General features: G+C 38.3%; 2 protein-coding genes and 1 non-coding gene across 8 annotated transcripts; all 3 read right to left on the bottom strand.

Annotated features, from left to right (window-relative positions):
• Positions 1-537: 537 nt before the first annotated feature.
• PSEN1 (presenilin 1) lies at positions 538-67,677 on the bottom strand. Of its 6 annotated transcripts, XM_027552345.1 has the most exons (14): positions 67,527-67,677; positions 60,625-60,680; positions 59,963-60,044; positions 59,730-59,869; positions 40,214-40,467; positions 37,950-38,091; positions 29,209-29,276; positions 25,455-25,675; positions 21,202-21,300; positions 14,664-14,750; positions 11,902-11,931; positions 11,641-11,814; positions 3,097-3,215; positions 538-1,791 (listed from the first exon to the last, which is right to left on the bottom strand). In XM_027552345.1, exons 4-14 carry the CDS (start codon positions 59,814-59,816, stop codon positions 1,636-1,638), a joined length of 1,437 nt encoding a protein of 478 aa, XP_027408146.1. In that variant the 5' UTR covers positions 59,817-59,869; positions 59,963-60,044; positions 60,625-60,680; positions 67,527-67,677; the 3' UTR covers positions 538-1,635. The 6 variants fall into 6 exon arrangements, with proteins under 6 accessions (XP_027408146.1, XP_027408145.1, XP_027408148.1 ...); XM_027552344.1 differs by lacking the exon at positions 60,625-60,680; XM_027552347.1 differs by lacking the exon at positions 60,625-60,680 and having other exon boundaries at positions 59,742-59,869.
• TRNAE-UUC lies at positions 38,986-39,057 on the bottom strand. The gene has a single exon. It is a non-coding gene; the product is annotated as a tRNA-Glu (tRNA).
• A 4,622-nt stretch (positions 67,678-72,299) lies between the features above and the next one.
• On the bottom strand, positions 72,300-125,833 carry RBM25 (RNA binding motif protein 25). The gene is made up of 19 exons (XM_027552343.1): positions 125,648-125,833; positions 118,904-119,024; positions 115,671-115,720; positions 113,345-113,512; positions 108,910-108,967; positions 106,007-106,167; positions 99,954-100,139; positions 98,561-98,614; positions 98,239-98,322; positions 94,471-94,757; positions 92,510-92,732; positions 92,309-92,398; positions 89,484-89,557; positions 88,017-88,167; positions 85,407-85,731; positions 84,753-85,027; positions 84,099-84,197; positions 82,991-83,038; positions 72,300-79,990 (listed from the first exon to the last, which is right to left on the bottom strand). The coding sequence occupies exons 2-19, from the start codon at positions 119,007-119,009 to the stop codon at positions 79,898-79,900; spliced, it is 2,532 nt and encodes an 843-aa protein (XP_027408144.1). The 5' UTR covers positions 119,010-119,024; positions 125,648-125,833; the 3' UTR covers positions 72,300-79,897.
• Positions 125,834-137,974: the final 12,141 nt, after the last annotated feature.

Genomic DNA, 137,974 nt, shown 5'->3' with positions numbered 1-137,974 from the left:
GCTGAGGGCTGGCTGTGGTAGGACAAGGGTTGTGGTCACCATGGCTGAGGTTGGCTGTGGTAAGAGAAGGGGTGTGCCTGGCAAAGCTTCATCCAGAGGTGCCATGTGCCCACAGCCAGTGACTCTATTTCTGTTCACTGTCCAACTGAACTGTTCAGGGGCTGAACTTGGCGGCCCAGCTCCTGCAGAGGTACATTGAAATGAAAGGTAGGGAAACTGCAGAACACTTGTTGTGAGTTGCTTGAGGAATCACTCGGATCCTCTCCTTCACAGGACGTGGCCTCATCTTGTCCCACTGGCTGCTGGGGGCCTCTCCTCTCTCCTCTTGGCGGCTGGTTCTCCTCCAGACTCTCGGTTCTCCCTCAGCTCACCAAGGGAAATAACGGTGTTCTCCAAGCTTTGTACAGATACAACTGAGTCGTAAACTTTATAAACCACTGGCTTTTGGCTATTGGCTCAAATTCCGACCTACTGTCAAGAGACAATGGGTTGTAGTTTAAAAAAAAAGAAAGAAAGGAAAAAATCAGGACAGAAAAGTGCTTCACGAGCAATTTTACTCTTCTTTAATTCTACTGTCTTTGGGCACACATTGCATTTTGCTATTGAAGAAATTATGACAGCAGGGCTGAGAGCACTGATTCATGACAGATTCTTTGTGCCACACAAAGAGCAAAATCCTATGACAACTGGACCATCTGCTACCACAACAGGGCTCTTATTCACCACACAGGACAAGTGCTCGTGAGGGGAGTAAAGGGAGAGAGAGGGAAGGAGGGAGGCACCTGGAGGCAAGTGAACCTCCCAATATGCCTACAAATTAGGAATTTGTTGGAGAATCCAGAATTTACCTAAGGGTGATAGGAAATGTTGAGTTATAGTCCCATTATTTCCAGAAATTACTGAATTTGAACCTGAGGTTAAGACTTTAAAGATAAAGCCACCTCAAATAAGTTCAGACTGGCCTTGGGAAGAAATGGCAGCCACAGATAGTAATGAGCTTCAGTGCTTGAGAAGAAGTGTCAAAATCAACCTATACCTCTGACTTGACTCAGGTGAAAAAAAGTCTTATTTAAAAATAGTAAGTCTGCAGCAAAAAGTCTGAAAGTTTGAGTCCCTTCCCATCATTCCATTTTGCTGCTGGTGCCTGCTCTCCTTATGGTATCTCCCAAAAAGGTTCAGAATTCAATACAGATTTATTAGGTTGATTTTCAATATGTAGCTTAAGATGAAGAGTCCTGTTTGGTTTAAACCATTTCACTTAACCTCCTGGTAATGGTAGTCCTGAGAGTCTGCAGCGTTGGTAAAGTCCACCTGTGACCACAGGTCAACCTGCTGGTGGGAGCACAGCAACTTTTTGGCCCATGGCTTTGCCTTGTCCTTGTCCCTCAGATCTGGTAGTTTCTGCATTGAGGGACTCAGTTCACCACAATGACGTGTTCAAAACCGTTTTCTGTAGAAGCCTCCTTCCAACGCCCAATAGTGCAGGTGGTCAGGAAGACTTGGAAGGAAGCTGCAAAAAGTCCAGCTGGGAATCTTGACTTTGTTAGATGTGGACACCGGAAAATCACCTTTGTCCGCCCCAGATTTTATTATAGTCAAAGGAGAAAAATCCATGAGATTCTAACTGTAAATATGCTAGATATAAAACTGATGGAATGCTAACTGGTCCATAAAGGGCTGAACAAGATAATCTGTGGCAAAGTAGAAAATAAGCCCAAAGGTGATAGAGACTGGAAGAGCTGGTAATGCTTTCTTGAAAATGGCGAGGAGCAATAATGTAAGGCACAAACCCTGTGGAGAAGGGGGGGAAAAACACAAATGCAGACATAATTACGCAAGTATTCTGTGCAAATCAACTCAATCACAAATCTTGGTCTTAATTTAGTTAACTGGAGAAAGGGAGCGGAAAAAAAAAAAAATAATAATTTAGTTAACTGAATACACGGTCCTTTGAGGTTAAATTTTAGAACAAAAGTTTTTTCACTGAATCTGGAAACACTTATTTTTCTTCACAATAGAGATTATTATCCATATATTATTGATATTTCATCCCCTAATTCTAGGTAGGGAATAGAATCTGAAAATAAGCAAAATGAATTTTTAAATAAATTAACAATACTGAAATTTCTATCTAAAATATTGACTTGGCTACTGTAGGTTTAGTTTGGCTAGCTAAAAATCCCAGAGGTGAAGAATATTCTTTATGCTGTCTGGGGGCAAAGAAGTGCTCGTGGAATAAACCAACAAACGTTTGTTTATAAACTGTACAGTCTTTTCTTGTAAACACAGAGCAGCTATATAATACAGCCCATTTTTTTACCCTAGTTAACTGAGACACTAAAACACATCCAGAAAACTAACCTCAAAAGAGAAATAAATGAAAATTCTAACTGGTCATATGCCCAAGATAAATCACAAATATAATCACAAAATAAATACACAAGTAAAGGCTCTCATCTAACCTTTCATCCAACTTCACTCATATACATATATATATACACACACACACACGAGACATCAGCAAAAACACCTCCAGCAAAAACAGCAGTAAGAAATATCTTATGAGTTACTTAAAATCACAGTTCTGAAAGCTTCAGGCTCACACTGTGACTCTATAAGCAGAATCTACGTGTGATCAGGCACTATGTTAGCTTTTCTTGCCTCATACTGCCTGCCCAGAGGACACTGGATGTTGCAGGTCGTGGCGTTAAATGCAAAACTGCCACCAAACCCACACCAAGTGAGGAACTGCTTACCCCTTTAAGACTGATCTAATTCTCTACACAATTATTTATGCTGCCAGGCTTGAAGCAGTGGTTCCTAGTCAGAGGTGCTTACCAGAATTTCCTGGGGGAACTTAAAAAAAATACACAATTAAAACAAATAATATCTCAGAGAAGCACTGTTTTAAAAGCTCCCAGGTGATTTCAATGTGTGGCCACGTGGAGAAACTATTTGGGTGAGATCCAATTATTTGTTTTTAAAAAGCTCCCCAGGTGATTGGAACACTCAGCCAAGCTAGGGTTAAAAGAACTGCCTTTTAATCAGAGTTTTGAGATAAGGAGTTCTAACAGGTTTTAATCAATGTATACTTACAATTAATATGGCTACAAAACAGGCTATGGTTGTGTTCCAGTCTCCACTGGCTGTTGCAGAAGCTTTACCAACCAGAACACTGTAGAAAATGAAATCTCCTAATCCAAGCTTTACTCCCCCTAAAACGGAAAGATTATGAATATAAAAGTTTGTCACTCTTTGCTATGACTTCACAAATTAAAAATGTGCCCCCTCCCCATCCCACACTGAATGAGAAGTCAGTAAATGATATTATACAGTTAGGCTTTAATTAGGTTTTCCTTTTTTTGGGGGGGTGGTTTCTGTAACAGGATGTTCAGATGCTATACTATAGGGCTGACTCTGAGGTCTTAACAGTAGATGCTGCTGTTATATATAAAAAATAATGACAGTAAATAGTAATTGTCATCTATTGTTGCCTAGTTTGTACCTGGCACTTGTTCTAATAAACCCTCACAAGAAGCCCTAAGAGATAGGTATCATCTCCTTTTATTTGAAAAACAGTTTCACTGAGGTATAATTTATTTCATAAAATGCACAAATTCAATGACTGTAAAAAACTTGGAGTTGTACAACCATCAGCATAATCTACCACATTTCCATCACCCCACTTAGATACTTGTGTTTCAAGCCTTAAGCAACTGATCTGCTTTCTAACTCTATAAATCTTACTTTTCTAGACACACAGAAATGGACTCATAATATGAAGTTTTTTTGTGACTGGGTTCTTTCATTTAATATAATTTTTAAAAGTTGAAGTATAATGACATTCAAAAAACCAAGATCATGGCATCCGGTCCCATCACCTCACAGCAAATAGATGGGGAAACAATGGAAAGAGTGATCGACTTTATTTTCTTGGGCTCCAAAATCACTACAGAGGGTGAATGTAGCTGTGAAATTTAAAAATGCTTGCTTCTTGGAAGAAAAGCTATGACCAACCTAGACAGCATATTAAAAAGCAGAGACATTACTTTGCTGACAAAGGTCTGTCTAGTCAAAGTTATGGTTTTTCCAGGAGTCATGTATGGAAATGGATGTGAGAGTTGGACCATAAAGAAAGTTGAGCACTGAAGAACGGATGTTTTTGAACTGTGGTGTTAGAGAAGACTCTTGAGAGTCCGTTGGACTGCGAGGAGATCCAACCAGTCAATCCTAAGGAAATCAACCCTGAATATTCATTGGAAGGACTGATGCTGAAGCTGAAGCTCCAATACTTTGGCCACCTAATGCGAAGAACTGACTCATTGGAAAAGACCTTGATGCTGGGAAAGATTGAAGGCAGGAGGAGAAGGGGGTGACAGAGGATGAGATGGCTGGATGATATCACCGACTCAAAGGAAACAAGTTTGAGCAATCTGTGGGAGCTGGTGATGGACAGAGAAGCCTGACATGCTGCAGTCCATGGGGTTGCAGAGAGTCAGATACGACTGACTGAGCAACTGAACTGAGCTGATGTACAATGTTGTGGTGGTTTCAGATGTACAAGGTGGTTCAGTTTTTTATATATATATATATTTAGATTGTGTTCCATTACAGGTTATTACAAGATGCTGAATATAGTTTCCTGTGCTATATAGTAGGTTCTTGTTGTTTACTATTTTATATATAATACTATGTCTCTATTAACCCCAAACTCCTAAATAACCCCCACCCCACAAGTTTCTCTTTGGTAACCAAGTTTGTTTTCTGTCTGTGAGTCTATTTCTAGTCTGTTAGTAAGCCCATTTGTATACTTTTTTAAGATATCACATATAAATGATATCACATGATACTTATCATTCTCTGACTTACTTCCCTTAGTATGATAATCTCTAGGTCCATCCAAGTTGCTGCAAATGGCATTATTTCATTCTTTTTTATGGCTGAATATATTCCATTGTGTATGTATGTCCCACATCTTCTTTATACATTCACCTGTCAATGGACATTTAGGCTGCTTCCATGTCTTGACTACTGTAAATAGTGCTGCTATGAACATGAGGGTATATGTATCTTTTTTGAACTAGAGTTTTTGTCTTTTCCAGATATATGCCCAGGAGTAGGGTTGCAGAATCATACGGTTACTCGTTTTTTAAGGAACCTCCATACTATTCTTATATAGTGGCTGCAACAATTTACATTCCCACCAACAGTTCAGGAAGGTTCCCTTTTCTCCACATCCTCTTCAGAATTTATTATTTGTAGACTTTTTGATGATGGTCATTCTGACTGGTGTGAGGTGAAACCTCACTGTAGTTTTGATTTGCATCTCTCTAATAGTGAGTGATGTTGAACACCTTTTCATGTGCTTGTTGGCCATCTGTATTAACATAATATTTTTGAGGTTTATCCATGATTTTGGCATGTATCTACAGTTTGTTCCTTTTCACTGATAAATAGCTTTTCATTGTATGGATATACTATATTTTGTTTATCCATTACCAGTTGATGGACATTTAGATTGTGTTCCATTTTTGGCTATTATGAATAATGCTGCTATGAACATCAGTGCACACATCTTTGTGTGGGCAGACTGCTTTCATTCCCACTGGGGAGATTCCTAAGAGTGGATCTGCTGGGTTATGTGGTAAATTAACATTTAGCCTTTTGACAAGCTGCCAAGTTGTTCTCTATGACAGCTGTATCTGTGCATTCCCACCAGCAGTGCACAATGCTTCTGCTTTCTTCAGTCCTCACCAGCACTTGGTGTTGCTGTTTTTTTGATTAAAGCCATTCTGAATCATGATGTTGAGTATCTTTTCATGTGGTTATTAGCCATTATATTTCTCCTTTGAGGAAATGTTTATTGAAAGTATTACCCTATTTTTTAAAATATCTTCCTATTATTGAGTTGTAAGAACTCTTTTTATATCCTAACTACAAATTCTTTAACAGGATTTGCAAATATTTTCTCTCAGTATGTAGCTTTTTTTCCTTTTTTAAAAATTTTTAATTAAAAAAAAAAAAAACTTACTTATTTTTATTTGGCTTTGCTATGTCTTAGTCAGAGCATGTGGGATCTAGTTCCCTGGCCAGGGATTGAACCCGGCCCCCCTGCACTGGAAGCATGGGGTCTTGGCCACTGGACCACCAGGGAAGTCCCCCAATTTTTAAAATTTTTTAAAAATTTATTTTTAGCTGTGATTGGTCTTCACTGCTGCACACAGGCTTTCTCTAGTGCGGAAAGGCAGGGCTACTCTTCGCTGTGGTGCTTGGGCTTCTCATTGTGGTGGCTTCTCTTGTTGCAGAGCACAGGTCCTAGGAGTGCAGGCTTCAGTAGCTGCAGCACTCAGCACGTGGGATCTTTCTGGACAAGGGATCGAACCTGTGTCCTCAGATTCTTAACCACTAGGGAAGTCCCCCTTTGCTTTTGTTAATACTATCTTTTTTTAAAATGTGGTTAAATACACAGTTCAGTGGCATTAAGTACATTCACACTGTTGTGCTACCATCACCACCATCCACTCACAGAACTCTTCATTTCGCAGAAGTGAAAGTCTGTATCCATTAAGTAACTCCTTCCTCTCTCCCTCCAGACCCTGGAAACCACCATTCCACTCTCCATCTCTGAGTCTGACTACTAGAGGTACTTCATTCAAGTGGAATCATACAGTATTCATCTTACTGTGACTGGTTTATTTCACTTAGCATAATGTCTTGGATCATCCATACTGCAGCGTGTGTTAGATTTTCCTTTCTTTTTGAAGTTGAGTGATAACCTCATTGTATGTATACACCACATTTTGTTTATCCATTCATCTGTCAATGGACACTTAGGTCGCGTCCATCTCATGGTCACTGTGAATAGTGCTATGAACATGAGTATACAGATACCTCTTCTCTCTCTCTTTTTCAGCTGTGCCATGTGGCTTGTGAGATTGTAGTTCCCCAACCAGAGATCGAACCCTCATCCTCAGCAGTGAAAGCACAGAACTCTAACCACTGCCAGGGAATTTCCTAAATATCTCTTCTCTAAATGGTATCATTTGAAGTTTTAAACTTTGACAAGGTCCAACCTATCAATTTTTTCTTCTATGTATCACTGTTGTATGAACAAACTCTTTGCCCAACCCAAGGTCATGAAGTTTTTCTTCTAGAAGTTTTATAGTTTTGCCATTTACATTTCAGGTTATGACACATTTTGGGTTAACTTTTGATTGTGTTGAAAATATTATATCCCTTTGCCACTGAATTATTTTAGCACCTTTGTAAAAAAAAAAAAAAAAAATCACTGACCATAAATATAAAGGTTTACTTCTGGACTTTCAGTTTTGTTTCATTGGTTTACATGCCTATCCTTGTGCCTGTCTTGATTACTGTGGTTTTAAAGTAAGCTTTCATTGAAATCAGATTGCTTAAGTCCACCATCTTTTTTCTTCTCTTTCAAAACTGTTTTGGATATTCTAAGTTCTTTACATTTACAAATAAATTTTAGGATCAGTTTATAGAAATTAACAAGCTGATTCCTAAAACTTACACAGAAATGCAGAAGTCCTAGATTTTCTATTGTCAAACAATATTTTTAACTTTTCAAGTTCTTTTCAAAACTATGGATTCAAAAATACTCTTTGACTTGAGGCTCAACAGTAACCCATTAAGCTTTACAACTTGGTTTTACCTTTCTGGTTGTTAAGTAACTATTGCCAACTGAAGTTTGATCCTGGTCTTAAAGCTTTGTTGCCTGAGATACTTCTGGAAGACAGGGGTTGAAAGCCCTGAGAAGCAGGGTCTGCTCCAGATGTGTGTGAGAAAGGAGCCGGGTGCTGGTTAATAAAATCTTACTGAGTAGCCAGCATTTCTTTTTAAGTTGTAGAAGCCAGAGTGAAGTCTTCCTTAGTGCAAAAAATAAACCATATGACCTGTGAAATTCAATGCTCTGAATTAGAGAGTCCGTTATCCTTTAACTTGCTAACCTTCCCAGAATGATGAATACTTCCACCAGTTTCAAGTGTGCAACAGAGCCCAACTCATTCTTTAACCCTCAAATTCTTCAGCTACAAGATGGGGATTACAGAGCTATTTCACAAGGTTGGTATCAGAGTTAAAAATAATACAGAAAAGTTCTTGGCACACACAGTGGCTAAACAAATGACAGCCTTAAAAAGACTTGATTCCAAATAGTGCTATAAGAAACTAACTGAAAGAAACTAAGTTCTTCAGGGAAGGAAAAAAAAAGCTATAAATTTTAAAAAATAATGCAGATGATGGACTTCCCTGGTGGTTAAGAATACGCCTGCAAATACAGAGGACATGGATTCGATCCCTGCTTCGGCAGGATTCCACATGCCATAGGGCAACTGGGCCCATGCTCCGCAACCAGAGCAGAAGCCACTGCAATGAGAAGTCTGTGCACTGCACAGCAGTGCTGTGCGGTGCTCCTGCTCGCTGCACCTGGGGAAAGCCCAAGCGCAGCAACACAGACCCAGCACAGCCAAAAATAAACACATACAAATTCTAGCACACAAAATGATACTCAACATTATTAGTCATCGGAAAAAGGCAAATCAAAACCCTGATGAGATACCACTTTCCATTCACTAGAATGATTATAATCAAAAGACAGACAATAAAAAATATCAGTGAAGACGTGTAAGAACTGGAACATATGAACAGTGCTAGTGGGAATGTAAAATGGTGCAGACACTTAGGAAAACCATCTGGTAGTCCTCACAAGGTTAAATATAGAGTTATCATATGACCCAGCATTCTATTTGTAGGCATAAACCTAAGAGAAATAAAAACATATGTCCACACAGACAGGTACATGAACATTCGCAGCAACAATATGCCTAACAGCTCGAAATGGAAAAAATCTAGATGTCCATTAACTGATGAATGGATGATAAATGTGACATATCCTTAAAATGGAATATTATTTGGCTACAAAAAGAAATGAGGGGGTTTCTCTGGTGGCTGAGGGGTGAAGAATCCACCTGCCAGTGCAGGAGACATGGGTTTGGTCTCTGATCTGGGAAGATCCCACAAGTTGTGGAGCAACTAAGCCCATGCGCCACAACCACTAAGCCTGTGCTCTAGAGCTTGGGAGCCGCAACTACTGAGCCCATGTGCTACAGCCTGTGCTCCGCAACAAGAGACGCCACTGAAATGAGAAGCCCTTGCACCACATCTAGAGAGAAGCTCAAGCAGCAACAAAGACCCAGCACAGCCAAAAGTGAATCAAAAAAATAGAAAGAAACCAAGTACCAGCACATACTATAACATAAACCTTGAAAATATTATGCTAAGTGAAAGAAATCAGTACAGAGAACCATATACTGGATGATTCCATTTAGCTGAGTGGCCGGAAAAGGCAAATCTATTTTGACGGTACATTAGTTGGTTTTTTGGGGGGATGGGAGTAATGAGTACAGGGTTTCTTTCTGAGGTGATGAACGTGTTCCAACATTAGCTTGTGGTAATGGCTATACAACTATAATAAAAACCACTGCACTGCACACTTTTAAAGGGGAAGGCAGGATGAGAGGGATTGATGAGGTAATAGTAAACAGTGTAAGGTTTCTTTATGGGGTATTGACAATGTTCTAAAGTCAACTGTGGTATTCTGTGAATATATTAAGGCCATCACTTTAAATGTAGGGCTTCCCTTGTGGCTCAGCTGGTAAAGAATCTGCCTGCAGTGCGGGAAACCTGGGTTTGATTCCTGGATTGGGAAGATGCCCTGGAGAAGGGAAAGGTTACCCACTCCAGTATTCTGGCCTGGAGAATTCCATGGACTGTATAGTCCATGGGGTCATAAAGAGTTAGACACGGCTGAGTAACTTTCACTTTCATCACTTTAAGTGGGTGAATAGTATAGTATGTGAGTTATGTCTCAACAGAGGTTTACCAAAAAATAAACAAAAACAATGTACCATCAAGCTTAAAATTATCGCCTCACTTTTCATATACTGGCTTATGTTTGCTTAAATAATATTATGGCAAATGCTATAGTTAGGCTTCACAGAATTCATTTCAATGGACAGAGAAATGTAGGTGTATTTTATTAGCAAAATTAAAATAGACTCAGGAGAATTCCCAGGTGGTCCAGTGGTTAGGACTCTGCAGTTCCAATGCAGACCACTGAATAAACATGTTGTACATTTCTAATTAAAAACTCTCAGTGTTCAGTTTTCTGATTAAATTTTGATTTTGATAGGGCTGTTTTGGAAGACACACATGTCTTTACATACATATCAAATTCTATTGTAAACTGAGAATTTTCTGTAAGTAACCACAAGTCTGGTTTACTTGTGCAGAATAAACCACTAATGAAGAGATGGTTATGTGTGTGCTGGATGCTTAGAAGAGAAAAGAATGTCAATTATTAGTTTATACTGGTCCCAGATAAACGAAACATTAATCTGAAGTTGGAAGGGACAGTTTTGTGGTTTTCCTTTAAAAAGAAAAAGTTACTGATGAAGGATGCAGATCATCGAGAGAGAGACTCTTTAAGTAGGAAAAGCAGGACAGAATCCCAAAAAAGTAGGAGAGAATCCCACTGCTGTCATGCTCAACCGCTATACTGCTGACTTCTTTTGTTTCTACACATCATTGAGAAAAGAAGAGACAGAACAGAAGAGGCAACCTAATTACAGTGGTAACTCTGCAGGCAGAGAGGATACCAGCAAAGGTTAAGTTCAAGCCTGGCTAAAAGAGGAGGTGATTGCGTCTGGTTTCCCAGGAGTGTGAAAGGTGCAGGCTGCAGCTGACTCTAACATCTGGAAAACTTACCCAGCACCACAGTCATGGATCTGCCCAGGTTCTAACCCAGGTAAAAGACTAAGGGTGAGCTGTAAGAACCGTTCTGCTCAAACTAAAGGACAATGTCAAGGTCACACTTAATAGTGACTAGAGAAGGGATCTAGATGTCTGTTTCTTTCAAACTACTTAATACTTCTGTATGTTTTAATCAAGAGTTTCACTTCTGTGAAAACGAAAACACTGAGGTAACTTGGTTGGGAAATGTGCTAATCTCTTCTTATTCAGTAAATCACCTCTCTAATACCAACTCAGGAGGTGACTGAGCCCTAACCAGTGGGCTCTACGGGTTAATATCCTAAGAAGCCCTGAGTGCTGACCTGAATCTGAGCAATTACACACCTCAGACACTGAACAAACTTTTACTGCACAGAACCTAAATCCCCTTGATTTTCTTCAAAATTAATAAAATGCAGTGCTTGCCAAAAAAGGGTAGGAACAATGTAAAAGGGCAAAACATTTAAATTCATGGGTCTCTGTGCAGCAAAGAACGAAATATATTAATGACATTTTTGTACACCTTAAGTTTTATTGGAATAATATTTAAAAAAATTTTTTACCTTACAAAATCAATGCCAAAGGTCAAGGATATTATCAAATTATTAAGGGATAATTTTAAAAAATCTGAGGGGTAGAATTTGGTCCATTAATAAATTTAACTATGAGAAAAGCAGCAACTATTGTTACTTCTCAGTAAAAACTGCACTGCTGTTTAGAATTAGACTGGAACACTCTGACTCATGTTATTTTGGGAAGAGTATGAAACTGCAGCACCTTAAAAACCCAGGACTCGCATGACTTGCCAGTGTAGAGAAAGGCACATACTTTCCTCTGGGTCCTCACTGGCCAGGATGCTGCTGGAAAGGTCCTGAACGGCAGATCGCGACTCAGCTGTAGAGTGATGAGGCCCCAGGCGACTGTCCCTCTGGGCTTCCCACTCTTCGCTGAAGCCACCATCGTCACTCTCTGTCACTGGGTCTTGTGACTCACTTTCTGTGCCTTCAAGAAAAAGTGGGTATCGCAGCTGTAATACTTGGAAAATTGTCTTTACACCTTTAAGAAAATTACATGGGAACAGTAATTTACCTGTCGTCGTAACTGGTGAGTTGGCTGGCCCTTAAACAACAAATCAAGGGTTATTTCAGTGCCCGCTGGTTGCTTCCACAACAGCCATTTCTCCCCTTATTTCCTGAGGGCAGAGTTGTGATTTATTTGGGTTTCCACCTCTCACCCATGACTCTGGTGGTTAATTCTGTTCAGTCCGAACTAAGCGTGGTCACCCCACCCTTCCTCTTACCAATGAATGCTCTAAGGCTGTGGGGCTCATATCAGCCAATGTGTGGTGAGACAAAATCTGCTGCAAAGTGGGGGATACTTGTTCACTCTTTATGAGACTCAAGGAAGCCACAAGCAGCCCTTCGTTCCCCTGGATGTTGTCTTATCTGGATATGATGCCTGGCAGTGCAGCTGTCATCTTGTGACCATGAGGAGCAGCGCGCTGAGGACCAAGCCCACATGTAAGGACGGCAGAGCAGGAAGGTGGGAAAGAACTCGGACCCCTGATAATTACTGAGTCATAAAATGAGCCAAGACTTCTGGTCACATGAGAGATCATTTCCTCTGATCTTTGCAGCTGATGGCACTTGCTAACTGACGGCATTTGCTAACTGATGGCACCTGCCACTGGCTTCAGTGACTAAGTTATAAAAGCAGACCACGACTACAGGGTGAAGGCTGGGAAGGAGTAAGGGAATTTTTTTATGGGCTAGTCATTTTATTATCATGACTAGGTCTGACTGAAAACGGTGAGTATAACATGATTGTCTCCAGAACCTTCCATACGTCAAAAATAATTAAAATAACATAAGTCAAGTTGATAATATTTTTTTCTCACTTATTTTATTTTTTATACAAGTAATGGATGCTCAAATTTATTCATCTACCACGAATAAATGAAGCTTGTACACTTCTTACTTGTGTGGACTTTTGGACTTTTTTTTGAGAGAGGTTCTAGCAATTTTGTATTTTTAATTTGTATTTTTTTCCTTAACCAGGCCTCCATAAAACCTGAATCTTCTCTGAGGTTGTTTATAAAATCATAAAACTATAAGATTTAGAAATAAAAACAGCAGTCCCTGCCCTATCCTTCCTCACTCCTGATCCTCATCCTACTTCCAACCCCTTTGGCTGTTTATTTTGGCATTTACCTCCATAATTAATTACAAACAGCATATTCATAGTGCTGGATACAGGCAACCCCTGAGTTCTATTGTTTTTTCCTCTTACAGACCTATACCCCTTTGCTCCAATCTAACTTCTAGTTCCTGTAACACACTAGTTTTCAACTGGGGGTAGCACCTCCCTCACATGGGGTGGTTGGAAATAACTAGGATGGGGGGAGTTTTTGGTTACTGCAACCTCCAAGCCACTCCTGGCATTTAGTGGGTGAGTGAGGGGCCAGGCATGTTAAACATGCTGCATGGTGTGCAGAGAGGAGTCCACACAATAAAGAGCGCCCACCGAAACACCAAGTGCACCCCACCGAGCGAGTCTGTCCAGCTCCTCCTCCTTTCAAGGTCCCTGACCATGGTGCTTCCCCTTCTGGAAAGCTCTTCCACTCTTCAGCTGGCCATCTCCTATTATCACTTCCTCAGGGAAGCCTTCCTGACTTTCTAGAATAAATGAAAGTCTTCCACTATAGACTTTCATAGCAACTTATACTTCTCCTTTGTAGAGCTTATCACAAACTGAATGAACCGTCTGTTGAACATGTGTGTCTCCCCAAATAGGCTACAAGGTCCACAGGAACAGGACCTCTGGTTCAGTGCCTTATCCCCAGTGCCAAAAAATACCAGGCACATGGTCAGGTACTCAATCTACATTTGTCAAAAGAATAAAATCTTGATGTATAAAAACACACTCAAACTCATATATACTCACAGGTAACTAATCTTTCCAATGTCTTTAGCTTAACAAGGTTAACACAAAACCCAGACCTGGAGCAACTGTTTCCTCTGTTTCCCACTTCTCTACCAGGTCTATAGCTGGTCTAGTCCCAGCCTGATTTACTACCTCGGTCACTGCAGAATGGGCCAAATACCTTTGAGTCCCAAATACTAATTGCCAGTTGAAAGTGTCCTCCTAGCAGTTACTCAAATGCTAAATCAGCAGTTTCTTATCTCTATAAAACCTGAATTCACCCTTTCCTGACAAACAGCATCTCAATAAAGCCCTTTCTCTACTTTTATTTTGCCTTTGTTTGTCTGCTTCCTCATGTTAGTCCTGTTTTTCTTAAAAAAAAAAAAAATTTCCTTTCTTTTTGACTATTGATATCAGGCTGTTATTCCTCAACTCTTTCTAACTACCATTCCTCCTAATCTGTGTTTGCCTTAACATCTTCTGTGGTGTCCACAAGTGGGGCTTTCAATCTCCTATCCTAGGTCATTATTCTTATCCTCCACAAAGTCAAGTCTATCTGGATATTTTATCTTCTTAGCATAAACATCACATCTCAAATCAAATTATATTTAAGTTACCCTGACCTTGTCAGACAAGGAGCTCTCATTTTTACATGTTTGAAGATAGTGCTTAAGACCTTTCTAAAATCATAGCCTCAACTTGAACATTTTCATACTGGTATTAATGGTAGAAATTCTTAACCTAGGCCGATTGTCGGGTTTGGAGCGTGTGAATTCAAGTATTTATCTGTGTCTGCTGGGTGTTACTACAGTTTCCAGGAGATTCTCAAAACAGTTCATGACCAGTGAAAGTACTTAAAATCATTGCTTCATAACTCATAAGATGACAATGATCCCCCAAATCAGGAAATAATAATAAAAGCCACCTACTTTGTGCATTGTAATTGGAGTTTTTGGATACCTTCCTTTGGGCTTCTGGGTCTCCTTCTGCCATATTCACCAACCACACCATTGTTGCTGTTGAGAAATACAAAAGTCCAGGTAAACACTAGGAACACAGAAGGAAGGCTCACAAACAGAGAGCAGGCTGTTATTCCTCCACACAAATCAGAGAAACAACCAGAAGTAAATTCATATTAAAAATCACAAAAGGTTCTCTTTGATTTTAGTAGATCAAAGAAAAAATTCTGAAACTGGATGTTTACTGTGGCCTTCAAACTGCAGCTGCTGTAATAAAACTTTTCATTATCACTTATAGTCCCTGAAAAGTAACCAGAAGGAAAATTCTTTTTCACTATTGATATCGGGCTGTTATTCCTCAACTCCTTCTAAACCTGTGTTTGCCTTAACATCTTCTGTAGCGTCCACAGTGGGCCTTTCAATCTCCCAGCCTAGGTCATTACTCTATTCTCCTCCAGAAAGTCATGTCTATCTGGAATATTTTATCTTCTTAGCATAAACATCACATCTCAAATAAAATTATATTTAAGTTACTCTGCTCTTGTCAGCAAGGAGTTATCATTTTTACATGTTTGAAGACAGAGCTTTGTGGACCTTTCTAAAATCACAGCCTCAACTTGAACATTTTCCATTGAAACAACTGGACTAGTTAAATATCCTAAAATAGTGTGAAATCACTGAGGAAAATTACTTATTGGAACTAAATCAGAGGAAAAACAGAGGCTCACAAAGCATCAAGTGAATTATTATAATTCAAAAGATACAAGTAAGTTCCCTTCATATTCTGTCTCACTTCGGAGATTTTCAATCATGCTAAACTGTGTTATACACAGGGAATAAGGAAAAAAGGTTAAAAGCAATAAACATAAAGAGATAGTCAATTGCCTTGTATTCTCTATGTCCCTTCCTCAAAAATCACAAATATATTAATATACCTATATAGATCTAGATATACACATATACCCCCTCATCACACTTTAATTAAGAGGCAATGTGACTACTCTAAAACGGTGCTTCTCTTACATACTGCAGGTATGATGAAACATGGAGGGGAATTTGGTAACCACTAACAAAACTACATGTACATTAACCCTCTGATCCAGCAATAATACTTTTGGGAATTTATCCTGAAGATACACCAACAGTAATACAAAAATACATACAGACATGTGCCACTCTGGGCGACTGCTGAAACCAAAACTGTGCAGCAAACTCAATTCAATCCGTCTACTTGGCATCCATGTTTCTCTGGCATTTGGTCACTGATTCTATAATTCTATTTGCCTAATACTCTAAGGTTTCTTGAATAACTATGAATGAAATACATAACCAAAGAGGATGAAAATCCTGTAATAGCTGCACTTACTCATTCATCATAGCTTTGTAATTCTGAGGTAAGACAAGTTTCATTACAGGATAACTTGGATCAGTCAATATCAGCTAGGCAGGCAATTCACTGTAACTAAACCCAAACCCAATGAAGAGGAAATACGGTGATCACCAGGGTTTACAAATTTCAGTAGCGTTCTTGGAAGCAAAGGCAGAAAGTATTTATTTGATTTTCTTTCTTTATACAAGTATAGAAAGATAAAGCTGCAAATTCTTCCAATACTCGGTATAACTACAGAAATCAGGGGTCAGCAATCTTTTTCTGGAAAGGGCCAGATGGTAAACATTTTGTGCTTGTAAGTCACATCTGGCCTCTGTCACATATTCTTTGTTCTTTTCTTTTTCATTAACTCTTTAAAGATGTAAAAACCATTCTTAGCTTACAGGGCGGTACAAAAACAGGCCACAGGACAGATTTCGTTATGGGCAGTAGTTTGTTAACCCCTGATGTAAATTATTATGAACAGAATATATACTTGTTGAATGAATTAATATTACTAAAGTAATACCTTAAAAACCCACTTTCCAATTTTTTTGGCTTAACACCAAACATCTTAGATCAACTGAAAAATTAGCAAATTAAAATTCAACATAATCTAAAAACTTCCCAAAGTGATATGAAAACAGAAAAATTTTACATAATGGTCAACCTCAAGGAATTGTTACCTTTGTATTTCGAAAAGCTACCAAAGAGGTGTGCCTCTTTTCCTGTCCAAATGAAGGACACAGAAAACAAAAACGCTCAGGTTTCCTGAGGGTAAGATCCTTTAGCATACTGAATACCCTTAACTGGGGAAGAGTATATAAATGCATCAAAGGATTGTATTTTTTAAAAAAAACAAATAACTGGGAGAACCAACTTAAAACTTTTTATATTCATGTATATATCCATTTCAAGGGGAAAGTACTGATTAATATTGCTGTTTTTATATATTCTACTTTAAAAAAATACCTCTCAAGCTCAATGATTTATGAAATGCTTACTAAAGATTCAGTATTTCATGAGAACACTTTCTTAAACCTATTTAATTTACACAGGAGTTAAAGGTTTATGCTTATGCTTTCCCACATATGTGGAATTACTGAAAAAATATCTCAGCATCAATTGTTATACAGATTCAAGTTTTTAAAAATATTATATATGAATGATTTCTTAAAAACGAGAGTAAATCCTTTTTCTGAGTATAAAATTAACATACAAGCTTAATGTCATGGCTAACTGAACAACCTCTTCACCCCTCTTGCACCCACTCTTGCTCGGCCTCACTGAGACTGGAATGCAGTCTTCTTCCTCCTGACCAGGGGCTCAGCTACGTGACTTGCTTCAACCGATGGTACATGGGCAGAGGAGACAGTGTGCTAATATCGAGCCTAGGCCTTAACAGGCCTGCTGCCCTCCTGTTTCTCCAAACACAAGAACATCACCTTCGGCTAAAGTGCTGGTCCAAGGAGGAACGGGGAATACGTGGGGCAGAGCTACCCACGGTCAAGTCAGATCAGCCGAGCCAACTGATCTGCAGGTGATGGTGGTGAATGAGTATTATTTGTAAGGCACTAAATTTTAATCTGCAGGTGATGGTAAGTGAGCATTATCTGTGAGGGACTAAATTTTGAGGTGGTTTGTTACACAGCATTATTGCCATACTAACAGTAGATACAACAGCAGAACAATGCAAATTTCTAAAGCTAAGAAAACATTTAAAACTCATAATCCCTTCACTTCAACATTCACAATCACCTTTTAAAAAAATAATGGGTATCGCATTAAGACTCTACAAGAAGTGAAAGATATAAGGAAGAAAGTAAAAGCTGTCTCAAATCTCTAAATCCCACTTTCTAGAGGTAAACACTAGTATCATCAGTTCTGAAATGTATCATTGGGAGTTTACACACACGCATCCATACATATTTGGTCCTTTCCCCCACTCCTTCCATAGGACATTGCATATATTGTTTTGAATCTTGCTTTTGGTATATATTAATATATAATCTTTGACATTAAAAAAAATCAGAAATACATAGAGTTATTTCTTTCTTTTGGAGTACAAATGGCTGCACAACTATCCATTTTAGGAATGGACCATAATTATTTGAAAGTGTTCCCTTTTGATAGACATGAGTTATTTCCATTTATCTCTTAATAGAAGCATTGCTTCAGTGAACATACTTCTATACTTTTACAAGTATATTCCTTAGCCTAAATTCCTAGCATTCACTATTAACATTTGGTGTGACATTCTACACGAACAAATATCAAATATATATATAGTAGATTTTAATTTCCAGGAATAACACAGAAGAAGCTTACACCCAACTGCTCATTAAGAGGAAAATGTTGATGCTCAAAGCCTCGTCTGTTCTTTTTGGCTGGAAAACACAGTAAGAATGTGGTAATACATTTATACTGGAAAAAAGGTAAGAGAAAGATCCTTGCATTTCAGACACTAGGTGTTCTAAAACTTTACCAGACTTCTACTACAAGCACAATTCCCACCTTCTCCACATCCCACAAATGACCTAACATCAAGGTCACATGAATGATTTGAGGTTAACTAACTCTCTATATCTCACTATCTTCTGCTTTTCTATCTTCCTTTTCCTTCCTCTGGGTTTCCCCTGGTGGTCTAGTGGTTAACAGCCCACCTTCCAATGCAGGAGACACAGCTTTGATCCCTGGTCCAAGAAGATTCCACATGCCACGAGGCAACTAAACCCACGTGCCACCACTACTAAACCCACGCTCAGAGCCTGTGTGCTGCAACTGCTGAAGCCTAGAGCCTGTGCTCCACAACAAGAGAAGCTACCACAACTAGAGAGTAAGCCCTCATTCGCCACAACTACAGAAAACCCACGCAAAGCAACAAAGACCCAGTGTAGCTGAAAACAAAAAATTTAAAGGCACACATCTCTTGACCTAGCAATTACATTTCTACAAATGTATGTATACAACAGAATTCACAAATTCTAAGTGTTCTCTGCAAGTACTGTCTGCGATGGGAATGATCTAAATGTCCATTAATAAAAATACCCTTTACTGTATATAAGAGAAAACTATGCAGACATTTTATGTATGCATGCTAAATCACTTCAGTCGTGTCCGACTCTGCGCTCCCATGGACTGTAGTCAATCAGGCTCCTCTGTCCATGGGATTCTCCAAGGCAAGAATACCAGAGTGGGTTGCCATGCCCTCCACCAGCAGATCTTCCCAATCCAAGGAAGAAACCCGTGTCTCTTACATCTCTTGCATTGGCAGGTGGGTTCTTTACAGCTAGTACCACCTGGGAAGCCTGAAAAATGCTGATTTTCCCAATTTTCTGATATTTTCTTCTTTCCTTTACTATTCCCTCTTCATTTCTCACTCTCTAAACAGAGCAGTTGAGAAAGATCTATTTCTGGTGTCCTTTCCTCTTTTCCTTTTATTTGAATCACTCACCTAATCCCACAGCTGCAACTACCACCTCTATATTGGTGTTCTGCAATTCTGCATCTCTATTACTAACCTTTCCCTCTGCCCTGGTACTTCATTTATAAACCCATGACGGAAATTTCTCCCCACATGGCTCACAGATCCTGCCAAGAAAATTAGATATGGGCCACAGGCAGCACTACACAGATTTCTCAAATAAGAAAAACTTCTCTTTTTCATCATCCTTCTTTTAGGCTTTAAACTTCTCTTACTCGTCATCACTAAGAACAACTGAAATGATCCCCAAAAGCTCTCATTGAGGCCTTTCCCTTGACTGTCATCATCATTCCATAATCAGACTTTCATCATTTTTTACCGAGATCATGGCAATATTCACTTAGTTATGTTTCCCAGTATCTCAGTTCTCACTCCCTCCCATTCATCTTGCCCAAAGCTGCAAGCTTACAAAGGCACATTACTCTTCAAGAATCTCCTATGATTTTCAAGCTATCATGAAGAGGATACAAAGATCTAAACTAGTCCCTCAAAGCTATCCTGGATCTTACCTGAAGTGCCTTTCCAAACCCACCCCCTAGTACTCTCCCCATTTTGTACTCCATGTTCTAGTCAACTTGAACACTTGAAACTTGAAAAAGATGCCCCACATTTACACTTCCAATGTGTGGGGCTTCCCTCATAGCTCAGTTGGTAAAGAATCTGCCTGCAATGCGGAAGACCCTGGTTCGATTCCTGGGTTGGGAAGATCTGCTAGAGAAGGGACAGGCTACCCACTCTGGTATTCTTGGGCTTCCCTTGTGGCTCAGCTGGTAAATAATCCACCTGCAATGCAGGAGACCTGGGTTCGATTCCTGGATCCAACTCATTCTTTGCAACAAGCCCACTTTTGAAATTGACTCTTCCATCTGTGCTTGCCAAAATCCAATCCACTCTTAAAAGGATCAATCCAAATGCTCTCTCTTCAATGAAGCCTTCCATGATTCTCCATTCAGATTTTCCCTGTTTTGAGCTCTTTCTGCACTTCCTATTCCTTCTGAATCTGGTAACAGTCTGCCTTGAATATTGTTTATCCATTTGTCTTATCTCACTTCTAAACTGTAAGCAAGGGAATACCCTGGCAGTCCAGTGGTTAGGAATCCACGCTTTCACTGCCAAGGTTTTGGTTTCCATCCCCGGTCGGGTCAGGGAAATAAGATCCTATGCACTCTGAGGGAAAGCAAAGCATCTTAACCATCTTTATATCCTCCACAGTGCTCTATGGAAGCAGATCAGGTCAATGACCAACAAATACATAATGAATGATTTGGAAGAGTATGACTCTACAACAAACCAAAAATAAAGGCCAACCCATAGTGAAGGAACAATATAATTTTTTCAACATACTAGTGTGAGAGCCGCCTACAATATATGTATGTAACAAATATTCAATACTTGTTAACTAATAAGATTTTAAATAATACTGGCTCCCCAATCTCTAAATATTTCTTCTATCTCCACACACACTGAAAACTCTCTTCAATCAATGTCAGATAGAAGATAATAATTTGCAAAGAAACAGAGATCTGCAGGAGTCCCACCAATGCTATGCGTTTAAGGTAAAAAAAAGTACCATGATAATGATCATAATTACGTGCATTTGAATCTTTATAAATTCTAAGCTGTTTACTAATTTAACATCATTCTGAAATACTTACAAGAGTAAATAAGAGCTGGGAAGAGAGTTTCATTTCTCTCCTGAGCTGTTTCAACCAGCATACGAAGTGGGCCTTTTGGACACAAAACAGCCACTAAATCTAGGAAAAGAAAAATAGAAATGACATCTGAAAAATGTATTCACGGAAACTTGTAAATGAATGTGTTAGGGAAGAATTAACCAATTGAAAAGGTTTAATTTTTTTTCTACAAGAAAGATACTGAATGAATATGAAATCAGCAGCAGGTAAGCTGACGGGGGAGGGAGGCGGGGACAATCTAAACAAAATACACAGCACCACGCAGAGATCTTTGCTTTTGGTTTGCTTGCTATTTGGTTAGTTTACAATGTATTTTGGGTTCTAGGAGTAAGTCTTCCCAGTTTGAAAGAAAAGAGGCAGAAATAATCACAAGACAGAATTATTCTAGAGCAGTTGTCAATTTCCAATAAGCAGAAACAAGGACAAGCCATTTCCAAACTAAACATAACTATGAACCACAAACTGAAGTTTTACACCTTAGGAGGGATTTAATAGAGAGAATATGACTGAACTTTTTCAAAATATGAAGAACAGAGTAGAAAAGATGCATCTCCTCTTTTTTTTTTGGTTACAGGAGTGGGATCCTTTCTTCTTTTGAAAATAGTGTATGTATTACTTAGGAATACTTGAAATAAGAGGGCAATAAATTTAAACAAAATAATTAATAAACCTCTGTGTGAGAATTTTTAGCATTTCTTCAGTTCTCCTGTCAAAAGCACTTCACAAGTATTTAGGTCTCAGAATACATATGGTGCTAAAAAGTGTCTTACAAAAACCGCAACTCAAAATAAGGAAGCAGTAATGCATAAATTATTCTTGATGGTACCACCTTCTCTTGTTCAACAACTGCAATTTTTTTCTTACATTTACTGTGTCATGAAAATTCAGAATATAAAAATACAGAAAACAACTTCAAGCATTTAAAACGTAAAACAGATATAGGTAAATTTGTAAAGGAAGATTTGATCACTTGCATTGACATCACTATCATTCAGATGCATGTAAGTAATAAATCTCACACTTTCAAGTGGTCGTATCTTCTTGTACACTACTACTACCACTGCCATAATAAAACACACAAATGTACAGGAATCTCTGGTCTCACTGCTTCCACTTTGATTTGTTGGGATGAGAAAAGGGGAATTTGCCATGCTCTGAAATAATGAGATTTTCAACCTGTTTCAATCTTTAGTATTCTGTAACTATCTTGGTTTTTCAACATACTTCGTCATATAGAAATGATAATGATAAACCCTTATTTTTAGAGCAATTAAATTAATCTTGTTTTGAAAGCTTTCAGTTCAGTTCAGTTGCTCAGTCGTGTCCAACTCTCTGCGACCCCATGAATCACAGCACGCCAGGCCTCCCTGTCCATCACCAACTCCTGGAGTTTACTCAAAGTCATGCCCATTGAGTCGGTGATGCCATCCAGCCATCTCATCCTCTGTCATCCCCTTCTCCTCCTGCCCCCAATTCCTCCCACCATCAGGGTCTTTTCCAATGAGTCAACTCTTCACATGAGGTGACCAAAGTATTGGAGTTTCAGCTTTAGCATCATTCCTTCCAATGAACACCCAGGACTGATCTCCTTTAGAATGGACTGGTTGGATCTCCTTGCAGTCCAAGGGACTCTCAATAGTCTTCTCCAACACCACAGTTCAAAAGCATCAATTCTTTGGCGCTCAGCTTTCTTCACAGTCCAACTCTCACATCCATACGTGACTACCGGAAAAACCATAGCCTTGACTAGATGGACCTTTGTTGGCAAAGTAATGTCTCTGCTTTTCAGTATGCTGTCTAGGTTGGTCATAACTTTCCTTCCAAGGAGTAAGCATCTTTTAATTTCATGGCTGCAGTCACCATCTGCAGTGATTTTGGAGCCCCCCAAAATAAAGTCTGATACTGTTTCCACTGTTTCCCCATCTATTTGCCATGAAGTGATGGGACCAGATACCATGATCTTCGTTTTCTGAATGTTGAGCTTTAAGCCAACTTTTTCACTCTCCTCTTTCACTTTCATCAAGAGGCTTTTTAGTTTCTCTTCACTTTCTGCCATAAGGGTGGTGTCATCTGCATATCTGAGGTGATTGATATTTCTCCCGGCAATCTTGATTCCCGCTTGTGCTTCTTCCAGCCCAGCATTTCTCATGATGTACTCTGCATAGAAGTTAAATAAGCAGGGTGACAATACACAGCCTTGACGTACTCCTTTTCCTGTTTGGAACCAGTCTATTGTTCCATGTCTGTTGTTCTAACGTTGCTTCCTGCCTGCATACAGATTTCTCAAGAGGCAGGTCAGGTGGTCTGGTATTCCCATCTCTTTCAGAATTTTCCACAGTTTATTGTGAGCCACACAGTCAAAGGCTTTGGCATAGTCAATAAAGCAGAAATAGATGTTTTTCTGGAACTCTCTTGCTTTTTCGATGATCCAGCGGATGTTAGCAATTTTATCTCTGGTTCCTCTACCTTTTCTAAAACCAGCTTGAACGTCTGAAAGCTTTAGAACAACCTTTTTGACAAACTGAGACATCTTGAGATCTTCTGAAAATGGAATTATGAATCATTACTCTAAATATTAGACTCTTATTTCAAAGTCTCTTATTTCAGAGGAACTCAAAGGTCTGTAGAGATAATTTGTATATGTATACAAGAAACAGAGGGTTGATGGGGAGTAACAGTGTATTGTATTAGAAAGAATATGGGACTTTAGGACTCAGATTCTAGATCAAATGGTGTAAGCTTTGGTAAATACTTTACCTCTACAAACTTCTGGCCTTTAGCAGTGAAACAAGTACAACAACCTTGTTTACTTCACAAGATTATATATTTTTGAGGAACGGCTAATATTTACTGGTAGATACTGTATACATTTACTGTATGCATTGTTCAATTTAATCTTCATAACAACTAAGACTCCACTGTTGAGTGTGGTGTGTCTGTAGTGACATACCCAATAAATTACAGGAGTAAAAGAGTCTGGATTTGAATCAGGCAGTCTGTCTCTAGAAATGGCTTTTTTTTTTTTTTTAATATCAAAAACAGAATCAGATTCTTTATTATGATTCACCCCTGATGTTTCGTTTATTAAGTTTTAACTTGCTCTAGGAGAAGGCAATGGCACCCTACTCCAGTATTCTTGCCTGGAAAATCCCATGGACGGGAGGGGCCTGGTAGGCTGCAGTCCATGGAGTTGCAAAGAGTCGGACACGACTGAGTGACTTTACTTTCACTTTTCATTTTGATGCACTGGAGAAGGAAATGGCAACCCACTCCAGTGTTCTTGCCTGGAGAATCCCAGGGACGGGAGGGCCTGGTGGGCTGCCGTCTATGGGGTCGCACAGAGTCGGATACGACTGAAGCGACTTAGCAGCAGCAGTATGTCATAATGGTGCCCTGTGAGGCCTACATCATAAGACTGTAAGGGAGGTGAAAGTTACACTGCACACCTTGCTGAAGAGCTCAGCATTGTACATTTAGAATGTCTGGAACTCCAAATTGAGGTCTGCGTTGCAGATTTAATATGTACAGAGACATGTATAACTTTGATTTCTATTTTTGGTATCTATGAAGCAAGAGATTGTCTCACTTACTTTGCCTAAAGAGAGAAACCTTGGATAAGTAACTGCTGTTGTTACCACTGGCAGAACCAGGTGGCTAGACTACTGGCAAAGTCTCAAGGGTCTGTAAAAACACACAAATAGGCCAAAATAGGATGGCTGCCTAAAGTTCAGCTAACTTGGATCCCAAGTTAGCTGAACTTGGATCCCATTCTTTGATCAAGGATGCCTGGATTAAGACATGAAAAGCACAACTCTCCAGTGAGCTCCATCACACGTAGCTCCACTGCTGTCCATAAAGGGTACAAACTCCCACTGCTGTTTGCTCACTCATTTGATCCCAAAGGGCTCCTGAGGTCATTTATGTCAGTGGTAGCAATGGGATGTGAATCTAAGTCTTACAACCAGAAGTCTATGGATCCTTCTGTTAACTCATCCCTGAGTTAAACTGGAGGCAATAATAAAACATTTTTAAAGGACTCAACTTCAAAAGATTTGAAATCTTTATATGAAAAAGATATTATAGCTAACTGATTATTTACTGAAAAGTTATGGGATATTACTGTTATTTTCCCTAAGTCAAGATAACTAGAAGAGGAAGGAAAACACACCAGGAGGTATTTCTGTGATGAACAAAATGTCAGTCTCGGGTTTTACCATATACTGAAATCACAGCCAAGATGAGCCAGGCGGTCCATTCTGGGAGGTACTTGATAAATACCAGGGCCATGAGGGCACTGATCATAATGAGATATGCCTGCTGGAGTCTCAGTGGACCTTTCCAATGAATGGCGATCATTCCCACCACACCAAAATTCCAGATCAGGAGCGCAACCGAAATGTAGTCCATGGCAACATTATAGGTTTTAAACACTTCCCTGAAAAAATTAAACAGATACTTGTATCATTCATAAAAATGGGAAACAAGTATCACAGCCACAGCTGTAAAAATAAGTACAAAAACTAAAAAGAAAAAAAAAGGCCATATAACACCTAAAATGCTATTCTGTACTTCAGGAAATCCTTGCAGTATCTGAAATTGGAAAAAAAAATGAAACATGTAAAATAAAGTTTAGAGCTTAGGACATATGATATTATTTTCATAAAATTAAATTTAGTGCATCCATTTAAATATATGCATTTTATACATATGTTTATACACAAAACATGGAATATAGGCATGACATATTGCTGCCTGGAAAAAAAAACAAACATGATCTTATTTATGTGAAATACTGTATGAGAAGAGAGATCAAGAGATCAATATAGTAATTCCTGAAAAGATGCAGGACATAGCTTTAGATGCCAGGAGTTTGAAATTTCTTAACTTATCTTCTTTTCTTTTTTTCACAATGAATGTTTAGCATTTTTACCATGAAGAAAACAATATTTTAATTTGGGTGGGAGGAAACCCCATTTTAAAGTAAAGAGATACAAATATAGAAGACAGGTAACTGAGGAGAAAGAAGGCAGTCATTTAAGTGCAAACTAGATTCTGGAGACTATGCAGAAAGATGATCTTTCCATTTAGAAATTTCAAAGCAAATGTTGCAATAGCTAGACAATGCAGCTATTTACAGTATTTTAAATATCCCAGCACTTGACACAAACCCCCCAAAATTCCAAACTATCGTTAACTGTGCAAAATTCTTCAAAAGATGGGAATACCAGACCACCTGACCTGCCCCCTGAGAAGTCTATACACAAGTCAAGAAGTAACAGTTAGAACTGGACATGGAACAAGAGACTGGTTCCAAACTGCAAAAGAAGTACATCAAGGCTGTATATTGTCACCCTGCTTTTTAACTTATATGCAGGGTACATCATGAGAAACGCTGGGCTGGATGAAGCACAAGCTGGAATCAAGACTGCCAGGAGAAATATCAGTAACTTCAGATATGCAGATGATACCACCTTTATGGCAGAAGTGAAGAACTAAAGAGCCTCTTGATGAAAGTGCAAGAGGAGAGTGAAAAAGTTGGCTTAAAACTCAACATTCTGAAAACTAAGATCAAGGGATCCGGTCCCATCACTTCATGGAAAATAGATGGGGAAGCAATGGAAACAGTGACAGACTTTATATTTTTGGGCTCCAAAATCACTGCAGATGGTGAATACTGCCATGAAATTAAAAGACACTTGCTCCTTGGAAGAAAAGTTATGACCAATCTAGACAGCTTATTAAAAAGCAGAGACATTACTTTTCCAACAAAGGTCTGTCTAGTCAAAGCTATGGGTTTTCCAGTAGTCATGTATGGATATGAGTTGGACCATAAAAAAAGCTGAGCACCCAAGAATTGATGCTTTTGAACTGTGGTGTTGGAGAAGACTCTTGAGAGTCCCTTGGACTACAAGGAGATCCAACCAGTCCATTCTAAAGGAAATCAGTCCTGAGTGTTCACTGGAAGGACTGATGCTGAAGCTGAAACTCCAATACTTTAGCCACCTGATGCAAAGAGCTGACTCTTCTGAAAAGACTGTGATGCTTAGAAACATTGAGGGCAGGAGCAGAAGGGGACGAAAGAGGATGAGATGGTTGAATGGCATCACCGACTCAATGGACATGAGTCTGGGTAAACTCTGGGAGTTGGTGATGGACAGGGAGGCCTGGCATGCTGTGGTCCATGGGGTTGCAAAAAGTTGGACATGACTGAGTGACTAGACTGAGTTATTCTTTGGCATCAATAAACAGGAGTGGTCTACGGTTTCCTTTTTCTTGATTATTTATGGGGTTTTGGTATAAATATTACTCTGGCTTCTTAAAAAGAATCTGGAAGCTTTCTGCTTTTTCTATGTCCTGAAACAGTTAAAATAGTATCAGAATTATCAGTTCCTAAAAGGTTTAATAGAATTTTCTTATGAAATTATTTGAGCCTGGTATTATTGTTATTGGTGGAGGTGGACAAGAACCTCTTCAACAACTTTCTGTATTTTTTTTCTTTCCTGTACTTAGATTTTCTATCACTTCAGTGGTCAGTAGTGGCAATTAGCTTTTTCCGAGAAAATAATCTATTTCATAGAGATTCTTACATTGATTTCTTTGGTCTATGGTCATTCTCCCTGCCTCTACCAAAGAATTAATCCTTCAGTTTATTTTTTACTTTTAATGTTTCTGTTCCTAATTTAAGAGCTAGTGCAATGACCTGCATTCTGTTACTGGGGCTGAGAGAAAGACCAAGTGGGCAAATCTCTGAGCCTCTCTATTCTCTTCAACAGAGCAGCTCCACTTTTTTCTATGCTGTATGTGCAGTTCTCATGTAAGATTTCAGTTGAAAGAAAAAAAAGACTGATAAAAAAATGAAAGTTTGAAAATCAATTAATTCATGTTTATACTTGTTTGAAATGCATTAATATTGATTTATAAATTATACTAAAGAATACAGTAAATTTGCTTTACTAAAAAGACAGAATTAACTGCAGTGTTGAGTTCTTTAAGTTCTTATTATAAATAAGGATCAACAAAAGCATATCCCTATGGTGATTGCAGCCATGAAATTAAAAGACGCTTACTCCTTGGAAGGAAAGTTATGACCAACCTAGAAAGAAAGAAAGAAAAGTCACTCAGTCATGTCTGACTCCTTGCAACCCCGTGGACTGTAGCCTACCAGGCTTCTCCGTCCATGGGATTCTCCAGGCAAGAATACTGGAGTGGGTTACCATTTCCTTCTCCAGGGGATCTTCCCGACTCAGGGATCGAATCTGGGTCTCCCGCATTGGAGGCAGACGCTTTAACCTCTGAGCCACCACCAACCTAGACAGCATGTTAGAAAGCAGAGCCATTACTTTGCCAACAAAGTTCCATCTAGTCAAGGCTATGGTTTTTCCAGTGGTCATGTATGAATGTGAGAGTTGGACTATAAAGAAAGCTGAGCACCGAAGAATGGATGCTTTTGAACCGTGGTGTTGGAGAAGACTCTTGAGAGTCCCTTGGACTACAAGCAGATCCAACCGGTCCATTCTAAAGGAGATCAGTCCTGGGTGTTCATTGGAAGGACTGATGTTGAAGCTCCAATACTTTAGCCACCTGATGTGAAGAGTTGACTCATTAGAAAAGACCCTGATGCTGGGAAAGATTGAAGGCAGGAGGAGAAGCAACGACAGAGGATGAGATGGTTGGATGGCATCACCAACTCAATGGACATGAGTTTGAGTAAACTCCGGAGTTGGTGATGGACAGGGAGGTCTGGCGTGCTGCAGTCCATGGGGTCACAAAGAGTCAGACACAACTGAGCGACTGAACTGAACTGAACTTATTGATAATATTAACAAGTTGTATACATACCAAGGATGATCTATACATGGAAACAATAATTTAAGAATAACTCATCAACAAAGAACAGTTCTTTAAGTGACAGTTACAGAGTCCAAACAGTTAATTTCTGAAAAAGAGACCAAATATTTAACCACTTACCCCAAGTAAATGAATGAGAAAAAGAACAGCAACAACAGGGATGAAACAATAAGCCAGGCATGGATGACCTAGAAAAGAATTTCAATATAATTAACAGATCCCGCAACCTAAAAAAAAAAATCCAAACTTCTTACTTCAAAAACAGTATGTTATTTCTGTGTATGTTATGATTTTCAAATACCAAAACAGAAGCAGCTTTAGGAACAGTAAATACCTGTAACAGTTGGTGCTCAACTACTAATAAAATAGAAATTTCATACATAGAGACCTTCATTCCTTTAGAAATAGGTAAAATTTTAAAAGAAAAGATACATTCAAAATAAATTATCAAAGACAACCTACAGAATGGGAAAAAATATTTCCAAATGATATGACTGACAAGGGGTTAATATCTAAAATATATGAACAAATCACAGAACTCAACACCAAGAAAAGAAAAAAACAAAGAGCCCAATCAAAAAAATGGGAGAACACAATTTCTCAACAAATACATACAAATGGCCAACAGGCACACGAAAAGATACTCAATACCACTAATTATTAGAGAAATGCAAATCAAAACAACAATGAGGTATTACCTCATACTTGTCAGAATGGCCATCATCAAAATGACCACAAATAACAAATGTTGCGGAGGATATAGAAAAAAGGGAACTTTTGTACCCTGTTAGAGGCAATGAAAATTGGTACAGCCACTGTGAAAAATAAAATGAAGGTTCCTCAAAAAACTAAAATTACCATATGATCCAGCACTTCCACTCTTGGATATGTATCCAGAAAAAAAAAAAAAAATCACTAATTTGAAAAGATACATGAACGCCTGTGTTCACAGCAGCACTATTTACAACAGGCAACATATGCAAGCAACCCAACTGCCCATCAGCAGACAAATGGATAAAGAAGATGCAGTACATGTAAACACACACACACACACACACACACACACAGGGATACTACTCAGCCTTAAAAAGGAATGAAATTCTGCCACTTACAGCAACATGGATGGACCTAAAGAATATTAGGCTTAATGAAATAAGTCAGAGAAAGACAAATACTGTATGATACCATTTATAAGTGCAATCTAAAAAATAATACAGATGAATGTACATGCAAAACAGAAACAGATACACAGATATAGGAAAAAAACAGTGATTACCAAAGGTGAATGAGAAGTGGGGGGTATAAATTAGGAGTATGCCAATGTTCACAGAAGGACTATCTACAATGGGTAAGACACAGAAGCATCCTGAATGTCCATCAACAGAGGAATGGATAAAGAAAACGTGGTACATATATACACTGGAATACTACTCAGCCATAAAAAGAACCAAATAATGTCACTGTAGCAACATGAATGAACCTAGAGATTGTTATACTGAGTGAAGTAAGTCAGACACAGAAAGACAAATATCATATGATATTGCTTATATGTGGAATCTAAAACAAGGGGGGCTACAAATGAACTTATTTACAAAACAGAGTCACAGATATAGAAAACAAACATCATTACCAAAGGATAAAGGGAGCGTGGGATAAACTGTGAGATTGGGATTGACATACACACACTACTATACATAGAATAGACAACTAATAAGAACCTGCTGTATAGCACAGGGAACTCTACTCAATACTCTGTAATAGCCTCTATGGGAAAAGAATCCTAGAAAAAGCAAGTGGACATATACATACATCAGATCAGATCAGATCAGTCGCTCGGTCGTGTTCGACTCTTTGCGACCCCGTACATATATATATATATATATATACACACACACACACACACACACACATGATTCATCTTCCTGTACACCTGAAACTAACACAACATTGTAAATCAACTATACTCTAATAAAAATTTAAAAAAATAAATTGGGGGTATGTGATTAAGAGATACAAACCACTATGTGTAAAATAGATAAACAACAAGAATGTATTTTATAAATTAACTAGACTTCAATTAGAAAAGGTATCAATAGAGTCAACAGTTAACATTTATACTTTAAAGGAGCAATATTTTCAATAGAGGAATTCTGATGTATTCCTACAATAAAATTAATAAATAAAATAACTGATAATAAATTGATAAAATAACTGATAGTTACAAAACTGAAACTCAGAAATTCAGTTAAGTGACCAGTGTACACATACATTAACTCTACAGAGAAAATAGGCCTTCTAAATTATATAACCATTTGAAGAAAAAATATTCAGTATCCGAGATTTCAGTATTAGTATGCTATGTTTATTTTACTTGGTTCATTAATAATGCTTATGTGTCAGTCCATCATTATAACGCAGAATTCATACAGCACTATATAAATATTAGTCCCTATAACTCATGTAAAGCATATTAAAATGAGAGATAGAATCAGAACTTGATTTTTAATCAATTATTTTTTGGGGCCTAGCCATATAACATACTTTGGCCACCCGATGTGAAGAACTGACTCATTTGAAAAGACCCTGATGCTGGGAAAGATTGAAGGCAGGAGGAGAAGGGGATGACAGAGGATGAGATGGTTGGATGGCATCACCGACTCAATGGACATGAGTTTGAGTGGACTCTGGGAGACGGTGAAGGACAGGGAAGCCTGGTGTGCTGCAGTTGGTGGCGTCGCAAAGAGTCAGACACAATTGAGTGACTGGACTGAACAGAACTGAACATATAGCATGCAGGATCTTAGTTCCCCAACCAGGGATAGAAACCATGCCGCCTTCAGTGGAAGCACGAAGCCTTAACCACTGGACCACTAGGAAAAGTCCCTAGAGCTTGATTAATCTATTATACAAGATAAAAAAAATTATGGTAATTTTACGTGATGAGTATATTTGGGAAAATACTATACAACCCATGGAGTCTGCAGTTTTAAAAAACAGAATGGAGAAATATGATAAACTGTCAAGTAATTTTTAACCAAAAGTAAAATTATTTTAAGGTAGATACACCCATAATAATCTTTATTCTTTCAATGAATTTTACTGTTATGACAGAAGAAGCTACTCAACCACCAACTTTTCCAAACATATCTCTTAACCAGAAAGATCAAATTAAACCTTAAAGAAATAAAAAAGAAAGCTCCAGGGCTTCCCTGGCAGCTTGGTGGTAAAGAATCTGCCTGTCAATGCAGGAGACACAGGTTTGATCCCTGGTCCAGGAAGATGCTACATGCCTTGGAACAACTAAGGTCCTGCCACACAACTAACTGAGACTGTGCTCTGGAGCCTGGGAGCCGCAGCTACTGAGCCCACGTGCCGCAATTCCTGTGCTTCAAGACAAGAGAAGCCACCACAAGAAGAAGCTTGAGCAGTTAAGTGAGTAACCCGTGCACTGCAATTAAAGAATAGACTCTGCTCTACATAACTAGAAGTCTATACAGCAATGAAGACCCAGCATAGCCAGAAATAAATTATAAAAAGAAAAGCTTCAGATCAAGAATATTATTTTGTCTCCATTTAAAAGAAAAAATCTTCCACCCCCACCTCCCAGATCTAGCTGTTCCAATTATACAGCTCTAAGTTATCAAAATCTAGTTGTTACTAAAGTTAACATTAGAATCTATGTTCATTTTCTCTTTTGGCTCTGTTTTGATCATTCAAGGTGACATGTGATTATTAAATCCTTTGAAAGAAAAGATTTCTTAAAAAGTCTCTCTGCCTTTCTTTAAAACAACTTTATAAAATGTTACAACTTGGGAAAAGGTCAAAAGAGTGGTTTTCCATCATGAAAGTTGGTATTCCTTCAACAGTTAAATATTCTAAATTTACTATCCAAATACAATAAATTTAATTTCTGGTGTTCTTACACAAAAACTTCCCCTAACATTTTATTATAAAAATTTTCAAACACACAGTGAACCACTGCCCATATACCGCCTAAATTCTATGGTTCACATTTGCTGTACTTGCTCTGTAACATTGCTATCCATCTCTCCACCTGATGAGTCCATTTTAATATGTATCAAAGTAAGCTGAAGACACCTGTACATTTCCCTCTAAGTACTTCAACTTTAGCAAAATATTCTGAAGGGAGTCCTTTATTTCACGTGCAAAGAAAACAATAAAGCTTAAGCAAAAAGGAATCTTTCTATATGCATCCTAGCCCACTGTACTCCCAAGCCAGCTTTAGAAATAATCCAAATTTCATGGACTGTAGGCCTGCCAGGCTCCTCTGCTCAGGGAATTACCCAGGCAAGAATACTGGAGTGGGTTGCCATTTCCTTCTCCAGGGGATCTTCCCGACCCAGGGATCGGACTCAGGGATCGAACTCAGGTCTCCTACATTGCAGGCAGATTCTTTACCGCTGAGCCATGAGGGAAGCCCCATACAAAATAACACAAAACAATAAACTCTAAAGAGTGGAAGATGTACATAGATATTCCATATTAAACTCCAAATTAAGGGCGAGAGTAAATATTGCATACTAGGAATCCTCAACTTTCTTAAGGAAAGTTTTTTTATCTTGTTTTATGTGGGGAGGGGCAAGGGAACATGAAATGCTATTTTAAAAAAACAGTATTTTTCTGAATACAAAGTAATATATACTTATGACATATAGAAAATATAGAAACACTAAAAGAAAAAAACAATTTCCACTGACCACTGAGAACCAAAGTTGATATTAATCTTTCCTTTTCAGACATGTTTGTCTGCATATGTAAAGACCTTTAAAAAAATTAGAATCATGTAATATAAGAGTTTACATTCTGTCTTTTAAAACTCTATTTTTATTAGACAAATTCTCATTCCACCAAATATTTTTTGAAAATATAGATTTTAAATTCCTTTATAATAGTTTGCTTATATGCATGAGTTCACAATTTTTGCCTTATGCATGGAATCTGTAGGGTTTTCCTTCTTTTTCCAATTATATTTTATGCTAGGATTAGTATCTAGTATGCAAACATTTTTCAGCATTTTTAATTCTCTAGGATAAATCATGAAAGCAAAATTACAGAATCAAAGTGTACAGACTACTGATATATACTGGCTTAGTGACTCCGCAAATTAAGTTCTGATTAGTTTTTACCAAGTCAATAAGCTAAATGTTAATTTGCTATTTTAATATATATATTTTTTACTAGTGAGGAAATATACATACACCCCTCTCTCCTCTTTTCCTCTCCTGGCTGTTTAGATTTCCTTCATAATTTCTCTTCTTGTGTTTTTAAAATATCTTATTAGGATATCCATAATTTTAATTATTTGTATGTGCTCTTCATACTGCAAAAATATTAGCCCTCTGCCTGCAATAATGACTTTAAATGGTTTTCTTACTAGGTTAATCATAGATGTTATGATTTTCTGAATTATTACCTGAATTCAAAGCCTCTTCTGATGACTAAATAACACCTCCCCTTTTCCTAGAACATCAGGTGGTAAAACAGGCCTTTCTCATCTTGCAAAAATCCCTAGTTCAGCTTTCCTCTTGGCTCTGAAACAAATGAGCCCTGATTCAGTACAGTATGGCAAAGATCTCCTCTAAACACTGAACTATCTAGGCCAGAAATCATGTGACTTCAGTAAGCTATATGGTTTCATCTCTATCAAACAATAAATCATTAAACTGCCTTTTCCAGTTCTTCCTTTTTAAGGTTTGTTTGGTCTTTTAGCTTCCTGTGCTTCTCAAAGACATTGCACAACCAACTCCTGACACAACAAATCCTCAGGGCTTATTTCCAAACAGGTCCTGGCAAGTTTCTGAATTTCTGACTCAAAAGCCCCTTTTATTTTTATACTAAGAATCAAAGTAAACAACTTGTTGCTATAGGATTGGTTGGGCTGGCCAAGACATAAGCATTTTAAAAAACAAAGCAAAACGCCACCAGTGAATGGGTGGACATGGAAATCCAGCTGAGTATAAACCTTTAGACTGTCTAACACGAAGCACTAACTAAAAGATGCACAAAACCACCAAAAATACCTTGAGAAAGGTTCTAGTTAATAAGGAGTAACAAAGCCCATTCCATCCTGTCTCTCCTACCAAATACACCTATAAAATCTAGACCGAATGCACGTAGCTGCCAGTACGTAGGCTGGGGAATCAGAAGAACCAGGAAGCCAGGGCTAAGTTTACCACCTTTTCCCTCCAGTATTGCCCTCCCCCACCTGCACTCAACACAACCTAAGTGGGCTTTAGCAAGATGAGAAGCCCTCTAAGTTCCTGCTGGAGAAGCAGAAAGAGGTTTCCAAACACCAAAGAAAGTAAATCCCTAGGGGACTCCCACTAACATGTGAAGAACAAAAGTAGCACACAATCCAGATACAAGTCACAAAGAGAGTCCAATAAAGCAGAGAAATGGAACTGGCAGGTAGACACTTCTATGTACACAAAATTGTATATGGTGAAAAAAAATATAAAAGTAACTGACACATGAGCACATTTAAGCAGTGGGAGGGGAATGGTTTTACATCATTTGCTCTTTGGGTGCCTGAGTGTAGATGACTCCGGTCACATCACATCTTTTGTCTTCAATCTCCAGATTCTGATGTCAGACTGTAAATGGTCATCACTTAGGTTAATACTTTTACCCACTCAACAAACAAGGTTAAACTCTGTATAATTTTAGAAGTCTGTGAACAGTAAAAAGGTGAATAGTGAAGGATATTCAATCTCACTAATAATCAACTAAAAGCAAACTAAGACATTTTTGCTTTGCCTATTAGGGTTAGAATATATATATATATATATATATATATATATATATAGGAAAAGGCAGGGGCACCCCACTCCAGTACTTTTGCCTAGAAAATCCCATGGATGGAGGAGCCTGGTAGGCTGCAGTCCATGGGGTTGCTAGAGTCAGACATGACTGAGGTGATTTAGCAGCAGCAGCATACATATACATATATATATGTATGTATGTATGTATGTATTTTTAACCACACTGTACAGCATGTGAGATTTTAGTTCCCTGACCAGGGATTGAACCCTTGCCCCCTGCAGTGGAGTGTAGAGTCCTAACCATTGGACTGCCAGGGAATTCCCTGCACAGGTATTTTTAAAAATTCAATGCTAGTGAAAGTAGAGTAAGACAGCCTCATTCACCACCAGTGTTAAGTACAAATTGATACTATCAATTTGAAAACAAAATTCTGCATACTAAGACAGCCAAAAATATGTAGACAATTTGCTCCAGAAATTCTGTGCCTGGGCTTATACCCAAAGGAAATAATTTGAAAAATTGAAAAGCTCTATGCATAAAGACATTCACTGTTTTTTAGGATAGTGAACATCTGGAAAGAACTGAGATGTCCAAATTAGGGGAAGTAAATGACAATACACTCACTGAGTCAAATATTATGTAGTCATTACACATATTTTCTAAGAATTTATAATACGGGAAAATGCTTATGCAAAAGTAATAGTTTTAAAAAAGGACACATACTGATTATACACTTGATTTTAATCATGTTAAAGAATATACTGAAGTATAGAAAATGCAGAAGTAAAAAGAGTGTAGAATTCAATATTTGAAAAGTTAATATTTATTTCTTTTATTTGAGAACGAGCCTAAAGGTTTATGAACTGTAATAACTTGTCATTTTTCTGAGGCAGGAATCTGAAACATGTGCCGGACAGCTGAAATTCACCCTCAAGTTACTCAGGTAGCATGAGGTAGGGAGCAGAGACGGGGAGGTCTGGGCCTGTCTCTTCCCTGCATAACCGCCCCTGCCTTTATTTCCCAAGCAAAAAATTCCTGTTCCTGCAGGAGAGAAGGTGAGGGAATAGACAGGAATTCAGCCAGTCATCAGTGAGTTCAACATCGGCATCCGAAGGTGGCTTCACTGCTTGTACTCAAGTTGAAGGGGCTTCCTCGGTGGCTCAGTGGTAAATAACCCACCTGCCAATGCAGGAGCCTTAGGAGGCTCAGATTCGACCCCTGAGTGAGGAAGATCCCCTGGAGAAGGAAATGGCAAAGCACTCCAGTATTCTTGCTGGGATAATCTCATGAACAGAGAAGCCTGGTGGGCTACATTCCATGGGTCACAGAGTCGGACACGACTGAGCAACTGAGCATGGATGCATTCAAGCTGAAAATCTGATTTTCTGTGGTTATACATTATTTTACGGGGACAATTATATCATATAGTGCTATTTGTCAATGAGGGAATTCACAAAGGTCTTAGGATATATTCTTCTGGAAGGTCCTAAGTATACTGCAAACCAAAATGTTAAAACCATTTAGACTGCGATATTTTATGAAAACATTTGTTTTTCATTTATGCCTTTTTGTTCCCCAAATGAGGAGGGGGAGACTAAAAATTAACTTAGTTTTAGAATATAAGACCTTTTTCTTTAATAGACCAAGTAAGGTGACAGGACAATCCAACCATAAAATAAAGAAGATGGTGGAGGGCTTCCCTGGTGACGCGGTGGTAGAATTCACCTACCAAGGCAAGAGACGTGGGTTCGATCCCTGATCTGGGAAGAGCCTACAAGTTGTGAAGCAATCAAGCCCATGTGCCGCAACTATTGGAGCCTGTGCTCTAGAGCCTGGGAGCCGCAACTACTGAGCCCATGCGGCACAACCACTGAAGCCTGTATGCCCTTGAGCCCACGTTCCCCAACCAGAGAAGCCGTCGCGATGAGAAGCCCAAGCACTTCAACTAGAGTAGCTCCCGCTCGCCTCAACTTGAGAAAAACCCACGCAACAACAAAGACCCAGCACAGCCAAAAATAAATAAAATTATTGGGAAAAAAAAATATGGTGGAAAGCAAAGCTCTGTGTCTCATGCTCACCTTGTAGCACCTGTATTTATATAGAACCACCAGGAGAATCGTCATGATGACAATGACACTGATCATGATCACCGCATTCAGAATTGAGTGCAGGGCTCTCTGCGCCACAGTCTCCGTGTCTTCTGTAAATGGAGTATAGATTCTGTAATAAAACAAAAGCCCCAGGGGTTAATGGAGATTCTAAACTACATGCTCTCCAAAACCAGTTTTGTTTCCCAGATTTAACTGATACCTTATGAATCACTTTTTTTTTCAGCTCATCAATATAACCAAGAATTTTTAACCTAAGAAAAGCAGCTTTATGCTAAAATAAGCTCTTCAAAATAAAAGGAGATGGTTAAAATCGAGGTGGACCCACGTGCGCCAGACACTGGCTCCATCTAGTGGACGCTTTATACTGAAATAATAACCTCATCAAATGTTTTCTCCACAGCTTATCAGTGATTTGTTAAAGTACGACCAGATTCTGCCATAACACCTAGGCTACAAGTGGTTCTAACAGGAAGGTAAAATGGTGGATAATTATCTTGTATCTGTAGGGTGACTACAACTAAAGTTGTCTTGAGACAATGTCACATATCCATCTACCCTTGTTTCATATGAAAACACTTTTATTCCAGGTACCAATGTTTTCAACAGAAGACTTTATTTCTGCCTCCCCTGGAGTTACGTACAGCCATGAGAATAAGTAATGACCACTGAGTTATAAGCAGATGTGGTCTGTGGAATTTCTGAGGGAGGAGTGAGTTCTGCTGAGAGGTATGTCTATGTCCTTTTCTCTTCCATTCCTTCCTGCTGTGTGAATGAAGCCTGGGGCTCCAGCACCAATACTGGACCCCGAAATAATCTAGACAACCGAAGCCAAAAGAGAAGGAATGAAGAAGCCTGAGTCCTTGGTGAAAAGAAAGCACTGTACAATCTGAACTACTACCTCTTCACTATTCTGTGGGAGACAAGAAAATATGTATATAACTCAAACCAGTTTTTTAAATTTTTTCTTTTTTTTGGCTGTGCCATTCGGCTTGCAGGATCTTAGTTCCCTGACCAGGGATTGAACCTGGGCCTCAGCAGTGAAAGCGTCAAGTCTTAACCACTGGACCACCAGGGAATTTCCTGTTTTGATTTTCTATAATGGACTCGGCAAACTTTCTGTGAAGGACTACAGAGTAAATATTTTAAGCTTTGTGAGTCATATGGTCTCTGCTGCAACCATTCAACTCTGCCCTTGTAGTATGAAAGCAGCTGAAGACAATACATAAACGAATGATCACAGCCTTGTTCCAGTAACACTTCATTTACCAAGGGAGGTGTCAGGCAGATCTGGCCTGTGGGGCACAGCTTGCTAACCTGGTTCTATAATATGCAGCCAAACCTAACTTTAACTTACAGAGACAATATTCCCCAACTTCTTTTGTTAACTGTCTCCAACCCCTGCTCTTCACTCATTGTCGTAGCCTTTCTCTCAAAAGGTTAAAGCCTGGCTTTCAGAACCCCACAGTTTTCCCGACACTTGCCAATTTCAGAATTCACTTAAAACATCTTGAGCCCAACAGGGTCCTAGAGACAGAACTAGGTGACATCTGAATCAAAGCATTTTTCTTGGAGACAAAGGGCAGACACTAATAGCACCAGAGAATCTACGTGCCAGTTCAGCAAACACTTTAGTGCCAGTTTGCATTCCTTCTTCATCCTTTCACTGAACTTTTTTTTTTTTTGGTCAAACATTTATTACATTCCTCACCCTGGAAACAAAAGTGCTCTCGTAGTCCTCGTGGTATAGAAGGAAAACAGGCATTAAGTAGGGAAAGTACACTTGCATATTGTGACAAGTGAAAAAAGAACAGGGTGCGAAAGAATACCGGGAAGGGCCTAATTCTTTTAGGAGGGTCATGGAAGTTATTTTTCAGCCAGGATGAGAAGGATGATAGGAATTAATCTACCAAAGTTAGAGAAGGAAAAAAACATTCCAGGGAGAAGAACATGGGCCCAATAGCCCTGAGGTGCTAAAATCACTACTCAATTCTTTACTTGCTCAATTCCAAATAAATCGAGCCCAATCTAGGGATGCTACATTAAAAAATATAACTCTGCAGCTTTATTTTCTCTACGTAAAGCATCATCTGCTTCCAGTTATCAGAGAGGATGGACTCTCTAGCCTTCACGGCCCTTCAGGGCAGAGGTCAGAGGTCTTCAAGGTGACGATGACACGCTACGCAGGACAGCTAGATTGGCCAAGAATAACAACCCACAATACTCATACGTACAGCTGCCCATCCTTCCGGGTATAAAAGCTGACTGATTTGATGGTGGCCACAACTACCACCATACAGAGAGTCACAGGGACAAACAGCATGATCACATGTTTGGCGCCATATTTCAATGTCAGCTCCTCATCTTCCTCTTCCTCTTGCTCCACCACCTGCTGTGAGCTGCTGGGGGCTCGGCCATTGGACACCGACTCAGTGTTGCCACGCCTCCGCCTCTCGTTGCCGTGCTCATGCCGCTCTCTACTGTCATTCTAAAAGCACAGGAAGAGATTTTTCAGTAAGTCAGACTCCCAGGAAAATCAAAGTGTTCTATATAAAAAACAGAAAATGTAATGCTTAGATCCCAGGGTAACAACAGGTCCATTATTACGCGAGTTTCCAAAAACTTAAAGCCAGAGAGAATCAATTTACAAGAAGTACACAGCCTAAAAGTCGAGATTATTTACCACTGTCCACTGGAGGAACCCAGGTCCCCCCTCTCACCCGGCTCTTTCTAACTCTAATACAACTGTACTCATTCTTTGGAATTTTTTACTTAAAAAATGACATCCGCATGAAGCCTTCTTTATTTACTATAGCTCCAAGCAGAGTACTCTCACCTTTTTAAAAATCATGAAATGCTTTTTTACCTGTAGTTTCCTATCATTTATACAAGGAACTATCTCACCTTCATTATTAATAAGACTTAGAAATCTTTGTAGTGACATACAGGGGATCTGTCAGTATTATTTCTTACCATCTACAGTTATCTCAAAACAGTATTCAGTTACAAAACAGAAAACAAAACCTTTACAGAAAGAAACTAGGCCTTAATTCTGATGCTCTCCAAACCCATTCCCACCTATATAGAGGAAGGGAACAATAAATGCAAGAATGAAGGAATGAAAGTAGATTCCATTTTTCTCTAGTTCTAAGCATCCCTTTTTTACCATTATCCTTATCCTGGGTCTATCCTTGCCTAATCAAGTTCAATTTCCTTTTTGATATATTAGATCTAAAATTCAGTTTTTATAAAGGGTAGAATGAATCTCAAGAGCATTAACAACAAAATAAAAATAATAGAAAATAGGAGAAAAATAACAGAGAACTAAATAAAACAGGATATGAAAGTAGACTGATAGTCACTGTTGCTGACAAGAGGTAATCAGCTTGGTTAAGCCAGGAAGCTCATAGGAAGACACACCTTGTATCTTGTATCTCATTTTTGACTATAGAGTTTAACCAAGTATATTACATGCTTGGTAACAGCAGTATTAGGGATTTTAATATGTGCCTTTTTTTGGCTCCACGTCAAGGCTTGTGTGATCTTAGTTCCCCAACCAGGGATTGAACCTGTGCCCTAAACAGTGAAAGCCCTGCATCCTAACCACTAGACCACCAAGGAATTCCTGATGTATACTTTGACATTAAACTCTCACAACCACCTTACCATCACCACTTTCCAGGCAAGGAAACAGCCACAGCTTGTCTTATAAAGAGGGTTTGAACACCAGGTGTGCCTGACTGCAGAAATCAAGCTCTTAACCTCCTCTCAATCTGTCATTCACAAAACAACATGACTGCTCTGCAGACTTACTGTAGGCTTTCTCTTTCACTTGACTTTCAATTTATTCATTCCATAAGTAATTATAAGAATTCTATATTTTAGTTACTCTGCTGTAACACTACAGCAGAAATTAAAAAGATCTAGATGCTGTCCTTAGAAGCTCATAAGATAGTTTTAATATTAGAGAAACACTAGAGATGTGAACAAAGTGCTACAGAACTAATTTTTTATGATCAAGAAAGGCAACATACGGTGGGAATGTAAACTGATGCAGCCACTATGGAAAACTATATGGAGGTTCCTTGAAAAACTAAAAATAGAATTGCCAAATGATCCAGCAATTGCACTCTTGGGCATAAAACTCTAATTCAAAAAGATACATGCACCCTAATGTTCACAGCAGCACTATTTACAAAAACCAAGACAAGGATGCAACCTAAATGTCTATCAACAAATGAAAGGATGAAGATGTGGCACACACACACACACACACTGAAATATTACTCGGCCATAAAAAAGGAATGAAATAATGCCATCTGCAGCTACATGGACCTAGAGATTATCACACTAAGTAAATCAGAGAAAGACAAATATATGACATCACTTATATTTGGAATCTAAAATGATAACAAATGAACTTATTTATAAAATGGAACCAGACTCACAGACATAGAAAACAAAATTATGGTTACCAAAAGGGAAAGAGGGTAGAGAAGGGATAAATTAGGAGTTTGGGATTAGTAAATAACAGACTACTACATGTAAGATAGAATAAAATAAAAGGGCCTACTGTATAGGACAGGGAACCATATTCAATATCCTATAATTAACCACAAGGGAAATAATATGAAAAATAAAAAATACACATATGTATATATGTGTAACTGAATCACTATGTATATATGCAAAACTGAATCACTTTGCTATACACTTGAAACTAACACAACATTGTAAATCAACTATATGTCAATAAAAATTTAAAGCAAAAAAGAAAGACAACATGAAAGATACAATTCTTGAATAGAACTTTCAAGAATGGAAGGTGAATGGGCTCCAGGCAGAGATAAGGTCATCTGTGGCACAGGCCTATCCAGAAAACCTATGAGAACTCCTGAGGTGACTGAGAACAGGGTGGTCAGGGCTGGTGGCAGGAAAAGGAAGGTTAGGAACAGGTCGTAAACAACCTTGTTTGCCGTGCCAGAGACTTCAGACTTTGTCCTGCAGGCAACAAAAAAGTCATAAAATTGCTAAGGTTGAGGAAGTGCACATCAGATTATGTTTTGTTTTTAACAAACTTGCTGAAGTGGTGATGGAAAATAGGAGGGGTGTGAGAAAAATACTTCAGCAACGAATGACAGAGCTTTGTGGCAAATTACATGAGAATGGTCAGGAAGGAGTCAATGAGGACTCTGGAGGTTTTGGCTTAAGGGACTAGGAAGGTGGTGATAGCACTGATGGACACAGGGAGCACAAGAAGATAAGCAGGCTAGAGGAGCAGAGAGAGATTTTAGTTAGGTGGAGAGAGAATTTAGACAGGTGCATTTCAAGCTCAGAAGACAGCTGAAGGAAGCCATTAGTTTCTATAGCTATGAAAGTGGATGAAACCTCAGGGAGAAAGTATAGATGGATGCATTGATCATTAATGTAACACAACAGTTGTGGAAGGAAAAATACAAAGTGAGATGACCACCAAGGAAAGAAGTGTGAATAACTCCTAAGCTTAAGCAGCAGGTTATCCATAAATTGTAATGGACTGGGGAATGAATGGAAACTGAGAAATTAAAGGCAATTATTCCTTGAAGCCAAAAAAGAACAAAAATGGACAAAAGAGGAGATTCAAATTTTAAAAAGTTATTTTAGGGATGTCAGAGACGAGCATACTTGTCAGGTCAAAGCATAGAGTTAGGATTAGAAGAAAATGTTGATGATACAGAACATAGAGATGATAACTAATGAAGCAGGGTAGGGGATAAATGATGGGGAATGGAAAAAGAGAGAAAAGCTGGCCTTACAAAGGCACTGGTGCTCTCTGCCTCAGTTTGATCTCATGGAGGAAACATTTATGAAGACTCCAGGCCTACGAGAGTGGAAAGGAAACAATTGCAAAGCACAAAAGACAGAAAAATATATACACTTATCAAGAAAGATAATTTTTGCTGAACACAAGTCATTGAAGTTCAGTAGGAAGGAAAGGGTTATGAGGAAGGTGGGCTCTAGACAACAGGGGCATAGTGGGGTAGATAGCTGAGAAGCAGGAGAGCTGAGGGAATTCACACTTCAATCCTCTAAGAAGGAGGGGACTGTGCCATATGCTAAGAACGCTGCAGTTATGGCTAATATTCAGCAATACAATTATTGCCAACTTGGGCTGATTAATGTTTAGTATAAAGTAAATGCAAGTAATAACAGCTCTCTTAATATAGCATTTACAAAGCATTTATGTAATTTAGTATTATATGATTTATATAAAGTACTTACTTAATTTAAAAGCACTTTCACTTCATCTTGTTTATCTTTATATGTTGGGAGGTTTTGGTAGACGAACAGTAAAGCAACTGATACAAAATTTCATAGTCAGAAAACAACAGAGGTAGGAAAATCAAAGTCAAATCTCTTACTTCAAAACTGTTCTTTCTATGGCACCACAGTTCTCCTATAAGGCTACGTGAGCTGTTTAACTGGGTCAACCTAGCATGAAAGAGGCAATCATAATGTGCTTGTTAAGGGTAAGACTGGATATTCTGGTTTATAGTGAACATTAGTGACCCCACCCTGCCCCGCCCTCAGAGCTGATACAGGATACTAGAGCACTGTTTCACATAATACTTTGGATACTACTTTAAAAATTAACTATATAATTTATGTCTTTTTTAAAAATACAATTTATTTAAAGAGGCAAAATACACATTTGATTCTAAACTCAAGAAGTTTAAAAAAGCATACAGTAAAAAACCTCCCACTTAACTCTCGGTTTCCTAACCCCCCGGGGTACCACTGGTTACTGTTCTCAGCAAATCCTTTCAAAGTTTCCTTATTCATACACAAGCAAATACAAATACATATTCTCATTCCCTTTGTCCACAGAAATGGTAGCACAAGAAATGCACTGTCCTATACTATGCTTTCTTTTTTAAATTGTATCTTAGAAAGTTTTCTACATGTCAGTAAAGAATATCCTTGTTCTCTTAAAAAACCAGCTGCACAGCCAGTGTATAAAGATATCGTAATTTATTAGGCCAATCCCCTAGTGATGGACACCGAACTTGCTTCCAACTTTTTGCCATTTCAAACATCACTGCAGTGAAGTTATTTCACACATGACGGGGCATATTTATAGGATAACTTCACTGAAGTACAAGGTCAAAGTATATATTCACTTCAAATCCTGATTTATACAGCCAAATAGTGCACTCAGCAATGCAGGAGAGTGCCTATTTCAACAAGCCCTTGTCTACATAGTAAGCTTGCGATGCCTGGATTTTTACCAAACTGATAGGTATTAAAATACAGGATCTCAGTTTAATTTTAACTTCTATGTCTCTTATTAGGAAAAAATGATCATTTTTTAAAATGAACTAAGTATTCATATCCTTTGTCATTTTTTCTATTTGCCTTATGGTACTTTGTTTTAGTTAAAACTTTTAAATTTAAAAAACAGTGAATGCCAGTTATATACAAGGACGTACCAGCCAACATGACTGCCCTCATGAACTGATTTCAAGCAGGGGAAGACAGCTAATAAACAAGATAATTACAGATTAGGATAGTACTATAATAGGGTGATGTGATAAATACATAGAATGGGACTTTCAAGTAACGTGACCAGAGAATATCTTTCTGAGGACATGACATTTGAGCTGAGACCCGAAGGATGAAAAGATGTGAAAGAGCTTTTGTACTGTAAAGGATTAACTCAGCAGGTCAGGGGTGTCCAAAACCTGCATACACCATAGAAAGATTTGGCCTGGCTCCTAGGAGATAACCTTTAAGTCCCTGGAACAGCCTGCCTATTAAGGCTGTTTCTGTTTACAGGAGGCCTTGGGTCACATTAACAATCTGATCCACGGTGGGAGTCTTGAGCCACATGGTATCTGCTTGACCTTAGGAGGGGTTAGAGAACTATGTCCAGCCATGTGTACATGACCAACCCTGAATAAAACTCTGGGACACCAGGGCTCAAGTATGTTTTTTTGGTGAGCAGTACTCTCTGCATGTTGTCTCACATTGCTATTGGGAGAATTAAGTATTTGTTCGCATGACTCCACTGGGATAAGACAATTGGAAGCCTGGGCCTGGTGTCTCCTGGATCCTTGCCCTTGTGCCTTTTTCTGTTGCTAACTTTAATCTGTGTCTTTTCACTGCAGTAAACTGTAACAGTGAGTATAACAGCTTTTCTGAGATCTGTGGGTCGTTCTACTAGCTTATCACTGAACCTGAGCATGGTCTTGGGGAACCCTGATTATATGTGTACACTGAAAAATCAAAAATATTGCTAAAAGAAATTAAAGATCAAAAGCAAAAACAGACAAATGGGACTACATCAAACTTTACACTTCTGTGCATCAAAGAAACAGAGTAAAAAGGCCACCAGAGAATGGAAGAAAATATGTGCAAATTATATATTTGATAATGGGTTAATATCCAGAATATATAAAAGACTCCTATAACTTAACAACAAAGAAACAATTTGATTTTAAAATGGTAAAAGACTTGAACAGACATTTCGATAGACATTTCTAAGAAGAATATATACAAATGGCCAACAAGCACAAAAAAGATGCTCAATGTTACTAATCAGAGAAATTAAAATCAAAACTAAAATAAGCTCTCTTACACCCATTAGAATGGCTACTATCAAAAAACTCCCCAGAAAATAACAAGTATTAGCAAGGGTGCAGAGATGTTGAATCCCTTGTGCCCTGTGTACCTGTAAAAGGGTACAGCTGCGATAAGAAACGATGCAGCTTCCTCAAAAAATTAAAAACAGAACTGTCATATGGTCCAGCAACTCTACTTCCAGGTACAGATCCAAAAGAACTGAAAGCAGTATCTCAAAGAGATACTGTATTTCACACCCATGACCACTGCAGCACTATTTTCAAGAGCCAGGAGACAGAAGAAACTCAAATGTCTAACAATAGATGGATAAAGGAAATGTGATACGTATGTACAACGGAGGACTATTCGGCCTTAGAAGGAAATCTTGTCACTTGCTAAAACATGAATGAACCCTGAGGACTTTATACTGTGAAATGCATAAGCAAGTTACAAAAAGACAAATACTGGATGATTCCACTTATATAAAGTACCTAGTCTAACTTGAAAAAAAAAGTGTAACTGTGTTTGCTAGGGGCTCTGGGGACAGGGAAATGGGGCTATCCTGTTCAACAGGTGCAGAGTATTAGTTTTGCAAGTTAAAAATGTTTTAGAAATCTACTGCACCATAATGTGAATATAGTTAACACTACTAAGCTGCACATTTAAAAACGGTTAAGATGGGAACTTCCCTGGTGGGCCAGTGGTTAGGAATCCACCTGCCAATGCAGGGGACACAGGTTCGATCCTTGATCCAGGAAGATCCCATGAGCTGCAAAGCAACTAAGCCCATGCGCCACAACTACTGAGTCAGTGCCCCAGGACCTGCACTCTGTAACAAGAGAAGACACTGCAAGGAGAAAACCACACACTGCAGAGAGTAGCACCCACCGCTCACCACAACTAGAAAAAGCCCCCACACAGCAACAAACATCCAGCACAGCCAAAAATTTTAAAAATACATAAATATTGTAAAATGGTATCTCATGTCCTTAACCACAATTAAAAATAAATTTTTTTTAAGACCTGAATAAATGTAGAGCTATACTGTGTGTTCATGGATTAAAAGGCTCAATACTGCTAAGGTGTCAATTCTACCAACATTCTCCCCCCGCCCCCCACCCACCAACTGATGTGTAAATCAATGCAATCTCCATCAGCTTTTCTATAGTAATATTTATTAAGTTAATATAGGAAATAGGGGCTTCCCTGGTGGATCAGTGGTAAAGAATCTGCCTGCCAATGCAGGAGACATGAGTTCCATCCATGATTCAGGAAGATTCCACATGCTGCAGAGCAACTAAGCCTCTGAGCCACAACTATTGAGCCTGTGCTCCAGGGCCACGGAGCGGAAACTACTGAAGCCACCCACGTCCCACAGCTACTGAAACCTGTGCACCACACAGCCCGTGCTCCACCACAGGAGAAGCCCCCACAGTGAAAAGCCTGTGCACAACTGGAGGGTAGCTCTGCCTGGCCACAACTGGAAAAGAGCCTGTGCAGCAACGAAGGCCCAGCACAGCCAAAATTAAACAGATAAAATTTATTTTTAAAAAAGGGAAATACAGGAGGATGTCCAAAACAACTTTGAAAGTTGGAGAACTAATGCCACATCTTATACAGTTACAGTTCTCAAAAAAATGTTGTACTGGCACAAATAGACTAAGCAGAGTCCAGAAACAGCCTGACACATATGCACAACTGATTTTTGCCAAAGGATAGTCTTTTTCAACAAACAATGCTGAAACAATTGGATATCCAACTGGAAAAAAATGAACTTTAATCCATACCTCATGCCATACACAAAAAATTATACTCACAATACAGACCTAAATGCAAAACCTAAAACTATAGTTTCCAGAAGAAGGTAATATAAGAAAAAACTTTTGAGAATCTGAGTGAAACAAAGAAAAAAAAAAGAGACTGACCCACAAAAGGAAAAAACAGATAAAAGAGATTTCATCAATATTTATACTGATCTATTTCTGGCCTTTAAAATATACTGCTAAGAAAATAAAAAGACAAGCCACAGATCGGAAGAAAATGTTTGCAAATCACATATATCATAGAGGACCTGTATCTGGAATATATAAAACTCAGTAAGAAAACAAACAACCCCAAACCTCCTAGAAAAAGAAAGACAAAAGAAACAAACCAATTTAAAAACCGAGCAAGGGATCTGAACAGATACTTCACCAAAGATATCAGGAAGACAAGCAAATAAACAGACACTTCACATCATTATTCAGAGAAATGTAAACTAAAATCATAAAGTTACTGCACCAGTGCAGTGCGGTTACACAATCAATTTGGAAAACTGTTTGACAGTACCTTAAGAAGTTAAATATCTACTTTCTACACTGGATCACATTCTACTCTTAGGCATTTACTCAAAATAAATGAAAGCAATATGTCCAATCAAAGATTTGTACATAAATGTCCACAACAGCTTTATTTGTAATAACCCAAAACCAGAAACAATGCAAACATCCATAAACAAGTGAATGGATTAAAAAAAATACCTGTGGTATATCCATATAATGGAATGCAACACAGCAATAAAAATGAACTATTGATACATGCTATACCACTGATGAATCTCGAAATAATTATGCTGAATGAAAGAAGCCTTACAAAAGTTATGTACAGTATGATTTCATTTATATAAAATTCTAGGAAATGAAAACTAGAATACAGTGACAAAAGTTAGTAAGTGGTTGCCTGATAGACAGCAGTTGGGGAGGGATAGGAGGGAGAGATTACAAGGAAGAGGAAACTTACAGGTGATGGTTATATTCATGATCTTGACTGCAGGGGTGGTTTCCATGGTATACATGTATGTCAAAACTGGTCAAATTGTATACTTATTTTAAATATGTGCAATTAATTGTGTGATAATTATTCTTCAATAAAGCTGTTTTTGTTAAGTGTTTTTCACAAAGAGGTGAAGAGGTGTCCTTTGAAAACTGTCATATTAGAAAGTGACAGAAGTACTAAGAGATTTTCAAAATGCAAAATTTTGGCTAAATATTAGAATGACAACTTAGCATTATTTTTAAGGCTGATTAAAACCAATTTTTTTTAATTATGGAAAAAGTTAAAGTAAATAAGTAAATAGGTCAAAAGTGTATATAAAGCCCCACGTGCACTTTGCATATGTGCTCAGTCCCTCAGTTGTGTCCAACTCTCTGCGACCTCCTGGACTGAAGCCCACCAGGCTCCTCTGTCCATGGGACCTTCCAAGCAAGAATACTGGAGTGGGTTGCCACTTCCTCCTCCAGGGGATCTTCCCGACTCATCTTCTCGATGTGCCTCCTTCTTCTCCTGCATTGGCAGGCGGATTCTTTACCACTGAGTCACCTGGGAAGCACATGTGCACCTGACCTTCAATCACGTCATCTCAAGGTTAAATCTTATTCCATTTGTATTCCCACCCACTTTGCCCCTAGTTTTATTTTGAGGAAAACTCAGACCTATCATTTCCTTTATAAATGTTTTAGTGTTAATATATATTTCTAAAACATAAGAACATAAAGGCCTCTTTGTATATGTGGCTTGGTAACTCATTTCTTTCTTTAAAAAAAAAAATTCTTTATTATTTGGCTGTGCCAGGTCAGACTTGCAGCATGTGGGATCTAGCTCCCCAACGAAGAATTGAACCCGGGCCCCCTGCATTGGGAGTTTGGAGTCTTAGACATTGGACCAACAGGGAAGTCCTCGTTTATTAATTAAAAAGAAAACAAAAAACTTTAGTTTTTAGAGCAGTTTTAAGTTCAGAACAAAACTGAGCAGAGTACCGAGAACTCCCATAATACCCCTTGCCCCCACAACCTTCCCCACCAACATCCTACACCGAAGTGGTATATTTTCACAATCAACCAATCTTCATTGGCACATTATCACCTAAAATCCATAGTTTACTTTAGGGTTCACTCTTGGTATTGTATAGTCTCTGGGTTTTGAAAAATGTGCGATACACGCATCTACCATAATACCATACGGAAGAGTTTCACTGTCCCCAAAACCCTCTGCCTATTTATCCCTCCCTTCCCGCTATGCTCTGGCAACCAAGGATCATTTTACTGCCTTCAGTTTTGCCCTTTGAGACTATTTTTAAGGTTCAGAAAAACCAGTGTTGTAGCCATTATAAATGGTTTCATTTCAGTGGCAAAAGCAGATTACTCACTACACAAATGTTGTAAGTTTCAGGGAGGGCGGGGTCCTATGGGAAGTGGCCAGCATGTGGGAAGTGAGTTCCTATGAAGCCACATTCCCCAAAGCTCCTACGCTGTGAAATCAGAGGCTTCATTTTAATTCTTTCCCCTTCTCTCACTTCAGAACATGTACAAGTCCAACCACTGAATACATGTGGACCCTCAGGCAGGGAGAGTAGTTCTTGGGCAGCAAAGATTATGGAGGTATTTTTGAGTGCGTTTGGGGTGGAGAGGGGAGGTATTTTTTAATAGAGCATGCTTGCCCATTTGGGTTTTTAAAAAAAAAAACAAAAACCTTGTTTCTTCCCTGCCTGTCCTTGGCTTTTAGTTTTATTTCTGTAGTTAAAAGAAATACCATAAATAAGAGTTTATAAACATTTTTAGAAGTTTTAAAAAATGTTATCAACTTGTGTTTATAAACAGAAACTCAGCATCCTCCCGAATCTCTGCTTCACAGCATGAACACGGTGAGCAATCTGACATGCTTTCAGATACTTTTATAGCCATGCTCTGCAATCTGCTTTGCCAATATACCTCAACGTACATATTATAGAAGCAAAAAGAAATAATTAAAAAATAACATTACAGTAGCAGCACAGTAATAACTATGATAATAATTGCTAAGATTTATTGACTATGAATGCGTGAGACATTCTGCTAAGCAGCTCAGGTGAGTCATCTATTTAATCCATATAAAACTGAGTTAATATTCTAAACTTCATTTAACAGATAAAGAAACCGATGCTTAGGCAGATCAAATAGTTTGCCAAAGATCCCACAACTAAGAGGTTCCAGAGCTGAGATTCTACTTCAGACAGTTCAGTCAAAAGATCCTACTATTCTCCATTACCTTATAATGTTGATCTCAAAATTCTCAGTTATAAGTAATATTTCAAAGAATATTCTCATCTATATTTCCTGGTACTTTTATGGAAATGTTTTTATAGGATAAGTTTCAAGAAGTGGTCATACTTGGTCAAAAGGTACATGCATTTATTTATTTATTTATTTATTTGGCCGTACCTTGAGACATGTGGAATTTCCCCTACCCGGGATGAAATCCATGTCCCTGCAGTGGAAGCTCGGAGTCTTAACCACTGGAGTGCCAGGGAAGTCTAGTGTATGCATTTTTAGAGTTAATTGCCAGATAATCTCCAAAAGGCATGTGTATGTAGCAGACTCTTTGACATCCTGCTTCCAAATAAAGACAACCTTTTAACTCCTATGAACATCAAATGAAGAGTGCCTATTTCCCCATATCTTCAGTAGCAGTAAGAATCAAGCCTTGCTCACTGAAAGGCAAAAGACAAAGGTTTTAATTTCTATGTCTCTGATTACTAGTAAGGTTGATCAACTAGTCTTTTCATATATTTATTACCATTTATATTTCTTTTTCCTCCTTCATACATGTATACTGCTCATCAGTTCAGTTCAGTCGCTCAGTTGTGTCCAACTCTTTGTGACCTTATGGACTGCAGCACGCCAGGCTTCCTTGTTCTTCACCAACTCCTGGAGCCTACTCAAACTCATGTCCATCGAGTTGGTGATGCCATCCATCTCATCCTCTATCATCCCCTTCTCCTCCTGCCTTCAATCTTTCCCAGCATCAGGGTCTTTTCCAATGAGTCAGCTCTTCGCATCAGGTGGTCAAAGTATTGGAGTGTCAGGATCAGTCCTTCCAATGAATATTCAGGACTGATCTCCTTTAGGATGGACTGGTTGGATCTCCTTGCAGTCCAAGGGACTCTCAAGAGTCTTCTCCAACACCACAGTTCAAAAGCATCAATTCTTCAGTGCTCGGCTTTCTTTATAGTCCAACTCTCACATGACTACTGGAAAAACCATAGCTTTGACTAGACGGACCTTTGCTGACAAAGTAATGTCTTTGCTTTTTAATACGCTGTCTAGGTTGGTCATAGCTTTTCTTCCAAGGAGTAAGCATCTTTTAATTTCATGGCTGCAATCACCATCTGCTGCGATTTTGGAGCCCCCCAAAATAGAGGCTCTCACTGTTTCCGTATCTGTTTGCCATGACGTGATGGGTCCGGATCTTCGTTTTCTGAATGTTGAGTTTTAAGCCAACTTTTTCACTCTCCTCTTTCACTTTCATCAAGAGGCTCTTTAGTTCTTCGCTTTCTGCCATAAAGATGGTGTCATCTGCATATCTGAAGTTATTGATATTACTCCCAGGAATCTTGATTCCAGCTTGTGATTCATCCAGTCCAGCATTTCTCATAATGTACTTAAGACCTTAATGCTGGGAGGGATGGGGGCAGGAGGAGAAGGGGACGACAGAGGATGAGATGGCTGGATGGCATCACTGACCCAATGCACATGAGTTTGGGTGAACTCCGGGAGTTGGTGATGGACAGGGAGGCCTGGTGTGCTGTGATTCATGGGGTCACAAAGAGTCGGACACGACTCAGAGACTGAACTGAATTGAACTCTGCATATAAGTTAAATAAGCAGGGTGACAATATACAGCCCTGACATACTCCTTTCCCGTTTTGGATCCAGTCTATTATTCCATGTCCAGTTCTAAGTGTTGCTTCTGACCTGCATACACATTTCTCAGGAAGCAGATCAGGTGGTCTGGTATTCCCATCTCTTTAAGAATTTCCAAAAATTGTGATCCACACAGTCAAAGGCTTTGGTGTAGTCAATAAAGTAAAAGTAGATATTTTTCTGCTCATACCTTTTAGTAATTTGTTTCTGAGTTACGTCCCTTTTAACTTCATAAGGATTCTTTATATATTAAGATATATCTGTCACTAGGTATATAAGCCTTTGCCCAGTTTGTTTTTAGACTTTGTTCATGGCAGTTTTTGCCATACTGAAGTTTATTATTCTGTATTGCTGAATATGAACTTAGATTATTTAATAAGGAAAATTTAATCTTACTTTTTTCATCAAATATTATTTCATGTATACATTCCCATATACCAAGTCAAAGGCCTAAAAATTAACACTGTATTCCATTACGTTGATATATTTATAATCTTCACATTATTTACTTAAAATACATATTTATTTATAAGAAAAAGTATCATGGGAGGGAGGTTCAAGAGGGAGGGGATGTACATATACTTATGGCTGAATCATGTTGTTGTATGGCAGAAACCAATACAACATTGTAAAGCAATTATCCTCCAATTAAATTAAAGGGCTTCCTTGGTAGTGCAGTGGATAAGAATTCACTTGCCAGTGCAGGAGACTTGGGTTCGATCCCCAATCTGGGAAGATCCCACATAGACGCAGAGCAACTAAGCCCATGAGCCAGAACTACTGCAGTCTGCATGCTGTGGGGCCGCACACCACAATTACTGAGGCCACATGCTGCAACTACTGAAGTCCATGCACCTAGAGCCTGTGTTCTGCAACAAGAGAGGCCCCACAGTGAGGAATCCGAGCACTGCAACTAGAGAGTAGCCCCTTCTCAAGTACCAATAAGACTTTATAGATATTGTTTGAAAGTTGTCTGTTGAAAGTGAAAGTCACTCAGTCGTGTCTGACTCTTTGCGACCCTGTGGACTATACAGTCCATGGAATTCTCCAGGCCAGAATACTGGAGTGCATAGCCTTTCCCTTCTGCAGGGGATCTTCCCAACCCAGGGATCGAACCCAGGTCTCCCACATTGCAGGCGGATTCTTTACCAGCTGAATCACAAGGGAAGCCCAAGAATACTGGAGTGGGTGGCCTATCCCTTCTCCAGCGGCTCTTCCCAACCCAGGAATCAAACCGGGGTTCTCCTGCACTGCAGGCAGATTCTTTACTAGCTGAGCTGTCAGGGAAGCCCTAGATGTTGTTTGAATTTCCACAATTAGAAATGTGAGGCTCCTAAGCTTGCACTGCAGAAAAAATGAGAAGAGTAGCTGAACTGAAGAACTGGCAAGTGAAGTGGAAAACTTGAAAATATTTATTAATCATACGCAATGTTTCCAACAGCATGCAGAATTCTATCCAGCACCTGCCCAAGCTTTGAGATTGCCCAGAGTTAGAGCTTTAACCAGTACTCCATCATCAAGGAAGGCTGTCATTTTCCTGAACAGTTGACATAACTAGTGAGAGATAATATTACACATTTATGGTGCTGTTGTGTGTGGCTTGAACCTAGAGCTTTTTTTTTTTTTTTAAACAAACTATTAAGATCTGTGCCAAAGACCTCTGATTTTACTCTCATGCAAAAACAAGCATGTTTCTCTGGAGGTCACCCCAAGATCTTAAGTTCTTTTTTCTCTTTACTTCATTTTGATATGAATGGGAGGGAAAACAAATTCATTACCATAAACAGTACAATAACATCATCATCCAAAGGCTGACTGATTAAGCCTGTGAACCTGATTTAGCTTAAATTTAGATCACTCCTTTCACTTATTTTTTCCTCCTCAAGGTCCCAAGTACTTAATCACCTTTAAACATCTTCCATGTCTGCATTCTGTTTAATTTCGTAAGATTTCTCACACTTTAAAAAAGTGACCCACCATCATCTAGAAAATGAGAGGGTTAGTTCTACCAGCTTATGATTTGCTAATAACTTAATAAAGTTCTCTGAATTTAGTCTTTTGAATTCAGAAAAGATACTGCAAATGACCTTGTTTATAAAGACCAGACACATTTTAATGTTGTAAATTTAGCAGAGCTGAAGGTAACAATCTGCATGTATTCCTCAGCAATTGCTTTACACAGAGAATTATTATTGACCTTTCAATGAATTTCTACTTTAAGGATTCTTTTTTAGTTGGCAAATAACTGATTTTTTTATCCTTCTATTCTAAATCAAAAAGGCTGTTGACAATTAACTGCCTTAAGGACTAAAAAATTTGGGTCAGAATAAACTAATGAGAATTAAAATATTGAATATTCAATTTATAAATCTAACTGTTTTTCTCTAAGGTCACCTTCCCTTTAAATCGTTATTCAAATATAGTGACTCTCAAATTATGGTCGCTGGACCAGAAGCATTGGTGGGATCTGGGAAGTAGTCAGAAATGCAAATTCTCTGGCCCTATACCAGACCTACAAAATCAGGAATTCTGGGTTTCGGGCCAGAGAATTTGTTTTAACAATTCTTCCAGGGGACTCCAATTTGAAAATCACTGCTGTAATATATTTTAAAAGGCTTAATTAACTATAAATGAATTTTAGACTTACTTTAAAAAAAATCACTTCTTTGTATCTCAGAAAAGCAAAAAGGCCTCAGCTAATCCACGATAAGGGATGTAAGTCTACGTCAAATCAAAACATGAATTCTACCCATCAAAATTTTGCACCAGAAAATAAAACTTTACAAATTAACAGGCAGTTCAGTGGTTAAGAATCCACTTACCAACTTGGTCCAGGAAGATTCTACATGCCATGGGGCTGAGCCTGTGTGCCACAACTACTGAAACCCTCGCACCTAGCTCCAAAACAAGAGAAGCCACTGCAATGAGAAGCCTGAACATCACAACTAGAGAGTAGCCCCGTGCTCACCACAACTAGGGAAGTGCTCAGCTAACGAAGACCCAGTGCAGCCAAAATTAAACAGAAAACAAAGAACTTCAGTTATTTAACAGCTTACAAGCTTCGCCCTTCGTCAAAAACACTTGAATTATTTAGTCAGTCTACCTTCCAGTCTCCAGTCCCTCTAGACATGGCCAACCAACAGCAGAAACATGAGGTCCACTCTAGCTTCCAGTGGAGGTGGTGGCTAAACTAATGGAAAGCAGTTAACATTTTTGGTTGAAGCAGGACACGCATTCTTGAGACAGAAATAAATAAAATGGATTCTCCACTTGGTTCTCGTGACATGCCAAACTACCATTTGACAGCTGTTCTACATAAAAACTGGAGCTCTGCCCCACATGGTGACAGCAGTGTAGATAATGACATGGTGTCAAGAGCAGTGATGTGATGGCCAAGGAGTGGGTCCAGAGAACAGGGCACGCAGGGCACCCTCTCACACAAAAGATAAAGTCCTTATGCAACTAAGACTCACTTTGGATTTTTATTTGCAGAAACAAAATTTTAAAATTTCTCTTGCTAATGTGAGAAAAAACCCCAAAACCTCTTTGTTCCTTGGCAGGGAGATTTGTACTGAACTGGTTTAGAGACACTTGGTGATTAAATTCGAAAGTCAGCTCAGAAACATGAATAAGGTTCTGCCTTTAGAGATTTTATAACCTAGTAGGGCTAACAAGCATAAAAAAGTAAAGTATTCTAAAAACTGAAAAGGTGAAAACAATTTAACTCCTCTCATTTGTTACGAGCAGGAATTAAGATGTTTTATATGGGCTAGTTTTCTAGAATATGAAAGCTTGCTTAAAGTTTAAGTCCAAAAACTCAGTATTTTTACGAAACCTTTTTATAAAGCATGGTAAACATTTCAGTCTTTTAAATGGAAACTGACAAACACAATTGAAGCTTTTATCAGTGGCAAGGACAGAATATAAATTCCAATGACCAAGACCTCAGGCTATCATGCTTTTCTGGTTTCTTTGACATCAGTTGCTCTAATTTCCCCACTACTGTTCGTGGTTAAGTCAGTCATCATGGGCACCTTGAAGGCTTTTGCTCCTTTATACAGATATTCCCCACCTAGCATTTTCTCCTCTTGCGACCTTCCTTCACATCCAAAAATTTTCCTCTTTAAAAATACTTTTCTTTTTAAATTATGAGATTACTGTATTATTGAACATGTGGAAAAAACAAAGGGGAAAATCACCAAAATCACTCATCTTTTCCTTGTTGGGCTTTTATGGTATGGACATTAAAACAATAAATGGAACAGCTGAACACTAGCTGGACTACACAGAAATTTCTAATATAGTTTACTTCAGTCTGTCTTTATAAGATATACAAAAGTTTATTTTCATATTCAGGCCTGCTGAATATTTCTTTTAAACATTTTTTTTGGGGGCCATGCCATGCAGCTCACGGATCCTAGTTCTCCAACCATGGATCAAACCCACACCCATTGCATTGGAAGTGCCTAGTCCTAATCAGTAGACCACCAGGGAAGTCCCTTTAAAGACTATTTTTAATTGAAAAACATACAATGATTTTCATTTTTAAAAGGAAAGGATAATTCACCTACTTACCTAGTCTGTAAGCAAGTTATTCATTCTCTTTCAGCTTCAAAAATATTTGTAAATGAATTTTCTTTTCCTTCTGTAATATCTAGTGTAAAATTGTGTGTTTGTGTACTCTAGAGTCATATAGATAAGTACTTTAATAGAGCAGCTATTCAAAGGAGGGGAAGATAGAAGGAAAACTTGCTCACTTATGATAAACGTCCCTAAAATGCCAGGCCCTAAAGCTGCATGATGTTTGTGAGAGCACCAAGTATGAGTCCAGCACACTGAAGACATTCAGTAGGCTGGTTTCGGCTCCTGAGGGCAGACGAGTGACCTTTAACTGGTTAGTTTGGAATCTTTTGTTCAAAGGGATCCATGGAAGATCCATATAAACAGATAAAACAGGAGCACCTCTGGTTAAGGAAGAAGACCCAAGTCTGCAATTCCCACTTTTCTTCTCTCTTCTCTAACAGTTTGAAAATGAGTACAAAGTCTGCAGCATCCAAACTTACACAGCTGTACCCCAAGAACCTTCTAATCTAGCCCAGTCTAACTTTTTCAAAAGGCCATTCCTAGGGAACAGCAAAAAGGAGAAAGTCAAGCTGCTGACACACAGAAGTGGAGCAAGTGTGTTGTCAGAACACTCCTTATTAACCATCCACCCAGACACGAGGGGCAACAGTCCCTCTTCCACGCCATCAACCCCTCAGGTGTTCTCTTTCGGGCTTCCCTCGATATTCATTTTAAATTGATTTCACTTGTTTAAAATGCTCTAACAATACAGTGTGATCTGCTTCTGATATCCCCAGAGAGAGCCTCCCTGTCGATTTATACTGAGGACAACTCTTCATCCACTATTGTTACTTCTTCTATCAGTCATGACTTCCCAGTTGGCTCTACTCAAATCTTAAGCATCCATGGAGGTTTACTTTGGGAAGCCTTCCTCCCACATTTTGACCCTTAACTGAATTCTCAATCTCTGGCCACCCAGTGCTATAGTTCACCGCTCAGTCCATGAACTAACCCTCTGCAGATCTGGCTGATAGTCCTCCAGCCTCTGTGGCTGCTTTTAGTGACATGCACACACTAGCCCATGAGACAGTCCATGCTCTTTCAGACATACAGTGTTTATGAGGAAATTCCTCTTTCCTAATCCAGAACCTCTTTCCTTCCACCACTGGCTCTGCCCTCTGGTTCACACAGAGGAAAGTTGGGCCCTGCTCCCCACCCCCTGCAGCCTGTACGGCTTACAGTTGGCCTTGTGTTTTTCCCCATTCTGGCTCCACCTCTAAAAATAATACTGCTGCCCCAGCCGTCTCATAGGCCATCTGTGGACTCTGCCTTCAACATGTAATGATTAGCTAGCAGAGGAACAGGCAGCTCTGGTCTGCGTGTGGAGCCGCCGAATCTCTGTGTTCCATGCACAAATTACATCCCTCTCCTTCTTCTCTCCTTTGACCTCTCCCAGGACTGCTACACTCAGCCCTGTGTTCATCATTCTGTCAAGGAGCACTTACTGAGCACCGTCAAGAACCAGGCTGGCCAGGCACTGAAAAACTAAAAGCAAATAAAATGTACTCAGCCCACAGAAGAGTAAGAGCAAGCTAGGTAGAGTAATAAACAGCTGGGGAAGTTGGAGAAGGCATCAGAAAGGGAGGTGATGTCTGAGCCAGGGAGGAACTGTATCAACAACCAAGACTCACGCAGCCTTGCGTCCCCTGCACCAAATGGGACAGTGCTTTCCCGTACTTGAAGTTCCGCAAATATGTAAATCTGGTAAAGCTGACAAAGCCTGCTCGGTCCTGTGCTTCTCCTAGAGGTGAGGGAGGGTGGTCAATGAATCCACCGTCTGAAAGGGTAGTTGCAGAGGTTGACACTGTACCTGGCTACGTACAGTATTGCTCAGGTGGTTGTCCTCGGACATCTGTGCATTCTGGAAGTAGGACAAGGGTGCAGGTAACTCTGTCATTGGAGCAACTGTATAGATACACTTTTCCACAGAAAACAGAGCCTCTTGGGATTCTGAAAAAGGGAAAAGGAAAACAATCTTTTGTGCATTACAATTATTCTGTTATTCTGAAACACTTTCACAAATGACTTTTTGCAAAAACAAACCTTTCTTTCATGTGTTTTCCTCCAGGCCACGCTTTCTAAGGACCTCACAGGCTGCTGTCACTTGCTGGCTCCTGGATTAGGTCTGGAACAGATTTTACTGGGTTACCAAGAGTTGGTTAAGTTCTAGTAAATCCATTCACACCAATTAAACACTTACAAGACTAATTTGTAAACCGGAAATGCATTACTATGCCAAGACCTTCAGTTGACAAACTTTTGTCAGCTCAAGTTACTTCTTGGTAATGAGTAGATCTACTTGAGAGACCAATTATTTTCAATCACTATCATATCTAATGATTTCAGATGTAGAGCAAAGGGTGCTAAATGATCTTAAAGAATGTTCTTGTCAATGTTCCTTTTGCAATCCACCTTAATTTATATCACCATAAAATTATGTTTTGTGTTTTTAATTTCTTTTTATCATCTCATTTTTTCCTTTACCACAATGTTCCAAGGCAGAAGAACTAGATAATATATTTATTTTACAAAAACAGAACGGGACCCAAGTTCAGTGAGTTGCTTAAAAGCATTCAACTGGGCAGACCAAGACCAAAACCACAGACTCCTGACCCCCAGCTCCTCCTCTGCCTCCTCGCACAGCCTTGCTCACACACATTACTCCATCTCCCAGACCTCACCCTCCCATGTGCCTGTCTAGGTACCTGAATGTCCATCGGCCAATTCCTTAGGACTTCAACTTTGCTTTTTCATTGAAAGTCTTCAGAAATACAGAAGAAAAAAAAATGGTTTGCATACCTAAGCAATACTCTAATTCATTTAAAGTGTCTAAAACATTACCATGTACATACTTAAATGAAAGCACGTTGTCAATGTCGTTTCATTTCAGGATCTTCTATCCTCTAAATATTATTCTTTCTTATTCTAATGATTTTTTTCATAAAAAACCACATAAAACAACTTTTTCCTCTAGTAAAGGTATTGACTTTCAATTAACCCTTATCACCTATATTTAGATCATTTAAATCATGACAAATTCATAATCAAGGTATGCTTTCCTTTCTATCCCATGTATTTTTGGGGGGCCATGCCATGAGGCATTGGAGTCTTAATACTCCCACTAGGGATCAAAACCATGACCATGCCGCCTGCAGTGAAGGCACAACTACTTAACCACGGGACCACCAGGGAAGTCCCTATCCTACATGCTTTTAAATACTGTGCCCACTTTTCGCCTCCCCTCCAATTTACTATGTGCCCATAGTAAGCTGGAGTGAGATCAAAAGATTGCAAATTAATATTAACTTAAAAAGATGTAATTATATAGTGAGACAGTTCTGTTTAAAATATATAATATTAATTTGTTTTAAAAAGAAAATGAAAAAAAGAAAAAATAAATAAAAAGAAAATGAATAAATAAAATTATTTAAAAAATAAAATGAATTAAACTTAACAGCAGACTCAATGGCTACTTTTAGGGGAACTGATCACCAGAAGGGGGTACACAGGAAGCTTCTGGAGTTAATGGTAATGTTTTGTTTCTTGATCTGGGTGCTAGTTACACAGAGGTGTCAATCTGAAAATTCTCTGAGCTCTACACCTATGATCTGTGCACATTCCTATATACTTCTATTTAAAAAGTCAAATAGATTTTTGAAGGTGTATACCTATATTTAGGGTTTGACAACATGTATACTAGCTTACCCAAAAGGGAGGTGGATTCCAGCAGAATAGTTATATTCTCAAAGTATTGAAAGCAAATGTTCTGACCTATGCTTCTAGATTTTTAAAAGTTGACTAATTGAGAAGCAAAAGGCAAATAAGAAAGAAAAAGATACACCCAACTGAATGCAGAGTTCTGGAGAATAGCAAGAAGAGATAAGGCGGCCTTCTTAAACAAACAAGACAAATAAATAAGAGGAAAACAGTACAACAGCAAAGACTAGAGATCTCTTCAAGAAAACTGGAGATATCAAAGGAACATTTCATGCAGGGATAGGCATGATAAAGGACAGAAAAGACCTAACAGAAGCAGAAGAGATTAAGAAGAGATGGCAAGAATACACAGAAACATTATACAAGAAAGGTCTTAATGATCCAGAAAACCACGATGATGTGGTCACTCACCAAGAGCCAGACATCCTGGAGTGTGAAGCGAAGTGGGCCATAGGAAGCACTACTATGAACAAAGCTAGTGGAGGTGATGGAACTCCAGGTGAGCTATTTAAAATCCTAAAAGATGATGCTGTGAAAGTGCTGCAGTCAATATGCCAGCAAATTTGGAAAACCCAGCAGTAGCCACAGAACTGGAAAAGGTGTCTTCATTCATATTAGGTATTATAAGTAATCTAGAGATAATTTAAAGTATACAGGAGGATGTGTATAGATTATATGCAAATATTATGCCATTTTATATAAAGGACTTCAGCATCCAAGGATTCTGTTAGCCACGGGGTGGGGCTTGGTGGGAGTCCTGAAAGCACTTGTCCTCCATCCCCGCCCCCCACCAAAGGACAACTGTATTTAAGACACATCTGTATTTACATGTAAAACACTAAGGCTAAGGAAAGGTGAAAGAATCTGCTGGTGTACAATTACAGGGCAAGTAACAGCAATTCCAGAAACCAAATATTCTGACACCCAACCGGCCCAGGTCCTTTGCCAGTTCACCTGAAGAAAGCTCATGCCTCCACCGATGCATTAAAGATCACAGTGCTGCAGGGTGACCCTTCCCAGAAGAACTACCAGGTATATGGAGTTCAGTAGGAAGTGGAGGGGAGAAGGCAATGGCACCCCACTCCAGTACTCTTGCCTGGAAAATCCCATGGACAGAGGAGCCTGGTGGGCTGCAGTCCATGGGGTAGCTAAGAGTCGGACACAAATGAGCGACTTCTCTTTCCCTTTTCACTTTCATGCATTGGAGGAGGAAATGGCAACCCACTCCAGTGTTCTTGCCTGGAGAATCCCAGGGACGGCGGAGCCTGGTGGGCTGCCGTCTATGGGGTCACACAGAGTCGGACACGACTGAAGCGACTTAGCAGCAGCAGCAGCAGCAGCAGGAAATGGAGGTAGGCAACAGGGCTAGCAAGGTCTCCAGTCAGGCCTGGAGAACAATCAAACATTGTTGGTACGAAGGGGCAGGCAAAGCTAGATTTGATTCAGGGCCAGTAACAGCTGAAAACAATTGATGACTGCATGGAGAAGGCCAATGACCCACTGTCCCAGCAGCGTGGCAAAAAGACACTACTGGACCTTAGAACATTACGAACAGTGCCCTGAGAACAAGAAAAGACAGTTGTTGGGAAGTGAGGATCTTTCACATGACCTGAATTGCAGAGGGAGTGGGATGTAAGTAGATTTTGGTGTTTTCTCTCTGGCCATCTGCTAAAGATTTTCTGAGGCTGATAAAGCACAACACTTGAATTCACTGCTATTCATTTCCTTTTTCTCAAAACACTTGCTCAATCAGATAAAAGGAAAAAGAAATCCTTTTCTGATGGGCAGCTGTAATTTCTATTATACACAAAGACTAAAAGCCCCAGGAGAATACAGATAATCTTGAAGTTTTGATGTGCTGAACAGAAAAATCTATCTAACCAGAAAACCTTCTATCCATCAGCACTTTAAAAAGTATCACAGGACCAGTGCTTGAAATCCCAAAAAGAAGCTTATTAAAAATTCATTTAGGGACATACCAACAGAAAAGTATCTTTCTGTCTCTCACTACATCCCAAGGTAACAAACTAAAATTAATAATTTAAAATTAATCTAAAACATCAGGAATACAGCCTAGAAAGACTCTCAATTTTAAGAGATTAGGGAGCAAACAATCTCCACAGTCCCACAAGAGGCTTCGTGAAGGTGACAGGCCCTAAAAAGAGCAAACACAGTGACATATCCAATTTGGTGATTCTTCCCCCCTGCTTCCTTCCTTCCTACTCTACTGTGAACCATTTGTGGTAGATTAGATTATTTTTTAGCATATATTCACTCCCTCCCCCAACATGCCCAAGAAAGGATGCTGAGCTTGGTTCTGTGAGTTGCTTTGGCCTCAAGGTGAGTGCAGTCTACTACCCACTCCATGCCTTTGGGCTCAACACAACAACTTCTTTTGGTCATGGGATCTTGACAGATGCAGCACAAATAGTTAAAACTGTGCTTGTGCAGGGGGCCCTGCCTTCCTGTACTTCTGCTGTCCCCTCAAGAACTTATTTGGGTAGCCACTGCCCCAGAACAAGAAGGGCAAAGCAGAACTGCCCTAGCTGTCACCTTTAAGAAGAGTGAGAGCTAACGCTTTAAGGCACTGAGTTTGGGGGAGGTCTACTATGTAGAGTTATCATGGTTGTCTTTAAATAATAATGGTTATGTGGGCTCAGAAGGTGCAATAAAAAATGAACGACGACATAAACGTAAAATCTTTTATCTGAAACCCTTAGGACTAAACAGGTTTAGAATTTATATATTTTTTGGATTTTGTAAAGTTCAAAGTGAAAGTCGCTCAGAAGTGTCTGACTCTGCGACCCCATGGACTATACAGTCCATGGAATTCTCCAGGCCAAAATACTGGAGTGGGTAGCCTTTCCCTTCTCCAGGGGATCTTCCCAATCCAGGGATCGAACCCAGGTCTCCCGCACTGCAACAGGAGGCAAATGCCATGATTTATAATGCTCCCCCAGGGTATTAGATAGAGCCACAAAATCAAACACACTAATAAATATGTAGTGAAATATATAAGAAGTCCTAAATTACATAAAGAGGTTCAGGTTAGAGTTTGCCGTCAAATGATTTAGGAGCTTTTGGACTTGAGAACTGTGGATATGGGACCATGGTCCTGTATTATTACTTATATAGTTAAAGAGATTCTTTTCCTCTCAAATTTCATTTCAGTAACTCTACATGGAAGATGTAATTACAATGAGTCATTGTGGAAAATCTGTTGTGGAAATGGAAGAACATAACTAATCTTTAACAAAGAAAAGGACTATTCACAGTTAATTTGTAAATCATTGACTATTCTCAGCAATGCATTCTCTTGTTCGCTTAGATCACCTTAAGGAACTGTACAAGGCATAGCCAAACACGAATACCCTTTAATCAACAAACACTTGTTGGGATTCTTCTACACAACCACACACTGTAGGTACGAGGGGTGCTAGTGCATCCGATGATGCTTCTGGTCACTTAAGGTGCTTACTATCTAGAGGGGAAGACAGAGAAGAATGTTTTTACATTAATAACATGTTGAAATAAAATTATTTAGCTGTACTGAGTTATATAAAATACATTATTCAAATTAACTTCACCTATTTCTATCTTTAAAAAATTTGCTCATCAGAAAACTTAAAACTGACCTTTGTAGCTCTCAAGTGATGTTTCTATTGGACAGTGCTATTCTAAAGCTTCAGCTCTTTCTCCGACAAACAGGCTTAATATTGAAAATCCCTGACAACCTTTTCCTTCCTGAAGCTTCCCTCCCTTCCTCAGTTTAGTGACACTGCATCGGGGAGATTCTCCTCCCACCACTCATTCCCCTCAGCTGGCTCCTTATCCTCTTCCACCCTCTCATTATAAGTGTTCCTAGGCTCTGCCTGGGCCTCCTTGTCCCCCTCCTTTTCTCAGGCTTCTCCTCCACTGTTTCAAAATCAACTGGTAAGGCTACTTATGCTTACATCTCCAGGCCTGTCCACGGATATTTCAACTACTGGCACGTGAAAAGTGATACTTTCAAACCGATTTCTCCTCTTCCAGACGCTCTTTTGCTCCTAGCTTTCTTATTCCTGTGAGTGTTTCCCCCATTTTCTAAACAAAGCCTCCTAGTCAACTTCATCTTTTACTCCTTGCTTCCCAATTGGCCAGTCATATCCTTTTCATAGTTTTCCTCCTTTCTAAGTCTCTGTCACCACCAAAGGCCAAATTTTCATTATATCCCACCCGGTTCATGCAAAAGTCACCTCAAATCTCTCACTCATTCTAGACCTTACGTACCTAAGGCAAAGTTCTTGTCACAAAACTTATTAAGAGCAAAGCTCAAAACACCTTCCAAATCTGCCTGGAATTGATCACACAAAGGAGAGGCACTATTAATTTTTCAGAATACATCCAAAAGAAACAAGTCTCTCCCTGAAATCTGAGGTAAAGCAGTGGGAGAGCAGAAGCAGAGGGAACCTGGATCCCTTTGTGAGGGAGGGGAAGGGGACCACAAAAGCCTTGCTGACAGACAAACTTTCTCTTTCCTGCTGGAATGATTCTCAGAGACCAACTCCAATCCTCCAGTTCTCCCAAATGGAAATTCACGCAGCAGTCTAGGACCAGAGGCAGCCACTAACTTAAAATTCAGCACCACACCGTATCCACTCCGAGGAAAGTTATGCCCAGAGTTGTGATAACTATTTACCCAAGGAAGATGAGCCGACGAATGTAAAAACAGATGTTAGATAGCGCTTCTATCATCTACTTTTCTCTGGAGAGAGGAGGGAGGAAATCCATGCATTCAATAAATAAGCTTCTTTTTCATTGTTAAGGGCTTGTTAATAAATGGAGGTGGGAGGGGGTTTACGTTGGCAGAACTCTGTAAATGAGTAAAAGAATTGAAACTGGCTTTGGCAGGTGACTGAATCAGCCAAATGCAATCGGCTCCCAATCTCGTTCCTGTTTTTATCCTCCTTCATAAGAGTGATTTAAAGTGCACACTGGGTACCGGACGCTTCGAATCCAGAGTGCCGCTCTTCGTAATACACCCTCTGATATAATGCCCTCCTCAATTCAACTCCGAGGGTGAAAACTTTCCATGGTGCAAAATAACTCAAGTAACAAGATGCCTTTAACCAGATGTAATCTCCACCTGCCTCAAACTTGAGAGAATATTTATGACTTTTACAACGTGCTCTGCCATATAGTGATTTGCCTGCCATTCTTATCTCCCATAGTAAACCTTGAACGCTTTATCCTCTTGTCCAAAGCAGGCAAACAACCCTTGTAAAATCATTAAGTTGACTTTTCTACCAGAGAAGCAGACACTTATGTGAAAGGAATCTGCGGGATCAAAAAGCCAAGTATCTAAAATACGGGCAAAGCACTGGACATATAAGCCTCGCGACAGTCCAAATTAAAGCAAAAGCATCAGACCCCGGTGTTTTCCGCCTCGAACTGAGACAGAAGGAAATTAGCCGAGTGCCACTCGCTTCCCCTGGACAAGGACACACTCAGGGGACGAGGCGTGGAGTTTCACCAGTTGCTCAACAAGACCCAGCGCAAGGCGCTTCCTCTTTTCTCTCGCTCCAACTCCAGGCAAGACGGTCAATCCCTGGCCAAAGCACCTGCGCCCAGCTGTCTTCGGGAAACCAGCACTTCCAAACCAAGGCTGAGGGGGACTCTCTTCAACCGGACTGCGCGCCGCGCACGGCGCCCGAGAAACGGGCCGCCCCTCCTGGGTCCCCACATGAGGTTCCTCGGTCCCCGCCCGACCGCGCCCCGCGCCTCATCCTCGAGGACACCGGCTCCGTGGCCCGGATGGCGACAAAGGGCCCGGCCCTGCCCGCAGCCGCCCGTACTGGCACCGGATGTGAGGCGCGTTCCTGTCACCCCCAACTCCCCTTCGGGAACCTACCCTTTCCTCACCGCCACCACCACCGGCCTCTAGCAGCCGAGGTTCCTTCCCGAGCATCCGCTATTTTGTTTCCGATGTGAAATCGCGGCCTTTGGAGCTGATGACCCAGGTCCCACCCAAAAGGCTTCACCGGTGCCGTCACTTCCGGCCCGGGCGTCGTTGGTGACCCGCCCGCCGAGGGGCGTGGCCTTAGAGGGGCCCCAGCGGCGGAGAGGCGGGTCCCAGGGGGAGGGGTGGAGCTTCCGGTGGTGGCGATTGAGGCGGGGGACCTGGCGCTCCAGTCCGGCTTCTGACCCCGCCCCAGGCTCACCAACCCCCGTCCCCGTGGGCGCCAGCGCGGGGCGGGGGTTATCAGATTAGAGCTGCTCCTGAGCTGAGGATCAAGATTGCTACGTAAACTAGACCTAGTGTGTGCTTCTCCCGGCCTACAAGTGATAGTACGTTAAATCTAAGGTTTCTTTCATTTCTCTACAGGACCTATTTGCATAGCGTTTCTCAATGCAAATCAGCGGCACCACAATCAAAAGGAAAAGATAAATTGTAAATCCCTGTGCCCTCCAGTTCAGTTCAGTTGCTCAGTCGTGTCCGACTCTTTGCGACCTCATGAATAGGCCTCCCTGTCCATCACCAACTCCCGGAGTTCACTCAAACTCATGTCCATCGAGTTGGTGATGCCATCCAGCCATCTCATCCTCTGTCGTCCCCATCTCCTCCTGCCCCCAATCCCTCCCAGCATCAGGATCTTTTCCAATGAGTCAACTCTTTGCATGAGGTAGCCAAAGTATTGGAGTTTCAGCCTCAGTATCAGTCCTTCCAATGAACACCCAGGACTGATCTCCTTTAGAATGGACTGGTTGGATCTCCTTGCAGTCCAAGGGACTCTCAAGAGTCTTCCCCAAAACCACAGTTCAAAAGCATCAATTCTTCGGCGCTCAGCTTTCTTCACAGTCCAACTCTCACATCCATACATGACCACTGGAAAAACCATAGCCTTGACTAGACAGACCTTTGTTGGCAAAGTAATATCTCTGCTTTTGAATATGCTATCTAGGTTGGTCATAACTTTCCTTCCAAGGAGTGTCTTTTAATTTCATGGCTGCAGTCACCATCTGCAGTGATTTTGGAGCCCAGAAAAATAAAGTCTGACACTGTTTCCACTGTTTCCCCATCTATTTGCCATGAAGTGATGGGACCAGATGCCATGATCTTAGTTTTCTGAATGTTGAGCTTTAAGCCAACTTTTTCACTCTCCTCTTTCACTTTCATCAAGAGGCTTTTTAGTTCCTCTTCACTTTCTGCCATAAGGGTGGTATCATCTGCATATCTGAGGTTATTGATATTCCTCCTGGCAATCTTGATTCCAGCTTGTGCTTCTTCCAGCCCAGCGTTTCTCATGATGTACTCTGCATAGAAGTTAAATAAGCAGGGTGACAATATACAGCCTTGATGTACTCCTTTTCCTATTTGGAACCAGTCGGTTGTTCCATGTCCAGTTCTAACTGTTGCTTCCTGACCTGCATACAGGTTTCTCAAGAGGCAGGTCAGGTGCTCTGGTATTCCCATCTCTTTCAGAATTTTCCGGTTTATTGTGATCCACACAAAGGCTTTGGCATAGTCAATAAAGCAGAAATAGATGTTTTTCTGGAACTCTCTTGCTTTTTCCATGATCCAGCAGGTGTTGGCAATTTGATTTCTGGTTCCTCTGCCTTTTCTAAAATCAGCTTGAACATCTGGAAGTTCACGGTTCACGTATTGCTGAAGCCTGGCTTGGAGAATTTTGAGCATTACTTTACTAGCGTGTGAAATGAGTGCAATTGTGCAGTAGTTTGAGCATTCTTTGGCATTGCCTTTATTTGGGATTGGAATGAAAACTGACCTTTTCCAGTCCTGTGGCCACTGCTGAGTTTTCCAAATTTGCTGGCATATTGAGTGCATCACTTTCACAGCATCGTCTTTCAGGATTTCAAATAGCTCAACTGGAATTCCGTCACCTCCACTACCTTTGTTTGTAGTGATGCTTTCTAAGGCCCACTTGACTTCACATTCCAGGATGTCTGGCTCTAGGTCAGTGATCACACCATCGTGATTATCTTGGTCGTGAAGATCTTTTTGTACAGTTCTTCTGTGTATTCTTGCCACCTGTTCTTAATATCTTCTGCTTCTGTTAGGTCCATGCCATTTGTCCTTTATCGAGCCCATCTTTGCATGAAATGTTCCCTTGGTACCTCTAATTTTCTTGAAGAGATCTCTAGTCTTTCCCATTCTGTTGTTTGCCTCTATTTCTCTGCATTGATCGCTGAGGAAGGCTTTCTTATCTCTCATTGTATTCTTTGGAACTCTGCATTCAGATGCGTATGTCTTTCCTTTTCTCCTTTGCTTGTCACTTCTCTTCTTTTCATAGCTATTTGTAAGGCCTCCTTAGACAGCCATTTTGCTTTTTTGCATTTCTTTTCCATGGGAATGGTCTTGATCTGTCTCCTGTACAATGTCACGAACCTCCGTCCATAGTTCATCAGGCACTCTATCCATCAGATCCAGTCCCTTAAATCTATTTCTCACTTCCACTGTATAATCATAAGGGATTTGATTTAGGTCATACCTGAATGGTCTAGTGATTTTCCCTACTTTCAATTTAAGTCTGAATTTGGCAATAAGGAGTTCATGGTCTGAGCCACAGTTAGCTCCTGGTCTTGTTTTTGCTGACTGTATAGAGCTTCTCCATCTTTGGCTGCAAAGAACATAATCAATCTGATTTCGGTGTTGACATCTGGTGATGTCCATGTGTAGAGTCTTCTCTTGTGTTGTTGGAAGAGGGTGTTTGCTATGACCAGTGCGTTCTCTCGGCAAAACTTTATTAGCCTTTGCCCTGCTTCATTCTGTATTCCAAAGCCAAATTTGCCTGTTACCCCAGATGTTTGACTTCCTACTTTTGCATTCCAGTCCCCTATAATGAAAAGGACATCTTTTTTGGGTGTTAGTCTAAAAAGTCTTGTAGGTCTTCATAGAACTGTTCAACTTCAGCTTCTTCAGCGTTACTGGTTGGGGCATCGGCTTGGATTACTGTGATACTGAATGGTTTTCCTTGGAAACGAAGAGAGATCATTCTGTCGTTTTTGAGATTGCATCCAAGTACTGCATTTTGGACTCTTTGGTTGACCACGATGGCTACTCCATTTCTTCTAAGGGATTCCTGCCCACAGTAGTAGATATAATGGTCATCTGAGTTAAATTCACCCATTCCAGTCCATTTGAGTTCACTGATTCCTAGAATGTTGATGTTCACTCTTGCCATCTCGTTTGACCACTTCCAATTTGCCTTGATTCATGGACCTAACATTCCAGGTTCCTATGCAATATTGCTCTTTACAGCATCAGACCTTGCTTCTATTACCAGTCACATCCACAACTAGGTATTGTTTTTGCTTTGGCTCCATCCCTTCATTCTTTCTGGAGTTATTTCTCCACTGATCTCCAGTAGCATATTGGGCACCTACTGACCTGGGGAGTTCCTCTTTCAGTATCCTATCATTTTGCCTTTCCATACTGTTCATGCGGTCCTCAAGGCAAGAATACTGAAGTGGTTTGCCATTCCCTTCTCCAGTGGACCACATTCTGTCAGACCTCTCCACCATGACCCGCCAGTCCTGGGTGGCCCCACATGGCATGGCTTAGTTTCAATGAGTTAGACAAGGCTCTGGTCCATGTGATTAGATTGGGTAGTTTTCTGTGATTATGGTTTCAGTGTCTGCCCTCTGATGCCCTCTTACAACACCTACCGTCTCACTTGGGTTTCTCTTACCTTGGACATGGGGTATCTCTTCAAGGCTGCTCCAGCAAAGCACAGCCGCTGTTCCTTACCTTGAACGAGGGGTATCTCCATATGCTGCTCCTCCTGACCTTGAACGTGGAGTAGGTCCTCTCGGCCCTCCTGTGCCCGCGCAGCCACCCCTGACCTCGGGCGAGGGGGAGCTCCTCTGTGCCCTCCACCCTCTCCCTAATGAATCAAGACTTTTGGTGGGTTTGGAGAACCTTAGAAACTGCATTTTAAAAAACATCGTCTGGGATTCTTGGGTTCCAAGTTTAAGAACCTATCTTCCTAGATAGTAAGCTTTCAAAGCATGACTGTCTCATTTTTGTAATATCCAAATGTTACAGAGTAACTGGTGCACAGTGATTTGCCCTATGGTCCTTTGATTTTTTGCCATCTGCCAACTTTCCATTCAGATATCTATAAAAACAGTACCAATAACTAACTCCTTAAGTAGCAGACCACACACATACACCTATCTGAAAGCTTGTGTGTGTTAGTCGCTCAGTTGTGTCCTACTCTTTGCGACCCTATGGACTGTAGGCCATGGGACTCCTCTGTCCATGGGATTGTCCAGGTAAGAATACTGGAGTGGGTTGCCTGTGCCCTTCTCCAGGGAGTCTTCCCAACTGGGAGATGGAACCCGCATGTCCTACCTCTCCTGCACTGGCAAGTAGGTTCTTTACCACTGGGGACACCTGGGAAGCCCCTTAACAATGAATCAGTTCAGTTCAGTTGCTCAGTCGTGTCTGACTCTTTGCGACCCCATGAACTGCAGCACATCAGGCCTCCCTGTCCATCACCAACCCTGGAGTCCACCCAGACTCACGTCCATTGAGTCGGTGATGCCATCCATCCATCTCATCCTCTGTCGTCCCCTTACTATCATGTAAAACAAAAGGTGAACAATGGAGAAATGTTCAAATGTACAGGTAATCAGAAAATGACATCAGTAACAGCACCTGGCCAGATGAGACTTTTTATTTCTCTTACATTTTCCCAAGATAACCCTCTGTATTCCTAGAGCATCAATCCCCAACTCCTTTCTCCTCCCCACCCCAATACATGAATGGATTTAAATAAGTTTTACACACTTTATATTTAAGAACAAAGTAGCATTTGTTTTTCCATTAACAGGGAATGTTGGTGAAATAAAAAGTTTGACACCCCCCCAAGTAAAATTTTTAAAGTTCTCATCTCCCACTTCCCTCCTCAAACTTCACAAGGGTAGGAATGTTTGCCTGTTTGTCCACATATAAGTTCTGAGAACAATAGCTTAGCACATAAAACAGTTCTATACATTTGTTAAACAAGCATAGGCTAAAACCCATCCATCTGTGAACTAGTTCAATCTCTTTGAATGCAACCTGGGATGTAAGCAGAAAGTCTTAAAATGCTGGCAAACTATCTTAGGAACAAACAAAAACTTTGTGCAAAGATACTCATGGACTATTATTAATAGCAAAAATTGGAATGTTAAATGTCTTACAATAAAGTATGGTTCACCCACCACAGAATGCGATTGAAATTTATAAACATTATGTGTAACAGAAAATTTCTTACCCTGTTAAATTAATAAACAAATCTTTAACAGACATTTATCCATATGGCAAAACACATTCCTGCAAAAAGGAAACAAGTGATTTTAAAAGCAACCACTGGCAGAATAACTGGACTACAGATAAATTTTCCTCCAGTATTCTGTATTTCTTCACCTTTTAAGGTGTACAGAAACCCAGAAAGCACTGAAGAACCAGTAAAAAGACACAGACTAGAGGAACAAGCTGAAACTCCAGTACTTTGGCCACCTCATGCGAAGAGTTGACTCATTGGAAAAGACTCTGATGCTGGGAGGGATTGGGGGCAGGAGGACAAGGGGACGACAGAGGATGAGATGGCTGGATGGCATCACTGACTCAATGGACGTGAGTCTCAGTGAACTCCGGGAGTTGGTGATGGACAGGGAGGCCTGGTGTGCTGCGATTCATGGGGTCACAAAGAGTTGGACACGACTGAGCGACTGATCTGATCTGATCTGAGAGGAACAAGGCTAAAGTGACATCCCAGGGAAAGGCTGAAGTCAAGAGGGTGGCAGAGGATGAGTAAGTTAGATAGCATCACCGACTCAATGGACATTAATCTGAGCAAACTCCGGGAGATAGTGAAGGGCATTGAAGCCTGGTGCTGAAGTCTATGGGGTCACAAAGAGTCGGACATGATTTGGCAACTGCGCCAAGAGACCCAATAGAGAGCAAATGCCCAGAGTGTCAAGATGTAAACTATGGTGTAGCCTCTTACAAGAGCAGAGTCTCATTTGGGATTATCACCAGTCACCAGTAGAAAGTAAAGATAAAAACATGAGTGAGACCTAAGAAATGTTGGGATTCCCTGGTGGCTCAGACGGTAAAGCATCTGCCTGCAATGCAGGAGACCCGGGTTCGATCCCTGGGTTGGAAAATCCCCTGGAGAAGGAAATGGCAACCCACTCCAGTACACTTGACTAGAAAATTCCATGGATGGAGCCTGGTGGGCTATAGTCCATGGGGTCACAGAGTCGGACATGACTGAGCGACTTCACTTTTTCACTTTAGGAAATGTGAAGTGCACATAAAACTGTAAGCTAGTTTATGGAATCTCAAGTGTAGTGAAAAGGAAAAGGGAGGACCTAAGGTTAATTTCCTGTGTTTTTCAAAACTTATTCCAGACAGAAGGAAGGAAGAAGATAATGAAAATATCTGAGCAAGGCTCAAGAAATTACAAACTGTAGTTAGAAACCAGAGACAAGTGGAGCGGGAAAGGTCTTCTGAATAGAAAGCAAAGGTTCAAGATGCATATCATAAAATGGAGAGCTGGAAATGGAGACTATGCCTAAATCAAAGTTAAGATTTTGTTAACATGAAATTATTGGCTAAGTAAGGGGGGGAATCAAGTAACTTCCACTCATTCATACCTACCTAACATAGCACTCGAAGTTTTTTGAGTTTTTTGTTTTTTTTCCTGTGCCACACAGCATGTGGGATTTTAGTTCCACCACCAGGGACTGAACCTGTTCCCCTTGCAGTGGAAGCAGCAGTGTTACCGCCACGGAAGTTCCAGCACGGGAAATTTAAGAACAATGAAAAGTGCAGTGTTTGTGGTTAAGCAGTGAAGTTCAGTAAAAGAATGAGAAAAATAATAGAAGGTCCAGACTACCTGCAGTTGTGCTTTTGTATTTTCCCCAGAAACGTCTGAACTTGGGAGAATGAAACGTCTGAACAGATGACCAAAAAAAAAGAAAAAAGGTGGCAAAAATCAGTAATAAGCAGTGAAAGATGAAGCAGATGGGAAATTCAGGATGCCAAACCTGTTAGAACTACTTGGGGAGAGGGGCTGTTCAAAGCCAGAAAGGCTAGAGCAGTCCATGAATTCAGGACCAAGGCCACTTCTTTACACTATTGATTCCAAGGCAAAGCAATCCAATTTATTATCACTTCCCACATAGTTTGTCTTTATTTATACATTATTGCCCTATTTGCTATGGGATTAAAGTAGGATCTGGCTCCTTAAATTGAAACAGCTCAAAACGAAGGATTGGCTTTATCTTACTCATCTTGTTATTTTTTAGTCTTAAATTCTGTATTACTGTCAATATTTTATTAAATCTAATTTCCTTAACAAAGAAACTGGACCCCCTTTATGAAGAAGACAACTTTGCCTCAAGAATATACTCAAAATGAAACTTTCACGTCTAGCTTTTCCACCCACGATAACAATCAAAGTTTTTAATTTGACAAGGAAAAAAAGTGAACCTTCATGGTTTCTAGTAGTTTTTCCTTTTGTGACAAGAAAAAAACAGGAAAAATTGTTTAGAACTATTTTAAAATTTACAATACTTTTGCTTCAAAGATTTGCTAAAAATGCTTTCTGTAAGAGAACTTTTATTAACAAACACTTTCCTCTGCCTTTAGGGGGCTATTAGCAAGACCATACCTATCCAAAATAAACTTCTGCAATCAAAATACTAATCTTTAATCTGTAATGTCCATTCAATATTGGTAGCTATTAGCTAAATATGGCTGCTGAGGACCTTTAAATATGAATATTGCAAATAAAAAACTGGATTTTAAAATTCAGTCACACCTGACTTCTGAATACTTGAAATATGGCTACTGTAATTGAAAACTATTTTAATTTTAATGAATTAAACTCGACAGTGCAGACCTACACCATGAATTATAATCCAATATCCAGGCCCTCTAGATATCCAACATAAAGCACATCGTTGCACTGTTGCAGTGGGTAGCTAAGGCTGTGGGATCTGGGGAATTTCCTGACCACCCAGTGGTTAGGATTCTACACTTTCACTGTTGAGGGTCCAGATTCAGTCCCTGGTTAGGAACCTAAAATCCCATGTGCCATGCAGCACAGCCCAAAATAAACTTTGATTTGTAAGGTCTACATATTACCACCTCTGCTGAGAAACTTCCTCCTATATCTTGCCTCCCGACCTTGAAATCAGCGCATCAAGTCTGACAGTTCATATAGTGTACACTGTGTATCTATTAGTGACCTCATTTTTTGCTCCACCACTAGACTGTCAGCTTAGAGGGATTTTGACTTATTTATGTCTATCACTCCATCTAGCTTAAAACATGAATGGCACATATTAAGTGTGCCTCAATGGCAAGTATGTCATACACAAAAAGACAAAAGGGTTCCCTAATAATCCAGCTACTACTCCGCAAGAGAATCTAGAAGTCGTTTATTCAACTAATACACGATGTGGCAGAGTAGGTAGACTTGTGGAGTGTCATTTAAACAACACGGCTTGAAAAGAATTTTTATTCATTTTTATATACAGAAATTATTTTCTTCCTGGATATTTTAGATTGCCATTCCTAATTTAGTCTTCGTGAGTCAAGTAATAAAAATGAAAGGCAAAGGACCTTTAAAGATGAAAATTACGCATTCAAATGCAAATAAAGATTTCAATAATTTAATACAATCAATTCAAAAAATCTAACAGTTTATCAAAATACTATATACCAAGTTCACCTTGGTTTCTAGTATGAATGTAATAGTTCCTGGGTTTAAAAATATGTGTGGGGAAAAAAAAAAAAAACTGTGTGTACATTTCCTAGTTTTCTTCCTGAAACTTAGATTATTTCTTAGTCTATTTGGAATTCCTTCTAATACCTTTTTATAGCTAGTGGCATTCACAAATCAATTTCACCATCTTTTGCTAAGCAAAACAATTTCTCAATTTCATATTAATAGAAGGCTGAAATATGACTTGGAAAAATGTACAACCATTTTGACATAAAACCTTTCAGCAGTTTTTGGGTAGCAAGTGGAAACATTCATAGAACTTATATGAAAGAGCTGGGTAAGTAAACTTCATATATACATTGTATAGCTGCTTGCATTTATCTAAATTTAAATTTTCTTCATATTAGAGAAAAAAATGATAATAGCATTTAGTCCAATTTGACTCGAGTTCAGTATTTTCTCAATTTGTCCACCATATCTACTATCCATGCCTGATTAGTACCTGAAACTGCACTCTCCACAAAATAATCATCAGCCTCTACTATCACAGATCAGGAAGTGCTCTGATAAGATTCAGAAATGAGTAACAACATAATCTTCTCTAAGATGTTCTAAGGCTGGCTGGGAATAAAGTCTCGAATATTGGAGCTATTCTTGGGCATCCTTTTGGAAGATTACTTTTATGTTCTTAATATAAATGATACCTATCATTTATCATTTGCCTCAAAAAGTGTTTTTAAGATATACTTAAAAAGAAAAGAAAAAAAGAAAAAAAAATTAAGCTGCATTTATGCAGTCTGTTAGGACAAAATACCAGTACTGACACTGAACTGCCAATCAAGTAGTCCTTATATCACTTAGCACTGGCACCATGTGGGAGCTGGTCAGAAAGGCAAAGTCTCAGGGCCACCCTAGCCCCTGCTAAGTCTGCATTTTAACAAGATCCCCCTGGTGATTCAGGCGCATGTTAAAGTTTGGGAAAACCACTTTCTTCTTTCTTCCTGTTGACAGATGGACACATTTAAAATTATTTTATTTACAGGGTCAAATGCAGAAAAAGCATATTTGTTTCCTAGCTGCCACATCAGAATGGCTGTCAAGACTTTCATGTAATTTTATAACAACTTGAAGGGGCAATATATAGATTAACTAAGGGTTCCAATTTGAAATTAATCTATGGACAAATGGTAAAGACAACCCAGAAAGTTCAAGCGATTTAGTAAACATTTTGTTAAGAGTAATATTACTGACACTAGAATGTGCCAGCTTATTCTCATGCTTATACATGGTCGGTTCTTTACATACAAACCTGAAAAATTCTGAAGACCCTGAAGTTTAAGCTTTGTGGCAAAATCTGACTTGAACTGACATTAAACAATTAATGTAGCAGTCTTTAACTCAATGATCAGTCAGATCAGATCATTTGCTGCAGAAATGTTAATATATAAATCTGGGATCCTGACACCCATCTCACTGGAGGTATTTTGCAGTATATGGTATGTGCCCTCAAGAGCTTCACATGAGGGCCCTTTTAAGGTAAATATGATTGAAAGAGCAGAAGAGACCAAAGCGGGGAAAATTAAATCTACCTGAATAAACTTCCATGCTAATGCTGGCTAAATAAAACCAACCTAATATGATGTCTCAGAAGCAATAATATGTAAGAGAAGATAGAGAGGCATAATAAACTGCTTGAACAAGGAGTTACACTGGGGGATTAATCTGAGAAAAGACTGGCAAATTAATTTGTAAATGGCAAGGAACATGTTTCTACAACTTTCCCTTCAGAAACTACAACTTAAAATATTCTAACACTGAAAGGGGCTATATCTCCATAGATGTCTAGATTAATCCAAAATAAGGGAAATGGCCTCTTCTCATCTTCAGGTACTAATACTTAAAAATCCAGTCCATCAAAAATTCAGCCCATATTTTCAAGTTAAGTTTCTAGTATGCACCGCATAATTACAACATGATGCCATTTATTTAACAAGACTCTGAAAGAATGAGTCCCCAAGATCAAATATATACATTTTTAATATTTGATATATTTACATAATGGAACCATGCACATCATGGTTCAATGTTAAGAACAGTGTTTTCAAATGTCCTCTTAAGATGTAAAAAAAAAATCTTGTAATTCAAGTTCAATTATGCTTTTTATGTTTTGTTTTTTAACACACCCCCTCAGTCTTTTTAAAAAATAAATACTCAGACATGGGAATAGCTGCACCTAATTTCTGTTAAGAACTGTTTAAAACTTGGTACATTTTTGGGTAATTTTGCTCCCTGGTGAAGTCCTGATCTATAATAAAGAAAGCCTCATGTATATCTCTAAGGACACGATCAGTACAGTTTTGAACGTTGATGAGCAGAGAAGTAAACAAGGTGTGTGCCTGCATATACACACACAAGATATAAACCCCTGACAGACACACATGAGTGGTAACTGCTTTAAACGACTTACTTTATCCTCAGAAATCAGATGTAAACTTTGTAAATTGCCATGCTAAATTGCTACAGTATTTTGTCAAATGTTTTCTAGCCTGTAAAATTGCCTAATTTTATCTTTTGATAATTTTAAGATTTTTTTTTCATTTATGGTTTCTGAATGAAGCTTTCTTTTTTAAAACAAAGGGGTACATTAAAATTAAACTAAGGATCAATGAAGTGCAAAAAAATGCATAAAATAAAGCTCTCCAGATTCTAAGGATCTGCCTCATTTCTGAACAACGAAATCAGGGGGGGGAAACCACTATGATTCACACTCCCTTAAGGAGAGGCTGACACAGCCAGCTATCAACAGAAAAACCCATTTCATTCAATAGACTGTTACTTGCCACAAGAGAATACCATGCTCTGGGAGAGTAATAACCTAATTATCCCAGACATCTGGATTGGCACAATACCAGGTTTCCTTTACAATTCTATTCTTGAATTAGGAAATGTTTAAGGGAAATTTCCAAAGCAAACTAGGAAAAAATAAGACTTTTATACATACACTCACACAAACACATCCATACAGAGATACAGTAGGAATGGATTGTCTGCTAATTTCCACACTCTAAATCTCATGCCATCATGAGGGCCTGCCATTTTTGATCAAGGAGGTAAGGGTAATAGGTATGACTGGTTATTTTTTAAATTTAAAATCATTCATGTTGGTGCCTGTACAGTTCAATATTAAGTGCAATTCTGCATAAGAATTGGGGAGTCATTTTAATATTTACAAGAAACAAATCAGCAGAACAAGATTATATCAGATAGGGTGTGTACAGTAGCTGCGGCTTATAAAACATACCAGTAATTTGTACCTGGTGAGTATAAAGAGAACCATGGTAGGATTCAGATGTCTTTACAACCAAGGGAGTACACACAGCATCAACAAATTAGAGGACAAAAAAATTCACATTTTCTACATTAAAAAAAAAATTACAGATCTCACAAATGTCTTTGAAGACGAAAAAAAAAAATGAAGTCCTTTGAAGGATGGGAAAGAAGAAATCTGAAATGGAACTCTTAATGTAAAAGAGTTTTACTTCACAAGACCAATTTTCTTGGCTTCTGTTTCATATATCAATAATCTCCACATCTTGACTATAAAAACTTCTGCTTCTTCATCAAGTACCTAGAAAAGGAAAAACAAAAAAGCCAGTTACACGTGTAAGAAAAGCAATCACCAGCATCTCCCAACAAGGCAAATGGAATAAAAAAGGCTTTTCTCTACGAACAAGCATTTACTTTATTTATACATGTCTTGAATAACTATTTCCTAAGGAAACCGTATGTTTGTTATAAAGAATATAGTCATTCAGACAAATTAGTTATATAATCACCTAATACTTAGTACAGAGTATCTCACTTACCCTCTCCCCAAGAACCTCATAATCTTAACATTTACTGAGCCCTTATTACATGTAACACTGAAATATTAAATGAGAATACATCTGGGATACAGTAAACAAAATAAACACTGTCATTCCCAAGGGACACAAGACTACTGAATAAATAAAAGGTCCTTTCCCCTTGGCAAATCAAATGATCGTTTTTTTACATCTGTGTCTCCTTTGCTGCCCTGCAGAGGGCTAGGGTGGGGAAGGAGATGCGGCAGGGGGGTTCAGGATGGCAGGGACACATGCGTACCTGGGGTCAGTGTTAATGTATGGCAAAAATCATCACAATATTGTAAAGTAGTTAACCTCCAATTAAAATAAATAAATTAAAAATTACTTGGGATTCAAATCCCACTTCTCCCTCCTACCAGTTACATACTCTTGGTTGGGATACTTAATTACAGTGAGTCTCCGTTCTCTTATCTGAAAACGGAGGATACAGTAGCTATGTCATACTGGTTCTACTATGGGAATTAAAAGAGACAGTATGTACCAAGTGCTTTGAAGAGTGCTTAGTAAGTACCTAGCACAAGCCAGAAATTTGATTTTTCTGAAAAATTTCCCAGCATTTCTCAGTGATGACAAAAAAAGAACTTCAATCAGACATCCACGAGCTAGACTTAACCTATAATTTAAAAATACCATGCTGCAGGAATTCCCTTGAGGTCCAGGGGTTAGAGGAATCCTTGTTCCCACTGCCAAGGGCGTGGGTTCAAACTGTGGGGTCCCGCAACCAAAAAAAAAAAAAAAAAAACTTTGCTGCAATACTAACGTGGAATTGTACCCTGGATAATACATGCACAAAAATGCAGCCCAAGTTCATTAGCTTACGTAAAATCATGAAGGTACAGTCTGAGAAAGACTGCTAATTATTATTTGAGCTGAATATTCAATCTCACTTATTCAAGAAATATTTAGAGGGTCCATGAGCTATCACCATAACGAGCTGACAACACTAGCCCAATTGGTTTCCTCCCACTATGATCAACACTGAAATAGAAAATAATCAAAAACAACGTGTTTAAATGGTAGTTTAATTATACTCCAAAAATCAAACTATTTCAACTGATCAAAATAGTGACATATGCCATCTTCACCAACAGTAACTATATCCTTGCCAAGGCAAACCAGAACACTGAGTTTTTTTCTTTTTGGCTGCACATCTTGTGGCATCTCAGTTCCCCAACCAGAGGCTGAACCTGGGGCTCTTGAGAGTGAAACTGTGGAGTCCTAACTACTAGACTGCCAGGGAATTCCCTGTTTTTTTTTTTTTTTAATTCCTTAACTCAGGAGTAACTACAAAGCCCTCTCTTTACCCGAAAGATAACTATAAAGAAAGGCTGGAAGGCCAAGGACATTCTACCCTTAAGGATCTATTCACATTTCTCCTTTCATCTGAGGCTCAGCATTACAAAACCAAAAGCTTTTCACAATTTTCCCCCCAGGAATTTTAAATAGATACATTAGGCTAGCTAGGCTGCAGAAAATTAATGTTATCTGGCTTTAAACATCATGAAGTGCTTAAACATGTAATATCTTGACTTTAGAGCTCCTTTTGGTTAGGCAACCCCCTATGCCACTCCCTTACAACTTTAATTGTAGCTCAAAATAAAAGTTTCCCTGATCACCTATCATCTCGTACCATGCTTGACATTTCTTCCTCCCTGGCTCTTCTTCCCATTGCTACGTTCCCACTCAGCCCTTTAGACTCTATTTCACTTTATGCTAACCATCCTCAACTGAAAACCTGATGTGACCCCTGAAGACCCTGACAGTCTTGTGGCCTTCTGAGGAAGTTCCTCACTTTCAAAGCTTTAAGTCTCCACAACAGAGGGAAAGTTGCTGGATCTTCACTGGTTCTCTCCTCGTAAACAGCATCTCCAATGACATTCATAACACCTCACAACACCACCCCTTCACTCCAACAGCAGCTGTCTAGGAAATACCTAGTCTTTCATCTACATTAAATGAGCGCTATGGCAGCTGGTTCTTGTATTTCTCTCCAATCCCAGTCCCAACATGCAGCAATTTCAATTTCTATGTGTTATAACCCAGCTTAAAGTTTGTTGATACTCTAAACAATGACATCTGTTCTGCCCCAGAAACTTCCATGGCCATACTCTGCATCTTGCCATTATCTGGACCAATTCACCACTTGTATTCTTTGAACTACTACCAACCCAACAGACACCTGTCCAAGTAACAAAAGAGTTACACAATCTTTAAGCCTCAGTTTAGATGGTAATTTCTGTGATGATTTCTCTAACTACCCTCAACACCTAACTGCTCTACCTCCTCTGCCTCCATTATTTTTTTACATACACCCATTATATTAAATATGTTGTCATATCAATATTGGTACACCTGTGTCCCTGCTAGTTCTTTAAGGGTAGTTATTCCATCTTTTTGTGCTTTTAAGCACACTGCTCTACCTAGTTAACACTTAATAAATGTTCTCTAAATGTATGAAATAGATTCAGAATTTATATTTACACACATAAACACTAAAGACAGGTGAAGGAAGAGACTGATAAAGAAAACTTTAACTCTACTGATGTCTAATGATATCTTACTGTGAATACCTTTAACCTCTCAATGCATATTCAAATTTTAATTTAGTCCTATAAAGAGTCTAGAACCAATACAGGTTCTAGAAAGTCAATCAAATTCAGAGGAGCAAATTTGATTATACTGATCTTAAATTAAAATATAAATAACAATAAATTTTCTCTTACCATGGCAACATCATCTAAAATGCTCTGAGGTGAACTATGAGCCATAACCTAATAGAAAAAAAAATTAATGTCAATTTGAAAATAAAACATTAACAATACGATAAAAGATTTTTTAATATATCCTCAAACTAGTATGAAAATTTCTTTTGACTGAAGAATTTTTATATAAATTTCTAAATTTCCAGAATCTCTCTCTTTTCAATGAAAGTTTGACACTAAAACGTAAGATCTTAATCACTACATATCTGTCTTCTAATTCAAACCCAGACTTACAAATGTTTATGCTACAATAATCACAAGTGGAAAAGATAATTTGCTATTCCTGATGTTAAAGGAGCAATAATGAGAGAAAAATAGCATTTCCTTAAAATGCAATTAGCTCTTCCTTTGTAGAAATACAGTGCTTCTCCTGTAACTATCTTATTAAAGGTAAGACTGGGCCTTCAGAGGACAATGAAAGGATGAGGTATCTCCTGGTGGTCAAGAGCATGACTTTTACAGGCTTGGCTCTACTGCTTATTATGTAACCACGGTCAAGACACAATCTGTCCCCAAGTCTCAATTTCTTCATGTACTGAATGGGGACACTGTTAGAAACTTACACTTCCTAAGGTTCTTGGGAGGTTTAAAGAAGATAAAGTTTTGGAAAATGCTTAACACAGGACTTGCCAGGAAAGAAGCCATGCACACAGTAATCAGTCAGTTAACACCACTGTTATGCTATGAAGGACACCGTTTTGCTTCTTCCCAAAGAATGGATGACTAACAAAAAACTGACATAAGTGACTGGCTGTCTCCACTAAACCTCAACTATACTTCAGCAACATCCTAACCATTAAGACAAGAAGTTGGTGACAAGGCATTCTTGGGGTAAGGAGAGAGCAAAATTGGTAGTAGCCAGCAACTGTGTCTCCTTTGACCCTCTGAAATGAAAGTACTTGGTGTGGGGTCTCGAATTGTATAGAGGGGTACACTTAAGTGGCTATGAATCTTGTAATTAAAACTAAATTATCAATGACTTGTCCCAACAAAAAATTCAATTTACAAAGTCTCTAACATTTTAAAGTATATAACAAATATTTGGAGGTGGAAAGAGTAAAAGACTAACCTTAGAACAAACAAAATCAACTAACGTAGCTTCTTCTTCACCTATGTATTCTATGATTTTTTTATTAATCCATGGTCTAATTCGTCGTTCCATCAATATCTGTCAAATAAAGCATGGACACTAAGTTGAAGAGCTTTTTATTACACTCACTTAAAAAGCCTATATAATCTCTTAATTTTTCTTAAAGCTAAAATATAGAGGAGTAAGATCATTCACAAGTTGAAGTAAAACAAGTATGTATAAGGATACAATTATTTGCTTCTCATTTATGAAGACTTCAAGTACCACTAAGACTTTCACAATCATGTGTTATCATTGACTGAGTCTCAAGACTCTGAGCTTCCCTGGTGGCTCAGACGGTAAAGAATCCACCTGAAATGCAGGAGACCTGGGTTCAATCCCTGGGTTGGAAAGATCCCCTGGAGAAGGGCATGGCAAAACACTCCAGTATTCTTGCCTGGAGAATCCCCATGGACAGTGGAGCCTGGCGGGCTACAGTCCATAGGGTCACAAAGGGTCGACCAAGACTGAGTGACTAAGCACAGCACATGTCAAGGTTCTAGCCACATTATCACCCTACTTAAACTGAGTTTATGTGCTATATTCAGAACCAAAAACTTGCCATAAAATGATGAAATACAATTTGCTACTCACGGAATCCACAATAGACCAATCCAGGGGATAAGCAAACAGTTCAGGTTTGGCTGTAGGGATTTTTTCAATGAGACTTTTAATATGTTTGCGCTTTTCTTCAGTGTTTACAGTGCCTTTGGCAGCATTCTTATCATCTTCACCATAATCCAAGGGAACCAGTTTCCTTTTCCGGGGTACATCATCACTGTCTTCATCCTCAAATTTGTTAAAGACACTATCTACTGGGAGCTTCTTTCTTTTCACAGAATTAGGTTGACCAGGACTATTGGAAGCACCTATAGTAAAAACACTGTATTAGCACAGCAACTTAATCTTCAAATGTTACACTATACAACCCACCATCCCTCAAACGCAGTGTAAATGTACTTCCACAAATCTCAGAGAAAGATCCCAACTGTAAAAAATAACTCACTACTCACAAGTGCTAGAAAATTTAACTTTTCACTTCTTCTCAGAACTCGAGGCAGCTGCAGATATAGGAGCACTAGTAGAACTATGAAAACAATTGTGAGCTAGAAAGGCATTTTTAAATAATCTTTTTCTATCTACCTATCAAGCAGCGCATATTATTTTTTCCTTAAGGCAAAACTGAGGTAGTTGTAAGGGGGTGGGGAAATGAAGGAAAAAAGGAAGGAAAAAAAAATGCTAACATACCCAGTTTAAGACTTAGTCCTATTTTTGGCCTATGCTCTTCGGGTTGTTGTTGATCTGGTGAATTTTCATGAGGAATAATAATACCACAGGGAGACTCATCCCCAGGAGTGTTGGGAGTTGCATTGCCACTGGCAGAGGAGACAGATGGGGCAGAACTGATGGGCCTCAGAGTTGGTTTGAGACAAGGTTTTTGCTCTGGCTCCTCTTCCTCTTCCATGGGTTCCTCACGTTTTTCTTCTTTTTCTTGCTTTTCTTCTTCCTCTTCCTCGGATTCTGGTTCTTGCTTTATCTGTGGTTGTCTGCGCCTCTCAGCTTCTTGTTCCATCTAAAAACCCAGAAAATAACCTGGTTAACTGAAACAAACCCAACTATCTTCAGTTCAACCAACTCTATGTTTTACTTACATTTCACAAAACCTCTATTTTTCTTTTTCACTAGGAATAAAACATTGCCTCTTCTATAATCAGAATCTGTAAACCCTATAGCATATATTAGGTACTCTGCAAAATTTTTTAGTATTTCACATATATTAGCATTCTTCAGTGGCTTATATCCACTTTTCAGAGAAAACAGAGGTTAACTGCTAATAGTCAGCTAATTCAAAGTGAAAAAGTCTTTTTGTATTTTTATTAAAGAAATTATAACCACAAATTTTAGACTAGTACACACAATACATTAAGAGGCAACTCAAATCCTCAGCCTGGTCATATATAATCATTTTTTATTTCTTGATAATGGCTGAAGGTACAGTCACAAATAGGAAAAGGAAGAAGTGGCACAAAGGGAGAATTCTGAAGTCAAAGTCCTATACCAAAATGAACACTCCCCCTGAAGCTACAAAACATAGTAAAATATAACCATGATGAGAGTATTATAAAAACTTGGATGAATAGACTAGTGAGTTTTCTGAGTATAAAAACAAACAAAAACAGAAAAAACAAAAGTAAAAATATGTATCGTGAACTACAAAAAAATTTCAAGTCTGTGCGTATCACCATCTATCTATCAACGCACAAAGGAAGCACAATGATCACTCAACAATCTGCATGGCATTCAAACCCACTGGTACTTAGAGAATTAAAACATAATAACGTTCCTCAACCTAACTGTTACAATGGTAAGGATTTAAAATACTAAAAATACTGTCATGATGATGAAGGTACGGAAAAAAAGACACATGGGCAGGGCTTCCCTGATGGTCCAGTGGTTAAGAATCTGCCTGCTAATGCAGGAGACATGAGTTCAGTACCCGGTTCAGGAACTAAGAACCCACATGCCAAGGGGCAACTAAGCCCATGTGACCTAGAGCCCACGAGCCACAATGAGAAGTCACCAAAACAAGAAACCTGCACACCCCAACTGAAGAATAGTCACCACTCACCCCAACAAGAGAAAGCCCAGCACAGCCATAGATAGATAAAAGATACATGGGCTAAAACTGGAGAAATTCTGTGTAGAAGATTACACCTGATGCAAAAGCACATTAGAAAACAAAACAGACTTACACATATAGACAACAAGCTGGTGGCCGCCAGAGGGGATCAAGGCAAAATAGGTGAAGGGGAGTAAGAGGTGCAAACTTTTAGTTATTAAAAAAACTTATGGGGAACGTAACATACACCATAAGGCATACAGTCAATATTGTTATAATAACAATATTGGTTTGGTGACAGATGGTTACTTGGTTACTAGACGTATCAATTCATAATGTATAATAAATGTCAAATTGCTAAACACCTGAAACTAATATAATACTGTGTATGAACCATACTTCTATTAAAAAAAAAAAAGTACATTAGAAAACACTACATAATTAGAAAACAGCTTTATATTCCCATTTACAAAGCTTATGTGTATGTGGGAGGGGAGGGGGGTTGTGTATGTATACATGTGTAAAAACATTTTTAAAATAACCAAACACTTAAGATGATTATAACTGGCTGATAAGAAATCACTTTTTCATTACTGGCTTCTATGTAGTCTAAAGTTTCTATTTACTCATGTAAGTACTTAACAGAAAAAATATTATTTCATTGTGAAAAATAAAACAGACATGTAAGAAGACAAGGTTTCTGTTAATAGCATATAACAGATTTTTTTTAAAGTTGACATGAAGAATTTATAGTATTAGATTCATGATACACTAAGAGTAAAAACTTTTCTAATATGACATACTATTCTTAAAAGCAAGAATCGGTATGCCATGTCCTACGACAGAGTTTTCCTTTTTTCCTTTTAAATGACAGGCTGTTCACGAAAACATCTTTATTTTGGAATCAAAGTACTTAGGGTGGCAACAAGAGAACTACAAAAATTACTGTCACATGACATATAGGGAAGGACAGGTTTGTAAATAAAGTTACATTAAAAGACATTCACTTAACAATACTTCACAGAAATAAAGGAATAAGACATACAGAAGATGTTGAAAATAATGCTGTAAATCAACTAATACTGATGACTTGCATAATAAAGAGAAAGTACTAATATCTTCCCCCAAAATAGCAAGATGCATGGAAAATAAACATTTCCCTTATAAAGTAAACTCCATCATAGTTGGCTGGCTTAAAATGATGTGACAGTCTTAACACTGTTTCGGATGTATCTTACCCGCTGGAGCTCTGCGTCTGGATCTGGGTGCCCTTCTGCCAGAAGACGCTGCCTGATTTCCTCCAGCTCTTCCTTCTCTCTCTTCCTATCCCGTTCATCTGCTTCCATTTCCTTTTCCCTATCACGCAATCTTTTCTGAAGAGCACTTCCTCTGCAAAAGCGTATCACAAGAGGCCTTACTTAATATCAAGGTCAGCAACTACACACAGTATCTCCAAAAGCAATTTCTTTCCATACTAAAAGCTGCATTCTAAGAGACTGGAGACTGTCTTAATGCTCTCTATCTGTAAAACACCCAAGACAGCATGCTCTCTACAGGTTAATGCTTAATAAGTAAGCACTGTCTTGTCACATATCACCATGCCTCAGAATGAAGTCATTCTAAATGAGTATCTAAAACAGGTTAAAAAAAAAAAAAAAAAAGCTTTCTGAGGGAAGAATGCGCTCATTTTATGCCTACTCCGCAGGGAAGCTCTGTAACACATAATTTGTCTTCTTGGATGCCAAATTGTGAAACATTAATACAAGGAGTAGTAATATCCCTAATAATAATTTTGTGTGTTCAATTTACACAATCTTAGCCAAAAGGCTGAGAAGCGATGCGTGTTCAATTTAAATCAGTTCCTCTCCTCGTGGGGAAAAAAAAAATCACAGAAGGAAGCAGGGCATAACTGAGAGAAAGCAGAGGTTCTATCTAGCACTTTATTACATCTCAGATATAACGTACTATTTTATGATTCAGTAATTTTATTTTGCATTTTCTACAAAGTCAAACCCTTGGCATTCTTTCAATATAAGGTGTTACTCCAATGTTTTGATGATTTTGGCTACAGTGTATTAAATTATACGTATTAAATGCATTCACTACATACCTAGATTCTTTCAGGAAAATGAGAAGAAAAAAATCAAAACAATGCCCATAACCTTAGGCAAACAGTAGTTTGGAGTGGAGGGAACAGAACAAAGCAAACAATTTCACCATGTGCCTAAGTGTTAGAAGAATGAGAGAAGTCGAGAAAAGCCATGGGAAGAGAAGAGAAAAGACAGGCTTCACAAATCTCACATCATAATAGTAAAGTAACTGAGTGGGGAAGAGGGGGACTCAAGATTACTACGTAGCACTCTAGAAATCCTTGAAGACAAAAAATTTCTAGACCACCTTAGATAATCACGAAGGAATGTTAAAATTTGCTATAAAAACTGAAGTTCTTTAAAATGCATGAAGAAAAGTTCATCTGTTATAATACTACTATGAACTTCCTTCCAAAGAAGATCCATAGAATTGTCAATTCTTTTGCAACAGGCCCCAACCCCTGGAAAACAGCATTATCGACTACGGGGGTAATTACAAGACGAATTCAAAGATTATTCTTTCTCACTCCACTGAGTGAACTTGTACTCTCTGGTGCAAAAAATACAGCTAATAATAAACTGATAGTGTGAGTTCATAAAGCAAGGTTTCTTCACCTGTAATATTTGGGATCATCTCTATCATCATCATAGTCTTCTAAGAATTCTTTCAGTCGTTTAGCTTCTTTTGCCTTTGAAGAAATGAAGGACAAAGTGTGGAAAATTAACATAAAAGCAGTTTAAATTACATTTCCCCCTTTCCTGGGAACAAATTTTTCTTATCCATACCACTTGAACTTTTTTTAATTCTCATAAACTTCATATATTAAATGTAAATAACATTAGATTTTTAAAATATTTTATTCTTGAAAGCAAATCAGGGCTTCCCTCATGGTCCAGTGATTAAGAACCTGCCTTGCAATACATGGACACAGGTTTAATTCCTGGTCCAGGAAGATCCCACATACCATGGAGCAACTAAGTCCATGAGCAACAATAAAGACCCAGCACAGCCAAAAATAATTAAAAATAAGTAAAATTTTTTTAAAAAAGCAAATCAGATTTAGAACTTATCTATGAAATGGAAACCACAGAGTATGCTACAATAAATTTTCTCTATATATTATAATCTTCATAGTAATTTTTTTCTAATGAAACCTGAGCACACCAAGAAACAAAACTACAAGTTATCTTATTGAATCTGTTAACTGGACAAAAATATTTCACACTTTCATTTACAGGTAGATGATGGTACAAGCAGTAGTTTTTATGAAATGAAGGATTAAAATTTTAAATCATGTTTATATATCAATCTAAAGGCAATGCCAGACTGAGTACACAGAACATGAAAGTACAGAAACTCCTCGCTCTTATTTTTGGAATTTTAAACACAACTACTATTATATTTCACAGAAATATTATCTAATCATTATTTATAAAGTATTTCAAAATTAGTATTTATAATCTACATCTCTACTATATTAACAACTTTTATGTGTGCATGCTAAGTCGCTTCAGTCATGTCTGACTCTTTGCGACCCTATGGACTGTAGCCTGCCAACTCCTCTGTCTATGGGGATTCTCCAGGCAAGTGGGTTGCCAAGCCTTCCTCCAGGGAATCTTCCCCACCCAGGATGGAACCCTCGTCTCTTACATCTCCTGCATTGGCAGGTGGGTTCTTTACCACTAGTGCCACCTGGGAAGCCCCAAAACTATTATATCTATATGAAAAGCAGATGTAGATTCCTGTCTACAATAAAACATTAATAATTTCATCCAGTTCAAATGTTATTGATACATCGCTGTAAAGACTACCCCCTCAACACACACACACACAAAACTTCCCCAATCTAACCATCTATTCATGACCAACTCCTTCCCACAGACAAAATTAACCACTTTCTCTGTACTCCACTCCCAAAATATTGTGAACACACTTTTATCATACCTCAAAACAGTCACGCACACAGTACAGTAACTACTTCACCTCTCTGACAATACTATCCAATTGTTTAAAGAGTACAAAGATTAGTTATTCCTATACACCCAGGACCTAACACAAAATCTGCCAAATGAATCCAAGTAGATTGCCAGGTAGTGATGACCATATTTACAAATATCTAAATAAAACACAGGAAGATCCATAGGTATGTACTAAAATATTAACTTAAGTCACCTCTCATGAGGAATACAAACTTTCACTTTTTATACTACATACTTCTGTTCCTTGAACATTTTTCAATTGACAAGTAACTATTTTCTAACTGGAGTTTTTTTTAAGCTTCCCAACGAAAAATTACTAATAGGAAACCTTTCTCTAGAAAGACAGGTTTTAGAGTTGCTTATAGGAAATGGAATCACTTCTTAAAGTATTTTGTCTTTTACTATATTATTCTCTATTTCTAACCTAAGAGTTAAGAACAAATTATAGAATGGGAGCTACAATCCAGGGCAATCAAAATTACTTTAAATAAACTCTAGGACTTTAAAAAGATCTGCCATCCAGAAAACCCATACTACCTAATTGCTGTATGCACCCTTTTGGTTACTTACAAAAATTCCATCTATGTCTCATGTTCAAAAGCTATTTGAAGAAGGTTCCTAACTTTAATGATGTTTTTGGGAGAATAGACTCCAAACTGGAGATAAAGAAACTTTCATGAATCTCTGGCAAAGACAGAACATATGGAACATACTATAGAAGCAAATACTATGATAAAATATATTATCTTTTCATCATTTTACTTCATTAACCTATGCCAATTGCTTCATTATTAGTTTATCAAATAGTGTAAATGCAAAAAATAAGATTATTATAATGTAGTTAAAAGGAAGGATAATATAGTAACATAAGGAAAAACAGTAACTCATAAATGCTATATACTGAAGTCAGTAATTTTGATTTCTAAAAACAGATCTCATAAGACTGTTTCCTTCACCCAAATATACTACGCCGATACAGAGTATCAAAGCCTCTAAAACCCTCTTCAAATTAAAAAATGCTGCAGATTCTTAATCAAAGAAAGTTCTATAAATCCTCATTTTTTACATTCTATAACAGGTTTATTTTGACAATATGCCAACTAATAATTTAGTTTATAGGAAGCCAAAATATGAAAAATAGAAAGAAAAGGAGGCGAGAGGGAGACTCAAGAGGAAGGGGAAATATGTACACCAATGGTTAATTCATGCTGATGCATGACAGAAATCAAACCAATATTATAAAGCAATCAATCAATTAAAAATAAATATTTTAAAAAAGAAAAATAGGAAGCAGAAACATTTTGGTATACTGAAACTGCATCAACTTTACTTCAAATATTATTTATATTGGAGATCAGGTTTTTTGTGAGATGATACTTTTTAATTATAAAGTCACTTCTACTTAAATGATTTGATCTGATTTTTATCTGAAAAACCACATTTTAAAACAAGAAAATTACCATTTCTCTTCTTCTTTCTTCTTCTCTTTCAGCCTCTTTTTCATACTCTCGGGTTTTCTTTCGTTCTCTAATTTCCCAATTCTTAAGGCGCTAAAAAAAGAAATTGTCAAAAGTTTTAAAAATGTATACAAAAGGTTCTGAAATTTTTGACTAACCTACTAAGTACCAACTTTTATAAATAAAAGCATTCCCTCAATTTACCTCTTGATAGGCAGCCTCTTTCTCTCGGAGCTTTCTTTCAAGTTTTCTTCGTTCATATGCATCTTCTTCATCTTCTTCTCGATCTCGCTTCTTGTCTTTCTCTCGCTCGCGCTCCCGTTCCCTTTCTCGCTCTCTCTCTCGTTCACGTTCCCGCTCTCGTTCCCGTTCTCTCTCTCTTTCTCTTTCCCTCTCCCGTTCCCTTTCACGATCTCTGCTCTTTTCTCTACATAAAAGATTGTAAAAATCTGTCAGTTTCCTTTGTGTTTTCTTTTAGAAACCAGGAGAAAGGAGGACAATATATAATATGAAATAATAGACAAACTCACAAGCCAGAATTTAGCATTTGGTTTCTGCAGAATTGTAGACTCCTCACACAAGCCAGACACAGAATATAATCCTAGCCCCAAATTCTGAACTGCATTCTAAACTCGATGTTAATGCTTATCAGCATCTCAGAAAACAAACAAAAAAATCCTGAATAAGAAAAATACTAAGGGCCGATGAACATGATACAAGATAGTCAACTTCAGTAGTGATCAAGCCAATACAGACAATGGCAACGGTGTGAAGCCAAGAGCATTCCAGCATGCTGCATGCATAAACCAGAACTACAGCTGACTCTTGAATAACACCGGTTTGAGTTGTACAGGTCCACTTGTATATGCGGGCTTCCCAGGTGGCTCAGTGTCTAAGAATCCACCTACCAACACCAGAGTCACAGAAGACTCGGGTTCTATCTTTGCGTCAGCAAGTATTTTTGCTGGGATAATCCCAAGAACAAAGGAGCCTGGTGGGCTACAGTCCACGGAGTCACAAAGAATCACACATGACTGAGCAACTGAGCATGCACACACGTATTTATAAATGGTGTTTTCTCAGCCATAGGTACTACAGTACTACACAATCTGAGGTGCGTCAAATCCACGGACATAGAACCACAGACACAAAAACCCTGTATACAGATGGCCATCTATAAGTCATACTCAGATTTCTGACTGCAGAGTTGACACTCCTAACCCCAGCATTGTTCAAGGGTTAACTGTACATCTTTCAGCAGTAAGAAGTTCTCATGCATTTAATTCAGAGGGATAAAACCAAACTGCAGATTTGTGATGCCATGGATTCTCATCACATATAAATACATGTATATATGAAACAATATACCTTAGTAAAAGTATAAAATCATGATTTGATACATGTCAAATCTTAACAGTGGTTATTCAAGAGAATGATGGTTATTCCAGGGGAGGAAGGAATTTAATGCCCACTATAGACTAAAAAGCACTGGATTTCAGTAACTGGTGGACCTTGTTTCAGCTACAATTAAGTGGAGTATCTCAACAAAGTAATGTATATATGAAAACTAGCTTGGGAAAAAAGTGAACTTTCCTCTCTTTCCTTTTTCTGCTGCTTCCTTCTACTCACTCCCTTCTCTTTGTTCATTTTTGCTCTCCCTCATTCCTGAAGAATTGGAGATGATACCCCATAGGAAATCTATATAATGATGAGAAAATGTTAAATAAAACAAAAGTGAAATCACTAGGAACCATCAAGAAAAAACTAACTTGTCTGGGAGGTAAGGTGTGACCAACCAGTGGTTTAAGGGACCAAATAAACACCAGGAACTAAAAGCAGTGCAACTAGAGCTGATTTTCCACACAGGAGACCTCAGTTAGTGACCAAGAACAACGCCCACTGACCAAGGGAATCATGCCTATCCGAAACATTGGGAGATCAACTGGTGTATTCTAGAGCTGAGTAAAAACTGGCTTCACACAGAAACTAACCCAAAGTCTAAAACTGTTCGTTTAACCAATATTTCACACGTGTGTGAGACAGCAAGCCAGGCATGCTCTGTGGCTCAGGAAATTCTCTCATCACATCAATGTAAATGGCCCCAGAGTACTAAGCTGTAATTCTACTAAAGCTATCAGGCAAACAGTAACTTCATGCAGCCTTACCTTGATCGACTCCGATCCTTGTTCCGATCTGAGCTCCGTTCTCGATCACGGTCCCGATCTCGCTCTCGATCCCGGTCTCGATCTCTCTCTTTCGTCCGGTCACGATCCCTATCCCGTTCTCGTTCCCGCTCCCGTTCCTTCTCCTTTTCTCGTTCACGTTCTCTTTCCCTTTCTCGTTCCCGTTCTCGCCTTTCTCGTTCCCTTTCACGCTCCCTCTCTCTTTCTCTCCGTTCTTTCTCAATTTCCTGTCTTTCTTTTTCCTTTTTGCCTTTCTCTTCTTCCAGTTTCTAGAAACCAATAAAAGTACTTTTAGAGTTAACTCTATAGCTCCAATATTCAGACTTTTCCCGGCGCAATGCCCAATACTGGGAACAACAACAAGAAAACCAAACCACTGGTACTTCAACATTAAATACTAGAGGTTTTATTTGACAAATTAAACTGAAGCAATCACAAGCCTAGACAGATTTCGTGCAAAACCATATACTCTACATAGACCAGGAATCTCCAATCTTGGATGCTGGGAGATTGTGTCAAGTGTGGCTGACCACTCAATGACTATGTAATAACTAAAATGACCGTGAGGAGTGTGATGGTTTGTAATAATTTCTAGAAATACAGTCACTTGGCTAACATGTAATTCTTCCCATTATGAATTTCTTTAAATCAGTGGGGTAACTATTGCTAACTATAACCCCAGACTTCCAATTACCTAAGGATTATTAGTTGAGTGTTTCAAAGGAGAAGGTGGAGGAAGACAGTAAGGTCATTGGAATGCAACTAGTCTTATGGCCTCTGATTTGCCCACCCTCCAAAAGACAAGGTGAATTCAGCCATTATTTGCCCTATCATGTATGGAAACATTTACTCCCACCATTACAAGATGGACAGCCCACCAAATACAAAAAGTCTGAAAATCACTCACTTCAAGCAGAAAGGTACATAATCATAGTATTTTAATTTAATAAGATTAATTTCTGGCTTAACTTTAAAGCAATATATTTATACCCATTATGCCTATAAGACAATGAAATATATCAACAGTGATAAATCCATCCTTGGAAGGAATGATTGCATATTAACTTACAGATGCTGTGCTAGGACATGGATCGCCAACACTGGATTAACCTTGCCTATAAGCTATGCTTCTGGGAGGAAGAGCAAGTACATGGTTCACAAATAAACCAAATAACAAAGTCAGACCAAGTTTGTACCCTGACAAGATTACCAGTGTACCACACAGTTTCTACACAAACTCAGGGGGGAAAAAAAAAACCCAAACAGGGAAAACAAAACAAAAACAAAACACATTTTTCCTGTTTTCATGTTTAGTGTCATAGAAATGAAATTTAAATTACAACAATAAAATGTGCATTTTTTTTCTTTTCTCAGTCATGTAAAGCATTTAAAACAACTTTAAAAAAGCAATCTTACCTGTTATACTCTTTTTCTCTCGCTCATGGATCAGAGAACTGACAGAGGATTATGAAAGAAAAGCTAATGCATGAGAAATCAATATATTCAGCTGTGGTGCCAGTCTATATCAAAATGGAATGGAGGCAAAGCCAATACTGAATACATTGAAATTACAAAGAGAAGAAAAAAGAAATGGCAGAAAGAGGACAGAAACTGTAAGCTATTTAAATGGGCAAATTCTAATTTCTGAAACAGTCATCTGATGAAATTTTTTAAATGTATCATAAAATGAGGCTATACTATATGAAACTTACCTCAGTATCATACACTTAAATGAAATTTGTTTATTTCTGAGATAATACTTACAGATTATTTTAGCTCTTCCAATAATAATCTTTTTGGTAGTTTCCCTCAATTGTTCTACTTTTGCTTAATCACTATACCACTTATTTCTTAAATGTATAGTTCCATTTAATTAAATAATAATTTGTTTCAGAACTCATTTCAAAAGTTTTCTTCTAAGTAAATGAAAAAGTAAGTGAATCTGGTCCATACTAAACACAATTCTAAAAGATTATATAATATATATGCAGTAAGTAGATACACACACACACATATATTTTTTTAACACAAAGACTGGAGAAAGAAAAAATGAAGTGAATCTAAAAAGATTTAAGAAAGTAGTGAAATAATGAAGAGGAAAGGACAGAAAAAAAAAAAACATAAATCTTACCTTATTCTCTCTTCAGACTCGTCCGTGCTGTAAATGGACGCCCCCTGCCACGCTGATACCCTGACAGTCTGTGGTTATTTAATAAACTCATACCAAAACATGCAAAGGTTCACTGAGCTCAATTTTTGTTACTGGAGTTTCAAATATCCCTTTTAACCGTACCACCCAATAAAAAGAACGGCTTTTCTTTTTCACTTTGATTTTATTTTTAAAGCACATTTTAGAAATTCAAAACATTCTCTCCCCACAGTGAAATACATCTAAGGCAGCCAAAGGCCTGACAGCTTCTCAAACTCTGAAGCAAATATCTTTGCAATCAATTTCTTAAAACATTATTTCTTCATACTTTACCAGTGACATGACAGGATTTAACAATAAACAACAAAAGGGGGGCAAACCACACACACACACACACACACACACACTGTATACCGCTTTCAAGCTTTACACATACCCTGAATTTGAGTACTGAACCTAATATACCTCTAAAATGACTTCCCACAGACTAACTTTTTAACTCTAAATTGGGAAATCTACATTTGTGCTTTTAGACATACTTAATTCCTGAAAAAGTCCTATGTCTGTGAGCTAAGGCTCAGCATCAGGATAATGTGTTCAGCAGCATTGATTCTATGACATTAACTGTCAATAAAGGATTTTGAAAGCTATAAGAAAAAATAAGATTAAATAAAATAAAAAATGAACACTTAACATCTCACTGAGTTAAAGGTCACTCAATCTCAGGAGTAAGAACCAGTAACATCTTATCATCTCCAGCATCAAAATACATTTCATGCAGTGTTTGCATTTCACTGTCCGTAAGCATCACCTTCAATACCAGCGAACATTCACAGATGCACTGTCATTGAGAGAAGCTTTCAATAGGCAAAATTCGTGAGTGGGATTTACTATGCATAAATATCCATTTCCAAGCCAGTTACCCCTTTGCATATTTTTCTGAGGGGGCATCCATAAATATAATAAAAAACAGAAGCTCATACTTACATCCTATTCCTTGTTACTTTCCAAGCTGAGAGTTTCATCTTGCATTAGTCACCATATGATCTCTATCATAATGGTGGGGGTCAATGAATAGATTAGCTTTATGGGAATTTACAGTTCTTCCATGCATCTAAAATTTGGTAAGTCTGGTAACCACTGACCTACTTTTTAAAATCTCCCCCTCTCAACTTAAATCTACACAAATATAATCTTAAATTTTAATCTCAGCTCTAAAGAAAAGGTTTTCCTAAGATTAAGTTAAATAACTGCCCCCAGAAATACACTACAGTGTATGTTATTCTGCTGCCCCCTTGAATTGTTTAAATCTGACCTTGATGTTTATGTTGAAATCTAAAAATAAAACTAGCTTTTATTCATATTAAAGTGAGATGACTGCAGAGTAGTCAGTAACTGAGAAATCTACATACAATATGCCAAGGACTACTCTAATATGGCACTGGTCTTCTGTTTCTTTGTTTCTATCTAAGTATAAATTAAACCTAGACAAAAAAGCATTTAAAATCATATTCTACTGTAAGGTTGATTTTTTTTGTCTGTTTGCTTTGGATTCTGTAAAAAGTCTAGATTGGTATCAAGTGAAAAAACAAGAATACTACCTTGTGTGTGTCTCTGAATTTGCTGATCTCTCGCGATATCAGGTCTCTCTTGTCTTCTTCCATTTCTATAGCATTTATATCCTCCTAAAAAACAGGGGGGACAGGTAGGAATGCATAAAGATCAATCTATATTGATAGAAATTAAAGGCTAGATATTCTATACAGGCTTTACAAAACATAGGAGTAAAGCCTTTATATAGTAACAAATCTAAGTTAAATAGTAAAGAACACAAGAATCACACATCTGGCAAGTAGCAGTAAACATTTTTTTTAATTTATTCATTTTAGTTGGAGGCTAATTACTTTACAGATGTAAACGAACCTTAGTGATGAGTGGATAAGGGATCAGTGGGGCCACGGGAAATCGGCGGAAGATCTGCGGAAAAATCCACAAAGATTAAAACAAACAGTTCATATGACTCTGAATAACAGTTTTCTGTATGTTTACACTATAAGCAATGTCAGATTTCTGTAACACTTTCTTGATTTTAAATTACTTGATAACAAAAGAGATTTCACTCAATCTATCACCTACCACTTCTACTCCTTCCAAGACCCCCAACCAGGGGAATAAAGAGGATCTCACACTAGCAGTGTGAGACCTTTTTCATCCTTTCCAAGAGAGAGGGAACAATCAAAACAACAAAGTTTACCTAATAATTCTTGCCACAGAGCAGGATTTTTGACTCTCTCACCTCAAACCATTTCAAATGAAGGTGTCTAGGTACTTTCTCCTTTGCCATTAAAGGGGAAAGAGGAAGAACAAACTCTACAGGTCTCTATTACCCTATATCTGATAGACTCTTACCAATTACCATTTCTAATGACTGGCACTTCATTAGACAGCTTTTTATGGCCACAGAAGCAGCAGCCAAATAATAAAAATGTATCTGATGTATCAGAAAGAAAGCTGAAGATGGCTTAATAAGGCAATGAAATCCAGAACAGTATGAACTGTGAAAATGCCTTGATATTAATTCACAATGTTTACAGTACTACTTTTCCAGGGCATATGCAATCCATTCATATAATATACCTCCAATATGTTTACAGAACTCTCCCCATAATTTCTGTTAAGTATATCCAAATGAAAGTAACTAAGAAAATCAAATGTTTTCTTTCAACCTGCACTCCCTACCATTCCATTAGTTTAGACTGACAAAAGTGGGTGATAATAAAATACTGGAGAGGAGTTTTCATCTTGTGTTGCTCTTTCATAGTACTCCATTTATAAGGCCAACAGCATTACTGTTGATGGAGTGAAATGAAACATGGTTTATAAGGAAAAGTGGCTAAGAAATTTGAAAATGGGTCAAAATCCTCAGTGAAGAAGATCTGGTATCCCGCTTGGAGCAGAGAAAAATAATTAGGGAGTAAGGCAAAACAAGGCCAGCTCTTCTGTGGCAAAAGGGGGGAAAAAAAACTTTACTCCTTAATTTTCATTTCTATCCATCCCTCAAGTTTGTCCTTTTCCCCCCTTACTTAATGAATCCACAAATAAACACAACTTTCCATGTCACTGCATTTCAAAAATGTAAAAACAGAAATGTTTTTGGTTTAAAAAAAAGGAAGATAAAACATGGTCAAATTAGCCTTAACAGTATATTGTTATAAATGCCAGTCATTCTATTTTCCCCTCATAAGTTGGAATGTAATGAAAGCACAAAATGTAAATTGTAGAAATGATTCTGCTGGCATAAATCAGTAACACATACGTCCTCCTTCTTTTCCTTCTTCTTCTTCCTGGGGTGAGAGTCAGATTCTTGTGAGGGGGCATTGAGCTCACTGGAGTATTCCCGTATTAAAACTTCAATGGCCCCTTTGATCATCTGATCTCTTCTCTTTGTTTCTTCATCTAAGGCTTCTTCGTCATCATTAGTGACAGTTTCTGGCCTGGCATTCTGAGAAAAAAAAACAACAACAAGGCAGATTCAGGAGATGGGAAAGGGGGGCAGGGAATCAAACAAGAAAATCAAAATCATTCAAAACAAGTTAGCACACAAAACAAACAAACATGTTTTCTCCAAACCATCTCTGTAGCCCTATTAAACGCAGACTTAGCTTTACTCCCAACTTCACAAAAGTAAACTATTTGTTTTACATTTTTTTCCTTAGATATACTGTACTCTATCATTTTCTTTTCTTTGGTCCTTTGATATCTAACATTCTGATCCCTAACTAGCAACAGAAAGACTGAATCACACGGTTAGCACACTACACATCTGAAAAGCTTTCACAATTTTTCAGATCCTCTTGCCCAATACTTGCACAAACTAATGATATTTACTGAGTAACTCATTCTAGTGTTGAAAACTTAATTACGTTGAAAAAGCAAAATACAATTTTATGTACCTATGACAGAGACCATTTTAAATAAACAAAAACAGGGACTTCCCTGGCAGTCCCGTGGCCGTGGTTAAGATTCAATGCTCTCAATGCAGAGGATGCGGGTTCAATTCCTGGTCAGCGAACTAAGAACCCATATGCTTTGGGGTACAGCCAAAACAAAAGTAAATATAATGATATATTTATAGTATACAATATAATAAATATATAAAATATATTTATAAAATAAAATATATAAAAATATAATAAAGTAAAAAAATATATAAAATAATAACCAAAAACATATGTAGGTTAAACAAATAAAACTATATACAACAAAAAACGTAAACACTAGGAAGACCAGGAGCTGAAATGATGGCTTCTCTTTTCCCCCTCTGCTTTCTGCAATGTGGGAATACCATTTAAAATACTCATGTAACTAAAAAGGAATCAATTCTAAATATGCGCATCTTTCTCCGCACAACTTGTGAACGTAACATAATGAAAAATAAAAACAAAATCATGTTGTACTACTTCTCACAAATAAGTAACAGACTATGGGGCTGGGGGGAAGAGGCTGGGTCACAAGGCTCGTGGGAATCTTAGTTTTCTAAATCAGACACTAAACCCAGGCCCCCTCAGCAGTGAAAGGGCACTGTTTTAACCACTGGACCACCAGGGAATTCTTTCCCAAGACTTACTATTTTTTTAAACGAAGTCTAAATTGTTACCTGTGTCCATGTGGGGAAAAAATGACTGGTTTCCAGTATCCTACTGTTCTTATTTCTGTTTTATTTTAAAGCTCCTAGTTAAGTAATTAATCCAAGTTCAAATGACAAAATTTAGAGAATGACCTCAAACTCCAGACAATTTCATTACCCTCTTCTCTTCTTAAAACTTGGAAAGGAGGAAAAGTATGACAAAGAAGCAACAAAAAAGTATGATAAAGAAAATAAACATAAAGATTTATATATACAAAAAACTTTTGTAACTTAAAACTACATACATACTTAGTAAACATACATTGTGCAAATTTTCAGATACAAACAAGAATTCTGCTTTTCTGGACAAATGCTGGCTCTTGGTCACAATGCTCTAAACGCTCTTCAAGATGAGTGTCATGCCTGGTGGCTCCTTCACGTAACTGAGCCGTGATTTCGTAACAACCAGCATTCTGAAAGCTATCCCCAATGGATACTTCTTCAGCACGCATTTATTTCTTAATTTGCTCAAATTCTTGAGTTTACTATATGCAAGACACTATGTTAGATGGTTAAAAATTCAAAATTAAAGAAAGAAATAACTTTCCCTAAGTATTTAACAATTTAAGAGAAGGAAGAAGGATAACAGACACAGATATAGGTTATGATAGATAATGTTCATGTAAGTCCTTAAATGTGGTAACTAACCACTCTTGAGTTGCTTACTTTCTCAAACCTGCTTCTTCATCTAATTTTCTTATAGCCAGCTATCTACTTGGCATCTTGGATAAAGATACAATGCTTTAACCAAGGAGAGTAATTCAATTGTTTATATTATTTACCAAATTATTTTCATAATAAAGAAAATTGTAAACTAAATTGTAAACTAAAATTTGGTGATATGGTCCTCTCTTATTCTAAATCAATGATATATAACAATAAGGTCTTTATGCAGCTTTCATTAAAATCCCTTCAGTAATACTCTGCTTCTTCACAAGTTTTAAAATGACAAGAATTAAACCACCAGTAACCTGTCACTGAAACCTTAGGTCCTGAAGACACATACAATTATTTTTATCAACCCTCAGCTGTTGAGATCTAAATTCTTTATTATGAAAATAAACCTCATGAGAGGAAGTCCAGTCTGTCTTTAGCATTTTACCTACATTCTCAATTTCTTTCCATGAACCCTCTACATCGCCATGCTCTTTTAAACATAAGGACAGAGGTGGAGTTACAAATCCAAAGCCTTATTCATCTAAAAATATTCACAGCCCCTAAATTCTCTACCACCACTCATCCTAAGCTAAGACTTAAATATTAATATAGCTAAACATAATAAAGCATTTGGAATGAACTAGTTCACACTACATTACAAATGACTACCACCCCTTGATCCATAGAGAAAATGTACATTTTTTAGAAGGAAAGCTTATGAGCCCCATCTCTTAAGCAATTATTAATGTAAGAAAAACAAAAATGACAATATATGTCTTGGGAGGAAAAGTTATTTTCAGTTTCAACTTAAACTCTACTTCTGGGTCCTGAACCACAGACAACTTCCTGACTTCATTTTTTCTTCCACTTCAGAAACAGAAAGCATACTGAGCAACATAAAGTGAAGGGTTCAGCAGTGCAGTAATGTACAAAAGGATCAAAGAAATAGACTGAACATCTAAGATGTTTACATGTCCCAACTATTTGGCTCTTTTCAGAGAAATTAAAAGCTGTTATAGTAAAGCTACTAGTTGGAGAGTTAGGTAAAAACTCCACTTGGCCCTCTCTTTGGCACTGACCTCTAGAGTCCAAAACAAGAACTTTGGGAACTAAGCAAATGTAGAGCTCTTTCTTTTGAAAAAATGTAGGTTCCACCACACTCACACTAGTTTCCAAACAAAAATGTGAGGTGTTCCTACGTGCAGTATCTGATCTGTCCTAAATTAAAAAACATAAAGTAGGCAGCTCTTTCCAAAGGTTATTTGTACTTTCAATACTTGGAAGTCAATCTTGAATGTGTGGTAAACAAGCACTATTTCTGATGATTAAGCAGAATCTCTAGTCCTAAACCACTACTACTGAACAAGAGGTAAAACAGGACAGGGACTAAGATCAGTGTTGCTACCTCAAATGAAATACTTGTACTAGAGGTAAAAAAGTTCTACAGATTCCGCAAAATCTAAATAAAAGCTTTTAACAGCGCTACTAATCATGGCACATAATTCCTGTTAAAATTCTGGGTCAGGAAAAACATCTTTCTAGACAAATTCGTGGTTCTTTTTGAATCAGAGGACTACACAACTAATCGTGTTCTTTCTTCTGCCTGGGAATCAGGAAAATGGATGAGGTACCACACACATTTCTCAATGTCTCCTTCTCATATCATCTACTTCAAATCACTATTTTCTAAATTTCTCCAACAAATCAACAATAAAAAATAAAGAACAAATACACTTTCACATTTACCCTGAAAAATCCTGACAATGTATTTACTTGTTGAAAAAAAATTTTTATCTGATAGAATTATTTGTCTTCATTTTACTAGTATTGTTGAGTAAAATGGACAACTCTGCAAAACTATGCCATGCTTGTCTTACGACTTCAATACCTCTGGAAACCATGCCAAATGCACCCAGAAGTCAGGTCTGCTAATTTTTTAAATTTCATTTTATCTGAAATAACTGCTCCATTTTTATTAGAGGTAGCTTCAACTCCATTCTTGAGGAAAAATATAAAAGATTTCAATTGTGATTCCTCTTATTAACAGTGATTACAAAATGACGTCACACAATTATTCATTTCCTCATTTATATAAACATACAGTGAAATGATTTACTTTATGATCAGAGCACACCATTTGCAAATGCCACAATTTAAACCACCTCACAAATGACCAAGCAGAGTACAATAATGAGTCCAGGGGAATTACATAAAAAACTTTGAAAGCATTGTATCCATGCTTTATTTGAAATATGAATCACAGCAAGGAAAATCTAAGACCGTTGGCTTTTTTAAGGTTTTAGGGGTATGACAGACACTAGTGCTGATATGAAAAAAAAACACAATTTCTCTGGACTGTAAATTGTATTAATTCCTTATACAGCTAGGTAAAGACAATAAAGATTATCAGGTGAGCAACATAAATGCAACTGTTACAATAAATGTTCACCCCATTCTCATCACGGGCAATAAAGACTCTGACCTAGGTTCTGTGGAGGTACAAGATGAAAAAATAGTCTGTGAACTTATTGCCCTACCTTATAATCAGTGAATGTAGGATATGAGAATGAAAACAGGGGATAAGAAGGTATGAGAGAGTGATACAAACAAAATACACTACAAAGCAGGCTGACATAACAGTAAAATCCTGCTTTATATAAAAAGAAAGAATTTAATTCTGCCTCAGAGGAATCAAGGGTAGGACTCATGATAGTTACATGAATCAAGCAACATTTAAACTAAATGTGGATAGAATTTCAACAGGGAGCTCAGATGGGCAACAAGGACATCAAACCACAAAAAGAGTCTGTAGGAATATATGACTGACACATGGAAGGGAATTGATGGAGTAAGCCAGAAAGGTAGATGGGAGCAAGGATAGGACACCATGATAAGAATATAGGCTTCATACTTTGAGAAACTCAAAACCATTAAGGATGTATGAGCAAGGGCTTGACATAATTACACTTAATGTCTTATACCTTAGAGAAAAATGCCTTGAAGAATATGCAACAAAAAATGTCTACGGTGGTTACTAATGATGATAGAATTATGGGTTGTATTTAACGTATTCTTTAGCTTCCCTGGTGGCTCAGACAGTAAAGCGTCTGCCTGCAATGAGGGAGACCCGGGTTTGATTCCTGGGTCGGGAAGATTCCCTGGAGAAGGAAATGGCAATCCACTCACTCCAGCACTCTTACCTGGAAAATCCCATGGATGGAGGAGGCTGACAGGCTGCAGTCCATGGGGTTGCAAAGAGTCGGACATGACTGAGCGACTTCACTTTCACTTTCTTTTACTTAGAGGTTGTTCTGCTTTTATGAACACTTTTACAATGTTTTTGTAAAAGAGGGAGTGACGGAATTAAGAAAGCTACTTCTATTTTGAATAACAGTTAAAAGCCTCAACAGACCAAAAAGGCTGTTTTGTTTTTATAAAATAGAAAGGTAATAATGAATCTACTCTGAATTCATTCAGCTTGATATGTCAAAAGGAACTAGGAAGGGAAGACAAGGAAATATACACTAAGGCTTTAGCTATTTTTCGCTTTGTTGAGAGGGAGTAGTAATGTATACATTACAACACAACATACAAAAATTTCCTTTACATTAGCTTCATTTAATAGAGCCACCACCTGATACAAGTAATAAGACTTATTTTAATTCATTTTAAAACCTGTGTACTTCTAAAAAAGGGCAACTAATAAAAGTTTTGTAGGTTGAAATATATTTTGTACTTACTTACAAAGCTGTCTTAATGAATTAGCTCTGTTTGGAATAGTCTGTACCAGTGTTTTCTCTGGCAAGTTAACCTTGTCCAGCCTCCCTTACTACCTTCATCCCAACCTGGAACAAGCAAACCAACAGTCACCCACCCACTATGGGTAGATAAAAGACTTAAAATAACTATATATAAAACACACTCTTGATGATCTTGTGAAGCCCTGTATTAGATTCATTCATAATGAGAAGCATTTACACTGAAAAAGCACAGTTGGCCTAGAGAAGACAATATAGAAAACATACCCCATTAGAAGCTTTCTTCTTTGCTTTCCATTCATCTAGCTGTGCCTTTGTCTTTGCGTCAACTTTAACAAGTAGCTTCTTCTCTCCAATCTGTAGGTCATGCAATAACCTGAGTGCACGGAGCGTAGATTCCGGTTCCTTATACTCACAGAATCCAAAGGCTAGCAAAGGATACAAAGAATTTAGTAAGATATCAAAACAATTATGAAAGATGAAAAATATTTATGGAAAACTGAAATCATTAGAGACCAAAGCATTATAACGCAAAGATTATTTCATCACTCCTTATTTTCCTTCAATTACCTTTAACATGGATTTCTCTTTTAGCGCTCTCAAACAACCAAAAGAAAAAAAAAGAAAACAAAAATGGGAAAGGAAGAAAAATTCTCATCAGGCAAAATGCTACTTATTAGAACTGCTGAAAAAATACTCAGCAAAATAGCAAATTTCATGATTAATTCTTTTAATTACTTCATGGATTCATTCCTCCCTCAATTTCTTCATAGCTACAGAGAGGCAAGAAGGCTGCTTGAACCTAAATACAGCACTTTTCAGTTCAGAGATGTTAAACTACAAAAGTACTGATCTTTTATTCTATTTACTAGTCTAATTTTTCTGTCTCTGTTTCATTTTAATAGCTAGTCTCATTATTTTCATGATTTTTAATAAACAGATACTAAAACAAAATTAAATTGAAAAGAGCAAACACTGAAAATAAAATTTAACGAATGAATCCAAATATGTTTACACTTAGTGATACAACTACTCGTTGAGTGATTTTAAAACAGAAAATTTGACCATACACTTAAGTGGGATATATCCTAAAGACAAAAAGACCTGTCAACAAGCATATTATTGATGACAGTATTGGTCTGAAATTACTGTATGTGAAATGTGAGAGGATAACAATAACAAAAAATAATTATTGAATAGTCTATCAGCCCCAGTGTTGAAGCTCAGGATTCTAAATGTGGAAGAAAAGAAACACGTACGACAAAAAAGATTAGATAAAAATCTTTTAGGTTTGAATTTGAATTACTGTTCATTGGCAAAGTAAAGACCAAACAATGGTTACAGTGAGTGCACCAATTTCCAGATGGTCTTTTTGAAAACAACTTCCCACTGAAAAAAACCAGAGCTTCTTGAGAAATGGCTGTTGGGTCAAAAATCACTGAAGATCCAATTTCCAGAGGCAACCTGAGACAACTTAAACTTCACTAGGGACAATGACAATTAATCTATATTAAATATAATAACAACAAATTAAATATGCATCAATCTAGAAGTTCAAAATAGGTCTTAAAAAAGTCACTGCTAGAGGATGCTAAGAACATAAGATCATTCTTTTGAAAAATTAAAAGAACATAAGATCATTCTTTTGAAAAATTAAAAGAACCAAAGCATTTATCCCATTTTTCTTACAGAAATTATATCTCTAAGTAGTACATGGAAATAGTACATGTACAAATAGTACATGGAAAAGGAAGTTTATCCTTATGGATGTATTCTTGATGATTTGTTCTTCAATGAAGGAATAACAGAATTCTTCCAAACAGACTGTTACATTTGGCAATCCCCCAGTGAATGAATCAACTAGTCACTGACAATAGCTGCTACCATTAAAAAAAAAAATTATAACCGAATATGACTCCTAACTGAAGAAACTCCTAATCAGAATTCTTACATATAAAAGTATCAACAAAAATAACACAGACAAACTCAAATTTGATCAAGTCTCAAGCTACAACTACCAAACAGTTTACATTACAATGCAGTGGACAGAGATGCAAGGCACATAACTCTACTAGAGCTGCAATCAGCAAATCCAAACTGAGAAAACACTACTGGGCAAATGACCTAGTTTCTCCAACAAATCTCAAGAGAAAGAAGAAAAACAGAAGAACTAAAAATATTAAGAGTCTCAAAAATATGTCAACCAATCGCAATGCAGGGATTTTACATGAATCCTGAGTCAAAAGGACTATTCAAGAAACTGACATTTGAGTCAGCTGGACATCTGATCATGGACTGGATATTGACTGAATGTCAGATATCTGAATACTGAGAATAATTAGAAGAAATGTTTTTTCCTCTGGTCTTATAATTGCATTTTAGGTTATGTTTTTTAAAAAGAACTTATCTTATGTGGGAGGGGGATTCAGGATGAGGAACACATGTACACCCATGGCTGAATCATGTCAATGTATGGCAAAAAACCACTACAATACTGTAATTAGCCTCCAATTAAAATAAATTAATTAATTTAAAAAAACTTATCTTTTAGAGACATAAAAATATTTATAGACAAAATGATCTGGTGCTCAGGACTGTACAAAAATAATACAAAAAGAAAATGGACAGGGTACAGGTTAAGCTCAAATGGCATGACCTAATAAATGTTATAACGCTAGACAACAAGTACATAAGAGTTCACACTATTCTGCCAATTTATATATTTATGAATTTTTCCATAATAATAGTGTTTAAAGAATGTATATCAAACAGGTGTTTCTGCCAACTAGTATGAAAAGAATAGTTTGCTTTTAAGACTAACAGGTCATCTTATCATCTCTTCTACACTTCCTTCCTAAGTCCTGTTTCTTTTTTTTTTTATTGTTCCATCTTGATCATACACTCCTGCTCTGAAACAAAAAAACTTTTTAAAGTAATAAGAAATCAGTTAGTCTAATTTTTCCTCCCTCTCCTACCTCCTGCTAGCCTTTTTCACTTTCTAATCTCACCTCTCAGCCAACTTCTTCCCAATTGCCTTTGGTCCTTATTCCAGTAGGAGTGAGGACAGAGTGCTAGTTACAGAACTCTTCCATGGTTAACGACAACAAGAGCAAATGCAAACGTAACTTATACTCACAGATTAAGATGATCTCAATAAATAAGGTACCTACCTTGAAGTTTTCCAGATGCACCTTGCACTCTCTTCCAGCTCAAAACCAAGCCACATTTCTTTAAAAGAAAACAAAAAACATCCTTACCACTTAAAGTTATAATGCAAATAAGAACATAATTGTATTCCTGCTTAGGAAAAAACAGAAGCCAAAAAATTCTTCTCAGCAACTAAATTTTGCAATTCCCACAAACTTATTATATGAATAAAATACACAAGTCATTTTAAAGGAAAATATAAATTCTTACTGACTCTTATTTCCAGAAAACTATCTTTCAATAAATTAGACATTTTAGTTTTATGTATCTTACAAATACATGTAAATAAACCAAAAATGCCCAAATATTGTAATAGTTAAAACTATAATACATTCAAGTAAATACTGTAAGTCCATAAAGACTGTTTTAAAACACATGTATATATTATAAAGGATTTTTAAAGACATAGGGAAATGCTTGATATGGGATGCAAATATATCATGAGACATGAAATTGCAGATACACAGGAAGCTTTTTCTTTTTGGCCACACCCAAGGCGAATGGGCTCTTCAGTTCCTCGACCGGGATCGAACCTGCATCCCCTGTATTAGAAACATGGAGTCTTAACCACTGGACCATTCAGTCTTAACCACTGGAAGTCCCAACAGTAAGATTTTTAACTATGTAAAGAAAAAAGTTTTCATAAAATGATCAGAAATACTCTAAAATGTTAATGGGGCAGGTTGTCTGAAGGGTGGGATATTTATTACATTTTGTTTACTCACAAAGTTTATTTCTAATTATTAAAGAAAAATTAGAAGGCTTAAATAAAGTTTTATGGAAAGTAATAACTAAAGATTGTCTGTCAAAGCTGAGAAATGCATGGATTTTTCACATCTTCATTCAGAGAAACTACTAAAATGATAGTCAAAGAATTGGGACTTCCCTGGTAGTCTAATCTAGAAATTAAGACTTTAAGTTTCCACTATAGCAGGTATGGGTTCAATTCCTGGTCAAGGAACTAAGTAAGATTCCACACACCTCACGGTGCAGCCAAAATACATATAAAAAACAAAATACCATAAGGTCAAACATAGTGTGAGAGAATAACACCAGAATTCAACAAAATTTTGCAAAGACAAAAGGCAAATGGATGGATAATAGCTCATTCAGGAAAGCAAAGAAAGCTATGACTCCAAGTGTGTACAGAAGCAGATACTGATAAGAAAGAAAAAATTAGGCTAACTGATTCTATCAATATAAAACCTAGTGGATCCAAACCGCGGGCAAAAGGTACTGTGGAGTATTGGGCTGAAGTGTGAAGCTGAATAAAAATAAGTTACTGCCTGACAATACAAATATGAAATAATCAAAGTCTCAGAGGCTTCATCAATTACCTTTTCCCCACCACTAGAGAAGACAGCCTGAACAGCAAAAATCTGAAGAAAGTGAACAAAAAATGCTTCAAGTCAATCCTGTACCTGCAACCTCATACAGGCAGTCAATCATAAACTTAACTAGGCATAAAACTGTAAGTTTTCTAGAGAAATCAACCCACCTCAAAGAACATTCCACGGAATTTAAAACCTCTGGCTGCCAGTCAGATTACCCTACAGCGATGCCCAACATTTTACAAAGTAAGCTTATGTACACAAGTCTTTTAATCCTTAACTCTTAAATATGGACAATCAAAGCTCCTCAGACATCCATGTAAAGTCTTACAAGTAAAAAGAGAAACAGAAGAGATAAATTCAAGAATTCAAAGATATCTTAAAAAACACTCTGCTGCACATATACATCAACAACAGTTTTCAAAAGGGATGTTTCAAATTGAAAACATACACATATATCCACATAAAAACTTGTACATGAATATTCACAGCATCATTATTCACAGCAGCACAGTGGAAACAACTGGTTGTCCATCAACTGATAAATGGATAACAAAATGTAGTGTATCCATTAAATGGAGTATTAGTTGGCCATAAAAAGGAACAAAGTTTCACTAATAAGCTACACCATAGGTGAATCTTACAAACATCAGGCTAAGTGAAAGACAAAACAAAAAAGCCCCATATTCTAAACATCCATTTACATAAAATGCACAGAACAAGCAAATCCACAGAGACAGGTTTAACAGATGCTGAGGGAAGGAGAAAATGGGAAGCAATGTTAATGGGTACAGCATGTTTTTCTATATATATATATATATTTCTATATGGGGTGATAAAAATGTTCAGAATTAAGACAGTTGTGATGTTTGCAAAACTCTCTGAATATACTAAAGGCCACTGAACTGTGCATTATAAAAGGGTGAATTTTATGGTGTGTGGATTATATCTCAATAAACATGTTTTTAAAATGTCCTCTGAGGACTTCCCTGGTGGGTCAGTGGTTAAGAATCTGCCTGCCGATGTGGGTGGACACAGGTTCAATCTCTAACAAGGGAAGTAAGAGCCCACATGCTATAGGGCAGCTAAGTCCATGCGCCACAGTTGTTGAGCCTGCACTAGAGCCCACAAGTCGCAACTACTGACCCCGCATGCCGAGAGCCTGTGCTCCTCAACAGAAGGAACCACTGCAACCAGGAGCCCACCCACCACAGCGAAGAGCAGTTCCCTACTCGCCACAACTAGAGAAAGCCCAGGCCAAACAATCAAGACTCGGTGCAGCCAAAAATAAATAAGTAATAATAAAATTAAAAATACATCTGTAATAGAAATACAATAAATAAAATGTCCTTCCAACGTTCTACCTTGGGGGAAAATTGGCATTATCTTTCAAAGTGAAGATAAGCATGCCCAATGACAGAAATTCCACTTCTAAGAGAATACATGACAGAATTTATTTCATGTTCACTTAGTATGTGCTGCCAAAGCAAGCACTTCCATGTTCGCTTATAAAGACATATTACCAGTAATAACATAGCAAAACAATATCAAAAAGTGAAAATGATCCATATGACCATCAGTAAACAATCTGACGATTTATCGCTTATCTCTGTAATGCAATGGTATATAGCAGTGAAAAGTGAACAAACTAGAGCTGCGTATATGCTGGGCGAAAAAAGCAAACTGGAGGAACGCAGAATTTAAACTCATAAATGATAAACTTTTATGAATATAAATACGTAATTAAAGTAAAAAATATGGTCAGGAATGATAAACACCCAGTTTAGGATAATGGATTCCCTCTGGTTATTACCTCTGTGGAAGACAGAAATGAGAATTAGGACCTTCATGTTTTGTTTCTCTGGGATGAAAATCTAAAGCTAGCATCACAAAACACTAAGATCTGACAAAGCTAGGTTTTATGTTTATTTTTTAAATCCCTTTTTTTTCTGAACACTTTTTAATGCAAAGATAACATGATTTATAAAACAGAAATGGCAATAATGTACATTACCTATAAAATGAAAAAGGAAAAAATTTTAAAATAACTTCTCTAAGACATAGTAGAGATTATGGAAGGAGTGAGTATGGATAGCATTATTTTTCATTAAAAAAATCAGTATTCTTTCACTTAAAATGTGCATGTAGCATCAGGATGAATTTTAAGACTAAGACAAAAAAGAAAATCAATGACCAAGTCAAAAAAACTGACTATATATGCTCAGAATAAAAACTTTAAAGGGAGTCAATCAATCGCCACTAGACGTTAACATCATTGTTCCAAAGGCTTCTAAAGAAAAGAACTCACACAGTCTCAAAATATTAACCCAGAGGTTACTCATTAATGACAAAGGGAGAAAAGATATCCTAAAATGGAGAGATCAGATCACCTTAACAAATAACTTAATACCATCAAAAATGGAACCAAGAGACATGGTGTTTCTTCCTATGCTGCACCTGAGAATAGTCATCACACATGGCCATTCTAAAAAATGCATTCAAATCGGGTGAGACATTCTGCAAAAGACCCAGACACTTCAAAACATCAATATCACGAAAAACAAAAACAAGTTAAACAAAAAGAGGCAGGGAACTTATAATAAAGAAGCTATCTAAAGAACCACGACAATTAATGCAATGTATATACATCCCTGATTGGATTATAGACCAAAAACAAAAAACACCTATTATAGAAACTGTTGGTAAAAATATGAGCTGTATGTATTTTAATTAACAATACTGAATCAGCCTTAAATTTCCTAAGTGTGAAAAATGCAGGCAAGTATCTTGGTCATAGGAGATATAAGAAGTATTCAGAGGTGAAATGTAAAGCCACAACTTATTCCCAAACTATTCAGAAAAAAACTGAGAGGCGTGTGTGTGGAGAGAGAGAAAGAAAACAAATGTGGCAAAATGTGTTGCAAAGGTGTTCACTATTCAACTTTTTTGCAGGATTGAAACTTTTCAAAATATAAGCGAGACAATAATTCAGTCTTCTCTGATTTTTCTTAAGCCTGAAATTAACAACAAAAAAGTTTTTTAATGAAAAATAAACAGTTTAACTTACAGCAAGGAGCTGTCTTATAAGCATGTCTGAGGCTTTCTCAGAAATGTTGCCAACAAAAACTGTAGTGGTGGGGCCACAGTTTTCATCATTCTCTTTAGCCTTCAAGCCTGGATGATCCTTTCTTGCTCCCAAATGCTTTCCAACCATGGACACTGTGGGTACTAAGACCTAAAGTGAAGAAAGACAATAACATTTGAACTTGCAATTAAATTTGCGGTCACACTTAATATAACACTAGGGTAAAACATCAATTTTAGCTTTTTTTTTTTAGCCACATCAAACACCATGCGGGAACTTAGTTCCCACACCCGGATGGAACCCATACCCACTGCAAGTGGAAGCTCAGAGCCTTAACCACTGGACCACCAGGGAAGTCCCCAAACACCTATTTTAAAGTAGCAAACATAAAGGACAGGTTCTATATATTTAATATAACTACAGGTTCTATATATTTAATATTACTATGGGTTCTATGTATTTAATATAAAGTTCTCAAAGCACATTTTTCATTAATACAACTTATTCATGACAAGTAAAGTGTCACTATTAGATTTTGCTGTTATTGTTTAGTAGCTAAGTTGTATCCAACTCTTTTGCAACCCCAAGGACTGTAGCCCTCCAGGCTCCTCTGTCCATGGGATTTCCCAGCAATAATACTGGAGTGAGTTACCATTTCCTTCTCCAGGAGATGTTCCTGGATCAGTAATCGAACCTGCATCTCCTGCATTGGCAGGCGGATTCCTTACCACTGAGCCACCAGGGAAACTCACTATTGGATTACCTTTCTTTTAAACACAACTTGGACGACCAAATAAAAAATCTTGGATAGAAATTTTATGTTTAAGACATCAAAAATCATTTAAAGTTTTCAAATATACCCACACATTTCTTCACCTACTGTACTCTGTACTAGTATAAAAGGAAACTTCAATTATCCCTGCTAATTTTCCTGCAGAATTTCAAATATTCCCATAGCACTCTCCCCACACTTTAGGTTTACCTTTTCTCAGTTACTTGTGTTTCTATCTTATTTTTCCTTTCATAAAGTTCAAATTCCCAGAGGGAATAGTCTTACTCATCTTTATATTTGGAACTGAATCTAGCAAAACATATACAGTCAGCACTGAAGTGGTGAATTGGGGGAGCTGCCTTTCCTAGGCTGACATGCAGGAGGATAAGAGTACTTGTCATGCGGAGGTTTCCCAGTGCATGTCTTCCAATGAATGTCCAATGCAAGAAGAGCTGGACCGCCCCCTTGGTCCGCCTCACAGCAAGTTCCTATTTCACTATGCTTTTAATATAAATAACACTTCCCTCCCTCTTCAAAACCCACAGGTCAAAAAAACAAAAATAGCTAAAAGTAATGAGACCTAATCTCCCTCACAAAAGAATTACAATTTAAACTCTATATTCTACTAATTAACTCAAAGAAAAATTCTGGTTAAATATACATCAAGGGGGTTATCATTTAATCACGTGTTACAGTATACTAGTCTTGAGGACTTCCCTGGTGGCTCAGACGGTAAAGCATCTGTCTACAATGTGGGAGACTGGAGTTTGATCCCTGGGTCGGGAAGATCCCCTGGAGAAGGAAATGGCAATCCACTCCAGTACTATTGTCTGGAAAATCCCATGGACAGAGGAGCCTGGTAGGCTACGGTCAGGGGGTTGGAAAGAGTCGGACACGACTGAGCGACTTCACTTTCTTTCTTTCTACAGTATACTAGCATTCTTAACTAAGATGCCTAGAGTGTACAGAAGCTTTTATGAATGTGGAGAATTAAAGTTCAAGACATAAGACTGAATAATAAAACTTCAGCAGAGAAGAAGTTTCAGTAAAACTTAAGAAAGCTTGACGACAGAGGACAGAGAAAAAAAATAGTTTTGAAGAAGCTAAAAATCAGGTATGTCAGAGCAAAGTGTAAAAATATATTCAACATTCATTTCAAATTTTAAATTTCTACTAGATCATTTCTGCATTTTTTTTTTCTTTTAAGAAATCAGATACGTCAGATCACATCTCCTACTTTCAAGGACCAAGACATGAGGGAGTGATGGAAGAGTCAATGTCTAAATCTGAAGTAACAGTATATGAAGAGTCTAGACAAGAAGAGGAAAATCACAAAAACAAAATAATTTATTTAGGGAGCATTATTTTAGGAGCAACTGTACTTGAGATAAAATAATATTTAAATTAGTATGATATATAAAAATGCTCTTTCTTCCTATTATTTAAACTTTTAAAATAATTTATCTGTTTATCAAACTGTTTAGATTCAATTAAAAGCAGTAGTACTTGTAACTCCTCCTTAAAAGTTATACTTACAGTTGGAGCAGGAGCCATAATGCTCATCGGTACAGGAATCATTGGGGTCCCTAAAAAAGAAGCAAAATGAGTCTTAAGAATATAATTATATATACAAGAATATATTCTATATTAAGTACATGCCATAAAAATAAGTACCTTCATAGTTCTTTTAAGGGGAAATATAAGGCTAATAAGTGAGATATTAATGAGATATTTTTCAAAACCAAATGTACTTTACAGATTGGTCTATCTAAATAAACTTAAAAACAAAAACACTCATAAACCAAAAAGACTACCACAACCTGCTATTGCCTTAATGAGTACAAAATTGTGGACAGTTATTAATTCATTTAGTATGTGTTTTTTAAAAATTAAAAGGAATTTAAAATTTCTTCTATAAAACCAATACACCGGTAAGGAAACAAACGATTTTTCATCATCACCTTTCCTGATTCTGAACAAGTGATTAAGCTTTATTGTCAATGCCTTAAAATTTCTTCACAAACTGGAAGTAATCTAGTCTTCCCTATAATTGTGTAACACAAGGACTTGGTTAAAAGTATGTTACTAGGAAAGACTATCAGAAAATAGATATTATGAGACTAATAAAAAAATAAAGAACCCCTCAAAAATTGATGCCCAAATGAAGTGGCTCAGGACACTATCCTTCTCAAGAAATTAATGTTTGATGGTTGATAACTACTCAGATTTCTGTTAATACTATTTTCTTAATCCCTCTTTTCAGGACAAACTCCTTTATCACAGGGCAGTTAAGTTACTAACTGTAATTCATTAACTGTTACATGGAATAATACAGTGATAGTACTCAAGCTCTCCCACTACGTCCCTGGCGGCAAGGGGGTAACAAATACATATCCATGATTATCTAAAAGAACAGCTTAGAACAGCTAGTTACAAGCATAAATGTCCTAGAAACTTTTATAAGTACAGCATTCTACTCCACGATGTACATGCATAAGTAGTTGTTTTTTTAAATTATGATTTACCCTCAAATTGCTGAAGCTTTAAATGATACTCCAGAAAAATTCCATATTTATCTTGTGGCTTTTCACATCTACTCCAACACAGCTGTGTACTTGACCTAAGGGTAGGAGGCCCCCAAAGCTGAGCCTCTGTAATGTACATGTTATGAATTAACAACCCATCAAATTAGCCAATTGCAAGGTACTTTTGATTCTGCAACAGTCAAGCTCTTTAGTAAACACTGTAATTTCAAACAGATAATCCAGTGGTTAAAGCCAGGTCACTGATGTAAAGCTTTCCTAAAAAAGAAATACTTCTAGTTGGTTTACAAGATCATCTGTTGCTTTCAACCTGAATTACATGGATTCTACGTTAAATGAAAATACTTCCCAACATGCAAAGTAAGGAGAACTCTTAGATACTATCTTTCATAAGGGAAACTGAATCTGTACAAAATGCTTTCAATCCCATTAAAAAAAAAAATCTGAACTACCACTCATAAACCAGAGGAAAAGTTTAAGTCAAGCAGTGCTAATTATAAATCTCAAGATAACAGTTCTCAAATTGGGTTCTCTTAACTGTGCTTAAATGGATACTTAGGAATCACCTGTGAACCTGTTAAAAAGACATTCCTGGGCCTTAATTTCTAAGGATTTGATTCAGTACGTTGGGGTTGGACTTAAAAAACTTTTACTTTATAAAACATTGAATACAGGAAGCTTTTATATAGAACTTTGGAAACCTCTCCAAGATAATAGTCAAATACATATATATATATATAAGCTTATATATTAATTTTTATTAACTTATATATATAGTTAATATATATATAAACTATATATATATAAGTTAAGGCAAAATAGTATATATATGATGTTACTACATTATCTGTGTTAAAGGAATTACACAAAAACAAATGGAATAGAAAAATATATACTTAGAGCGGCTTGTAATATGCACCAAAAAACATCTGGAAGGATAAAGAAGAAACTAATAACCCTGTTTTGTTTTCGCGTTTCAGTAAGGGGATAGTAATAAATTATATAGGAAGGTAAGAAAAGTTTTTCACTGTATACCTTTTTGATTGGTATAAATGTATTACCTATTATTTAAATAAAGATTTTTAATTTCCCAGATGAGTTTGATACTCAGCCAGAAATGAAAACTCCCACCATAGGAAAATGAGACATCACATTTCTAGAACGCTAACGGGCAATACTCACACACATATTTTCTAAAGATAATATTGCAATGACATAAGGACACATTAAAAAAAACCACCATCATTGGTGGGAATGTAAACTGGAGCAGCCCTATGGAAAACAGTATGTTGTTGTGGTTTAGTTGCTAAGTCGTGTCCAACTCTTTGTGACTCCATGCACTGTAGACCACCAGGTTCCTCTGTCCAAGGGATTTCCCAGGCAGGAATACCGGAATGGGTTGCTATTTCCTTCTCCAGGGGGATTTTCCAGACCCAGGGATCAAACCCAGGTCTACTGTACTGCAGGCAGACTCCTGCCTTGCAGACAGAATCTTTACCGACTGAGTCACCAGGGAAGCCCCAGAAAATAGTATGGAGGTTCCTAAAAACTAAAAGTAGAGCTACCATATGATCCCACAATCCCACTTCTGGGCATATACAGAGAAAACTCTAATTCAAAATATACATGCACCCCAATGTTCACAACAGCACTATATATAATAGCCAAGACATGAAAGCAACCTAAATGTACACCGACAGATGAATGAATGAAGATGTGGTATATACTGATGTTTACAATGGAATATTACTTAGCTATAAAAGAATGAAATAATGCCATTTGCAGCAACATGGATGGACCCAGAGATTATCATATTAAGTGAAGTAAATCAGAGAAACACAAACATCAAGTGATACCATGTACATGTGAAATCTAAAAAAATGATACAAATGAACTTATTTACCAAACAGACTCACAGACAGAAAACAAACTTATGGTTACCAAAAGGGCAAGCAGGGAGGAAAAATTAAAGAGTTTGAGATCAGCAAATATAAACTACTATATATAAAACAGATAAACAACAAGGATTTACTGTATAGCACAGGAAACTATATTCAGTATCTTAAGTATAATGAAAAAGAATCTTAAAAAAGTACGTGCCTATACATATATATAAAACTGAAACACACACACACAAAAAACCAAGAAACTGAATCACTGTCTTGTATATCAGAAACTAACACAACACTGTCATCAACTGCAGAAGCAACAGTACCACAAACTCACCTGGAGGCACGGGTGGTGGAAAGCCAGGGAACTGTGGGGGTGGGATCCCTGGTGGGAGTGCTGGGATTCCCATCGGAGGGCGATTCAAATGAGGGGGGAAAGACATTCTTACTGCAGCGGTCTAAAGAAAGAAATCATGGCAAATCACGTTATTTGAAAAATTTACAATTTGATATGCCTGGTTTCTTGGCCTTCATTTTTAGAGTATCTGCAAAATTCTGAAGTTTCTTACCCAAAGGAGTTGGCAAAGACCCTCTTTTCTCTGTCTGTCCATTGAGAATTTTTTAAACTTAGATTTTTTCTAAAATAAGTTCCCAAAATGTACACGATCTAAGTTCAGGATAGACTCCTACAATCATATGGGAATACATATAAAGGAAGAAAAAAATTTTGAGGTTGTTAATATCCAAAAATTAAGTACCAAACATCAATGAATCTTTTTAAACCAAACTCAGAATTAGGAAAATATCTAACAGTTTTTAAGTGTTCTGAAGCATTCATTTTTTTATGCATCCTGAAAACTAAACGAACAAAGTCACACAGTATTTGCTGATTCAGTGTTGGCCAGTTCTTGAACAGATCAATGTCTCAGTGACATTCTACAAACCTGGGGAGGTGGGGGGGAACCTCCAGGTATCAGGTCCCATTGTAATCATTCAAATATAAAGAAAATATCCAATTTATGACAATGAAAAAAAAGTGATAATTTTTCTTAAACTTTAAAGCAAACCTCTTTACCATTCCTGAACGATATTCAATGAATGGATGAAATTCAAGAATCAGATGCTGGTATTTGATTTTTAAAAATACAAGAACACAATGAACTGTTTCATTTCGTTTATGACACTAGTATCACTTAAAAGAAAACTTGTGTCTTTTCCCCAATGAATAGAAACACTTAAGACTTTCCTTACCCTCAAATTTTATATTGTCAATATTTTTGTCAACGTACTCAAGTATCCAAAACTACTGGGAAAAGTTTAGAAAAATGATGTTAGAATGTCCTAACAAGATTTCATGCACCAAAATAAGTGGATTGATCTGATATTAATGATGCAGCTTAAAAATTAATGCAACTTGATTAACAGGAGATTTTCTGTTGCATCCTTGGAAAAACTCCCCTACCTATACTCCGTAACAAGGGATCCAGAGTTGTCTAAAGCTTTTAAAAAATGTTTTTCTCTACTATTTTCTTTTCTGGGTTTTATATATTGTTTTATTCATCCTTCAGAAGAGAGAGGATAAAAAGTGCATGTCTTCACTTCCTTGCCTCTAATCCCAAGTTTGGTATAAATCATTGTATTCTTCTAAAATACCTTTCTCTACACAAACTAATATATAATCATTTATGTTTTTGTGCAAGCCATGTAATCATAGTATATTGTTATGTACATTTCTCCCTCATTATTAACATCTCTTCATGTCATCAACTTCTACTCCAACCTTTATAATGCAGTAAACTATTACTATATAGATACAACTATCTACCAACATGGATGGTTATCTCCGTATTTTACCTCTTATAAATAATATTAAATGTTCTTGGACATAATGGACATATAACTCTAAGCACCTGTGCCAAGTAATTCAATAATACAGATCAGTACTATTATATATCTACACTTTACCTCCAAATCCTCCTCCAAACCTACTGTACAAATTAATATTCCCACCAAGAGTATCTAGGTATGCCCCTTCCTTCTATCCGCACCATCATTCCAATCTGATAAGTAAAAAAAAATACTCGTTTCTCCTTGAATTTCCCTACTCATTAATGAGATTTGAGTATCTTTTTACTCCTTTATCAGACATTTCTTTAAAAAGCATGCCCTTCATCTTCATAGCTATTCTTCCTCAGAGTGTTTTCCCTTAAGTTAAAATATTGAAATATTCTATAAAATATAAACTTCAATTTCAAAAACACAGCACACTTAAAATATTCAGAAAGCTTTACAGGTAAAATAAATATCTAGAATAATGCCATATACCAGCTAGTAAGCTATTGGAAATGCCTTAAAATAGTAGGTATGAATGCAACTAATTTAAGACTGCACATGTGCTGAATCTTTAAATGATTTTTAAAAATACTTTTTTGCCCAAAACAAAAGCAAATATTCTATATGGAAGGGGACAAGAGTGTGTATCCTTTCAAAACATTGAGGGCTACTACTGTCCTACTTACAGAAGCTCTGATATTATCATTATAATGCTCTATCTCAGCACTTTCTTAGAAGAACAGTTGTTATTAATACCTGTTCAATGAATGAATCAGTAAACAAATAAACTCTAAGAAACTCTTTAAATAAATTTATTAAGTTACCATGTGTGGGTACAATTCGAGCAGTGACAAGCACCTAGCCTCACAATGGTTACAAAGATTGAACCATGAATTCATCTTTAGAATCACTTTTCCCCCAAGTATTAAATGCAAGTACTGCTTTAAAAACAAAACAAAACAAAACAAAAAACCCTCTATGTTCTTGGCATTTAAACTATATTTTTTCAGTTTTCAAATGTCTTTTCATTCTGTTAAGAATTAACCAGATTATGTTTTAGTTTATGCAATACACCCATTTCATTCACTCCAATTTTTCTACAGAATATTTCCCTTTTATTTGGAACTGTTTAAAACTTGCTTATTCATAGGCTGAACTTCAAAGATGAAGGCAATCTTAATAAGATAATGGCCCCTCCTACGGAAATTCAGAAAACAAACATTTCTGGTGATCTCTGATAATTATTAATGTTCACTTTAAACACCCTAAAAGGAGAGTATCAACCACATATTTCAACATAGAGTTTGGTATGTTTTGATGTATATGGAATGACTGAGAATAAACTTTTAGAATAAGCAAAGTTTATCTACCTGTAGTTAATAAACTGTAATACTCTTACAATACATTATAAAGATATTCAAAGTTGGTATGTACTTTGTTGAATGAAATAGGGAAGAGAGCTAAAGAATGCTTTATTTTAGACAAGGTGGTCAGGCTTCACCAAGAAGGCAACATTTAAAAAGACTTGCAAGAGAATGAGGCAGAAAGCCCTATATTGGGGGGCAACAGCCTTTCAAGCAAAGGAAACTGCAAATACAAAGAACCTGAGGTGTGTCTGCACGAGGAGTAAGAAGGCCAACAGCTGAAGCACAGTACTGGCGCAAACTGGAGATGGGAAGGGGGTTCAAAGAATGTAATGCTTTGTAAACTGCTGTAAAAATACTGGTTTTATTCCGAAAGGTTTTTGACCTGACTTTTATTTTAACAGTGTCACTGGCCCCTATGTTAAGACTGGAGGAGAACAAGGGTAGAAAAGTAAGAGACTACTGAAATAACCCAGGCAAGAGAGGTGGCCTAGAACAGGTGGTGGCAGTGAAGTGACACAATACTGGTTTCTAGATATATTCTGAATGTGGTCAATTGCCGAGGGATTGTGTGTGGGGTTTAACAGAGATGAGCTTATTTTATCAGCATTGAAATGACTTACTTAAAAAATACTTTAAATTTAAAGCATTTAAAGAATACTTGAAAAGCAGTGCTTCACTTTTGGAAGGTTCAAAACATTTTTATCCACCAAGGATGAAACTTTATGGCCCAAAATAACAAAAACAAGAACCTATGTTGGAAGTGTTTCCTATCTCTATTGTGGCAGTGATCAGACAGGTTTAGGTATTCATCAAAATTGACTGAAATTAAAATGGATGCATTTTAATGTATGTAAATTTTATCTCAATAAATTTGGTCCTCCCCCAAAACAAAATAAACTTCTAAAGCTTCATCTATGCACTCTGCTTTTCTTTTTCACCTTTAACCACTTTTTCTGCACTCTTAAGAATACCATTACTGCTTATATGCATTCATCCATTACAAATTTATCCTGACAGAAACAAAGTATTTCACCTGGGATATAGACTTAACAGGCTAACCTCATCAGGACAACTTTCTAAAACCAACAGTTCCTCCTCAGCAAACACTCATATACAACTTACTCATTTATTCCATAGAACATCTAGCTCCAATTATGTGCCAGATTCTTTTCTAACATTATTTTTATTAGTTCTAAGAGAGAAAATTTTAAGATACATGTAGTTACACAACCAACCCAGGGGCTAAACATTAGATATGAATGATTATTAGTGTAGCATGCACTGTCTCCTGCTGTGCGTACAGCCTGCAAGGTACAATGGATGACGTAACTGTCCCAGCCTACGCAAGGCAAGCCTAACGCAACAGAGATCAGTGGCAGTCTGGAGCTACGGTGGGAGTAGGAAGTGACTTGTAAACAAAAAAGAGAGCGCCTTTGAGACAATGGTTGCACATCTCTGCACATATACTAAAAAATCACTGAATCATACATTACAATGAGCGTGTTTTATATGTCAATTATACCTTAATAAACTTTAAAAAAAAATTATCAATACCAATTCCTGACTCCTTCAGGCAAAACCAAATTAAGACCTGTAGACTACACTGTATCAATATTAATTTCCTGATTTTGTTGTTAGAGAATGTAATTGTTTTTAGGAAATACACACTTAAGTATTGGGGGGGGGGTTAAGAGGGACGCCACATCTGCAACTTACTAGCAAAGATTTCAGAAGAAAACTATGAAGACAAAGAGAAGAGGAAGATAAAGCAAACAGGTAAACTGTTAACATTTGGGGAATCTGGGTGAAAGATATTTGAGAATCCTTTTGTACCATTCTTACAACATTTTTTTAAGTCTGAAATTATGTCAAAATAAAAAGTTAAAAAGCAATAGCAGTAATTCTCAGTGAAAATATGTTTTCATTTTCTGGAGTTTCAAAATTCAAAAAAAGTTAGGAAAAATTATATTCAAAAAACTGAGGAATCAAAATCCTCTTATGAACATCAGTAGCAGTATCATAAAGAACTATCAAGAAATTAAAAAGATAAACAGCATGCTTTTATACAATATTAAGAGCCAATGATTACTATCATTTCTACAGAACAGTCAATATAATTTTTCTCTAAATTATGTGTAAATTAAGAAAGTATATGAAATACAGCTAACTTGGGGGTAGCCAAAAAGGAAATAATTCATCTTCTGGGGTTACCAATGTCATGAAAACATCAACTAATTTTAATCTACTTTTGTTTACAAAAGCTTTCAACACAGGTCATCTCATTTAGCCTCCCAAATTACCTAGTGTAAAATATATTTTTCTTTTACTGATGAAGAAGCTAACTTATCCAAAAGAATACAATTCGCGGATAAGGACTCCAAGGTCCCCACTATCCTAAATTGCCAATCCAAAGGCTGTTTTTGCTTATCACAATGCCTCTTTCTAATAATAACATACTAATGATTAACTCTGACTTTATACAACTCTATCCAGGGTACACTGGAAGAAATGTTAAGTCAGGGATAGGCTCCTGTACCTCAGTGAAAATTCTTAAACAACAAACACTATCAGTTAATATGCCTAAACACTTAATATATTACCTGGTTATTGCACTAAGGATTTTACATTCGTTTCTCTCAATTAATTCCCAACTCCAATAACCTACGAGGTGGATATCATCAATAATCTTCACTTTACAGGTGAAGAAAACCAAGGCTTCAAGAAAAATTAAATGAGTTAAAACAGCATAGTATCTCCACTTGAATCGTGAGGAACTATTACTGACCAACTGTTTGCCTTTCCACCCTCTGAACATTTTGGAAATTACCTTTCAGAAAGTAAAGCTCTCAAAACAATATAAAAATTGCTTACTGCCAAATACCCAATTCACAGTACTTCACAACTAGAGCAGTCTGGTGCAAGAGAAGCCCAATTTCCTCCCTCCTTCTGGTCTGCTCCACTCTGCCCAGTTATCAAAATGGCTTTTCCGTGGCAATATAAAAACCGTATTACGTAACTTCAAAATAATCTTCATACTCCTAGAACTTGTTCTAAAAACGTGTTGTAAAAGCAGTAATGAAGACCACAGACGGATGAGAACGAAGTAACATATTCTAACGTGGATGTTGGACCTCTCCTAGAATCAATGGAGACACAGTTTACTGTAACCTCCAGGGGAGCAAAGGGGCAGGGCCACAACACTCATCACAATCTTAAGACAGGCAAACCAACCAGGAGAGTGCTAGAAAAGTTGGGCAGCAGCTAAATTTAAGTCGGGGTGGGGGGCGGGGGGTGTGGGGGGGGGCGGGGGGAGAGAGGGCAGTTCACTTGGTGGCGGGCTTTAGATGACCAGAGAGGAAGGGAAAGAAATGAGACGGTGGCCAGCCCCCCTACCCCACCCCCGCTAAAAAGGGTGGGTGCTGGCCAGCTTCTAGGCAGAGTCTGCAGCAATTGTACCCTCGGCCCAGAATATCTACCGGAGGGCTTCCGCAGGCTCAGGCTTGAAAGGGATCTCAGGAAAGGACTCCCCAGGGGGGGCGACCGCTCGTTTTCTGGCAAACGCGGAGTCCAGAATGGGCCGAGGCCACTCTGTGGCGAGCCGGGGAAAGGAAAGGAAAAGTGGGCGACAATGCAAGGAGGAAGGCTCTGCCGGGAGGCTTGGCCTGCACCGGCTGCCGCTAGGCCCACAGATTTTCCAGGCCTTAGAGAAGTGGAGAAACCCAAGCCTCGTGCCCGTCCCCTCCCCCACCCCAACTCCCCGCCCCCGTCCCCTTATTCCCATCCCACCCCGGCCCTCTCGCAGCCTCCCAGGCTTTCCCTCCGCCCCCAACCGAAGTACCCAGTCTCCCGGTTTCCACACGCGTTCTGAGGCGTGAACTCACCCGCCGCTGAGGAAACGGTACTGTCTTCGCGGTCTTCCGGGCTCCAGGTTACAAGTGGGCTCCACCGGTTCGAGGTTTCTGCGCGCCGCTATCCGGGAGACTGATTCCAAAGCGCCTACTCGCACAGGCCGCAAAACACTGCCGCGCTGCGCGGGGAGCTTCTTCTGGAGGTCTTCCTAGTGCCCGGCGTGCATTGCGGCCAGGGGCGTGGGGAGGAGGATCATAGAGAAGAGCGCGTATAGATAGTCTTCACTCTTGGCTCTGAATCACCACGCAGCGGCGAGTCACCATAGAGATGGAGCGCCTAATGAGGGCTAGAAAGTCTTGAGCCGTCATTTACGACCCACCCTGCCATTTTTGATTGGAGCTGATTGAATCTTATGATTACGCGACGCCATCTTGAGGTCAAGGTTCCTGCTGGACTCGGTGTGAGGACTGTAAAGAGGGCTTCCCGCTTTCGGTAGTTCGTGTTTTGGGGGTCAGAACCTTGCTTTGTGGCTCACTGAAGTTCGATGGGCTGATAACTGGGTCTCACGCAGCTCCTCAGTAGAAATCCCAAGTGCTAATCCTAGAAAACTACTGTTGATACCAAGAGATAAGTGGCTAAGGCTGTGGTTTTGAAAAAGTGCGCACATACACAAACAGGAAAGCTTACACGCGCTGGTAGGGCCAAAGAGGCGGCTAAAACATGTTTGGAATTCTTAAAAACGGCCTGTAATAGTATTTAACCCATAGAATTTCAGTGATTAGATTAATTAAATCACGAGTGATTAGGTTATTCAATTTATGGATTGTATGGTCAGTATCTAGTACAGGCCTGTATTTCCCAACTGCTTGCATCTTAGAAGAGTTTTTTATTTAGTATAAAATTACTGTCTCTGAGTGCCTGGTGCTGGGAGTATGGTAAATAGAAATGGAACTATTATCCTTGTTCAGGAGAGCTGCAAACAACGCAGAATAATAGAGGACAACCTGAACTGACCACTGCCTATAAAATTGAACACCCCACTCTAAGTACTCTTGCCTGGAAAATCCCATGGACGGACGAGCCTGGTAGGGTGCAGTCCATGGAGTCGTTAAGAGTCGGACACGACTGAGCGACTTCACTTTGACTTCACTTTCATGCATTGGAGGAGGAAATGGCAACCCACTCCAGTGTTCTTGCCTGGAGAATCCCAGGGACGGGGGAGCCTGGTGGGCTGCGGTCTATGGGGTCGCACAGAGTCGGACGTGACTGAAGCGACTTAGCAGCAGCAGCAGCATATACTCCTTATCTGGTTTTGCTATTTACTTTTACTGTATAACACTTTTTCCTTCTTTATTTTATGGCTTGTTTGCCCATACCCCACTAGATGTAAACTTAAGGAGTGCGAGTATGGTCTGTTTTGTTTACTGCTGTGTATACTAAGTGCCTAGGATGATGCCTCATAAACAACAAAGGCTCAGTAAATATATGTTGAATGAAAGAAGTGGTTATATGTGGATACCAACAGTGCATAAAAAGCAGTAGGAGACTAATGTAGAATGCTATAACCAGTACCACCATTTGTAAAATTTACATCCATCTGTTATTTTCTGCTTGCAAAGTTTGTTACCATTAAGAAAGTCTAATAAAACCTACTCTCCCAGAGCTATTGCATGGATTAAATAGCTAATACATGTGAAAATACTTTGTTCAGTAAAGTGCTGGTCAAATGCTAGTTATTTTTTCAAATAAAAAGTTTGTGCTTTTTTTTTTTTAACAATCGCAAGCATAAACAAATCCTCTCAGGTTATCCCTATATATAATTAGAAACAATGTACACAAATTCACGTATTGCTTGTATGATAAAACCTTAGAGAAGTCTCAAGCAACAATTTGCTTTCCTATAGTAAGCGTGTTGTTTATGTTGACCTGGCCTCTTTTCCCCAGCCTTTAGTAAAGGCACTCCAATTTCTTAAAAGAAACCATCCTTCCACTACTCCAGATCTTTGTAGTTTGGATAGAAAGTCCCAACCCTAGCAAAAACCCTTAGGACATAGGGAGGGACTTACGACCCAATCAGAGCTGGTAATATAGCCCTTACATTGTATCAGGCACTATTTTAGGCATCCTACAAATATCAGCAACTTTAAATCTCTTAGCAACCCAGATAGTAGAAACTATTGTGATTGTTGTTCAGTTGCTAAGTTGTGTCTGACTCTTTGGGACCCCCATGGACTACAGCATGCTAGGCTTCCTTGTCCTTCCAACTCATGTCCATTGCTCAAACTCATGTCCATCGAGTTGGTGATGCCATCCAGCCATCTCATCCTCTGTCGTCCTCTTCTCCTCTTGTCCTCAATCTTTCCCAGCATCAGGATCTTTTACAGTGAGTCGGCTCTTTGCATCAGGTGGCCAAAGAATTAGAGCTTCAGCTTCAGCATCATTCCTTCCAATGAATATTCAGGGTTGATTTCCTTTAGCATTGACTGGTTTGATCCCCTTTCTGTTCAAAGGACCCCCAAGAGTCTTCTCCAACACCATAGTTCAAAACCATCAGTTCTTCAGGACTCCACCTTCTTTATGGTCCAACTCTCACATCCATACATGACTACTGGAAGAACCATAGTTTTGATTAGATGGACCTTTGTCAGCAAAGTAATGTCTCTGCTTTTTAATATGCTGTCTAGGTTTGTGATGGCTTTTCTTCCAAGGATCAAACGTCTTTTAATTTCGTGGCTGTAGTCACTGTCCGCAGTGATTTTGGAGCCCAAGAAAATAAAATTTGTCACTGTTTCCACTTTTTATTTATCTATTTGCTGTGAAGTGATGGTACCGGAACTATTGTGATACAGATGAAAAAAAGCTAAGGCTTGAAGAGGTTAAATAAGATTATAGGAATAGTAGATAATTGATGAAGCCAACCTGGTTACTGAGTCCATGCTTTCAACCTTTACACTATGTGCTTTATCAAGAAAAAAGCTTAAAGGGGGAGGGCAGGAGAACTCTTCCTTTTTTCACTTAACTCTGGGAGGATTTAAACTTAGAGCTAGTGGAGAGAAAACAAAACCAACACAGAAGAAAGCAGGGCTAAGCTGACAGTATCATTTGAAATTATGGATTCAGCCGTTCTTTAGGCCAGTTATGCTTCTAGGACTTCCTTGGTGGCACAATGGATAAGAATACATCCGCCAATGCAGGGGACACAGGTTTGAGCCCTACATGGGGAAGATCCCCTGAAGAAGGAAATGGCAACCCATCCCAGTGTTCTTGCCCAGAAAATCCCTTGGACAGAAGAGCCTGGTGGTCTATAGTCCGTGGGGTTGCAAAAGAGCCAGGTACAACTTGGCGTCTAAACAGCAACACAACAGCATGCTTCTAGGCTTCTCGGTTTGTAAGCCAATAAATTCCTTTTCCTAAATCAGTTTGAATTGAATGTCCCATCCCTTCAACAGAAAGAGCCCTAAATAATGCACTCATATATCACTTGTAGGGCTTCCCAGGTGACACCGTGGGTGAAGAATCTGTCTGCAACGCAGGAGACACAGATTCAATTCTGGGTTGGGAAAATCCCCTGGAGGAGGGCATGGCAACCCACTCCAGTATTGCCTGGAGAATCCCATGGATAGAGGAGCCTGGTGGGCTACAGTCCATGGCATCACGAACAGGCGAACAGGCAGACACCAGGGAAGCGACTGAGCACGCATGCGCATATCACTTGTCGTGGATAGGCCAAGCTATTCATATGTAATGACCCTCAACCCCAACCTGAGGGGCCCTTGCTGAGGAATGCAGCTGAAGATAATTAATTTGGATATTGTGAATTGTATTATGTGAGCTTCCCTGGTGGCTCAGATGGTAAAGCGTCTGCCTGCAATACGGGAGACCCGGGTTCCATCCCTAAGTTGGGAAGATCTCCTGGAGAAGGAAATGGCAACCCACTCCAGTATTATGTATTATGTGGACTTCCTAGGTGGCTCAGTGGCAAAGAATCTGCCTGCCAATGCAGGAGACGCAGGAAATCCAGGTTCAATCCCTGTGTTGAGAAGATCCCCTGGAGTAGAAAATGGCAACCCTCTCCAGCATTCCTGCCTGAAAAATTCCAGGGACAGCGGAGCTTGGCAGGCTACAGTCCATGGGGTTGCAAAGAGTCAGACATGACTGAGCATGCACACAATTTCATTATGTACATTCTGGCTCTATTACCATATTTGAGCCAAATGGTCAGCAAAATATCAGGTGCCTTATGAAAAGAACATACTTTAGCTGAACCAAGCAGATCATCTCAGGAATTTAAACTCAAGATCAATGAATTGATAGCAAAAGAAAAATGCAGCGATAGGTGAGAGAGTAGGTGAATTATGTCAAAAACAGAAGGTCACTAGAATAGGTACATTTGTGCCTTGGATTGAGAGGAGGAAATTATTGGAACTCCTATCAAGGTATCTGAGTTGTCATCAGAGCTGCTGGAACTAAGGTGGTGTCCTGGCGAAGCTCCTGTCTCCCAAAGGCTTAGCCATACAGCTTCCTGTATGATTGTCAACTGTTTCTCACATAGTTTCCATGTTAGACACTGAGTTCCTTCAAGGAAGGGACCATGTGTTTATTTACCTTTAAATGGCTAAGCTATCTATGTCAATATTTAAAAATCACAGCATGTCTTTAAAAATAGGAAAACAGTTTTAAACAGCCAGGTATCAAGCAGTTTGTCTCTACATCTCTGCCTGGAGCTCCAATTTAGGCTACTTTGTCATCAAGATTTAGACTTTATGTGATTTCAAACTGCTGTCAATTGGCATTATTAAAATATTTATATAATTATAGAAGATAGGCATATTGTGTTAGGTCATCTAAAATTAATTATCAAAAAAGCATTGGGTAAAAGAAGAAATAGGTATAAAAAAGGGGCAGTTTTCCATACGAAATGGTAATCTGGTGGCTCAGTTCAATTCAGTTCAGTCTCTCAGTCATGTCCGACTCTCTGCAACCCCATGAATTGCAGCATGCCAGGCCTCCCAAAGGCTGGCTCAGTTGGCAAAAATATCTGCCTGCAATGCTTGGAGATCTGGATTCAATCCCTAACTCGGGAAGATCCCCTGGAGAAGGGACTGGCAACCTACTCCAGTATTCTTGCCTGGAGAATCCCATGGATAGAGGAGCCTGGCGGGCTACAGTCCATGGGGTCTCAAAGAGTCAGACACAACTGAGCAACTAACACACACCATATGAAATGATGAATTAGACTGTTCTTTGGGCTATAAAGAAGAGATAGTCATGAGACTTCCCTGGTGGTCCAGTGGTTAAGAATCTGCCTTGCAATGCCAAAGACATGAGTTCTGTCCCTGTTCAGGGAACTAAGATCTCACATACTGCAGAGCAACTAAGCCTGTGTACTGCAACTACTGAGCACATGCACCAGAACTAGAGAGTCCCTGCACATCAATGAAAGACCCCACATGACTCAAACAAGACCCAATGCAGCCAAATAATTTTAAAAAAAAAAGAGAGAGATAAGTAGCTTTGAAAACTGGAGGATCTGTTAAAGTGTAATGATAGAAATATGCAAAGTATTAGTACCAGCACTTTGGCTAGCCTGAGAATCTGGTGAAGTCAGGGAAGTCTTCCAGGAGGAAGTATTATCCTGAGCTATGTTTAACTAGGACTATAGAGGGAAGACAGTTGATGAATAAGATATAAAAACTGCTTCCTTTTATTAGTAATCATAGAAAAGCTATTACCATAGTGAGGTATCATTTTAAAGTCATTTCCTGGTGGGCTGCCGTCTATGGGGTTGCACAGAGTCGGACACGACTAAAGTGATGCAGCAGCAGCAGCAGCAGCAGCAGCAGCATTTGTAAAAACTAAGGAGTCTAATAATACAAGAATGTAGAAAAACAGGAACACTTAGGGATTGCTGGTGAAAGTGTACATTGGCACAACTATTTTGGCATAACCTAGAAAAATAAAGCATGTGCTTCGCCTAAGAATTAGTAGTTCAGTTTCTAATTTCATAAAGAAACTTGTGTATATACAGCAGTACACATGTTCAAGAATGTCCATGGCACCATTGTTCATAAAGGAAAAAACAATGGAAAGTGTTCACGTGGTTGACAGGAGAATAAATATACATATTTTCAAAATTTATATAATGAGCACTGTATAAAGATAGAATGAATAAACTACAGTTACATACACGAAATGTTGAGTCGAAGAAGTCATAGAACTGTATGTTGTACGATACCATTAATATAAAGATTAAAAAATTATATAAGCAACTATTGTTTAAGAAACACATATATGTGGTAAACTATACTTTAAGAAAATTAATTAAAAATTCAAGGTAAGGGCTCCCCTGGTGGCTCGGTGGTAAAGAATCTGTCTGCCAATGCAGGAGACACGGGTCCTGTCCCTGATCTGGAGAGATTCCACATGCGTCAGAGCAATGAAGTGCTTGCGCCACAACTATTAAACCTATGCTCCTGAGCCTGGAACCGCAACGACTGAGACTGCGCTGCACACAGTGAAGCCCACGTGCCCTAGAATCCGTGCTCCACAAGTGAAGGCACCCCAGGGAGAAGCCAATACAGTGCAACTGGAGAGTCGCCCCTACTTAGCACAACTAGAGAAAAGCCCACACAGCAAAACCAAAAATAAATTAATTAATTTAATTATTTAAAAAAATAATTCAGAGTACTGGTTATCTCTTGCAATTGCTATTTTTCTTTTGGAGAAACCAAAGGTGGAGTTTGGAAAAGAGCATATAAGTATCCCCAATGGTTTTGATAATGTTCTAGTATGTAAATTCATTGCTGGGTTTAATGATTTTAATTTTATTATTATGCTTTACAGTTTACATATGCACTACGTATATTTTCAACATAGCAAATATTACGCATATTTTAGCTTAGAAATAAATTACACAAGCACATCTACATATACAACACTTATAGAAATGGTTCATTTATTTTGCTTTTAAAAATTTTATGTAAATAGAATCATACAGTTTTTCAACATTTATTCATTAATAGGGTTTTTTATATGAAATTAGTATATAGAAATCTGCCTTATTTTTAAAACTGCTATGTTGTATTCCATAATATAGTTGTGTCATAGTGTCTGAACTAGAAAGTTTTCAAAAATAAGAAACAAACAACTCAGAGTAGCTTAACCAGTAAGGAAATGTATTGGCCCATTCAGCAGAGAGATTAAATCGGCTGCCTTTCAGGACTAAGTGATCCAGAACTTTAATAATCTTATCAAGAATGAGGTTCTTCTGTCTTTATTTTTTCTTACCTCCCTGCTCTACCATTTACAATGTGGGCCTTGCTCTAAGGCTAACTTCCCTCATAGTCATAATGTGGCTACTTTGAGCCCATCAGTTGAGTTCAATTCAGTTCAGTCGCTCAGTTGTGTCCAACTCTTTGCAACCCCACGGACTGCAGCATGTCAGGCATCCCTGTCTGTTGCCAACTCCCAAAGTTTGCTCAAATTCATGTCCATCAAGTCAGTGATGCCATCCAACCATCTCATCCTCTGTTGTCCCCTTCTTCTCCCACCTTCAATCTTTCCCAGCGTGAGGGTCTTTTCCAGTGAGTCAGTTCTTCACATCAGGTGGCCAAAGTAGTGGCATTTCAGCTTCAGCATCAGTCATTCCAATGAGTATTCAGGACTGATTCCTTTAGGATTGACTGGTTGGGTCTCCTTGCAGTCCAAGGCACTCTCAAGAGTCTTCTTCAACACCACAGTTCAAAAGCATCTTTTTTAATCATCTTTTAATTTCATGGCTGCAGTCACCATCTGCAGTGATTTTGGAGCCCCAAAAAATAGAGTCTCTCACTAGTTCCATTGTTTCCCTATCTATTTGTCATGAAGTATTGGGACCGGATGCTATAATCTTAGTTTTTTGAATATTGAATTTTAAGACAATTTTTTCACTCTCCTCTTGCACTTTCATCAAGAGGCTCTTCAGTTCCTCTTCACTTTCTGTCAAAAGTGGTGTCATCTGCATATCTGAAGTTATTGATATTTGTCCCGGTAATCTTGATTGCAGCTTGTGCTTTATCCAGCCCAGCATTTCACATGATGTACTCTGCATAGAAGTTAATGTACTCTGCACAGAGTGACAATATACAGACTTTCATACTCCTTTCCCTATTTGGAACCAGTCTGTTGTTCCATGTCAGGTTCTAACTCTTTCTCCTTGACCTGCATACAAATCTCTCAGGAGGCAGGTCAAGTGGTCTGGTATTCCCATCTCTTGAAGAATTTTCTACACAATTTTTAATTAAAGAGAAAGTATAAGAGGATTTCAGAAGTTCTTTTTTTTTTTTTTTTAAATCTTATTGAAGTCTAGTTGATTTACAATGTTGTGTTCATTTCTGCTGTATAGCAAAGTAATTCAGTTACATACATTTTTTTCATGTTCCTTTCCATTATTGTCTATCACAGGATATTGCATATAATTCCTTGGGCTATACAATAGGACCGTGTCGTTTATTTATCTTATGTATAATAGTTTGCATCTGCTAATCCAAACTACCAGTCCTTCCCTCCTGCATCACCCCCACCTCGGGCAACCACAGTCTATTCTCTACATCTGTTAATCTGTTTCCGTTTCATAGATAATTTCATTAGTATTGTATTTTACATTCCACATATAAGTGATGTCATATGGTACTTGTTGTCCTCTTTCTCATTTACTTCACTTAGTATGATAATCTCTAGATCCTTGCGAGTTCCTGCAAATGACATTATTTCATTCTTTTTTTATGGATGATGTTCAAGCTGGTTTTAGAAAAGGCAGAGGAACCAGAGATCGAATTGCCAACATCCGCTGGATCATGGAAAAAGCAAGAGAGTTCCAGAAAAACATCTATTTCTGCTTTATTGACTATGCCAAAGCCTTTGACTGTGTGGATCACAATAAACTGTGGAAAATTCTGAAAGAGATGAGCATACCAGACCACCTGATCTGCCTCTTGAGAAATTTGTATGCAGGTCAGGAAGCAACAGTTAGAACTGGACATGGAACAACAAACTGGTTCCAAATAGGAAAAGGAGTACATCAAGGCTGTGTATTGTCACCCTGCTTATTTAACTTCTATGCAGAGTACATCATGAGAAACGCTGGACTGGAAGAAACACAAGCTGGAATCAAGATTGCCGGGAGAAATATCAATAACCTCAGATATGCAGATGACACCACCCTTATGGCAGAAAGTGAAGAGGAACTAAAAAGCCTCTTGATGAAGGTGAAAGTGGAGAGTGAAAAAGTTGGCTTAAAGCTCAACATCTGGTCCCATCACTTCATGGGAAATAGATGAGGAAACAGTGGAAATGGTGTCAGACTTTATTTTTCTGGGCTCCAAGATCACTGCAGATGGTGAGTGCAGCCATGAAATTAAAAGACACTTACTCCTTGGAAGGAAAGTTATGACCAACCTAGATAGCACATTCAAAAGCAGAGACATTACTTTGCCAACAAAGGTTTGTCTAGTCAAGGCTATGGTTTTTCCTGTGGTCATGTATGGATGTGAGAGTTGGACTGTGAAGAAGGCTGAGCACCGAAGAATTGATGCTTTTGAACTGTGGTGTTGGAGAAGACTCTTGAGAGTCCCTTGGACTGCAAGGAGATCCAACCAGTCCGTTCTGAAGGAGATCAGCCCTGGGACTTCTTTGGGAGGAATGATGCTGAAGCTGAAACTCCAGTACTTTGGCCACCTCATGGGAAGAGTTGACTCATTGGAAAAGACTCTGATGCTGGGAGGGATTGGGGGCAGGAGGAGAAGGGGACGACAGAGGATGAGATGGCTGGATGGCATCACTGACTCGATGGACACAAGTCTGGGTGAACTCCAGGAGTTGGTGATGGACAGGGAGGCCTGGTGTGCTGTGATTCATGGGGGTTGCAAAGAGTCAGACATGACTGAGCGACTGAACTGAACTGAATATTTCCATTAAAAGATGTTTGGTCCTTTGAAGAAAAGCTATGACCAACCTAGACAGCATATTAAAAACCAGAGTCATTTCTTTGCCAACAAAGGTCCGTCTAGTCAATGCTATGGTTTTTCCAGTAGTCATGTATGGATGTGAGAGTTGGACTATTAAGAAAGCTGAGTGCCAAAGAATTGATGGTTTTGAACTGTGGTGTTGGAGGAGACACATGAGAGTCTCTTGGACTGCAAGGAGATCCAACCAGTCTATCCTAAAGGAAATCAGTCCTGAATATTCGTTGAAAGGACTGATGCTGAAGCTGAAACTCCAATACTTAGGCCACCTGATGCGAAGAACTGACTCATTGGAAAAGACCCTGATGCTGGAAAAGATTGAAGGCAGACAGAGAAGGGGACAACAGAGGAGGAGATGGTTAAATGGGATTACCGACTCAATGAACATGAGTTTGAGTAAACTCCAGGAGTTGGCGATGGATAGGGAAGCTTGGCATGCTGCAATCCATGGGGTCACAAAGAGTCGGACGTGACTGTGCGACTGAACTGAACTGAATATTTCCATTATATATGTAATGGAAACATATATATATACCAATCCTCCACCAGCTTTGTTCATAGTAATGCTTCATAAGGCCCCCTTGACTTCACAGTCCAGGATGTCTGGCTCTAGGTGGGTTATTACACCCTCGTTCTTGCCACTTTTTAATATCTTCTGCTTGTATTAGGTCCATACTGTTTCTGTCCTTTACTGTGCTTATCTTTTCATGAAATGTTCCCTTGTTATTTCTAATTTTCTTGAACAGACCTCTAGTCTTTCCCATTGTATTGTTTTCCTCTATTTCTTTGCACTGTTCACTTAAGAAGGCTTTCTTATCTTTCCTTGCTATTCTTTGGAACTCTGCATTCAGATGGGTATATCTTTCCTTTTCTCCTTTGCCTTTCACTTCTCTTCTTTTCTCAGCTATTTGTAAGCCACAAAGCTAGTGCAGGTGATGGAATTCCTTTTGAGCTATTTCAAGCTCGAAAGTTTATTTAACTTATATGCAGAGTACATCATGTGAAATGCCAGGCTAGATGAAACACAAGCTGGAATCAAGATTGCAGGGAGAAATATCAACAACTTCAGATATGCAGATGACACCACCCTTATGGCAAGAAGCAAAGAGGAACTTAAGGAGTCTCTTGATGAAAGAGGAGAGTGAAAAAGCTGGCTTAAAACTCAGCATTCAAAAAACTAAGACATGGCATCCAGTGCTATCACTTCATTGCAAATAGATGGGGAAACATTGGAAACAGTGACAGACCTTATTTTTGGGGGCTCCAAAATCACTGCAGGTGGTGACTGCAGCCATGAAATTAAAAGACACTTGCTCCTTGGAGGAAAAGCTATGACCAACCTAGACAGCATATTAAGAAGCAGAGACATTACTTTGCCAACAAAGGTCTGTCTAGTCAAAGCTATTGTTTTTCCAGTAGCCATGTATGGATGTGAGAGTTGGACCATAAGAAAAGTTGACCACTGAAGAATTGATGCTTTTGAACTGTGGTGTTGAAGAAGACTCTTGAGAGTCCCTTGGACTGCAAGGAGATCAAACCAGTCAATCCTAAACCAGTTCTGAATATTCGCTGGAAGGACTGATACTGTGGCTATAACTCCAATTCTTTGGCCACCTGATGCGAAGATTTGACTCATTGGAAACGATCCTGATGCTGGGAACGATTGAAGGCAAGAGGAGAAGGGGACAACAGAGGATGTGATGGTTGGATGGCATCACTGATTCAATGGACATAAGTTTGAGCAAACTCCAGGAGCTGGTGTGGACAGGGAAGCCTGACATTCTGCAGATCATGGGGTCGCAATGAGTTGGATATGACTAGCTACTGAACAACAACAACAGCAATACCACATCCTCTTTACCATTAATCTGTCAATGGACGTTTAGCCAACATGTGTTAGCTATTGTAAATAGTGCTGCTAAGTACACAGGGGTACATGTAGCTCTTCAAATTATGGTTTTATCAGGATATGTGCCCAGGTATGGGGAGTTTTGAACCTTATGGCAACTCTAGTGTTTTGAGGAAATTCCATACTGTTTACCATAGAGGCTGCACTAATTTACATTTCCACCAACAGTGTAGGAGGATTCCCTTTTCTCCATACCCATTCCAGCTTTTATTGTTTGTAGACTTTTTGATGATGGTCGTTAGGACTGATGTGAGGTGATACTACATTGTAGTTTTGATTTGCATTTCTTTAATAGTGATGCTAGCATCTTTTCATGTACATATTGGCCATCTATATGTCTTCTTTAGAGAAATATTTAGGTCTTCTGCCCATTTTTCAGTTGACTTATTTGGCTTTTTGTTATTGGATTGTATGAACGGTTTGAATATTTTGGAAATTAAGCGCTTATT

This window comes from Bos indicus x Bos taurus, chromosome 10 (assembly GCF_003369695.1).
Source record: "Bos indicus x Bos taurus breed Angus x Brahman F1 hybrid chromosome 10, Bos_hybrid_MaternalHap_v2.0, whole genome shotgun sequence".
In the NCBI taxonomy this organism is placed as follows: Eukaryota; Metazoa; Chordata; class Mammalia; order Artiodactyla; family Bovidae; genus Bos; species Bos indicus x Bos taurus.
The sequence above is the reverse complement of the archived record's forward strand: the minus strand, read 5'-3'. Positions and strand labels throughout refer to the sequence as shown.

What these genes read in the sequence shown, in the direction of transcription:
- PSEN1 (XM_027552345.1), bottom strand. Translation starts at nt 59,816, where the DNA reads ATGACAGAGTTACCTGCACCCTTGTCCTACTTCCAGAATGCACAGATG. An exon ending in GCAATACTGTACGTAGCCAG is followed by an intron (nt 40,468 to 59,729) that starts GTACAGTGTCAA and finishes CTGTGCTTTTAG; the next exon opens with AATGACAGTAGAGAGCGGCA. An exon ending in GGCTGTGATTTCAGTATATG is followed by an intron (nt 21,301 to 25,454) that starts GTAAAACCCGAG and finishes TTCTTTTCCTAG; the next exon opens with ATTTAGTGGCTGTTTTGTGT.
- RBM25 (XM_027552343.1), bottom strand. Translation starts at nt 119,009, where the DNA reads ATGTCTTTCCCCCCTCATTTGAATCGCCCTCCGATGGGAATCCCAGCA. An exon ending in AGAAGAAAGCTTCTAATGGG is followed by an intron (nt 100,140 to 106,006) that starts GTATGTTTTCTA and finishes TTTTTTTCTCAG; the next exon opens with AATGCCAGGCCAGAAACTGT. An exon ending in AAGGATCGGAGTCGATCAAG is followed by an intron (nt 92,733 to 94,470) that starts GTAAGGCTGCAT and finishes TCTTTTATGTAG; the next exon opens with AGAAAAGAGCAGAGATCGTG.